The sequence below is a fragment of the Homarus americanus genome, unplaced genomic scaffold, assembly GCF_018991925.1.
Source record: "Homarus americanus isolate GMGI-L3 unplaced genomic scaffold, GMGI_Hamer_2.0 scaffold34921, whole genome shotgun sequence".
Lineage (NCBI taxonomy): Eukaryota > Metazoa > Arthropoda > Malacostraca > Decapoda > Nephropidae > Homarus > Homarus americanus.
The window spans coordinates 20,620,083-20,747,582 of record NW_024741901.1 but is presented as its reverse complement, the minus strand read 5'-3'; the positions used below and the strand labels follow the sequence as shown (position 1 = coordinate 20,747,582).

At 42.7% G+C, this 127,500-nt stretch overlaps 1 protein-coding gene and 1 long non-coding RNA gene across 8 annotated transcripts; both read left to right on the top strand.

Annotated features, from left to right (window-relative positions):
- The first annotated feature begins 23,651 nt into the window (after positions 1–23,651).
- LOC121876214 (dual oxidase maturation factor 1-like) lies at positions 23,652–106,341 on the top strand. 7 transcript variants are annotated; one of them, XM_042381200.1, is made up of 8 exons: positions 23,998–24,162; positions 41,169–41,231; positions 83,274–83,472; positions 84,769–84,826; positions 102,844–103,195; positions 103,573–103,784; positions 104,001–104,787; positions 105,250–106,341. In XM_042381200.1, exons 3-8 carry the CDS (start codon positions 83,308–83,310, stop codon positions 105,302–105,304), a joined length of 1,629 nt encoding a protein of 542 aa, XP_042237134.1. In that variant the 5' UTR covers positions 23,998–24,162; positions 41,169–41,231; positions 83,274–83,307; the 3' UTR covers positions 105,305–106,341. The 7 variants fall into 7 exon arrangements, with proteins under 7 accessions (XP_042237133.1, XP_042237137.1, XP_042237134.1 ...); XM_042381199.1 differs by lacking the exons at positions 23,998–24,162; positions 41,169–41,231 and adding an exon at positions 23,652–23,846; XM_042381197.1 differs by lacking the exon at positions 41,169–41,231 and having other exon boundaries at positions 23,999–24,162.
- A 6,447-nt stretch (positions 106,342–112,788) lies between these two features.
- Positions 112,789–124,698, top strand: LOC121876216. Its single transcript, XR_006090730.1, has 4 exons — positions 112,789–112,947; positions 117,218–117,612; positions 119,400–119,582; positions 124,427–124,698. It is a non-coding gene; the product is annotated as an uncharacterized LOC121876216 (long non-coding RNA).
- Positions 124,699–127,500: the final 2,802 nt, after the last annotated feature.

Here is a 127,500-nt window from a genome sequence, read left to right as displayed (position 1 = left end):
CAACGTCTAACCCAACCCAACCCAATCCAACCTACCTCTAACCTAACCTAACCTAACCCAGTCTTAATGGGCTCCAGTTCAGGGAGGGGGGCGGGCTACTCAAAATAAACCTAAATCCTATAGGTCGGGGCCCATTAGGACCGGGATCCAACTGACCAATTGAGTCGTAAACGGGTGCGAGGCAAACAGGTGTAAATATCATGATACAGGTGTGAACATGATACAGCTGTTAGCATGATATAAGGTTAACAGGTGACGTGACTCATATTAACCTTCAGCCTTGACTTAAATAGTTTAATAAAGAGAGAGAGAGAGAGAGAGAGAGAGAGAGAGAGAGAGAGAGAGGATCAGGATGTATGAGGCGAAGCCATGAAGGACCTAATTTATCTCACTAAAAAAAAAAAAAGGTTAGGTTAGGTTAAGTTTGTTCCCGTCACTTCTTGATTAACCGTAATGTTCTTGATCACCTTTTATTACTAGGACACACTTAAGAGGCCCGTGTCTGTTGGCCCGTGTGAACGAAGGCAGCTCATCCATTTAGAGGTTAAGGATATGATCTCTTGGTCATGCCTGGTCCTGTGCCTTAATATATATCTGTAGTCAGTGAGTGAGTCAGTGAGTGAGTGAGTCAGTGAGTGAGTCAGTGAGTGAGTGAGTCAGGCCAATTGCTCATAGATCTGTCAGACGAAGATAAAAATAGCACGCGCTGACAGAAGTAAAGGTGTTTCCTGATGGTGTAGACGCGAGGTATATCCAAGTGTCTCAAGGATTGCGGCCGACCACTGGCACGCGCGTCGCCTGAGGGAGCAACACGACCTTGGCACGTCCTCACCCCGGCCATGACACCACATTCACACCCCGGCCTTGACACCACATCCACACCCCGGCCTTGACACCACGTCCTCACCCCGGCCATGACACCACGCCCTCACCCCGGCCATGACACCACGCCCTCACCCCGGCCATGACACCACGTCCTCACCCCACACCACGCCCTCACCCCGGCCGGACACCACGTCCTCACCCCGGCCATGACACCACGCCCTCACCCCGGCCATGACACACGCCCTCACCCCGGCCATGACACCACGCCCTCACCCCGGCCATGACACCACGCCCTCACCCCGGCCATGACACCACGCCCTCACCCCGGCCACGACACCACGTCCTCACCCCGGATATAGCTGACGAAGAAGAGGAGGAACTACAGAAGAATGTGGCGAGGAAGTTACACAACAGGACACTTAAAACATTTTACACGGCGTCAACACACTTACTAATGTGTGTGAGGAGAAGTGTGACGGAGGTGAGGTGTGTGGGAGGTGAAGTGTGAGGGAGGTGAGGTGTGAGGGAGGTGAGGTGTGTGGGAGGTGAGGTGTGAGGGAGGTGAGGTGTGAGGGAGGTGAGGTGTGAGGGAGGTGAGGTGTGAGGGAGGTGAGGTGAGGAAAGGAGAAGTGTGAGCACAATGCAACAGGAGTGGCCAAACCAATATTGACGTCCTCATATCCTCATGACTCATATATACTCACCAGATCTCACATCACTCACGGCCACTACCACCACCACCTTCACTACCACCACTCTCACAGCTACTACCACTATCACTCTTCTCATCCTCACCACTACTACCACCCTAATCCTCACCACCACCACCACAACCCTAACCATCACCACCACAACCCTAACCATCACCACCACTACCATCAGCACAACACCTCACCACCACAACACGATCATTCTCACCACCACCAATACCAGCATCACTTTCATCACTACCACAACAACACCTCACCACCACTACAACCCTTACCATCATCACCACAGCCCTAATCATCACCACCTCCCCAACCAGGCTTCAAACACCGCATTTCCAACCATTATTTCCAAAACACAGATAAAGATTCGGATCAAAATTGGGTTCATCTCTGTTCACATTATGGATCCAATTCAACAAAACACAGAACTCAAGATGAAACCGAATCCCTCAATATACAACGCCGCTGGTAAACAAAGAGGGACCCAGGCCGGTGTTTAGGTACCCCAAGTAACATGACGAGGAAAGAAAAATCTATCATAATATACAAATTTCTTTTACAAATAGCTGTTGTTTTAATTATTTTAAGTCAATAGCATTTAAGGGATGCTTGTCTGGGAGGCCGTCGGCTGCTGGTCATAGAGCTAATATTAACAATGACGTGAGTTTACATAGAATACTGTTTAACCTATCGTGGGTTTTTTCTCTAAGGCAAGACAAGATGATCAGACAGACAGACAGACAGACAGATAAGTAGATAGATAGACAGATAGATAGATAAAGGTATATATTAAGTAAAATCTACATATAATTTTATATCGATTCAAAACGTATATAGAGAATGCAGGTATACAAACAATATACCTGAACAGAACAGGTATACAATCAATGATAAACAGCAACCCAATTAGACCAAGGATAACCAATACAGGCAAGAGATGGTTATTTCCTGTGTAGGGTCTTGTTAAAGGTTATCAAACACTCACTCACAACAGTAAACCTTGTTCTCTTTACACACTTCTCGCAACAGTTGCCCAAACCAGAAGGAAAAGCCATGAACTAACAGTCGACAACACACCAGCTCAGCTCTACAATCACGGACCTGCGTCACGTAGCCATTTCCCACAAAAATATTTCAAACAACTCAGTAACCTTGTAGCACAGATCAGAACATACTGTAAGGTAATAGAGAGTCATAAATTCAGTATTTCCCATCAAACTGGCGATGTGGGGAAGTATTTAACCAGTTCACTTTAGTCCACAGTTCTTAAATGTTTAAACCACTGTCTTGAAAAGGTTAAACAATAATAATATATTAATACTACTACTACGAATAATAATAATGCTAACCATTCTAAAAATAATGCTAATACTAATAATAATAGTGCTAATAATAATAATAATAATAATAACATCCGTCAGTATCACACGTCACACCAAAAAGCAAAAGAACATCAAGAATGACACAAATATAGACGCCGTGATGCCCGCTGTCCCTAAACCACTCACGGGTCACCCTACTCTGGGATATATTTTACTCTATATGTGATTTCGAGATAAAATTCAACATATAGATTTACACGTGTCTAAGACGAAAACATTAAAGTCTTGAAAGAGATAAAGATAATATGGTAAAAGATAAAGAACAGTGAGTTATATAAGAGAGTCGTGAAGTGTTGTGGAACAGTGAGTTATAAAGAAAGGTTATAAAAATATGGTCACTGTCTCTTATTAACCAGCTCTTAAAAGATCAAAATAAATAAATAAAACAAGCACGAAAAACATCTATTAGTCAGGTCAGTAGAGACGGACATTAAACTGTTTACATGCATGAAAAAAAAAAACCCACGACACACAATATTGACCCCATTTGGAAGATCTTGTTGATGCTGACTGACATTGAGATTAACCCTCACGTTCTTACCTCGTCTGTAAATATAACTCTCTCTCTCCATCACACACGCACACACACACGGCCACAAGTAACTACAAATAAGTTAAAGCTTAGCAAAGAGTAATAAATATTCACTTGTTTTGCGAAGTGAGGAAAGAGAGAGAGGGGGGGGGGGTTGGAGTGTGGGTGAAAAAAATAAACGGGTGGGAATGGTGAAGGGAGTGTTTTAATTTCTTAGTTTAACAAATTTATTGACAAATCTTGGAGTACAGTTTGCCGAGTCTGAGTAATTCAGTCAGGTCTTGAGGGGGAGCGCGCGTATGTGTGAGGGTGAGTGAGTGAAGGAGTGAGAGAGGGAGAGGGAGAAAGTACGTATATGGGTGGGAGGGAGGGAGGGAGTATGAGGAAAGAAAGAGAGAGTGAGGGAGGGAGAGAGTGAATGTAAATGAGAGTGGAGCACACGATTATGGGTGAAGGGTGAAGGAGGGAGGAGGAGGAGAGAGTATGGGTGAGTGAAGGGGAGAGAGTGGGAGGGAAGGAGGAGGAGGAGGAGGAGGAGGAGGAGGAGGAGGAGGAGGCGGGAGGAAGTGTTCTCAAGGTACTTCCTATTCGCCGCAACCTCACCTCGTCCGCCTCTGCTTGTCTTTAACAAGTTTTTCTCTCTTTCTCTCTCTCTCTCTCTCTCTCTCTCTCTCTCTCTCTCTCTCTAATGGTAATCACAGGTAGACCGTCATCACGAAACAAGGTCGTAACTCGTTCGTGATGTGGGTGATCAAGCGTTATTTAAAATAATTAAGTCTGCCGTACAAGGTCGCCTGATGAGAAAATGGGAAGTGAATATTCAACGATACTCAATAGTTTTAGATCAAGTTTATGTTTGGTGGTGCACTATTATTATTATTATTATTATTATTATTATTATTATTATTATTATTATTATTATTATTATTATTATTATTATTATTATTATTATTATTATTATTATTATTATTACTATTATTATTATTATTATTATTATTATTATTATTATTATTATTATTATTATTATTATTATTATTCGTCCGGGTGGTAAAGCTAACTCAGGTTTCCTCAGTCGTGCAGCCATATTTCCTTCCTCTTCCGGTACTGCCACAGAAAATATACCATAAAAAGAAAAATCAAACGAAAGACGATGTTTTAAGACGGGGTTGAATTACACAACAGAGACAAGGCCAGGTTGTGGACTGTTACGGATGCGTCTACCTCACCTCACGCGGAAATAAACTAGGAATTTCCCCCCTGGAGGCAAACCCACAACACAAGATACCGCGCGCCGCCGTCCCAACCCAACTTCCGCCTCGGTCAACTACAACATCATCCAGAATTTATTTTTTATTTTTTTTTATTAAATTCCATCGTGGTGATAATTAAAAGTGGTCATATAATTTATATACAGTACGTATTTTCTTTGGATTTGATGGTTGTTTTTGTTTTAGCTGGGGGATGGGTGAAAGGTGAAGGAAACGATTTGGGTTGGCGGTCTCATGATCAAGGGGGCGGCTGGGGTTGAGGTGCCAGTTACTTAGTTCCCCGTGGAGGTGGTGCCGCCCTTGTGACCTCGCTAGATCAGGGTCAAGAACACGGGCATCATACATTTTGTCTCGTCTGTGGGAAGAGTCGTGGGTAATGAACTTTAAATATTACGACCACGGATATAAGAGGTGTAAATTATTTATATTCATGTACGAATGAAGAATGATACCACATTGTGTGTGTGTGTGTGTGTGTGTGTGTGTGTGTGAAAAGCAACAAGGGCACAGTGTTGCCAGTAGGCATAGTTGCGCCACACAACCTTGTCCTTCAGTGAATCACTCGGAAGAGAGGCGCTGCGCTGCTGGGTATGTTGAGTAACACTGATGTGGTCATGGTGTTGTTGAACACCATGACCACATCACTCTAGTACCGATAGATAGATAGACATGTAGAGAGTGTCTTATAAACACGTCTTTATATCTAAACGGCCCCTCCCTTGTAACGCTCTTCAAGAGTGAGGTATATCTCAGTTTGGAGTACCGTCTGGTCCCCGAAATATGCTGGAGACTATTAACTGAAAACGTCCAAAGGAGGGCCACCAGACACTACGGCACCTCAGTAACCCTGAAAGATTAAAACCTTTGCAACTGCCTAAACTTATACTATAGGAGAGCAAGGAGTGACTTAATAGAAGTCTGTAAACACCTCAGAGGACATTACCTAGTCGAGTGTCCATATTTGGAGCTGGCGGATGTCCGCCCCACATAAGGTTACAATTTAAGGTTGAAGAATCCACAAGTTAAAAAAAAATTATCAGGGCAAACTTTTTCTGAGTGAGGGTTGTGAACTTCTGGAACAATCTGCCAGAGTGTAGTGACAGCACCGAGTGTGAGCTCATTCAAGACCAGACTCTTGACCAACACTGGAGCAGGTACACACACATTCAGGAGCCAATACTGTATACATGCCCAGCAGCCCAGTACTTGCCAGCAGTCTGTAACAGAGACGAACCAACTGCCCAAGCGGCTCGCGAGCAGATCAGTGGCGAAGAGTATAAAGTAAAGACATTTGTCCCCTTATAGTTTAACCCTAGCTAAGGCCCTTACTGGTTAGATAGACTTCTTGTTTACTATCTTTGGTGTACCTGCAGTGTACAGTGCAATATATACCGGTATATATCGCCAATGTGATACGATGACGTCACAACACAGGCGGGAAAATGGTGCCCGTATTCCATATTTTTCGTAAATCACAACAGTTAATAATTTTTATTTTAACAAATATAAAAATGCACAATACACTGCATCGAATGTCTGGTGATATTTTCAGACTAAATATTTTTACTAAAATCCATGGAAGTTCCCGCCATTAATCAAGCGAGCTTCTGAGGGATCTTGGTAGCTACTGATCTTACAGACGTTCGCTTGATTCTCTATGTACAGTATATGTATATGACAAAAACTAAATCAGTTTAGCTATCTTGGTAACTAGTAAGTGATGTTCCTGTCGCTCGGTCACTACATACATACATAATAAGTAAGATCGTCCTCACCATAACACTATCATGATCACTTCACCACCACCACCACCACCTCACCAGCAACACTACCACGACACCATCACCACTACACCATCATCACCACCTCTACACTATGATCTCTTTCACAGACGCACAACTGAAGCTTTTGAGACACCACGCAGCGCCTGGGAAGATATTGGAAGCATTCGTTGTCAAATTGTGACCAAGTCCCAGGTTGCTGATCTGACTTTCTGCCTCATTTACACACAATTGCAGGGTCTCAATTGTTTCTCTTACTTTGACAACACAACTTTTATATATCGTTTCTCAGTTTTGATCTGTTATTCTTATTTTGAGTTTCTGCATTTTTTTTCGCCCCCCAGGACCCGATGTGGGTTCGTGCCTGGGTGGACTGATCCCTGTACCAAAAAATAAAATAAATAAATAAAAATAAATAAAAGACATCCAACCTAGAGTATTATCAACAGCCGCCATTTTGTAAACCTCGCTCTGGAACCGAATTGGCGTGACTCCCTATAATACAGGGCACTGGAGCCTATACAGCAGCTAGTGCGCCATAACTTATAATATAATTGTGGATCCCTTGATTACCTCCTCCTCCTCCTGTACACCCCCCTCGCCCCTTCTACACCCACCCTTCTTCCCTCCCTCGCCCCTTCTACACCCACCCTTCTTCCCTCCCTCGCCCCTTCTACACCCCAACTTCCCTCCCTCTCCCCTCTATCCACACAATATGATGTCGATAATAAAATAATACGTCTGATATCACACTATTTCTACTACCTCTAAAACCAAGTAACAAAAACACTTACCTTTACAAAGAAAGACCCAGGTGTACAGGTGGTGTAGTGTTGCAAGGAACTCTCCGGAGGTGGATATTAAACCGAGTCTTTTCTCGAGTGTTGGTGAGTCCGTCATCTTGGTTGCTTCGCCAGGATCTCCTCACCTGAAGAAGAGGAGAACGTTAATTTTCCTATAATATACAGGTTTACAAACAATTAATATACATATAGTACAGGTAAGCAAATAATATATACATAGAGCGCATGTATACAAACAACGGTAAACAATAAATTAATGAAGACATACCATCATATAAACAGTAATATTGAGATAAACTGAAAACATACTTTAGTAAATCACTTAAGGCCAACCCACTTGGTGTAGGTTAAACATACACACACACACACACACACATACTTCACCTGAACACACACACTGAGCTGTTATGAGATCATGTGAGAGTGATTTTACCAAGTCCGCGAGGTTAATGATCCGTGACCTGATTTATGACCCGGGTATATCACTCGTGTGGAAATGTGAGGTCAGGGGAGGTCAGGTGGGACTGATTGGCCTTGCATAATTCAGGAAACTAAGTTATATTGAGGCAGTAGTCCGCCGCCATCTTGTGTTTAACTTTGGGTGTGAGTCAAATGAGAGTCTTACGTTTAAAGGTCATACGCTGATTAATTATTATTATTATTATTATTATTATTATTATTATTATTATTATTATTATTATGGTAATTGCTTGATTTGTAATTCTGTCGGCTTTTATTATTATTATTATTATTATTATTATTATTATTATTATTATTACACTGACTTTCTAAAACGTTAATTATTTCCTCCTGAAGCAACAACCACAGAGTACACCGCCATACTCTCCCTCCCTCCATTACTCTCTCCCTTAAAACGACCTTCCCTCAGGGCAGACAGCGGCTGCGGCTCAAGAAAACTACAATAATTCTGGATGGACCAATTTTCAGGGTTATCGTTCCTGTTCCATTAGTTCCGGGGGGCGCTAGTCACGTTGCATCAGTCTCCAGTGTTACATTAGTTATGGGGGTATCTAGTTACCTCACGGCAGCCTCTAGTGTGAGACTGAAAATATGAGGTGATGGTTGTCCTTGTGTTTCAGTTTCTCGGCCTTAGACACCGAGATATTAAGAACAGGAGAAGATGATGGTTGTTTTACGAGGTTGGTTGAGATAGTCGATTGTTAAGTGTGTGTGTGTGGGTTTGTGGGCGTGGTAGTAGTATAGTAGTAGTAGTAGTAGTAGTAGATTCCCGGGCTGTGTGGAAATGTAAGGAGGCTATTTGTCTGTTTCGCGATTAACCCCCTCACATAAGTACACTAACACACACACACACACATCCTCTCCCCCCACAACTACCCCCCCCCCTCCCTGCTACATACACACACACACCTACACACACACACTAAGGAAGTAAAACCACGACGGAAGGTGAGAGAGTGATTGAGGAAACAGACTTTGCCTGTATCACTGTAACTACCTGCTTCCGTGTTTGTGTCTGTGTGCGTATGTGTGTATGTGTGCGTATGTTTGTGTTTGTACGTGTGTGTGTGTGTACGTATGTCTAGATGTGACGAGCATACAATAGATACATTTAAGCTACGATAGAGACAAAACAACATAAAATGCGTAAAAATTGCACTGAGACTATTCTTATATTCTCGGTGTTTAACTGAAAAAATAAACCTGACAGACGAATCCTTGTCAATCCGGATACAGAAACGTTACCAAGAACGAGATTGGTGATAAGGTGTTATTTTCACTCGATGATTGTATCTATGTCTGTCTGTGTCTGTCTGTGTGCTGTCTGTCTGTCTGTGTGCCGTCCCTCTGTCTGACTGATTGCCTGTCTGTAAAATATTGTAAAAAAAATCTACTAAGTGGTTTAAGTGACCTGTGACTATGACATTTTCACCTGCGTGTCTGCCTTGTGTAGAGTAAACTGCACGTCACTGTATGGACTCTTGGCGTGATAAGTGACCAGAGAAACACCCACGTCGGAGTAGTGCAGTCAGGCAGGGTAACTCTTTGAGGACGATGGTACAAGGTGTAACTCTCTGAAAACTATAATATAATCTTTTATTCATAATCAGTTTAACCATTGTCCTTAGAGAAGAATAATCTGCAATTTCTCTCTCTTTATAAATAATATGTAGACGCTGCTTCAGAATTTGCAGCCAAAATATAAACTTAAAATTCAAATATTATTGTTAAACCGACTTGATCAAAATCTAGGATAAATCAGTTTTTTTTTTGTCTAATTAAAAATTCATATTGATTTCTTAATATCAGTCAATCTATCGTTATATTAAGTCAAGTTTGGCCAATGTTGTTATGCTTTGTTGTGATGTGCAGTACGTGGTAGCGGGCCTTTACACACACCGGGGGCGGAACATCATAACACACGTCATTATTTTATCAGCCAATAAAGTTACTCGTCAGAGGTGGTCACGTGACGTAACAAAGTCTGTGTTGTAAGGGTGGGAACATTCCACTCTCTCCTTCACATCTGGTTCATATTTTCTCCAACAATATCAAGTGATTTTTTTTTCCTATGTCGGTCACTACTACGGTGAGTGGTCAAATGGGTCCCAGTCCAAACAGGCCCCACCGTAAACTAACATAAGCAAGAGTTCTAACAGGCCCCACCGTAGCCTAGCATCAGTAACAGTCCTAACAGACCCTAACGTAACCTAGCATCAGTAACAGACCCTAACGTAACCTAGCATCAGTAACAGACCCTAACGTAACCTAGCATCAGTAACAGACCCTAACGTAACCTAGCATCAGTAGCATCAGTAACAGACCCTAACGTAACCTAGCATCAGTAACAGACCCTAACGTAACCTAGCATCAGTAACAGACCCTAACGTAACCTAGCATCAGTAACAGACCTAACGTAACCTAGCATCAGTAACAGACCCTAACGTAACCTAGCATCAGTAACAGACCCTAACGTAACCTAGCATCAGTAACAGACCCTAACGTAATCAGTAACAGACCTAGCATCAGTAACAGACCCTAACGTAACCTAGCATCAGTAACAGTCCTAACAGACCCCAGTGTAACCTACTATCATAAACACCAGTGGTAATGGGCCCCAAGCTTACCTAATATGTTTGTTATGGTAAGTTCTGCACCACTGAGCGTAAACAACAACCTGAGAACAAAGTGACTATGTCTGAACGACTAAAAAAAAATGAAATTCTGTTTTAATCTTAGAAATATTGTTGATAACCGGTTGACGAGATCTATGTGTGTGTGTGTGTGTGTGTGTGCCACGAGGAATAGGTGGGACTGTGTTGAGGATAAAGAGCAACGCTAACACTCCATTGCTTTCGTGGTCTAGAAAAGGTCGAGAGAATTTGTACGTCCACGAGAAGAGTTGTGAAAAAATAAACAAATAAATACGAATGTTAAAAAAATAGAAAAAAAAATATAAGAAAATGAAGTATAAACGATGATAATAAAACCTAAAATAAATGGGAACATCGCCAGGCCATAACGTGTGGCGCTGTGAGGGAGGCATAATATTTATATTTCACACTTGGTTACATCATAAGCCTGTAGTTACATTAATCGCTTCATATACACATACCACAGATACATGTTTCTGAAGTATATCCCATTATCATAAATCACACTAAACTGAGCTATATAAAGAAATAAATTTCACAACGAATTCACCTCCAACGACACGGAGCAGATATTCAAATTTTCTCAAGCACAGGAAACCAGAAATATCCGCTTATATTTACTAACAGGTTCTGAGAAAGCTTTTAAAAAATATCTCGACACAATATAAACTAAAACCATATAACACATCAATAAAGTTCATTACACTTGAATGAATATCAATAATCCCGTTCCAAAACTGGGTAGAATTATTTGAAGTAATAGAGCACAAGTATTGAGTCACTTTCGTTTAGTTCTGATAGCCTCAATAACATCTCTATTTTCAGCAACGTGTAATTTAATGTTAGACTTTAATACTCCGTTTATTTTTTACTCACGGAAGTAATAATAATTATGAGGGCAATAATTGACGTCTTTGCGTTTGTTTACATTACAGAGGCGGTTGTAAATGATCGCGTTCGTGTTTCACGAATTTGTCTTAATTAATGATAATTATGTCGTTAGTGAGCCATGAATCCGGTATTTAAAACTTATCTGTAATATTTTAAGTTCACTATTTTATTTTGAATGTGTTTTTTAACGTTTTTTCCTCGTCATTGAGTAAGTAATTCAAACTAAATATTATATATATCCCGAGCTTATACTGTATTGCTTTTGTTCTTGAACAATGAATCCGTTTATTGTAAATATACAAGTATTTTTTGCTATTCTGTAACGTATATTTTTCCGGGTAGTTTTGTCCATTAATAGTCAGGTAAAATAATAAATATATCATAGTTACGTCATATATTAGTGATCCGAAGTGCCGGCTCATCAATACATACCTGTCCACTTGTGGGATTTCCTGCTATCGGTAGTCACCGATACAGTCATAGGTTGTTATATTACCGATGCACTCATATACTGGAAGCGACAGTGAGGGAGAGGGGGGATGAAGAGTGAGGGGGCAAGAGTAGAACGAATGTAAAGGTGAATGAAGGAAAGGGAGTGATGGAGAATGAGAATGGGGAGGAGAGAGTATAGGAAAAGAAATAAGATGTTATATTTAAGGTGAGATCCTGTCTGTTTGATGAATGAAAGTGATATAATAATAATAATAATAATAATAATAATAATAATAATAATAATAATAATAATAATAATAATAATACCAGTAATAATAAAACTTAAGTAATTCACATGAGTACAGTAACGCATAGTGACAAGTTACGTTGTATACACCTGTAAACCTGTACTGTATATGTATATTGTTCGTATACCTGTACTGTATATGAATACATGGTGACCCAATGTGAACTTATATTGATGATATAAATGGATGTCTATCTATCTATCTATCTATCTAATTTACTGTGTGTGTGTGTGTGTGTGTGTGTGTGTGTGTGTGTGTGTATGTGTGTGTGTGTGTGTGTGTGTGTTTTAGGTGGGAGTCAAGCCAATATACGTCGTACACACAACCTTGAACATCCACTCTCATCCATCCCAGTGAGTGTTCTTTACCAGAGACCACAACCACCACCACCTGCCATGACCATCACCTACCATTACCATTTGCCACTACCACCACCAGCAACGGATGGAGGAGAGGGGGGTAGTAGTATGAAGTAATAAGAATTGTTTGTGGATGACCGACTTGGCTCTGAACACCTCATCAAGGCCACGTTCCACACCCTCCCCCTCTCCTCCTTACCCACCCCCCTTCACCCCCTCCCCTTCCTTACTAAGACCAAGTTCCAACATCCTTTTTCCTCCAACCCCCCTTGTCCCTATCCTCCCCTACACTCTCCACCTTGCTCCCTTACTTCTCCTCCTTAAACCCCCAACCATAGCAGAACCCCCCTTCCTCTCCCGCCCCCCAGTTTCTCTTTCCTCCCTCCTCCTTTCACCTACCTTCTCCACCCCTTCTATCCCCATCAGCTAACACTAACCTAACCTAACACACTCAACACTAAGCTAACACTGTTAACCTTAACACAGCACTAATACTAAGCTAACACTAAGCTAACCTAACAGCACTAACACTAAGCTAACACTAAGCTAACCAAACCTCGAGCGAGAGACGTGACTATAGATGTGTCGGTGCAATTAGACTGGACACAAGATAAACTGCTGACTGAATTACTAGTCATGTCAGCTGTTAAATTATATCGCTGTTTGACTTACGGTGGGGAGTTACGGTGGTGAGTTACGGTGGTGAGTTATGGTGGTGAGTTACGGTGGTGAGTTACGGTGGTGAATTACGGTGGTGAGTTACGATGGTGAATTACGATGGTGAGTAACAATGATGACATCGTCCCCGAACGATAAAAGAAAACGAGAGAGGAAAACTCACTTTAATTTTTTTCTTCATCTTTCCGGGAACACTAAAACAAACGCGGAAACCTTTAGCTTCTGAGGACAATGGATTACGCACTACCACTGACGACGATAATTTTACCTGTTGCCTCCTCAAGGACATTATGACATGCATTAAACCAGCTGCAAAGGTATATGAAACAATGCAGTATTAAACGTGTATTGAATGTGTATGAAACCTGTATAGAACGCGTATTAAGCCTGTATATAACGCGTATTAAGCTTGTATGGAACGTGTATTAAACTTGTATATAACGTGTATTAAGCCTGTATATAACGCGTATTCGGCCTGTATATATCGCGTATTAAGGCTGTATGGAACGCGCATTAAGCCGGTATAAAATGCGTATTAAACCCGAACAGAACGCGTATTAAACCTGTATACACTATGCATTAAGCCAGAATAAAAGGCATATTAAACCCGGACAGAACACGTAATAAGCCTGTATAGTACGCGAATTAAAACTGAATAAAACATGTGTGTGTTCATGACTCTTGATGGTAAATATTTGAACGTATATCACCGCCGAGGCTGTATGTACTGAGAGTCAATAACAAGGACTTCCAGAGAGAGAGAGAGAGAGAGAGAGAGAGAGAGAGAGAGAGAGAGAGAGAGAGAGTCTTCGCTATCACTTCCAGAAATTCTTAAAACAAATATGTCAAACTATCTCCATCAATCATCATTTCTCATTTCCCACTGTATTTTGTTAAGTAAATCACAGGACAGAAATAACTTGAATGCCGAGATGATAAAAAAAAGAGTAAAATAAATTCGTGTACTCTTCTTCATATTCTGAGTTTATATGATTAGTGATCATTAACCCTTTTGAGGATGATGGTTTCACCCTTTTGAGGATGATGGTATAACCCCTTTTGAGGATGATGGTTTAACCCGTTGAGGATGATGGTTTAACCCGTTGAGGATGATGGTTTAACCCTTTGAAGGATGATGGTTTAACCCTTTGAAGGATGATGGTATAACCCTTTGAAGGATGATGGTATAACCCCTTTTGAGGATGATGGTTTAACCCTTTTGAGGATGATGGTTTAACCCTTTGAGGATGATGATTTAACCCTTTGAGGATGATGGTTTAACCCTTTTGAGGATGATGGTTTAACCCTTTTGAGGATGATGGTTTAACCCTTTTGAGGATGATGGTATAACCTTTTTGATGATGTTTAGTCCCTTTGTTTAACTTGATGATGGTTTAACTTTAGAGATAATTTTGATGATGGTTTAACCCTTTTGAGGATGATGGTTTAACCCCATTTGAGGATGATGGTTTAACCCTTTGAGGATGATGGTTTAACCCTTTGAGGATAATGGTTTAACCCGTTGAGGATGATGGTTTAACCCTTTAGAGGATAATGGTATAACCCCTTTTGAGGATGATGGTTTAACTCTTTTGAGGGTGATGGTTTAACTCTTTTGAGGATGATGGTTTAACCCCTTTTGAGAATGGTATAACCCCTTTTGAGGATGATGGTTTAACCCTTTGAAGATGCTGATATAATCCTTTAAATGTGATACTTTATTCTTTTGAGGGAGACAGCATAAACCATCATCCTCAAAGGGTTAAACCATCATCCTCAAAGGGTTAAACCATCATCCTCAAAGGGTTAAACCATCATCCTCAACGGGTTAAACCATCATCATCAAAGGGTTAAACCATCATCCTCAAAGGATTAAACCATCATCCTCAACGGATTAAACCATCATCCTCAACGGATTAAACCATCATCCTCAGAAGGTTAAACCATCATCCTTAAAGGGTTAAACCATCATCCTCAAAGGGTTAAACCATCATCCTCAAAGGGTTAAACCATCATCCTCAACGGATTAAACCATCATCCTCAACGGATTAAACCATCATCCTCAAAGGGTTATACCATCATCCTCAAAAGGGTGAAACCATCATCCTCAACGGATTAAACCATCATCCTCAACGGATTAAACCATCATCCTCAACGGATTAAACCATCATCCTCAACGGATTAAACCATCATCCTCAAAGGGTTAAACCATCATCCTCAACAGATTAAACCATCATCCTCAACGGATTAAACCATCATCCTCAACGGATTAAACCATCATCCTCAAAGGGTTAAACCATCATCCTCAACGGATTAAACCATCATCCTCAACGGATTAAACCATCATCCTCAACGGATTAAACCATCATCGTCAACGGATTAAACCATCATCCTCAACGGATTAAACCATCATCCTCAAAGGGTTAAACCATCATCCTCAACGGATTAAACCATATCATCCTCAAATTCTGATTAAACCATCATCCTCAAAGGGTTAAACCATCATCCTCAACAGATTAAACCATCATCCTCAACGGATTAAACCATCATCCTCAACGGATTAAACCATCATCCTCAAAGGGTTAAACCATCATCCTCAACGGATTAAACCATCATCCTCAACGGATTAAACCATCATCCTCAACGGATTAAACCATCATCGTCAACGGATTAAACCATCATCCTCAACGGATTAAACCATCATCCTCAGAGGGTTAAACCATCATCAACAAAGGGTTAAACCATCATCCTCAAAGGGTTAAACCATCATCCTCAACGGATTAAACCATCATCCTCAAAGGGTTAAACCATCACCATCAAAGGGTTAAACCATCATCCTCAAAGGGTTAAACCATCATCCTAAATGGGTTAAACCATCATCCTCAAAGGGTTAAACCATCATCCTCAAAGGGTTAAACCATCATCCTAAATGGGTTAAACCATCAAGCAGATGGGGTAAACAGTCAGCTTTAAAATGTCAGCAGCACCATCCACATCGTTTCACCTTGTTTTTCATTAACTTTCGCCAGGTTAGAAAGTTAAGGTGTGCAGCCTCTTACCTGTTGCTTTCCTGGGCATCTGTACTGTAATATTTAACCTACATCTCTTAACACACTCTCTCCCTCTTTCTTTCTTTATCGCTCTTTCTCTCTCTGCCTTTCTTTCTTTTTATCTTTCTTTTTCTGTTTTTCTTTCTGTCATTTCATTTCTTTAAATTTTGTTCCTCTCTCTTCCTCTGTTTTTCACTCTCTGTCTCTTTCTATTTTATTAACTTTCTCATTCTCTGATTTATTCCTTTTTTTTCTCTCGTTCTCTGCTCTCCACACAGCTCTCTCTCTCTCTCTCTCTCTCTCTCTCTCTCTCTCATTTTCTTTTCTTACTTTCTCTTGCCTCTGTTCGTCTCTCTTTTTTCTATTTTCGAGTCAAACTTTTTTTTGTTATTAAACTCTCTCTCTGTCTGTCTGTCTGTCTGCCTGTCTGTCTGTCACTACCCAAGGTTTTTTACTTTAGAACGCAAAGGAAATTCATGATGTGTGTGTGTGTGCGTGTGTGTGTGTGTGTGTTGCGTGTGTGTTGCGTGTGTAATTTGTTTTATTGCACACATATTCCCCCAATATACAACAGGGTGTGTATAATGTCCAGAGATCTCAGGAGTGTGTATGTTTAACTCTGTATATGCGTGACGGCGTAAGATAACGTGACGGATGGGAGGGGGTGATAGAGGTGACGTAATCTCTGCTTCCCCCTCCCTTTCCGTCACACGTCACACGCAACATGACTGTGTGACGACATTGTGTAGTTAGCGTGTGTGGATATTGTACGGCTACCACTCTCACTCTTTAATCTGTCTGTCTGTCTGTCTGTGTATATCACTCTATCCTGTCTCTTTCTTTATCTATCTATCTATCGCAATCTATATCTATCTATCTAACGCAGTCTCTACCTAACTGTCTATCGCAGTCTTTATCTATTTGTCTATCGCAGTCTCTATCTATCTATATATCGCAGTCTCCATCTATCCATCCATCTATCTATCTATCCATCTTTCTTTGTGTCTGTCTATTTGTCTGTTTCTGTCTCTCTGTCTCTCCAGCCGGCCACGTCTCTCACTGGGTCTCACCCATACTACTTTCCCGTCAGTGGTGTTCTCCCTAAGGCTGACTTCTGGGTGCCTACTCTGTTCTTGCCGTTACTGCCTTCCACCTCGCATGCACGTACTTATTGACCGTCACACACTTATACATTGACCGTCACACACTTATACAATGACCGTCACACACTTATACACTGACCGTCACACACTTATACATTGACCGTCACACACTTATACATTGACCGTCACACACTTATACATTGACCGTCACACACTTATATAGTATTGACCGTCACGCACTACCAAGAATAAACTCCACTGCCTTCCACCGTAACACATTTATTTTGGTGACATAAACCTAAACACCTGAACTATGTTACTTATCACCTGGAGATTAACCTAACCTAACCTAACCTAACCTAACCTGACCTAACCTAACCTAACCTGACCTAACCTGACCTAACCTAACCTAACCTAACCTAACCTAACCTGACCTGACCTGACCTGACCTAACCTGACCTAACCTAACCTAACCAGCTTCCCTCTAGTACGGCCTTAACACTTCCCGATATTAAAAGTGACGAGTCAAGCGATACGAGGCAGTGATGAGAGCGAGACAGTGTAAACCTAAACAAAAACAAACAAAAGGAAACAAAAAGCAAACGAAAGTAAACAAAACAAACAGAAGTAAACAAAAGTAAAAAAATAAACAAACAAAAGTAAACAAAAAACAAAGGTAAAAAATAACCATAAACAAACAAAAGTAAAAAAAAAACACAATGCCCCATTTTTATAAGACTTTATATACGAGTTATAGTACTTAAGGTATAATTATCCCACACACACGTAATGTAATCGACACATGGTGGTCATTCTACACACACAAACACATACGATCAGTAGGAACGACTCAATATTAATGGCGGGTAAGTAAATATTACAAGTGAAGGCTGGAGACACCAATCACCCTGAGGGAGTGACACTCTACCTGTTATCATGACCAGGTGTCCACTTTCTACCTGTGAGAGAGAGAGAGAGAGAGAGAGAGAGAGAGAGAGAAACGATAAGAAAGGCAAGGAGAAGGAGATAGACATATACGATAAGAAATGAGAAGAGAGACAGATAAACAAACATAAATGATAAGAAATGGAGAGAGAGAGAGAGAGAGAGAGAGAGAACGATAAGAAGACAAAAGAGAAAAACGAAACCTGTGTGTGAGAGAGAGAGAGAGAGAGAGAGAGAGAGAGAGAGAGAGAGAGAGAGAGAGAGAGAGAGAGAGAGAGATAAACAATAAAAGAGACAAAATAATTGGAAAGAGAGAGGGAGATAATATTCTACTCAATTACGATACAGCTCACCGGGTATGCGGATGTGGTGACGGCTGTACTGCCCCACCTCCTTCACCAGGTCACTTCACCACAGGTCATATACAGGTGTCACGGCTCCCTCACCAGGTCACCTCACCACAGGTCATATACAGGTGTCACGGCTCCCTCACCAGGTCACCTCACCACAGGTCATATACAGGTGATTATGAGGATGTGAGGGAGAGGTCAGGTCAGGTCAGGTTAGGTCAATTATCAAGACTGGTACCCTGTTGTCATTGTACACCAACTGACTACAGGTATCCATATCCAAAATGCCGTCGCCTGATTGGCTAATAGACTAACCAGTTGTGAGACGAGTCGCTACCACAAAAAGAAACATGGCGCACGAGATGGAATTTTATTTGAATTAACAATACAAACAAACCCGTTTATTATCCACTCGTGTGCCTTAAATGACGTGACTGTGAATCTTCTCTCAATTGGTTAACTAATCAGCCAATCAGATGCTATCGGTCCGGAAATGAGGACATGCATATCTATTATCTATTGTATTATTTTTTTATTTAAATGACAAGGTACCAGTAAAAGTCTTGCCGGCCTTGATGACTGTAAGGAAAAACACGTTTTATTTTTTTATTTTTTAACTAATTACTATTTACTATACTTGTTTAATGAAGGAAAATAGCGAATATATTATGACTGAAGAGATTAATGTGAAGACTATTCCCTACTTTATTTCATCTTTATATTAACCCGACTTTTACTAACACAACCTAACCTAACCTGACCTGACCTGACCCCACTTTTACTAACATGTGAACTAATCGAACCTACTCTAACCTCACTTTAGTAACATAATGTGAACTAATCTACATTAACACTAATCTAACCTACTTCAAACCTAGCCTAATCTAATACTCTAACCTAATATAATTTAACAACACGAACCTAACATAACATAATTCTCACCTCACCTAACCTAATCTAATCTAATCTAATCTAACCTAACCTAACCTAATCCAATCTAACAACTTTGCCTAATTCTAACCAAACCTAATCTAACTTAACCTAACCTAACCTAACCTAACCTAACCTAACCTAACCTAACCTAACCTAACCTAACCTAACTTAACCTAACCTAACCCCTCCTAGTAGCGTTAGGGTGTTTAACCTTCTAGGGTATACTCAAGGAAAATAAACTGGGGGGCGAATCTTCATGTGTCCCAAATTTGAGGATGGTGGTTGAATAATCTCTCAACATTATGTAATTAAACCAAATCAAGAGTTAAACCATTATCCTCAAGGGGTTAAACCATAGTGTACCTGCTAATAGACGTGTGAATTTCTAGATCACGAAATTGATTTTTTTTTCCTACTGTGTAAGAAGCCTGACACACACACACACACACACACACACACACACACACACACACACACACACACACACACACACTCGTGGTCTAAATGTATATATAATAACGAATAAAAAAAATTGAACGGGAGAATATGAAAAAAAAAATGATACTGTATAATGAAAAATAAAGAATAATATAAAAATAAGTAAGAGCGGAAAGGCGTGAGTGAGTAAGAGTGTGAAGGTTAATAATGAGTGGGAGGAGGTTGCCTACGGGAGTTAGAGAGACCTGGAGATATGAGGAGGCGCCCGCAGAGAGACAAGGAGACATTCATCGAGAACCAGACACACTTGGAGATACCCACAGAGACATAGAGACCCGGAGATACCCACAGAGAGACATAGAGACCAGGAGACACCAGCAAAGAGACCTAGAGTCACCCACAGAGACCTGGAGACACCCGCAAAGAAACAGAAACCTAGAGACACCTATTGAAAGACCTGGAGACGACCACAGAGAGACACAAAGACCTGGAGACGACCACAGAGACCTGGAGACGGCCGTAGAAAGACACAAGACACTTGGAGACACCCGCACAGAAGCAGAAAGACCTGGAGACATCAAATGAGAGACCTGGAGAAACCTACTGAGAGACCTGGAGACGGCCACACAGAGACCTAGGGTTGCCCAATAAGAGACCCCGCCCCACACCTCAGGGTCACTCGTTAGGCTTCTCCCAGTCTGAGTGAACAATGGGTGAAACTAACATAATGAGCAGGTGAGTCAAGGTGGTGGTGGTGAAGGAGGAGAAGAAGGGAGGAGGAGACGGGAGGAGGAGAAGGGGAGGAGGAGAAGGAGAAAGTAGGAGAAGAAGGGAGGAGGAGAAGAAGGAGGAGGAGAAGGGGAGGAGGAGAAAGGAGGAGAAGAAGGAGGAGAAGGAGAAGAAGAAGGAGGAGAAAAAGGAGGAGGAGAAGAAGAAGGAAGAAGGAGGAGAAGGAGAAGAAGAAGGAGGAGAAAAAGGAGGAGGAGAAGAAGAAGGAAGAAGGAGGAGAAGGAGAAGAAGAAGGAGGAGGAGGAGAAGAAGGAGAAGAAGAAGGAAGAAGAGAAGGATAAGAAGAAGGAAGAAGAGAAGGAAGAAGGAGGAGAAGGAACGAGGAGAATTAGGAGGAAAGGAAGGAGGAGGAAGAGAAGAAGAATAAAGGAGGAGAAAGAAGAAAGAAGAATAAAGAAGAAGAAAGAAGAATAAAGAAAGAAGAATAAAGGAGAAAAAAGAGGAGGAGAAGAAGAAAGAAGAAAGGAAAAGAGGAGATGAAAGGAGAAGAAGAAAGAAGAAAGAAGGAGAAGAAGAAGATTAAAAGAAGAAAAGAAGAAGAAGAAGCCAAAGATTCGCCAAAAGGTCTAACAAAATCATACACACAATTTAAGCTCTTAACTAGTATTCATAATTACCTATATTATTATTATTATTATTATTATTGAAAACTCGTGCATGTATGTATGTCCTCTTTACACACACACACGTTCCTTCAGTATGTAAACATTGCTTTATTTCCGCTATGTCTTAAGGCAAAGGAAGGAAGGCTAACCGCTCTCTCTCTCTCTCTATATATACATATATATTTTTTCCTTCTTTTCCCTCCCCCCTCAACCCTCCCCCCCTTCCTCCACCACAAGGTCTGGCTGGGTCTCTCTCCATTACACTTTCCACCATCTTCATCACAATTTACTCCTCGTTTCTTATACTTCCTGGTAATTCCTTCTTTAACCTTCTTTTTGTGAGTCACCCATTACCCAACATCGGCCTCTACTGACCTGACTGAGTGTGTATCTACCGCGCGTGAGGGAGTCTTGACTGACTGACTTCCAACTATTGTCATGGCTTGATTTTGTTGAGTCTATCTATCTATCTATCTATCTATATATATATATATATATATATATATATATATATATATATATATATATATATATATATATATATATATCTATCTATCTATCTATATCTGTCTCTCAGTCTATCTATCTATCTATATCTGTCTCTCAGTCTATCTATCTATCTATATCTGTCTCTCAGTCTATCTATCTATCTATATCTGTCTCTCAGTCTATCTATCTATCTATATCTGTCTCTCAGTCTATCTATCTATCTATATCTGTCTCTCAGTCTATCTATCTATCTATATCTGTCTCACAGTCTATCTATCTATCTATATCTGTCTCTCAGTCTATCTATCTATCTATATATCTGTCTCAGTATATTTATCTATCTACCTGTTTACTTATCTCTATATCTATCAATCAGCTAAACACTTAGTGAACACCTTTGCAACATAATGATTTAACCAGATGGAGGCTGAGTGATGCAAGAGCAACAATGTGAGCCAAGGGGTGATGCACAGTGTTGGCAGTAGTAGTTGTTACTACAGTGTTATTATTGTTATTGTTATTGTTGTTATTGTTATTGTTGTTATTATTATTGTTATTGTTGTTATTGCTATTGCTGTTATTATTATTATTATTATTATTATTATTATTATTATTATTATTATTAGTTATTGTTATTGTTGTTGTTGTTAGTATTTTTGTTAGTTAATATTGTTATTATTTATTATTAGTTATTGTTATTGTTATTGTTGTTATTGCTATTGCTGTTATTATTATTATTATTATTATTATTATTAGTTATTGTTATTGTTGTTGTTGTTAGTATTTTTGTTAGTTAATATTGTTATTGTTATTATTATTATTATTATTATTATTATTATTGTTTTGTTGGTTTTTATTCTTATTGTTAGTTATTAATATATTGTTATTATTATTATTGTTGTTGTTGTTGTTATTAGGTCATGAAGCCTGTGTGTATAAGTAGGTCATGAAGCCTGTGTGTATAAGTAGGTCATGAAGCCTGTGTGTATAAGTAGGTCATGAAGCCTGTGTGTATAAGTAGGTCATGAAGCCTGTGTGTATAAGTAGGTCATGAAGCCTGTGTGTGTAAGTAGGTCATGAAGCCTGTGTGTGTGTGTAGGTCATGAAGCCTGTGTGTATAAGTACGGCATGAAGCCTCTGTATAAGTAGGGCATGAAGCCTCTGTATAAGTAGGTCATAAAGCCTCTGTATAAGTAGGTCATAAAGCCTCTGTGTATAAGTAGTTCACAGTCTATTTGTATAAGTAGGTCATGAAGCCTCTAAATGCCAGTGGGAGGTGAAGCCTCTAAATGCCAGTGGGAGGTGAAGCCTGGGAGTGCCAGTGGGCGTTGAAGCCTGGGAGTGCCAGTGGGCGGTGAGCCCAGGAGTGCCAGTGGGCGGTGAAGCCTGGAGTGCCAGTGGGCGGTGAAGCCAGGAGTGCCAGTGGGAGGTGAAACCGGAGTGCCAGTGGGAGGTGAAACCTGGGAGTGCCAGTGGTCGTTGAAGCCTGGGAGTGCCAATGGGCGGTGAAGCCAGGAGTGCCAGTGGGCGGTGAAGCCTGGGAGTGCCAGTGGGCGGTGAAGCCTTGGAGTGCCAGTGGGATGAAACTTGGGAGTGCCAGTGGGTGGTGAAGCTTGGGAGTGCCAGTGGGAGATGAAGCTTGGGAGTGCCAGTGGGTGGTGAAGCTTGGGAGTGCCAGTGGGTGGTGAAGCTTGGGAGTGCCAGTGGGCGGTGAAGCTTGGGAGTGCCAGTGGGCGGTGAAGCCTGGGAGTGCCAACGGGCGGTGAAGCCTGACAGTGCCAGCGGGCCAGATCGTCACTTTCTTTCTTAGGTGGGTGAGAGGGGCGGTGGTGCGGGCGGAGGAGAGAGTTAGTGAAGCTCTGGACTTGGTGACGGGAGGTGTTGTGTCAGCGGCGCTGTGCTCCCCGTTACAACCTCCTCTTATCATGGTTCTTGGTGCTCGCCCACACCTGCGGACTGGCGGCTGGACACAGTAAGCTGCGGACACTACACTGTGGACACAGACGGAACAAACTCCGCAACTGTTGTCGCCGCAAACATGGTAAGTGAAACGAAGCTGGCCGAGCCTCACCTACTTGCGGGAGGTGCGGCAGAAGGAGGTGCGTGTTAGGCGGCCACAGGACAGTGTGTGGTGCCTCTGCTTCCTGCTTCCTGAGTTCCTTAGGCTCGGGCCGGCGAGGTCAGGAGTGCCTGAGCGGGGGCGCGATTGGCTGGGCGGTGCGACCTTCCGAACGACCAGCCATGATGTCCTTGCGCTGCTCGACCGAAGTGTTAAATCCTGGCGAGGACCAACAATTCCCGCAGTCTGACTTCAACTGGGCGCGTGTGGCGAACAACGTCGCCAGGATAACATAAAAGTGAGTTGACCCAAATATCCGATACTCCGCGACTCTATGTATCTGTGTAGTGAACTCTTGGTGTACCCGCTGTGTTGTGCTCCTCCTGGATGTATACCCACAAGTGTAGTTACTGTACAGTGGACTATCGTCGTGTTAAATGTATCCATACATGAAGTAATATTGTCGTGTAGTGTCGTATAGTGTTGTGTGGTGTTGTGTTGGACGAGTTTCCCCCCTAACGAGTGGTGAGTCCAGGTGGGTGGTGTACACTTTCTCACGCGGATGTAGAGTTGTCACACATCTGCCTCTAGTCCTCCCCAACCCCACACACACTCCAGCTCTCCTCCTCACCCAAAACAGAAGTAACACACCCTCTACCTTCCGACATGGTGTGAATCAATAACGTGTGGTGATAGCATACTAAAGCCCTGGGCCACGTGAGAATAGAAATCGACGTGTAGGATTGAATTCTTTTAGGGATGAAAACCTTGAAGTTTATAGCTGAAATCAGTTTTTTTTACTTCTAGTTGAAGCCATCGTCCTCGAAGGGTTAAATATGTTGAAAATATATGAAAAATACCAGAGAAAATTTTTACATTACGACATGCAGTGTGAGGGGAAGGAGTGAAGGAGAGTGTAGTGAGAGGAACAACAGACAGTGGGCATGTAAACGTTGTCTTAAAGCATTCATTGTCTTATTCCTACCGTCTCTTTGCTGTCTCTCCACATCTGTCTCTTTCTCTTTCCTCGTCCACACACACACACACACACACACACACACACACACACACACACACCACTTCGCCACTAGTAAACAACAACAAGTCTTCATTAGTGTTAAAAACAAAACCAGAAAGAAAAGAAAAGAATCAGTTTACTGAATCAGTTGAAGTACAGTGAATTAAACCCACATAAAACCTACCTTTTTATAGCATATTTCAAGGATAGGTTAGGTTACGCTAGGTTAGATTAGGATCGGGTAGGTTAGGGCTCTGTAGGTCCAGTTTAGTCCAGACGACTTCCGCGTTCATTCTTACCTGCCCAGGTGACCCTTGCCGTGCCCTCCCCACACTCTCTCCCTCCTCACTTTCCCATACTCACCCACCACCCTCCCTCCCTCCCTCGTTCGTTCGTTCGTTCATCCACCCTCCTCCTCCGTCCCCACCCTCCCTCCCCCTTCCCTCACCCACCCACCCACCCACCCTCCCTCCTCGCTCACCCACCTTCCTCGCTCACCCACCCATCCTCGCTCACCCCCCTCCCTCACCCCCTCCCTTGCTCACCCACCCTTCCTCGCTCACCCCACCCATCCTCGCTCACCCCCCTCCTCGCTCGCTCTGCTCGCCCACCATCCTCGCTCACCCACCCTTCCTCGCTCACCCCTTCCCTCACCCACCCTCCTCGCTCGCTCCCATATTCACCTACCCACCCTCCTCGCTCGCTCCCCACCCACACCCATCCTCGCTCACCCCCTTCCCTCATCCCACCCTCCCTCCTCCCGCTCCCATATTCACCTACCCCACCTCCCTCCCTCCCTCGCTCGCTCACCCACCCATCCTCGCTCCCCTCCCTCACCCCACCCTCCCCTCGCTCACTCCTCCCATATTCACCTACCCACCCTCCCTCCTCGCTCACCCACCATCCTCACTCACCCCTCCCTCCACCCACCCTCCCTCCCTTGCTCACCCCCCCTCCCCACCCACCCTCCCTCCCTTGCTCACCCACCTTCCTCGCTCACCCACCCTTCCTCGCTCCCCTCCTCACCCACCCTCCCCCCTTGCTCACCCACCCATCCTCGCTCACCCACCCATCCTCGCTCACCCTCCCTCACCCCTCTCCCTCGCTCTTATTCACCTACCCCTCCACCCTCGCTCGTTCACGTTCACCCACCTTTGCATAGATCCCACCCTTACTCGTTTGCGAGGCGAGGATGCTGACCATTACACCACAGGTCACAACACACACACACACACACACACACACACACACACACACACACACCTGAGATCCCTAGCCTGAGAATTGCTGTTCGACACCACAACCGCATCCAGCCCATACGTGCACGAAGATCGCTATAAGAACAGCCCAGTCCCAACCATTGTAAAATTATCAATAACTTGTAAACCAGTGTATTCACTCCCAGTAAACACTACTCCTTTTGTCACTATGTTGAAATGCACTGTAGTTTGAGCTTTCCCCATCTAGTTATTATATATCTTATTTGTGTCACTTATGTTACTTGTATATTATTTGTAATTCGAAACCCATTCCCAAATATGTAACTGTATATTTACAGCCTTCTGGCTGCCAAGCTCTTCAATAAACCGTTAATTATTATTATTATTATTACACACACACACACACACACACACACACACACACACACACACACACACACACACTCCCACACCCACACACTCCCCACCCACCCCCCCCCACACACACTCCCACGCTCTAATTACTTGTTGTGAGAGTCAATTATCAGTCTCACTTTCATTTGCATACCTCAATTAATTTTATAGTCAATTGAGAGCTGAAGGTTGCCGTCCCTCATGTTGTTGTTGTTGTGCTTCTTCTTTCTTTTTCTTCGTGTTATTCTTCTTCTACCTCTTCCTTCTTCTTTTTCTTCTTCTTCTATTATATTTCAATGACGTCACGCTTAAATGACGTCACACTCTAATACCATCACACATGAATGACGTCACGCTCGCATGACGTCACACAAATGGCGTCACACTTAAGAACATTAGATGACTCTTTTAAAAGTTCAAAAGATGAAAAAATAGTGTTTTTTAAATCATTATCTGCCTCCTCCTTTTCACCCCCATCCCGTCGCGGCTGTCACACGCTGCGTAACCAAAGACGTAACAGTAACACCGTCACCATTCATGTGGAAGATTAAGGTGACTGTGCCGTGATAAGAGATTCGAACCCAGAAGAAACAAAAAATCATTCTCTATAAGTGTGATGCAAGTTTTAAATTCCATTCAATGACAACTATTATTAAATTTTTTTTGTATATAGTGATGGTAACATTCATATGAGAGACAAAACAGAGAGAGAGAGAGAGAGAGAGAGAGAGAGAGAGAGAGAGGTCAATTCTCTCGCTTGATCTGCTCCAAAGCTCCGAAACATGAGTCGACACGGTCTAGCTTCACGGTTCATTAGAGGTTCACACAGTTTCGAGCCTATCAAGTTCCGGAGTATGTTAGTGTAGGACCTGTATATCTGTCTGTCTGTCTGTCTGTCTCTTATACACAACACAGTATCAATAAAACATAACATGACTTTGTGATATATAAAGAGAATAAACTAATTATTAAATGTTATGGTAATTAAAACAGACAGATATATTAGGGTGTTGTGTTAAGTTAGATTAAGACGCCTCCCTGACTGTCCTGACTAATAGATGTATTAAGTTTTTTACTGCGAGGGACTTATTTATTCATTCTAACTCCTGGGTTGATTTGAATTAGTTATTTATTTAATCCAATTAGTGTTTTTGTGTGTGTATGGATCTCGATGGTTGAAGGTCATCCGGTTACTGTGCTACTGGTCTCTTCACACTGTTGTTTGTTATACGTAGTGGTGTGAGTATACATACATACATACATACATACATACATACATACATACATACACACAAATACACGCACATGCTTACACACACACACACACACAATCGTACTATCAGGGAGGAATCAGCTGGAAAAAATGATAGAGATAGTTACACAATAGTAAGGACGTTTCATTCTACTGTTACTTACACACACACACACACACACACACACACACACACACACACACACCTACTTTAGTTTATGATGTACGAGTGTAAATACATATAATAATAAACTTAACCTCATGAGAATCAAAATACTGTACCAGTGTGGAGGACCATACATACATACATACATACATATCACATACATACATACATATCCACACACATACATACATCATACATACATTCACCCTGATATATCCTTGAATGACTTTAAATATCCACTCACATTCACCCTACCCCGACCTCCCACGACCAACCGACCTCAATTAAGCATTAACATAAAACTCCATCAGCAGAACTAGTCCACACTCGAAAGGTATCTTGCTATGGGGAGTGTTAATGTGTCTTGTGAATATCAAATCAGTCTGTCTGTATTTGCTCAAGTTATCGTGCGGACATGAAAGGGGGGGGGGGTGTTTGTGATGGATGGAGACGCAGGGAACATGAATTCATACTACCCTGCGACCTTGTGGTTGTAGTGTGTATGGCTGATGTTTTGGTGTCTCTTATGGTGATTGATGATGACTGATGTGTGGTGACTAATGTTGACTGGTGATGGGTGGTGACTGTGATGGTGGCTGGTGGTGACTGATGTACGCTCAATTCCTGGTGTGTGTGTGTGTGTGGTGATGAGTGACCCGGAACTAGCGTGAACCTCAACACTCCAGCACAGCCTTATTAGACCAAACCAGGATATGGAGCAGCGAACTTTACCTGACCACGAGGAGGAGGAGGAGGGCGAAAGAAGAAGAGAATGAAAAAAAAAGAGAAGAATATGAAAGAAGGATACGAGGATGAAGGAAGAAAAGGGGGAGAAGAGAATGAAGAAAGAGGAACAAAAGAATGAAGAGAGAATAAGAATAAGAAAGAAGGATAAGAGAACAAATGAAAAAAAGAATGAAGAAAGACGGGGGAGCGAGGGTGAAGAAAGACGGGGAAGAAGAGACATTAATGAAAAGAGAACGAAGAAGATAGAAAGATAACAATGAAGAGTCACTGTCCAGCTGAGATACAAATATAGGTGCGGTGACTCCCTTCCCTGGGGCGAACTGGCTGTGTGTATGTCTGGCAGTTCTGGCTGTTTAAGTGTCTGGTTGGCAATGTGGCTGAATATCTGAGTGTGTGGTTGTTTGTGTGGTTGAGTGTTTGACTGTCTATCTGGCTGGCTGGCTCTCCGTCTGTCTGTCTGGCATCACGGGCACCCAGAAACAATGGCCGAGGGAGTTACGAGTCAGAACTGTAACAAGAAGCCTGTGTCCACTTGCCTTCAGGCGCCTCGTGACATCCGCCTGCGTGGGTGAGAGGGGCAGGGCAGCACACCCTGCCTCCTCTCCCGGTCTTTTACCTCACCTGTGTGCCGTACATGAGGAAGTCAACGCCCAAATGTTGTTCTGGTACGACACTCCTGTTGATTAAAAGAGTACGTTAGTTGTGGGGTACGATGTTTTGGTGCGATATTTAAATTTGTAAAAATATACAATGACAAAATTAATAAAGTACAACATCCATGCGCTCCTTTCCTCGTTGACGGATAAATTATGTCATTGATAAAAAAATGTGTAACGTAAAAGATAAAGGTATACGGGGAGGAATTTCTATAACGGTATAAAGATCAGAGCTTAGATACGACTTACCCAAGAATGAGATGACTGGCAACAAGCGATGTACGATAACAGTGTGAGACGACGAGAAAACAAAAGCCTGTCATAACATTCTAATATATGCAAAGGTGTAAAGTTGCGATAAGACAATGAAACGTCAAAAGCATCCAAACACGAGGGAGAGAGATGACCCTGATAAACCGAGGAAGGTGGAAGAACTAAAACGGAGAGTAAAGAAAATAAATCGAGGAAAAAAAGTAACGATAAGACACATTACTGGGAGAATACAAACAATGGCAAATAGTAAGTCGCTTTAACCAAGACTAAACCAAAATACCTCTTAAAAAATATATATTTCCATTACTGTCCTTAAATAATTAATCACGTGGAATTAAATATGAAAATTATCTCGCGGTTTTGTTCATATTTTAAGATATAAAAAACACCAGCGGAAGTTAATACGTTTTCTTGAAGGTCTCACACCCTCCCCCACCCACCCTCTCTCACCCCTTGCCTCCCCTACTCTCTCTCTCTCTCTCTCTCTCTCTCTCTCTCTCTCTCTCTCTCACACAATGAATCAACACGGATATAGGCGTGGAAGGCGTGGCGGAGCTTGGGTGTTTCGAAGTGTCGGGGGCGTGGCGGAGCTTGGAATGTGGTGTGGCGTGGGAGACCGGGTGCGTGGGTGGCGTGGCTAGACGTAATCTTGCCTAACTCGGAGACTGTGGGCGTAGGTGTCGTGGCATGGCGTAGGTGGCGTGGCATGGCATAGGTGACGTGGCATTCATGGCATAGGTGGCGTGGCGTGGCATTAGTGGCATATGTGACGTGGCATTAGTGGTATTAGTGGCATAGATGACTTGACATGGGTAGAGTGGCATTAGCTGCATAGGTTGCGTGGCATTAGCGGCATAGGTGGCGACATAGGTGGCGTGGCATTGGCGGCATAGGTGGCGTGGCATTAGTGGCATAGATGGCGTGGCATTAACGGTATAGATGGCGTGGCATTCGTGGCATAGGTGGCGTGGCATTAGCGGCATAGGTGGCGTAGCATTAGTGGCATGGGTGGCGTGGTATTAGTAGCATAGATGGCGTGGTCAGTCAAACCACAAGTGTCCCACGATTCGTAATGAGGGAGTCTCTCTCTCTCTCTCTCTCTCTCTCTCTCTCTCTCTCTCTCTACGTCGCCGACTCTCTCAAGCAATAAAGAAAACATAGAGCAAAAGAGATAGATATAGAGAGATATAGACAGACAATAAAGGAAACAAAACCTAAAGTAACCTAACAAAACCTAACCTAAACTAACCCCAGAAAATTTGAAAAAAGAGGTTTACAAGCACAAAGAATATATATATATTTATATGATATATATATATATATATAAGAATATATATATATATATATATATATATATATATATATATATATATATATATATATATATATATATATATATATATATATATATATATATATACTGTATATATATATATATACTGTATATATATATACAGTATATATGAATCTCGTTATTATTGCCCGCAGTGTACCTTGATGCCGGTCGTTTGTCTGACTGTCTTTATCGGTCATAAAAATATATAATATAGGTTTGAGGTTCGCGTAGTGAATGACCCGGGGTGATGTGTGTGTGTATGATGCTGTATGATGCTGCAGGAAGCTGTATGATGCTGTATGATGGCGTGTTTCCAAGCTCTATCTCATGGGTGTTTTACAACCTTTAATTCACCACGTAAGAATGTCTCAAGTGCTGCAGGAGATCTTGAAGGCTCACTCGCGCTTCATGTTCGTCCTTGAGGCCACATAAACTTGAATATAAATACACTGTCTATGTATTTCTTTGTCTTTTTTAAAATCTCTCGTAAAAGGTTGACGATTGATGATGATGAAAAATGGTTGAAATATTCCGGAATAAACGATTCTTTTTTTATAAGATTCCAGGAAGTGGGGATGAATAAACTTGAGTTGTTTTATGTCTTCGTAAAGGTTAATAGATGACGGAGGTAAAACGAAAAAATAAAAAATAAATAAAAAATAAAAATAAATTAAAATCTTTCCCCCCAAAATAATCGACTCTTCAACTTCTCAGGCTTTATAAAAGTTGTTCCAATTATTAAAAAAATAAAATAATATTATTGAAACACCTTATAAATGTGTTCTGTTAGTCGTAAATATCCTTTTGGGCGAAGAAGAAAAATGACGACTGAAGAAAGGCTATTGCGTGAGAAGTAAATGTTTATTATAATTTGGTATAGTTAATCCTTTAATAATATTTCATATTTGTTAACATATTTTGGCCTTGCTGGTAAAGACGGTCATGACGCTGAATCAATCACGTATAAAAAAAAAAATCTTTATATTCTCAACCTGTGGAGTTTACAAGCAAGGAACCTGTCATAACACATTCTGGATTATAGTGATTACTGGTGCCGAGTTTGATGTTTCTTTCATTATATAAAGTAGTACAAGTAGATGGACGCAGTATGATACATTTTACAACACACACACAAACAGAGAGAGAGCATAAGACGGTCAATGTTAAGAAATGACCACGAACACGCCTACGAAACCACAGAACGAGACGGCCAATGCTAGAAAATTACCTCGAACACGCCACCGAGATCACTGCCATTATCAGAAGACCCGACCAAGCAAGTCTAGCGTCGTCGAATTGCTTTAAGCGAAAATGATAATATCCAACAAATTTTCCCACTTTGTAAAAAAAAAAAAAAGTAGGTGAAGTTTTGTCTTTGTTGTGTGGAGTGTAATTATTAGTTAATGTTATGTTACACTTTGTTGGTGTCGGGATATTAAGATTTAGCGTCACTTCCGGTCTGATATTAAGAGCACTACGCCATCCGACCACATAACCCATCCTGCCATAGTTCCGGGGCTTCTAAAATACGCCTATAAATATAGCATAATGGATATCATTTATCTTCAAGTACCACCTGTGTGTGTGTGTGTGTGTGTGTGTTCGTGTGTTTTTCCGCCATTGCGTACTGATCTGCAAGGTGTGTCGTGTGCTGGGCGGTGGGTTAATTTACATAGTTCTTGTATGAGGCAGAGTCTAAGTTAGGTTGGCTGGATGACTTGAGGTTCATAGAATCATCATCTTCACCACAATCACCACCATTCACCACACTGTCACCACCCCTCACCACACTGTCACCACCCCTCACCACACAAGACACCTCATACATCACAACATAGTTAATTTAAATATACAGGGTGTCCATAAATGAATACCCTGTTTTAATCAAGGTAATCATTTGTAAACACCCTGTACATTTATCAGAGAGCCTTTAGGTTTATCCAGACGAATATTAAGACTCAAACTTGTTCCTATAATGTCAGGGACAGACTCAAGGCTCCATGACAGGGTTCCAGGGACAGACTCAAGGCTCCATGACAGGGTTCCAGGGACAGACTCAAGGCTCCATGACAGGGTTCCAGGGACAGACTCAAGGCTCCATGACAGGGTTCCATTGCCACAGCACAGAGGACAATAGTCTTTCCCTGCCTCATTGTCCCCCAAGGTGTCCGGGTTGGGTGTTGGTGCGGTGAGTCAAGAGTCCATCACACATGACTAACTCACTCGAATGCAATATTTTTTTTTTTTTCTTTTTTTTTTTACGGTGGCCTCTCTCTCTCCCTCTGTCTCTCTGCCTCTGTTTGGTTGTCTCTGTCTCTTTCTGTCTGTCTGTCTAGCTGTCTCCCTCCTTGTTTATGTGACAGCTAGAATCGTCTGGTACAGTACCCCCGCTCCCCTCCTTCCTAGTTCTCCTCGTTATAATACCATCATTAAAAATAACTTTCTTCTCACGTCTCCTCAGCATTGACCTTCTCCCGAGATGTCAAGATCACAACTTTGACCTTTTGCCTCTGACCCATTGTTGTTGTCCTTCAAGTGACCTGTGGTGTTGTTGCCTCCCCCACGACAAGGTCAAGTGCAATCATGGGGTATTGTGTGTGTGTGTGTGTGTGTGTGTGTTTAGCAATTATCATCTCTCTCTCTCTCTCTCTCTCTTAATATTTCCCCATAAAGAACAAGCATAAATGTAAACTTAAGTTATTTTTACATTACAAAACAAAAAGGTGTGACAATATCCGGTGTTTATATATATTACGACACACTACAACACTTGACAACCTAACCAAACCCAACCACAACCTAACCTAACCAAACCAAACCCAACCTAACCTAACCCAATCTAACCTAACCAAGCCCAACCTAACCAAACCCAACCCAACCTAACCTATCCTAACCTAACCTAACCTAACCTAACCTAACCAAGCCCAACCTAACCTAACCATATCTCTCCAACAGTCACCTCTCTTATTCCTTTGTCATCTTTCTCGTCCCTCTCACCCCTCTCACCCCTCTCATCCACACTTGTCACCTCTTTCCACCATACCATAACCCCCATTCCTCTCCCTCACCCCCCCACACCTCCCACGACACTCTCCAGCCCAGGGCCAAAATATATGACGTGTTAAATATATATATATAATCACGTCTTGCCTCGTCACTAAGGAACCGCAAACTGCTTCATGCAAAAAGGTGTGTGTGTGTGTGTGTGTGTGTGCGCTCTCTCTCTCTCTCTCTCTCTCTCTCTCTCTCTCTCTGGACACTGTGTTGACTTTATATATCTCTGTATCTCTCTGCCTGTCTGTTTCTGTCTCTCTTGCAGGGGTTGAGGAGAGGTTTGTTGACTCTTATCTCTCTCTTTTTGTCTCTGTCTCTCTTTCTCTCTCAACTCTTTATGAACAACTTTCAAGCAGTCAAAAGAGGCCATGAATGCTGACACGGCAGTATCACCCTTAATGTTTCGTGTCTGTAAGGTTTAGGTTGTCTCAAGGCCAAGGATGAGAGAGAGAGAGAGAGAGAGAGAGAGAGAGAGAGAGAGAGAGGGGGGGGGGAAGGATCAAGAGGTGTTTTTGTTGTTGTTATTGTTTTTTTTTAGTTATTGTTGTTGTTGTTGTTGAGGAAGTAATTGTCTACCGTTTCTTTTGTCTCTCTCTTTAGTGTCTATACTCTCCCGTACCTCACTATACACTGTTTTTGTTATTGTGTTGGTTTTCTTTTGTTTTTCGTGTGTTTTTGTTTTGTATTTTTTAGCTGTTTTTGTAGTTTTCGCCTTTTTTTATTGTATTATATTGTGAGTTTTCGTATTTTGCTGTGTGTGTGTGTGTGTGTTTGTATGTATTTTGCTGTGTATGTATGTATGTATGTGTGTATGTGTGTATGTATGTACGTATTTTGCTGTGTGTATGTATGTATGTATCGCGTTAAATCCTGTTAAATATCATGTTAAAGCCTGTTAAATATCCTGTTAAAAATCCCGCTAAAAATCTTGTTAAAAGTCACGTTTAAACCCCTTGTTAAAAATCTTGTTAAAAATCCTGTTAAAAATCTTGTTAAAAATCCTGTTAAATATCATGTTAAATCCCGTTAAATATATCTGTCGAGTTAGTTGCCCCAGATGAGTGAGTTCTCCCCTACAAGGCGGAGTTACGAGAAAAAATTCATCCTACGATATTTTAAGTGAATCAGGACAAAAGGAAAGGCTTCAGATTACGTGCTATCGTCCCCGTCTCACAATGCATCGTAACGTTTTGGGGCGATAAGTTTTCTTCCTATAATTTCTTCTTCTTCTGATTATTTTCCTTCTTGTTAGTCTTGTTGTCGCTGTTTCTTCTTATTCTTCTTCTTGCTTTTGAGGAATAATTAGCAACAGGTATCATTCATTACATAACAAATCACTTCCCTAGGGTAAAAATGATCAGATATCTCGCGGATCCGAAATCGCCATCACCACACAGCTTCAGACATTCACGTAATTAATAAAAAAAAAATAAAGTTAAATAAGAAAATGAATAAAAAAAAAATCATCCATCCATTTTTCTGATGCATAACTCATTCAATATTAAAATAAATACCATCTCTTTAGCTATATCTCGCCTGGATGCAAGCTTGAAGCCGTCACCACCACCACACAGCAGTTGGCGCCTCTCACACAGCTTGCGACACATCCACGATAGTTACACGACACAGTTTTCACGGAGAAGTTTGTAATAGTTGGTTACGTTGTTCACTCTCTTAGTACATTAGTTAATAGTTGTCTCTAATATACTCGTAATATTCGATAATTTGACTTATATTTACGAATAAATTAATGTAGGTCTTAAGTTCATATGAAGGTACAACTCCACTCACATTTAAATGGCAGGAGGAGGAGGAGGAGTAGGAGGGAGACAAGAAGAAGAGGAAGGGGGGAAAATGGAAGAAGAAAGGGGAGGGAGGAGGGAGACAGAAGAAAGGAAAGAGGAAGAAGGGGGAAGAAGAAAAGGGCAGGGGGAAGGAAGAAGAAAGGGGAAGGAGGGAAGAAAAAGAGGGAGGGGAAGGTGGTAGGGAGTGCTAGGTACGGGCCGCCACAAAACAATGGTGGATGTGACCTTGTTTATGCTTCAATACTTAGCTGAATCACCCCTCCATCTCTCTCTCTATCGTCTATCTGTAAACCAATCTATCTATCAATCTATTTATATATCAATCCGTTCATCTATTCGTCTATCTATCTATTTATTACTCGCTTTACAGGTGTCAACAAATCACACCTGGTTTGTTTTGTTTAGGTTGGCTTTGGTTAGCGTTAGGTTAGTATTGGTTAGATTAGTGAAGTTAGTTTACCATTAGGTTAGTTCACCATTTGGTTAGTTTACCGTTAGATTAGGTTAGCGTTAGGGTGATTAATTCTCCGGTAAAATAAGCAAGGTGGAACGAATCTTCAGATGATCAGAAACTTGCCCATAGTTTCACTCTGACTGGGGATCGAACCTAAGACTAGAGGGTTGTGAGACGCCTATATTGACGGACTATACACCACCAATTCTCTCTCTCACTCTGAGGAAATACCACCGTTAACACCCGGCCATGATTAGTATTCGTTTTTCATTCATTACCTTTCATGTAAGTTCATATTTATTCAATTTATTTCTATACATCTACAGTACTTTGTTTTTTACTATAGTAACTTGCACAGATTATATATAGTAAGTTGAGTGGAAAATATCTGGGAGGCTTTATAGAGAGATATGATTTTGTCGTATTTCTGCCAAGTAATGAAAAATAGCAATTTTAATCTGAAATCTGTTTCCATCCAGATTGAACAAAAATAATAATAATACGTTCAATTTCAATAGCAATTATCTCGTAATTAAATGTAGTGAGTTAATATATTTCTCAGACAATGACAATAAAGAAATTTAGTGGTTATAATGTAGTAATATTCCTACATTTTTTTCACGGAAAACTATCGACGTGTAAGATTGTAATGTCATATATATATATATATATATATATATATATATATATATATATATATATATATATATATATATATATATATATATATATATATATATATATATATATATATATGCATCGGTCTCGGATCTAGGAGGCGTGTTTATCTGTCTGTTCTTCACAATACAGGCTTTTATCACATCTTTCCGTGGCTAATATCCATGCGTCAGCTTCCTCACAATTTCAAACATTATTTCTTATTCAGGAGAAGCGAGGCTGAACACGACGCTGATGATATATATCATCGCACACATGGAGAGTCAGGAGATAAGAGATGGTACGAAGTATTACGGTGACACTTAGAGGTCATTTTTTCTTGCTTTTTTTCCGTTTTTGGGATTATTATTGTCGTCGACGAAAGAAGTTGTCACCCGTCTTACAGAAAACATGGATGATGAGTGCTGCTGGTTACCGGGGATAGTCCCGGAGGTTCCCGGAGGTTCCCGAAGGCCAGGAAACAAAGTTAAACCCGCCGAGGCTAATCACTGTTAAGGGAACCTTTGGACGCCTCAAGAAACCTGCGCATGAAGGTTCGATCTTCAAACATTGTTGAGAAGAATTACGCGGCAAAACTTCCTCGTTTGGTAAATTACTTTTAAACTGTTGTATAATGGTGTAAGGTCGCGCGTGTTTCACACTGACACATCACTTGTGAAAACAAAAGGCATGAAATAGGGTTTCCAGACGAGATAGTTCCCGGAAGATCCTCCCCCAGTCACGGCCAGAGGGCACCGTCACGACCATACAGGTGTGTCGTCACTTGTACCCACTCAAGGATACACGGGTACAACAGCTGCCTCCAGATGACCACTACACACAAAGACTCGGAACAGAATACAGAAACGACGACTTTTAAATCCCTAAATAAAGTCCACAACCGTCAGAAGCATTGGGAATATTTTAATTAGGCGAAGTCGAGTGTTGACTTCCGCGTCTATTGAAGAACAAAGACCCGTGTGTGACCTGCTGACATCCTGGACTAGACTGACCTGTCAAGACCCCCAAGACCTCCCTGAAAGGTCTTGGTCAAGTACCTCTAGCGAAAATCACAATGACCATCATCACACTACCTGGAGGCGCCATCACTGTAGCGTGATGAATGTCATTACAAAATCCTGAACGATGGAAAAAAAAAACCCTGACTAAAACCCGTGTAAGAGCAGGTTAGCCATGTCTATACCCGGGGAAAACCAAACCCGGCCACTGCCTCGCCCCTATCCTCACCCAGGTATTGGCTGGGTCACATACTAGCAGTTACCGTTTGGTCTCTTAACTAATATAAGTAACAAAGAGGTAGATACATATATACGCTTATATAGAATAACAAAAGAATATAATTATGAAGGCATTGATCTCATCTGTCACATCGCCTCTCTCCTGACTGGTCGAGACGTTCACCAAACCGACCAATCACAGTATTTTGTGTCATGTTGGTGTAATTAACTCACTGGAAATTACGTCAAATGTTCGAAAACCAGGAACTGATCAATTTGGGCAGATACACCCAGAGAGTGTTCAGAAAGTGTGGAGTTCTGTTCACAAGCATTAGCCCACAGCGTTCGAAAAGTGTTGGACATACAAAGAAGACTACGTAGAGAGTTCGAATTAATTTGAAGGTGATCTTAAATTTTCCAAAGCGTTCGTAATGTTTACAACTGACCTGACTTAAAAAAAATTCCCAAAACGTTCAGAAAGTTTGAAATCGATCATCACTATTCTATAATGGGCTAATGAAGGTAAGTCTGGGTAAGTTACCTTCCTTTCACTTTTGACGTGTCCTGGTACAGGTAACTAGTGCCAGGTACAGATAACTAGTGTCAGATACAGGTGCTTAAGAACATAATACAGGTAATTAGTGCCAGATACAGGTGTTTAAGCGTCAATTAGTTACGGGAAATACCTGACCCTAAGTTCCCACACTGGTGAAGTTCTTCTCACAATCCTCACTTTCACAGGTGGTCGGGGTGGCTGTAAATGTCTTTATTTTAACCAATAAACTAAATAAAAAAATAAATCCCATCAAAAATCCATACAAATTATCGAGGATAAATGGACCTTTTTTTAAGGGTGTTTTATATTCGACAAAACTTAACTAAACTGGTACGGCAGAAATAAAAGTTTTAGTGGTCGGTGTCTCGGGATTTGCGATTCGTGTTGTGTTTCTTGTTATCTGCAATTCTTATACACAAACAGCAAAGACGTTTTCCTGACTAACTTTGGAAGACAACAGTAATATATGCTATGGGAGATATTTTTTCTTCCAAATGACTAATAAAATATATTGATATCGTAAAGAAGTGGTTCCCTGCCTTTCGTAGGCTCTGGACCACATTTATCATTGTAAATATGGTGGAGGGAGCCAAACCTTTCTATCTACATTCAAGACAAAAAATCTCATATATACTGTACAGTTATTTGCAGTTTTACACGTTTAGCTGTTACCAGTTACATACTTTTTACATTTACTCTTGGATAGGAAGTGTGTATTTACCCCGGTGAGAAGGCTGACTCCCTCTCTGGACCCGGTCTGGGGTAAATACACATGTCCTGTACACGAGACTCGGGACAAACGCGCAGTTCCTCTCTCTCTCTCTCTCTCTCTCTCTCTCTCTCTCTCTGTTCTTCTCTCTCTCTCAAACTATAAAGTTGTATCAAGTTATTACATATTTCATTAATTTCACTCTTACAAATAATCCCAAACAATTCACAGTTTTCTAATAAACCCTTACAGGCTCCATCCATAATATGGTTCCGCAGGAGCCATGGCGCCCTCGAACTACAGGTTGGGGACCACTGCTGTAAAGAACAACTTTTTTTTGGGCGGGGATTTCCCCACCCGGGCACAGGTCAGAGACCCACATCGGGTCCTGGAAAAAATAAACAAATCAAGAGTGAAAAACGATATATATGTTGTGCCGTCAAAGCAAGAGAAACAATGGAAACCCTGCAATTGTGTGTAAATCAGGCAGTAAGTCAGTCAAATCAGCAACCTGGGACTTGGTCACAATTTTCGTGATGCCATGTGGCAGCAGGGTCTACCATTAAACAATACATTATGCTTCCAATATCTTCCCCGGCGGTAGTACCTCCCTGTTTGATAAGTATGAATCTTAAACCAAGAAAACAATGCGTATTTGCTCGAAACAAGGCTAACAAAGTACTTGGGTTCAAACAAAGGAGTGTTAGTTACAAGACTAGCGAGGTCATCCTAAAACTATATCTTGCGCTTGTGAGACCTCACTTGGATTGCACAGTTCAGTTCTGGTCACCGTACTACAGAATGGATATAGAATCCCTAGAAAGCATTCAGAGGATGATGACAAGACTAATCCCGGGCATTAAGAACCCTGAGTACAGAGACAGGTTAAAGCATCTTAAATTGCACTCCCTCGAGAGACGTAGAGTGAGGGGCGATATGATCGAGGTGTATAAATGGAAGTCAGGGCTAAACAAAGGTGACATAACAAAGTTACTCAAACTACCCAACAAGAGGCGAACTCGTAGCAATGGTTTTAAATTAGAAAAATTAAAATTTTAGCGTGAGAACGGTAAACATTTGGTTTGGAAATAGAGTAGAGAATGAGTGGAACAAATTGCCAAACATCATCATTAACTCAAATACGCTGGATAGCTTCGAATATAGGCTGGACTGTATGGGCGATAGGAGTTGGGTGTAAAATGGGCTGCCTAGTATGGGCCAATAGGCCCGCTGCAGTCGCCTCCATTCTTACGTTCTTACCTACCCCTCCAAATGGTGAATGGTGGTGATTGGTTGTGAGTGTTGGGGCATGGTGGTGATTGGTTGTGAGTGTTGGTGAATGGTGGTGATTGGTTGTGAGTGTTGGTGCATGGTGGTGATTGGTTGTGAGTGTTGGTGAATGGTGGTGATTGGTTGCGAGTGTTGGTGCATGGTGGTGATTGGTTGTGAGTGTTGGTGAATGGTGGTGATTGGTTGCGTACTGGTTTTGACAACTGCAGATGAAGAATCCTGGGAAATATCCACTTGTGACAGACTTCTGTTTTGTTTTTGTTGACTTATCATTTGTTACGTGTCACCCACAGTTTCCGCCATTTTCTATCATAATTTACTCTTGCACTGTGATTTCCTCCATATACCGTGAATATTAAGAACGCACTGTGATTTAATTAACCCACAAAACATGTATTACACAGTATAATTTGGTTGATATATTGTAAAGTTTAGGAATGTTGTGTATAATTTTTTTAAATAATTTATTTTCTCCTGCAGGTAAGCATCCGAGAGGTTGTCGCTGTGCTGCAGGGTGTACACAAACAGTGGTGGGCAGGAGAGGTTAGTGCTAAACATCGCCAGATTATGAACTTTTTTCTGTGAATTCTTTCTTTTGTTTATGATTTTTCCATATTTACAACTTAATGAGTGAAATCTTCATATTTTCAACTTGGTCTAATAGTGAAATTATCATAGTTTTGAAAGTTATATTTTGTTTTTTTAATTTCGCATCAAAAATTAACCGAAAAAGTTGATTCGCCAAACTCATCAAGGGAGGTGAACGTTCCTGAAATCAGTTTGGTTGTGAAGTATCAATTCTGTTGGCCACACGTGTTAAATACTGGTTGGTCGTGAGAACTGTACCCAACTGTGCGTGAAATATCATCTCGTTGGTTACGTGAGATTATCTGTAATGTTGAGGTTTTGTCCGATTTTCTTTTTTTTTGGGGAGGGGGGGGGGGATGACCTGATGATTAGCACCCCACCCCAACCTAACCATGACGTAACCCAACCTAACTTAACCAAATGCGGACATAAGCTATTCTAACCCTGACCTAACCTAACCTAACCCTGACATAACCAAACCTAACCCGGACATAACCTAACCAAACCAAACCAAACCCCGAACCAAACCAAACCTAACCATGACGTAACCCAACCTAACTTCACCTAACCTAACTTAACCAAATGCGGACATAAGCTATCCTAACCCTGACATAACCTAACCTAACCCTGACATAACCTAACCTAACCCTGACATAACCTAACCTAACCCTGACATAACCTAACCTAACCCTGACATAACCTAACCTAACCCTGACATAACCTAACCTAACCAAACCCCGGACATAACCAAACCAAACCTAACCAAACCTAGTCATACCCCGAAGAAAAAATTATAATATCCACTTGTCTTCACTTCATGTTTGAGATAATGAGGTGAATATGAGATAATTAATCAGTAGAATCACGTCTAGGAGGAGGACATATGTCTCCTTCCACGAACTCACACACTCAACTAGTCTATGTGAACTTCTACCGCTGTTTCTGCTTCTGCTTCTGCTTTTATTTAAATTCTCTTTCTTGTTTTTTCTTCTCTTCCTGTTCCTGATTTTTTCTCTTTTGCTTTATCTCCCCTTTTCCTGCTTCTATTTCGTATTCTGTTGGTATTTCTTCTTTTGCTTCTCCTCCTCCTTCTACTGCTTTTCTTCCTGCTATACCCCCGCTTCTACTGCCCCCCCTCCTCTGCTACTTCCATCTCTGCTACCCACACTTCTGCTACTCCCTCCTGCTAACCCCGTCTCTGCTAACCCCGTCTCTGCTAACCCCGTCTCTGCTAATCCCACATCTACTGGCCCCCTCCTGCTACCCCTTCTACTACCCTCGTCTCTGATTGGGTCATGACAGCGTGAGAGACTTCGTAATAGAGACGGCGTGAGAAACCTCCTCCCGTATAGCCAGGCGTCTCTCTTACCTGAGCTAAACACCTGACATTAAAACTCTATTAATTACGGCGATGATGATGACGATGACCCCGACAACGTGGTTTATGTTGCCAACTACACACACACACACACACACCTCATAATCAACCACCCGACACCTCGTCATCAAGTTCGGCAATGATGATTATATCTAGTTGAACCACGGCAGTGAGAAGGTGAGAGATAGCAAGGAAATGGGAAGAGACAGAGAGATAGAGACGTGTGTGTGCGTGTGGGGTCAGGTGTTCTCGTAGCGTCACGAGTTTACGAGTGTTCAGTATTCACGGGCTATTGGCTACCCGCTCACGAGGTACAGAACAGGTCACTAAGTCACATACAAGGGTCGGCTGGTGAACGAGTCGTAGGTTACCAGGTCACGTGATAGACCATGTACGAGTTAACTGGGTCACCATGCCAATAATTCACGAGTCACAGGTCACCAGGTCAGATCAGGTTGTACAGTACAGCTGCTGCAATGACCAGCCAATCAGGTCACGAAATCTAAACAGGTTTTTTGGGGGTAATTAGAATTTGCTCAAGAACAAGTGAGTGTCTTAACCTTGGCGGAGGCTGTACACAACACACACACACACACACACACACACACACACACACACACACACACACACACACACACACACACACACACACACACACACACACACACACACAACACACACACACACACACACACACACACACACACCTGTTTTAGTCATGTGGTCTAAAATAGCAACATCAATAAACCAACACAGCGAAGGTCCGGGTAGTGATGCCCTCCAGATCCACTACTGAGAACACTCCACATCAAGGTCTATCACTCCACATCAAGGTCTATCACTCCACATCAGCTCAGTACCCGGAGGCGTCGTGACCACCTCAGCTCAGCCTCACCACCAAACAACATTTGCCACGTACAGCTACACCTGGCAGTAAGAAACAGTACACGATAAGGACAAAGTTTTCCTGCGTAATGACTTTGATATATAATTTTAAAAGTTAAAAAAAATATAGATTACAACCATCGAGGAATTGAATTAGTGTACATACCTGTATATAAAAAAAACATCCTTAATTATTGAGAGTTACTTTTCTGTTACTTCACAAATACCCAACGAAAAACTGAAGTTAATTTAGCGTTGTCTTCAGAAAGGAGCATAACCAATTTTAATATGTTGAAAAAAAAAATAATTTCCTTTAGACACAATGAACTTAAGATACGGAATTACCAGTATATACAATTATGTTCAGTCTTATTCACGACAGTACTTAGTTCGGGTCATCAAGGGTTCCTACGATGAACGAACACACGTGTAAGATGGATCACATGAGGCATCTCCACCTCAGTATAACTCACCTAAAGATTAACCTCTAAACACGACAATACAGACAATCTCCCTGACGACGACATCCAAACATAGCGTCGTCAAGCCTCCTTCTGGCGGGAGCCTGAGGAAGTGACCAGAGAGAGAGAGAGAGAGAGAGCCTCCGCGCAATCCTCACGCAGAGAGAATTACTATCCGAGTGTTTGTGGTTAATTGTAACTCAGTCATACGGGAGTTACACAGTGAGTGAGTCATCATGCTGTAGTGGGGGTGAGGAGCCGCCGCCTGTAACACTCAGCAGTTGCCTCTGTTCCTGTACCCAAGGTCTGCTGCCTCTATATTTATGTTCGTCTCCACCTTGACCAAGTATTGAAGCTTCGAACACTGAACTTGATTTAACACTTTTGAGTACTATAACTTCATTATCTTAGAGTACTTTGAGTTTACCCCTGAGTACTATAATTTTACCCCAGTCATATTAGTGTTCCCTCGGTCGACCCTTCTTCAGCAGTGACCTCGCCTAATTCCATCCACAGGTCCCATCATCATTCCTTCTCCAGGTCTCCGCCACGAGACTGACGACTATCATTATACGTAAATCTAATCGTCCCCTTCGGCGTTATTTAATTCTTCGGGGAGGAAAATCTACGAACATATCAGTCGCTCATTTCGTCATGATCCAGATTCTCAAACTCTCGTACGACTGGAGAGAGAGAGAGAGAGAGAGAGAGAGAGAGAGAAGGTGTCGATGGCTCATGCTCACAAGAACAAGAAAATAACATCATAAATGGCGTCGACACTTCACAGAGACGCTCTTGTGCCCACTTTCTCGATACCGCAATTAAAGAGGGAGACATTACCGTATGACTGTGTGAGAATCTCGACCCAGGAGGTGTAATGATACTATACTTGATCACGTCGTAAGAGACACTGTCCAAATTTAGACATATGTTACCAAACCTTCAACACGATGGCAGCCCCCTGAGTACAGTCACTTGCCTCACTACGACATTTTAACACGCCGAGCAACAAGACCCGACCCTTGGAATATGTTGACCAATGTTTCCCTCAAGTACGATGGTCTTATTCATACTCAAGAGGTGAAGGGACAACCTCAAGGAGCAGTCATAATTATAAGTTAAGAATCTGACCCAAAATTATAGCCAACAGCATCAACAATCACTCATGAAAAACACAAACGTTTGCTGACATATTAGTGTAGAGGCGGAGTGGAGACAATGCTCACCTACTGTCCTTGGGGTCACTGGTTTACTCCTGAGGGGGGGGGGCTCCAGTTCAACCATCTGTGAATAAGTACCTAACTTTACAACTGAGAAAACAAAAGCAATAGGATCCAGTCTACATGGACCCACTTTCACGAGTATAAGGCTAAAGTGGTGGTGGCTCCTCTACCTGCAGACTCCTGGCGAAGGTCACTCATATGATGAAGAGATACATGACCTTTGTTGGCCTCCAGTAACAGGGTCACCCTTGAGCGACCTTTATGGTGAGTGACGTGTACTGAGACCCTCGTACACTGGGGTTGAGAAGTAAAGGTAATAATTTATGACCGTCCAAGTCATCAACACACCTGTTTACCCTGAGGAAATATGTTAATGACTCAGCAGCACCTGTGTCTGTCCCTGTATAAATGTTAATGTATTTTTGGGGCCGTAAATTCACTAATAAATATTTTCCTCTCTAAGTCGAAGATCTTCCAGTAAAATATCGAAGAAAAATAATTACGCGACCAAATACACCTACTTGCCCTTGTGATATTTATTATACATAAATTATACGAATATATTCTTAAACTCCCACCAATAAATGTTTAAGGTTAATTTATCATTATTTTAAGATATGTAAAGATGTAAACAATGGCATCAGTGATCAGTAAATACTTACAAAATCAAGTCTCTTGTTCTTATCTCGTTGTGTTGGTTTGGGTCTTTCCCAAAATTCTCGAGCTCTGACGTCATTGGTCAGCTGTCTCGGCCAATCACGATGCTGAACATTTCGTAAATAAAATGAATCCGGACTTTCTCGCTCGCCCTTGAGAAAAAAACAATACCTTCTCCAACTCGTCGGGTTTTCCCAGAGCCGAAGCTAAAAACAACTGATAAGAATTTAACTATCAATTCTTGTGCTTACCAGAGGCGGAAGAATACAAGACGAAGCACCGAATGTCGAAAAAAACGAAAATTATGGAAAAATGCTTTGAACTCACCACATTTATTTATTTTTGGGGATTCTCTACAAACAAAAACAAATACAAATAATAATAATAAAAAAAATATTAAAACAAGAAAAAAACATATGTAAATACACTACAAGACGCGACATTGAAGATGATATTTTTTCCCGCCAATATATAAACGTTGTGTGTTTGAGGTCACCTTTATGGGCTTTAAACACAGTCATTGCTGGGGGTTGTCAGAGGGGGGTTGGGGAAGAGGGGTGATGATGGGGAGAGAGGGGTGATGGTGGGGAGAGGGGTGATGATGGGGAAGAGGATGATGATGGGGAGAGAGATGGGTGATGATGGGGAGAGGGGTGATGATGGGGAGAGAGGGGTGATGATGATGATGGGGAGAGAGGGGGTGATGGGGAGAGGGGGTGATGGGGAGAGGGTGATGATGGGGGAGGTGATGAGAGGGGGGGTGATGATGGGAGAGAGGGGTGATGATGGGAGAGATGGGTGATGGTGGGGGAGGGAGAGGGGATGATGGGTGATGGGAGAGGGGTGATGATGGGGGAGAGGGGGGAGAGGGGTGATGGGGATGATGGGGAGAGGGGGTGATGGGGAGAGGGGATGGGGGGAGAGGGGTGATGATGGGAGAGAGGGTGATGATGGGGAGAGGGTGATGGTGGGGGAGAGGGGTGATGATGGGGAGAGGGATGAGAGGGGGTGATGATGGGAGAGAGGGGGATGATGGGGAGAGGGGGTGATGATGGGAGAGGGATGATGGGGAGAGGGGTGATGGTGGGGAGAGAGGGTGATGATGGGGAGAGAGGGGTGATGATGGGGGAGGAGGGTGATGGTGTGAGGGGGTGATGGTGGGGAGAAGGGGTGATGGTGGGGAGAGGGGTGATGGTGGGGAGAGGGGATGGTGGGGGAGGGGGGTGGGGTGGGGTGGGAGGGTGAGAGAGAACACAAAGCCACAACTGGATTAGAAAGTTTAGAGATGCGGGAGGCCATAACAGTGCCTCTCTGTCTGTCTGTTTATCTATCTATCTATCTGTATTTATCTATCTGGCCATTTATTTAAGTACCTGCGTGTGTGTGTGTGTGTACGTGTGTGTACGTGGGTGTGTGTACGTGAGTGCGTGTGTATGGAGACGACAACAAGAAAAACAAAAAAAGTTGTCCTAATAACGTCAATCAATGCAAGAAGTGTGTGTGGGTGTGTGGGTGGGGGGCTGGGAGGGGGGACCAGGGGGGCGTTTTACTCACCTAGTCTCCATGAAGCAACAGAAGCTGTCACAGACTAACAACAGCTGCGTGAGGCGCCCGAGAGGCAGACACACACACACACACACACACACACACACACACACACACGGGCTATTAGAGGAGATAGTCAGACGGGTCGTTTGCAATAGCTTGACGCATTATTAGAGACAGCCAAAAGTGTTATAAAAATAGCCAAAAGCTTTATAAGAGATAGCCAGACACGAAACAATACCTATAATGTTCTGGGAGTTCTTATGTACCTACGACACCTCACTGCAGTTCCAAGGTTTCATAATCACAAAAGTTCAAAGTTTAATTTTCCTCATAAATGAAGATGATGTACCCATATTCAAAAAGGGAGACAGAGCATCAGCGTCAAATTACCGGCCGATCAGTTTGACGTCAGTAGTGGGGAAATTTCTTGAATCAATTATAGCAGATAGCATCCGATCCCATCTAGAGAAAAGCAAATTAATCTATGAATCTCGACATGGGTTTACAAAGGGAAAATCTTGTCTCACAAATCTGCTGACGTTTTTTAGGAAAGTCTTCGAGGTAGTAGATAATGACGAAAATTACGATGTTATTTACTTAGACTTTAGCAAAGCATTTGAGAGAGTACCGCATCAGAGGCTTCTGAGAAAAATTAAGGCTCATGGTATCGAGGGGAAAGTTTTAAATTGGATAAAATCATGGCTCACCGATAGAACGCAGAGGGTCAGCGTAGATGGTGTTAAATCTGAGTGGGGCCCTGTAACCAGTGGGGTTCCCCAGGGGTCAGTACTAGGCCCACTCATGTTCATAATCTATATAAACGATCTAGATACTGGGATCAGCAGTGACATAAACAAGTTTGCGGATGACACCAAAATAGGGCGGCAGATTAATTCAGGGCAGGATGCAAATGCATTACAGGAGGATCTAAATAAACTGCAGGGGTGGTCTGAAAAATGGCAAATGAAATTCATCACCAGCAAGTGCAGCGTACTTAATATTGGAAGAACAACATCAACCTAGAGAAGTCGACTTGTGAAAGAGACCTAGGGGTACTTGTAAGCCCGGACCTACGGCCTAGAAAACAGTGCGTTAATGTTCGAAATAAGGCAAACAGAGTACAGTATTGGGTTTTATATCTAGAAGTGTAAGTAACAAGAGTGCAGAGGTCTTATTGCAACTATATCTTGCGCTAGTCAGGCCGCACCTCGCTTTTGCGGTTTAGTTCTGGTGCCCCTATTATAGAATGGATATAAATTCACTAGAGTCGGTGAAGCGAAGAATGACAAAAATGATTCCGGGACTTAGAAACCTTCCATATCAGGATAGGTTAAAGAAACTTAACTTGCATTCCCTAGAAAGACGAAGGGTGCGGGGAGATATGATAGAAGTATTTAAGTGGGTGAAAGGAATCAATAAAGGGGATATAGATAAAGTTCTTATAATATCCGAGCAGGATAGGACTCGGAGCAACGGATTCAAGTTGGATAAGTTTAGGTTTAGGAGGGAGATAGGAAGAAACTGGTTCACAAATAGGGTGGTGGACGAGTGGAACAAGCTTAGCAACTTTGTAGTAAGTGCGGGAACTCTGGAAAGTTTCAAAAGGAGGCTAGATAGATTCATGGATGATAGAGAGTGGTAGTAACTCTCGACAGGAGCTGCCATGCACAGGCCAACCGGCCTATTGCAGACTCCTTATTTTCTTATGTTCTTAAAATACAGGACAGTATTTAAACTTACAGAAAGAACATCATAGGCATTATTCTCTGCCTTAGCTCAATACATCCACTAAGCAGCAGTTATAAGAGACCAAATTAAAGTAGGTGTCATAAAATAGTGAACGGAGATAAATAAGGTAGAGTCTTTGTGGGGGATGAGGGGGTGGTGAGGTGGGGAGGTAGTGAGGTGGGGGGTTGGGGTGATGTGGGGGGAGGTGGGGGGAGGTGGTGAGGTGAGGGGGTAATTTTCTGATGTTATTTTTAGGAGTAATATTTGGTCTCTGGCAGAAAAGTTATATTGTAATATAATACTTTCTAACACCACGGCCAGCTGTGAGGAATATTAAACTTACGGACCTCTGAGAATCCACCATTGCGTCATAGCTAAAGTTAATCGGTTAAAATACGTACTAAGGTGACGAGGTAAAAGGAAAAAATTGACTTACGGACCTCTGAGAATCCATCATTGCGTCATAGCTTAAGTTAATCGGTTAAAATACGTACTAAGGTGACGAGGTAAAAGGAAAAAATTGACTTACGGACCTCTGAGAATCCACCATTGCGTCATAGCTTAAGTTAATCGGTTAAAATACGTACTAAGGTGACGAGGTAAAAGGAAAAAATTGACTTACGGACCTCTGAGAATCCATCATTGCGTCATAGCTTAAGTTAATCGGTTAAATGCGTATGGCTTAGTGACAACACGACCCCAGGCCCTCAAGAACTGTGTTGCTATAGTTATGTTAAGCAATAGAGCGAAAAAGTTGACATATTATATATTTAGTTCTTTTTACCTGTTATTTATATATGATAAAGTCAGTGTTGCCAATGTGATGAGGAAAAAAAATCGTCAAATGTAGCGAATTTCATTGTCCCTTCAGCAACGTTTTACATTGGTGTCTTGAGAATGTTAGCGCTTTTTATGGTGATTCTGGTGAGGTCTAGCGAGTTTGGGATTGATTTAAGCGAAGTTTATTGGATTTGGTTAATTTTTAGCAAAGTTTACCGAGTTTTGAATGGATGAGGAGTAGAGGTAGGTGTGGAGTGGTGGAGGGAAGTAGGTGTGGAGTGGTGGGAGTGGAAGTAGGTGTGGAGTGGTGGAGGGAAGTAGGTGTGGAGTGGTGGAGAAGTAGGTGTGGAGTGGTGGAGGGAAATAGGTGTGGAGTGGTGGAGGGAAGTAGGTGTGGAGTGGTGGAGGGAAGTAGGTGTGGAGTGGTGGAGGGAAGTAGGTGTGGAGTGGTGGAGGTAGGTGTTGCAGCGGCCCGTCAATCATATGTTGTTGAAGTTGTTATTGTTATTGTCATTGTTGTTGTAGTTGTTGTTATTGTTGTAGTTTTTATTATTGTTTTTGTAGTTGTTGTTATTGCTGTAGTTGTTATTATTGCCGTAGTTGTTATTATTGTTGATATTTTTACTTTTTTGTTGTTACTGTTCGTTTTACTCTGTTGTTGTTGTATTATAGTTGTTATTATTGTTGTTATTATCATTGTTGTTATTATCATTGTTGTTATTAGTGTTGTTGTTGTGTGAGGCTGTCATGTACTTTTTCCTAGGGGTGGTCTCAGCCACTTCATCCACTGGACAAAACCTCACTTCCACTGGACAACCATAGCCTCTACCTACACCATCCACTGGACAAAACATCACTACCCACACATACACACACACACACCACACATCAATCATCACTCAACCAGGTTTTACGACTAGTCAAATTTGTCCGTTTTAGCACGAAGAGGTGTGTGTGTGTGTGTGTGTGTGTGTGTGTGTGTGTGTGTGTGTGTGTCATAAACTAACAAACATCTGTATACAGTAAATCCCTAAATATAGAAATACAGTATCTTTATAAAATCAGTCAAAATACTTTAGAATATTAACTAACGAGAAAAATTATAATTAACAAAGTAATATATAAAAAATAAGAGATAATACTGAAGAAAAAACTGTCTTTGGAAATATGTACACCCAATGAAACACTAAAAAATACGCCAAAAGTCCAGAAAATGGCCCCAAAAGGTCATCAAGCACAGGATACAGCCCAAAAAGGCGATATTTGGTAAGGAAATAGCCAAAAGGCACGTCTTTAGTCCAGGAAATAGCCAAAGTGAACGCCTTATCCCAGAAAATGGCTAAAAACAAGCCCGTAACCCAGTAAGTAGCTAGAGACAAGTCATCATCCCCAAAATTGCCCCAAAACAAGTTATTTACCCAGGATATAACTCTAAACACCCATTTAACCCAGGATATAACCTAAAATATCAAATTAATCCAGGATATAAACTAAAAAATCACGGCCAAAACACAGAAAAATAACCCCAAAATCACGCCACGGGAACTGGTCTTCAGAAAGTACCGCAACACTCACTCAAGAATGTTGAGAAAAACTTTTAATGTTAACCAAGACAGATCAAGTGGGGCGCTGGTGAGACTGCCAGCCGCTCCCTCACAAACTTTCACTGAGAGAGATATAGAGATAGAGGGGGGGGGGGTAAGGAGGGATGGGGGGAAGAGAGAGAGGGAAGAAGAGAGGGAGAAGAGGAAGGGGGAGGAAAGGAGCAAGGACAAAGAGACAGAAATTTCCACTTCCAGGTGTGTTTGTGTGTATGTGTGTGTGTGTGTGTGTGTGTGTGTGTGCGCCCTAGCCAACACTTAACTTGGCTACATTTACTATGGCTATAAAAAGAAGATATACCACAACCCCTGGGCACAGACACAGAATCTTCCTAGTATCAGCGGGGATTTTCTGACTGCAACAGACAACTTTTTCAATAAAACTGTCCTGGTGGAGTTATCAAGCACTTACATTAAGAGTCACATCTCAACACCTGATAATATTCACAGTTTTCCTAGTTTGGGCGGGAAACTTCCGGTGTATACAGACATTGATATATAAGACATTTAAAAAATCTAGCCATTGTTTTTTTCGTGGACTACAGATAATATATACAATCTGGCTATATTCTGGCACGTCTTGGCAAACATGTTACACTAACTGGTTGTTACGTTGGTTTTTCTCAGGACTGGTCATCGATTTATATTCAACAAATTCTTAATACAATATTAGGTTAGTGTTGGGTTAGGTTAGGTTAGGATACGTTGGATAGTTTAGGTTAGGTTAGATTAGTGTTTGGTTAGGGTGGTGTTTAGGTTAGGTTAGGGTGATTAATCTCTAGGTGAAATAAACTAGGGTGGAGATTCTTCAGGTGATCTTAATTAATATTAGGATGTAAATATCAACACCCACTTATGACGTCACTCCTCACCTGTCTATAGCATCCCCCTCAGGCTTCTGAGAAAAGTTAAGGTTTATGGTATCGAGGGGGAAGTTTTAAATTGGATAAAATCATGGCTCACCGATAGAACGCAGAGGGTCAGCGTAGATGGTGATAAATCTGAGTGGGGCCGTGTAACCAGTGGGGTTCCCCAGGGGTCAATACTGGGCCCACTCTTGTTCATAATCTACATAAACGATCTAGAGACTGGGATCAGCAGTGACATAACCAAGTTTGCGGATGACACCAAAATATGGCGGCAGATTAATTCAGGGCAGGATGCAAATGCACTACAGGAGGATTTAAATAAACTGCAGGAGTGGTCAGAAAAATGGCAAATTAAATTCAACACCAGCAAGTGCAGCGTACTTAATATTGGAAGAACAAATACTGTCAATGAATACAGCCTTAACAACATAAACCTAGAGAAATCGACTTGTGAAAGAGACTTAGGGGTACTTGTAAGCCCGGACCTACGGCCTAGAAAACAGTGCGTTAACGTTCGAAATAAGGCAAACAGAGTATTGGGTTTTATATCTAGAAGTGTAAGTAATAAGAGTACAGAGGTCTTATTGCAACTATATCTTGCGCTAGTCAGGTCGCACCTCGATTATGCTGTTCAGTTCTGGTGCCCTTATTATAGAATGAATATCAATTCACTGGAGTCGGTGCAGCGAAGAATGACGAAAATCATTCTGGGACTTAGAAACCTTCCATATCAAGACAGGTTAAAGAAACTAAACTTTCATTCCCTAGAAAGACGAAGAGTGCAGGGAGATATGATAGAAGTATTTAAGTGGGTGAAAGGAATCAATAAAGGGGATATAGATAAAGTTCTTATAATATCCGAGCAGGATAGGACTCGGAGCAACGGATTTAAGTTGGATAAGTTTAGGTTTAGGAGGGAGATAGGAAGGAACTGGTTCACAAATAGGGTGGTGGACGAGTGGAACAAGCTTAGCAACTTTGTAGTAAGTGCTGGAACGCTGGAAAGTTTTAAAAGGAGGCTGGATAGATTCATGGATGATAGAGAGTGGTAGTAACTCTCGACAGGAACTGCCATGCACAGGCCAACCGACCTATTGCAGACTCCTTATGTTATTATGTGACGCCAGGTAAGCCACCCCTTCATTGACCTTCGCCCTCCTTTGACCTGTGATGACCTCCCCTTCCTGAAGGTCATATTAACACACTTGGTTTTCCCGACGCCGATACATGTCCCACCGTGAAGAAAGTTAACTGTGTTTAATTGGTTAGGTTAGGTTAGGTTACAGTAAGTTAGGTTAGGTTACTGAAGGTTAGTTAAAGGTTATAATACGTTAGTTTAGGTAATAATAGGTTAGGTTAGGTTAGGTTGTAAGACTATAAATTTTGAAAAAAATAGAATAATGAATACAGTATAAATAGATACACACAAATAAATAAATAAATAAATAAAGACGAATTAAGACAACAACGAAGAAAACAGAAAAAAATACGTCAATAAATAAACACATGGACGAAGATAAAAGAAATCAATAACATAGAAAAAAATAAATAAACTGATGAATAAACCAAATCGTAAATAAAAAGAAATACGAAAAAAAAGTTAAAAAGTCCTCACCAGCAATTCAGCGTGACGTCAGTAATAAGACGTGACCTCACCTTCCATGACGTCATTGGTTGACCTGACACGAAGGAAGAAGTACAAGACAGGAGGGGAGGAGGGGAGGGGTTGTGACGTGTCCAGGAGAAAGTGAGATTGTAATGTATATTGGCTTTGGTATTCTCCTCCTCTTCCTCCTCCTCCTCTTCTACTTCTTCTTCTTCTTCTTCTTCTTCTTCCTCCTCCTCCCCCTTTTCTTCTTCTTCTTCTTCTTCTTCTTCTTCCTCCTCCTCCTCCTCCTCCTCTTCTACTTCTTCTTCTTCTTCCTCCTCCTCCCCCCTTTTCTTCTTCTTCTTCTTCTTCTTCTTCTTCTTCTTCTTCTTCTTCCTCCTCCTCCTCCTCCTACATGCTGGAAAAGAGGAGTGATCGTCATCTGCATGTTAACGACTCCACCATAATAATAACGAACACTTCTTAACGACATACGAGCAAGTGTGTCACTCCGCTAACCTAACCTAACGGTGTTCTAAGTGTTGTCAGCAGCTCATTGGTGGTTGAGAGCTGCTGACCACAACTGGCTGACAAACAAGCGATACCCATTTATGTCACGTTAAGGTCCTCCTGACACCTTACACCACGAGAGCTGACAGTAACGGCTGACAATGATGCATTACCCCCCCCCTCTCTCTCTCTCTCTCTCTCCTCACCCCACACACAATCACCTCTCTCAACACACACACACACACACACACACCACCATAACAATGAGCTGACAGTCTGACTCTGGGTGAAAGCATGAGAGAAAGGGGTGTGGTGTGATTACCTTGACCCAACGACTGACGAGAGAGAGAGAGAGAGAGAGAGAGAGAATATTCACCACCTAACCTAACCTAACCTAACGTAACCTAACCCACACGTAAAAGAGAAATATAATACGTGACGTCATTATGCATCTCATCAGTGACCGGACGGGCTTAACTATTACCTGTACACTCAAGGAAAACTCCACACCTTAATTAATGCCTGATTATTTCTAGACACACACACACACACACACACAGTAAGAAAGTAGATGTAATGTTTTTTAATGTGTCGACGCCTATAAAGGTCTTGCATCACCTCACACACAAACAACACAGTGTTTATAATATTAATGTCCTTAGAACACACACACACACACACACACACACACACACAAGGTACCCATAACCTTGTATCAATCACCAACTAGTATATTACAAGGCATACCACCATTGCCAACATCCAGTTAGACAATAAGAAATAGTTCCCCCATCCGTCCTCTTATGATCCCGACAGTGTTCCCAATACCCTCATACTACTGGACTACCCCCTGGACCCCCCACAACCACCCTCCCGTACCCGGACTACACCCACTGGACCCCCACCACCACCCTCCCGTACCCGGACTACACCCTCTACTGGACCCCCCACCACCACCCTCCCGTACCCGGACTACACCCTCTGAATACTAGTGAGTCGAGTCATTGTCCTGGTAGTGAGAGGGTTAAGGTCTCGTGCTCAAAGGGTTAAGTCCTCGTAGTCAAGTATATTAACACCTCGTACTCAATTAACACCACATACTCAAGTATATTAACACCTCGTACTCAAGTAACACCTCGTACTCAATTAACACCTCGTACTCAAGTAACACACATACTCAAGTAACACACATACTCAAGTAACACCTCGTACTCAATTAACACCTCGTACTCAAGTAACACCTCGTACTCAAGTAACACCTCGTACTCAAGTAACACCCATACTCAAGTAACACCCATACTCAAGTAACACCCATACTCAAGTAACACCCATACTCAAGTAACACCTCGTACTCAAGTAACACCCATACTCAAGTAACACCTCGTACTCAAGTAACACCCATACTCAAGTAACACCTCGTACTCAAGTAACACCTCGTACTCAAGTAACACCTCGTACTCAAGTAACACCCATACTCAAGTAACACCTCGTACTCAAGTAACACCCATGCTCAAATAACACCTCGTACTCAAGTAACACCTCGTACTCAAGTAACACCCATACTCAAATAACACCTCGCACTCAAGAGATTAAACTTAAAAGTGAGAACAATAATAACCTATGTAGCTGTGATGACTCGCCTCCTTTCCGTCCACTCACTCACTCATCCGGCGCGTCCCTCGTGAGTGGCCGCAGGAGGAGGAGTAACAGGTCGACGCGCGTTAAGGAGTCATTTATGGAGGTAATGCATTGCTGTGGCGGTGAGTGACGCAATACTGTGACGCTCCCGTTCCTGAAGCTGGAGAGAGAGAGAGAGAGAGAGAGAGAGAGATGATCAAATTCACCACTTAAGAGCAAAGAGGGATTTTTTTTAGGGGGGGGTAAATACAATTACTCATACCTATCAAAATACACAATCAATCATAAACCTCTATCGACATATTTTATTTTCTATTTCACAAGCACAAATGTCTCACTCGGTCACATTAAAGAGATATTTTTTTTTTACTCTCAACTCACCACCGTGTTTCTTATATTCTTACAAGAGACTTCAACGCAATAAGAAGTAATCCAAGTTTATTTCAAGGGTTTCAACACTACAGTAGATATAAACTTTACAAAAACTCGTCGGTTCACTACAATAAATCAGTTGCCTTGTGTACAGAGGTTCCTCCCTCGTCTAGATCGGCTTTTGTTTACGTCACATTGCTGGGTACGTCAACTGGCTGTACCGGTGAGATATGCGCCTGTCACTTAAAAAAAAAAACCACTTTATTGTTCAGCGCATGAATTGTGTCAGTGGAGAGAGTAATTACGTGCTTAATGAGCTTATTTGATGATGTACAGAAAGACGTAAACATAATATTAACAGCGGCTGGCAGGCGAGTGGGATTACCACATAATATACTGTACACCGAGCTTAGTCATCGTACACGATAGCCTGATCTGCCCAGTGCTTGTCCAGTCTATTATATTACTAAAATACTTATCTCGACCTAAAATTAATACCAGAGACAAATTCAAAGAGTTCACATGGAAGAGGAACATAAAATCAACCTAAAATTAATACCAGTATGAAATTTAAAGACTTGGAATAAATACGGAGTTAGAATTCACTACAAAATCTGATAACATTTTGGCGATAAACCCGAAAACTCAGTATAATACTAAAGCATTCTGGGGGAAGGGGTGGTATTTCCGTGTACAAGTGAACAACAGTGTTAAGAATATGGGACAAACTACCCAGACCATACAGGATGAGCATATAAAAAATTATTCCATATTTAGAAAAAGCAACACGTTATGGGGGTTTGTGTTTCATGTATAGAGAAAACGCCCATTAAACTAGGTTATGGGGGCGGTTTTAAGGGGAGATAAAACTCGATTAACAATACATGGATTTCTACAGGGGTTTTAAGGGGCTAGGGATTATTGGGGGGATTTGGAGGAAGGAATCACCCATTACAACAGTGGGGAGGGAGTTGTCAGGGAAATCCAGGGAAGGAACATAACCACGGCAAGAGTCACTGATCTGGGGAACCCAGGGAGATCCCCCAAGGATAGCGTCCCACAAAAACCTGTGAAAACTCTCTCTCTCTCTCTCTCTCTCTCTCTCTCTCTCCTTGTTCTTACCACTTCCTACCACACACCCTTTCTCTCCCCCCTTCTCCCTACCCCCTCTCCCACATATCCTCCCCAATCTTCCTTTCCTCCCGCTCCCTTACCTCCCTCCCTCTCCCCTACACACCATTTCCCTACCGCCCTTCCATTCCCTGCCTGCCTCCCTCCCTCCCTCACCCACACACCTCTCCCTACCTCCCTCCCTCCCTCCCCTCACCCTACACCCCTCTCCCCGTTTTCTCTATTACCTTTGCCATCCCTCTCCTCCGTCCCACCTCCCTCTCCTCCCACCCTCCTTCCCTCCTCCAGTCCCTCTTCATTTTTATTTAACCTCTCTCGCTTCCCTCTTCCTTTCCACCTATCACCCTCTCCTTCCTTCTCCCTCCTTCCTCTCTTCTTTCCTCCCTCTATCATATTAATCTTCCTTTCTAATCTCCTCCACTCTCTTCTTACTAATCCCTTCCTTCCTTTCCCTTCCTTCCCCTCAACTAAACCCTCCCTGTCCCCCCCCATCCACTCCTTAACAAATTCTGCCTCTTCACCCTGCTCCAATCATTTCCTATTCACCTCATCCATCCCCTACCACCCCCTCCCGCCCCACCGTCCTTCCCTACCAACCCCACCCTACCGTCCCACCCCACCCGTCCCCACCCACCCCGTCCCCACCCAACCCCACCCCACCCTTCCCTCCCTGCAGGTCTTAATGTTACTCCTCCCTCTGACTTTAGGAAAAGGAGGCGGCTTGGCTACACATTTTCTCCCTTCTGACGCGCCACAGAATATTAAAGAGGCAAAACGTTCAGCTAGTAATGGAATAGAGGTCGAATAAACGAATCACCAAACTTTTTTATTTTTCTGACCTAGTTTAGCAATCCTGAGCTTAGGTTAGGTTAGGATGGTTCAGTTAGTCCTCCTAATGAATGCTGGTTTAGTCCCTCTGTATGCTGCAATGTGAACTGCGACTAAGGCAATGTTTGTTTATATTTGCACCCCAACGATCGTACAAGAACACATTATTATCGTTTTTTGATAATTTACGTTTGATGATGTTGAATAGAGTGGTATAAAGGTAACACTATTAACCATCATTTTTACTACGGGTTATAGTACAGATGATTTATGGGCAGTTTGATAATGTTAGTAAAAAAATAATGCAAATTATATCGTTCCATGGACATTTGGGCCACGGGACATTTGGGCCACGGGCATTTGGTTTGGGACAAGGTGGTTAGGACTTAATCTAACGTAACCTAACATAACCCAACGTAACCCAACGTAACCTAACCTAACCGTGGTCCAAATATTCGCTCACAACACTACCCACACCCACCAGAGTCTGGCTGCCTGTGGCTCTGAATTAACGTGTCTGTGTCGGCTGGTCAGTGAACGTCGGCCTTGTCTTGGTGGTCTGCCCTTGTCTCTGTCTGTAAGTCGTCTGTATTGATTGTGTTTCTACAGTAAATGAGTTTGTGTAATATTTTTTTACTAAATCTCTCTCTCTCTCTCTCTCTCTCTCTCTCTCTCTCTCTCTCTCTAATGCCACGAGACCTTTAAGCTGGTGTTGAAGTTCAGTTTGTTTTAATTGGTACAGATTGAAAAAGTACCAGGTGTGTGTGTGTGTGTCCTTATATTATCGCACAAAGCCACCGTCATCACTACGTCACTGTGGAGGCACGTCATGATCACGTCACTTGGCCGCGTTACGGGTGGAGGACCGCGTGAGGCGCCAGACAGTACCGGGAATTCCCATCTGAAGGCTCTGGCGTGGTTGACCTCGGTAAGTTGTGCCTCAGCTGGGACAGTGTTGAACCTCGCCTCTTGCCACCAACACCTCCCAGCCTTGCCTCCTCCCACACTACCAGGAAGCAAGGTCCAGGCGGAGGGCTGAGTTGTCGAGACGCTCCGATAATTCTCTCACGCAGACTTGACTTAGGCGGGAGGATTACTGTACCCAAGTGTGGCGTTCTATTCTTGTGGTCTATTGAAACATTATATTCAAGTCTTATATATTCACGGACTACGAGGATCAACTTAGCAACATTCGTGAACTTCGAGGAACAACTTGGCAACATTCGCAGCGTTCACGGATCAACTTAGCAACATTCGCAGCGTTCACGGATCAACTTAGCAACATTCGTAGACTTCGAGGAACAACTTAGTAAATTTAACGTACTTCGAGGATCAACTCACCAACATTGTACCACCATCTAGTCAAGAACAAGTACAGGAAAAACACCCTACTAGTCAAAGACCGTAAGAGACCCAGGTACCCACCCGGGCAGGAAGTGATGCATAGCTGATGAACTGAATTAGCGAGGGAGATTGTCCAGACTCAACGCCGCCACCACAGCCGTAACCACCACAGCCGCAGCCACCACAGCCGCAACCACCACAGACACCAGAGTCGCCACAGTGTAAGGCGGCGCCCCGTAAAGGTAAAGTGTATTGTCACTGAACATGAGTTGTGATTCTCCTGCAGATGTTGATGAAGAAAACTGATAGACAAAACGAACCAATTAGATCCAACCTAACCTAATCTAACCAATTCCAAACCATCCTTAATGGCCGGTAAAATGAACCAATAAGATCAAACCAAAATTAACCAACCCAACCTAGCCAAATTTACTCAGTTATCTAACTAATCGACTTAAGTTAATCAGAGTTAAGGTTTCAGTATCTCACAATGTCGAATTCTATTAAAATAAAGTTGCATCACAATCTTTCCATATGAATTTCTAAGCACTGGGTTTATCGCCTTGTTACTCACACTGGAGACCTCACATGTTGCAAGGCACTCAGAAAAGATTTAACAAGAATACACTCAGAAAATTCAAAACACTCAGAAAGTTTTCAACAAGACACTCATTAAACACTCAGAACAGTTTTAACAGAAAGACACTCAGAAAGTTTTAACAGCAAGACACTCAGAAAACACAAAACACTCAGACAATCGTAAATATCTAGTGGTGATAATATTAACCTGTAGTGAGTATAATGTAAACAATAATAAGTAGTTTGTGGTGAGTTTTTTATTCATCATTTATTCATAAGGTTAATAATAAGACACAATGGATGAGTGTGTCAATAAACCAGATAATGTAAACACAGCCATGAGAGGAGACAAGGCCGTGTGTGTGTGTGTGTGTGTGTGTGTGTGTGTGTCTGTGTGTGTGTGTGTGTGTGTGTGTGTGTGTGTGTGTGTGTGTGTGTGTGTGTCTGTGTGTGTGTGTGTGTGTGTGTGTGTGTCTGTGTGTCTGTGTGTGTGTGTGTGTCAAGGGTTTTATTCACACGAAGCTGGTGGTTCATCTACCACTATTCAACCAACATTAGCTATACCATGAGTCAAGTATTACTATTCTAAGGTCATTATAACAACAAGTCGAGGATCATCTACCACAATTATAACCACTAGTCGAGGATCATCTACCACAATTATAACCACTAGTCGAGAATCATCTACCACAATTATAACCACTAGTCGAGAATCATCTACCACAATTATAACCACTAGTCGAGAATCATCTACCACAATTATAACCACTAGTCGAGAATTATCTACCACAATTATAACCACTACTACCACCACCATTTTCTCCTTCCCCTCCTCTAAGTCTTCCTCTTAGCGTCTGGTTTCCCTGCAAGTCACTCTGGGGGTCTGAACTTATTAAGACCTGCTGGGAGGAGTGGGGGGGAGTGTGTGTTGGGTGTGGGGGAGGGGGGGCGAGTGTGTGGTGGGTGGGGGCGTGTGTGGTGGGTGTGTTGGGTGTGTGGGGGGGGGTGTGTGTGGGTGTGTCGGAGGGGGTGTGTGGTGGTGTCGGGAGGAGGGGGGAGGTGTGTGGTGGTGTCGGGGGAGAGAGTGTGGGGGAGGGGGCCGAGAGGGGGAGGGGAGTGTCGAGGGGGGAGGGCGAGTCGAGAGGGGGAGGGGGCAGTGTCGAGGGGACGGGGGCGAGTGTCGAGGAGGGGGAGGGGAGGGGGGGGCGAGTGTCGAGAGGGGGAGGTGAAGGGGAGGAAGAAGGAAGTATTTGTGATTATTTAACTCTTGTGATACAGCGTATTTGAGAGCTTTTGTACGTTAGATTAGGTTTCTCATTAGTTGATAATTCCTCTCCGGCTTCTGATTGGTTAATGATTCTTCTCCAGTTACTGATTGGCTGATTATCCTCTCCGGCTCCTTCAGTTTAGTGTCGTATAAGTTACCTCCTTTATCACACCTCGTATAACATGAGTCACGAGTGTGTTGTGGTAGGCAGCTGCAGGAGTCGAAGCATTGAACCACTAAACCACTGAAGCATTATATACCAACATCCTCCTGTAATAACATGTAATTCATTCTTTTGGTTCTCGTTCACTATATTTTTCCTGGTTCTGTGACACCTGTGGCCTCTCCATCGACTAGGCGTTGGCTCAGTGGTTTCGTGATGTCTTGGGTGGGGATTCCTATTGACGTCGGTTCGGATCCTAGATGAAGCACTGTGAAAATATTTAGTATTTTGTTTTCTTTGTTTTAATAATGGGGGGAGGGAGGGAGGGAGACGGGGAGGAGAGAGGCGGCGTGAGGGAGGAGAAGCTGGACGTCCCCAGTTCAAAGTGTCCTATGATCAACACGAGACTGAGGGTGTCGCTCAAGGTTGATTGCTGTTGAAGGTCAAAGTATCACAACAGACATCCCACTGCGTCATCCTCCTCCTGGGTGGGACGAGGAAGGGAAAGGAGAGGGAAACGTTGAGTCAGATAAAACATGCACGGAAATATTATAATGTTCGTCATGATCTTCGCTCATAATGAGTTGACTGGCCGTGTCATTGTTATCCTTGGTGTCGACGGCTTGAGTGCAGTTCCTTGTTCAGCCGCCTCAGTTAATAGCGTATATTAACCATTGTTCCAGCGGGTTCGTGGCTATTGTTACTCTCCTTTGTTGTTTTTTGATGACGTTTGACTGCTAGTTTTTTTTTTTTTTGAGGATCCAAACTGTATTTGTTACATTCTTCTGGACCGCCTAGATGGGAGTGGGGGCGACCTCTAAGGCGTGTTGTCTGTGTCCTTGGCATTGCAACAAGTTATTTTTGTGTGTGTGTGTGTGTGCAGCCAAATGTTAAAAATAACCCATCCACTCTAATTCCCTCATTTGTCTCCACACGACGATGATATATGAGCTATCGTCAGCCTCTATCTTGAGTCGTCTTCACCGTTTGTGTACAGTTCAGTGACTTAACTTTCCACAAGATTTTGCGCGTCATAAAGTCTGCTTCCTCATATGGTGGTTCTGCTGTCTGTATGTGTGTCCTCTGCCTGGTGTTGACAAGATGAAAATACCGCCGTACAGGTTGCCTCAAAACATTATGTCTGGAGAGGCCTTCACTACCGTCCCTCAACAGAACAAGTGACCACGCCCGTATAAGATCTATGAGTCAACAGCACATTACTTCAAGTCCTTTATTATTTTGTTCCACCTGTCACCAACACCGGAAGATGATCCTTTACTCTGTGTGTGTGTGTTGTGTGTTGTGTGTGTGTTGTGTGTGTGTTGAGTGCACGAGTGAGTGAGTAAGTGAGCGTGTGTGGCAATAAAACATTCAGGAGTGGAGGGGTTGTGGTCTGGTTCAGGTATTGGTTGCCATGAACAGGAGGTGAAAGATGTTACACCACTAACTGTCCTCCCGGATCTGAGGTGCACTGTTGCCGTAGTTCCCAGCCAGCTCGGGATTCCCATACTTGGAGGATTTTCACGATATTGACATCCAGTTTTATTAGTAAGGAAAATATGTATATAGATGTTAGATAAAGTGTATTGATTATAAAGATGTGGTGATGACGAAGTGGGGTAGGTGAGGGTGGAGGGCAGGTGTGGGTGGGGGGCAGGTGTGGGTGGGGGGCAGGTGTGGGTAAAGGAGCAGGTGTAGGAGGAAGGGCAGGCGGGGTGGGTGGCAGGCAGGCGTGGGTGGAGGGCAGGTGTGGGAGGAGCGGCAGGTGGGTGGAGAGGCAAGCGTGGGTGGAGAGGAGCGTGGGAGGAGCAGCAGGTGGGTGGAGAGGCAAGCGTGGGTGGAGAGGCAAGCGTGGGTGGAGAGGCAAGCGTGGGTGGAGAGGCAGGCGTGGGTGGAGGGGCAGGCGTGGGTGGAAGTGGAGTTGGAGATGTAAGTGATAAACATTACAGTAAACGTGGAGGTGAAGGAGTGTGAGAGGCCACCACGGTCGACCATCCTGGAGTTTCAATAATAAGGTTAAAAGGTGATCAAATTACCACTTTTTCTTCTACTTCCAAATCGTTCAGTTTACCCCATCAAGCAGTGACTGTGAACGCTGCCTTTCATTTTGATCTCGTGAACGCTTATTCGTGATTTTATCGAGATTTTGTGAAACTTTGCGAGAAAAAACAGAATTACAGAGAAGGTTGGGCGGTGTAGACGAGTAGTGGGGGATCATGTGAGCTGCGGCCGCCACAGGTCATTAGTTCACATCCCGCAAACTGTGACCAACATAAACCAGTGTCATGAAGTGGAGAACATGTAGAAAAACCTCCCTTCTTTCTCGATTTTTTTTTAACTTCGAAATATCTCCGAAATAACGCTTCATTGGTCAAATATTTCGATACATAATAAACAATAAAACTTAATTACATATACGAAATAACCGCAGTTCAAGGTTGCATATTGTTCAGTAACAAAGGAATATTATAATAATTCATGAAAATCACGAAGGGTTTTAAACGACTCTGTGAAGCGGATTATAACCTAGACACGGGTAACGGGCATCATATTACCCATGTCTGCCACAACCCACAGCCAGTTGATAAATACGGGAGGAGGAGGAGGAGATACGGCCACTGAGGACGTGATGAAGTAAGTGGCCTCCTGTTGTGTGGGAGACGAGGAACATGACCAAAGATAAATTGTACTTCACAGGTACATTATTATACTCGTAGTCACCGATAAAACTCTCCCTGGATCGTGACCATAATATAGTTTGGGGGGTCTGGTAACGTATATACAGTAGTTAAGGTAGAGTCTCAGTATACTTTGGATGTGCTTTTTTTTATCGTAAGTTGTGGGAAATATTAAGTCTACGATTTTTTTATATATATTTTTTTTTTATGACAGGAATTTGGACCCATAGTGACACACCCTCCTTCTCCTCCTCCTCTTCCTCCTCCTCCTCCTCTTCTTCTTCTTCTTCTTCTTCTTCTTCTTCTTCTTCTTCTTCTTCCCCCTCCGCTCCACCACCTCCCCTCCTTTCCTTCCTCTATTCTTCCCCATCCCCCCTTTCTTCCTCCCCTTCTCCTCTTCCTTCCCTCCTCCTCCGCCCTTCCTTCACGGTCAGGAGGTAGGCACGAGCCACACCACCGCCACAGCAGCAACAAAGAAGAGTCCTTGAGTCCTCCACGCCCCTAGCACAAGAGGGTCATCAGTCCTCCTCTCCTCCCATACTCCACCTCTACACCTCCTCCTCTCCTCTCCTCCCATACTCCCACCTCCCCCCTCCTCCCCATACCTCACCTCCCACCTCCTCCCATCTCCCACCTCTACACCTCTCCACTCCTCTCCTCCCCTCCCACCTCCTACTCCACCTCCCACACCTCCTCCCCTCTCCCACCTCCCTACACCTCCCACCTCTACACCTCCTCCCATACTCCCACCTCCTCCCCTACTCCTCCACCCTACACCTCCATACTCCACACCTCCACCTCTACACCTCCTCCTCTCCTCTCCTCCCATACTCCACCTCCACCTCTACACCTCCTCCTCTCCTCTTCTCCCATACTCCACCTCTTCCCATACTCCACCTCTACACCTCCTCCTCTCCTCTCCTCTCCACCTCCTCCCATACTCCACCTCCACACCTCCTCCCATACTCCACCTCTACACCTCCTCCTCTCCTCTCCTCCCATACTCCACCTCCTCCCTACTCTCCCAGGGCCATTCACCTACCCATTTTCTATTCCTTTCCTCAGCCTCCTCCTCCTCCTCCTTCCCACTCTCCTAAGTCGTCGCCCTCCCTCCTCCTTATTCCTTTCCTCATTTTTCTTTTTTTCGGCCAAATTAACTTAATGACTGATTGTGTCTTATCATAATCAAGGGGGGTAGTGACGGAGGGAAGTGACGAGGGGAGTGACAGGGGGAAGTGACAGGGACGGTGTGTGTATCGTGTCAGGTGTAGTGTGTGTGTGTGTGTGTTTGTATAAGACCGTGATAAGTCAGATCGCTTTAAGGCCAACGTAGGTAGAAGCGAGACCGAGTACCATTGTGTGCATAATACCTTGATAAAACAAATATACAAAGTGTTTACAGAGTCCCTTGATATTTGTGTTTGCAGAGTCCCTTGATGTTTGTGTTTACAGAGTCCCTTGATGTTTGTGTTTGCAGAGGCCCTTGGTGTTTGTGTTTACAGAGTTCTCCTTGTATATACTGTACACAAACAACAAGGGGCTCTTCAAACACAAACATTAAGGGTTTCTGTAAACACAAACATCAAGAGACTCTGTAAACACAAACACCAAAGGTTTTCGTCAACTCGCAGTTTAATTAATAGCTTTAAGTCTCGCTGGTCACTGATCGGGGAACTGATTAAAACGAACCACTGGAAACAAAGAAACGAATCCGTGATAATGAGTAGGAGTTGAGACACAATCTCTCCCTTGTGTTAACGAATGATTGGAGAGTATCGAATCCGGAGTCAGATCCACTCTCTCCCCTGGGTTAATGACTGGAAAGAATCGAATCCGGAGTCAGACCCCAATCTCGCCCGTGTTAACAAATGATTGGAGAGTATCGAATCCGGAGTCAGATCCACTCTCTCCCCTGGGTTAATGACTGGAAAGAATCGAATCCGGTACAAACGTTTATAAAAAAAAATCTCATTCAAACGTTAAATAAAATGACACACTCATGTATTTCACTCAATCATTCGTTCACCAAAAACATGTATTGTACCAACAGGTCAGTGAAAACCATTACAAAAGAAAAATGGAACGTGTGTGTAGCGGAGACTGAAGTGGGTCGGTGTTAATCGATGACCAGAAATAACGGATGTGTAAGAGAGATTACTTCCAGCAGGTTAAACCCCTTGAGTACGAAGATTTATTAACACCTTGAGTACTATCGTTATCGTAGTCAAGGGATTAAAAGTCACTGTACTCGAGGGGTTTAAAGTCATCGTACGCAAGAGGGTTAAAACACCAACTTCAAGGGGTTAAGTTTATCATACTCATGGGGGTTAAGTTTATCATACTCATGGGGGTTAAGTTATCATATTAAATGGGATTATCATACTCGAGAGGGTTAAGTTGTCATACTCAAGGGGGTTAAGGCATTATACTCGAGGGGGTCATAACACAATCAACACAAAATCTCCCTCACACACAATTGTCAGAAACTCGCTGGGTCGTTGGTTCACTAAAAGCCTTGTGAAATCCTGTTCCCTTTTTTCCCTCGTTCGTCCAGTTTTGCAATTGTTTTGTGCCATTGTTTCTGAGGGCGAGAAACAACCCGAGAACCTGACGCAAGGTTGGTCAGCGCCGAGGTCTTCCGTGTTCCTGCCTCGATGTAAACATACACTTTTATCTGGCATTGTGACGGAGCTTCGACCCTTTTGTTCGAAACTTCGCTTTCCTACAAAACCAGGACGTAACACTGCGGCTGTCATTGTTCGAGACACTTCACTGTGCTTCGAAACTCTGAATAATTTTAATTTAGAAACAGTTTAGAATGAGGCTCAAATCTTTTTAATTGTTTTAAACGTCATGTTCCTTCGAAATCAGGACGTGAGGTTTCGGCTGTCATTGTTCGAGACTTTTTAGTCTACTTCCAAATACCGAATGAACCTATTAAAAAAATAGTTTAAAATAATTCTAATTTCTTTTATCAGGACGTGAGGTTTCGATTCTCAGTATTCGATACGCTGCAAATTGCTTCAAAATCCTCAATGACAATGGTTTAATCTGTAATCCTCGAGCAGTTAAACCATCGTCTTTAAAGAGGTTTTAGATAAACGATCCAGGAGGCTTATTTTCCACCCGATCAAGTTTATTTCTGAGATTTGGTTCAACCAAAAAAAGTCCGAAATTATTTTGTCCGTTTACAACATCAAGCAGCTGCCTCCCGAACCGGTCCAGCTATTTATCACTCACCGTATGTAATCACTATGTATGACCAGCATAACCCCTCGGGACTACAGCACATACATACAACACAATACAAAACTTTACTATTCTGTATTCTGTTAGTGTGTTTTTCTTCTTGGGGATTATACTGACGTGCATAGTGATTACATAAGGTGAATAATAAATGGCTGGACAGGTTCAGGAGGATATCTGGGCGAGCATACATGGTGGCGATAGATGCATATATATATGTGTGTGTGTGTGTGTGGTGGATACAAACATACTGTATACATACACTGTATCACAGGACTATTTTCTCCAACATGATAAGGGTCTCAGTCGTAAACACAGAGTTACAGTACTGCACAACCTTACTTCTTGTTTTATTGACCAAGCGTTAAATAATACCTTGCTATTACACCCCCGGGCCATTTTTTGTGCCTTCATCAAAGAGAGAAATATCGTTTAATCCCGAGTCAGAGAAAGTCAAGGAAGGTTAGTGTAAGTCCTTGTTGCTTTCTAAACTCACACGACGATTGTTATAAAGGAGTTGATATCTTGACTGGATCAATAAGGATGACCTAGTGACGACAGAGGCGCTATTGTCAGGTCAAATGTCATGTAATCCCGGGTCAGAGAAGGCTATTGTGATCCTACGATACTTTCTAAACTTGAAAGACGATTAGCATACAGAGTTTAATAGTGTGAAGATGATAAGATGACCTGTTGACGAAGGAGATGGAGCTATTATACACTAACTAAGGTCAAAGGTCACCTAATACCTCGTCAGAAAGAGTGGTGATGGTGGTTTAAAGTCCCGACGATAGTTCCTGCAGGCACCAGAATAGTTTAGCAGCATGACAAGATTACAAGGGTGACTTGGTGGTGTGGAAGGAGTGTGAGGAGACCTTCATCCGCGGCTGCCTATAGAGGCCAGCAATGATCGGGACTGACGGACACCTCTGGTCTTAAACAACTGCGTAGGAGGCACTCTTGATGTGATGTTGTGGCCACCTGCAGTAGACCTGTGATGTTGTGACCTGCCGCAGTAGACGTGATGTTATGACTTGCTGCAGTAGACGTGATGTTATGACCTGCTGCAGTAGACGTGATGCAATGACCTGCTGCAATAGACACGTGATGTTATGACCTGCCGCAGTAGACGTGATGTTATGACCTGCTGCAATAGACACGTGATGTTATGACCTGCTGCAATAGAGACGTGATGTTATGACCTGTCGCAGTAGACGTGATGCAATGACCTGCTGCAATAGACACGTGATGTTATGACCTGCCGCAGTAGACGTGATGTTATGACCTGCTGCAATAGACACGTGATGTTATGACCTGCTGCAATAGAGACGTGATGTTATGACCTGCCGCAGTAGACGTGATGCAATGACCTGCTGCAATAGAGACGTGATGTTATGACCTGCTGCAGTAGACGTGATGTTTTAGGTATAAACTTAAGTCACACGCGGTCTGGTGGAGGCAGTTCTCCCAGTCATCGTCTTGGCCGGGGTGGTAATATACGTACAGTAAATTATACATTTATGTCTGTTTATTGGGAATTCTGGATGAATGGCGAGTTTCTTTGTCTCGAGTCACAACTGTTATATGCTGTTGTTGTTGTTTCGGATGCTTCGGTTGCCAGAGTTATTAAGTATTACATTTTCGATTTAGTTTACATTCTTCATTTAGTTTACATTCCTGATTTAGTTTACATTCCCGATTTACTTCCCGTCGCTGGTCTGATCGACAAATGCGCTGATTCAAACATATATTTGTTCAACTAGAAGTCAAGTCAGTTCTTTTGTGTGTGTGTGTGTGTGTGTGTGTGTGTGTGGGCTTGAAAGTCACTGTCATGCGACCTTAAACATGTACTAGATTTCAGGTGTGTTGGGGTGATAATATAATATTACTTGTCCAACACACCTGAATTTCTGTACATATTTAAGTACAAGTGTTGGGCATAACACTGATTTTTAGGTTCACACACACACACACTATGACATTAGAAATTTTGTAAAGTGGAATAGTCAACCAAGTACATTTAAGGTCAGTAGGAAAACGACCTCTTTTTGGCCAAGGTCACGCTCCTTGTGGTGACCTAGTAAGGGACCTGAGGTCACGAGGGAAAGAGAGTTGACTTTATTTGACCTATACATCGCGGTAGCCAGCAAATTGTGTTGTCCTTCTGTGGATAGTTGCGACCCAGCACGGATAGTTTGGCTTGTGGATAGTAATGATCCCTTTTGGTTCCTAGTCACCTTGAGTGGTCGACTTGGGAGACGGGCTGAACGATACAGTAAGTCGCCTCCACAGGTTTTCCCGCTGCCCTCAGAGATCAAGAATGTTTTAGTCAAGTGAATGAGTAACCTGACGGGGCAGGTCTTGTGGCTGTACTGGAGTATATAAATAATTGTCTATTACACGTCTATACTAGAGGTCGCCCACAGGAGCAGTAGCTGTCTGGCACATAAACAATGGCGACTCACCCTGGGCTACACCACACCTCGCTCTTCTACACAAGACTCTTGAAATGGTTCTTTCCCTCTCTCCTTCCTCCACACGGGGATTAAACAGGGGAGGGGCTGGTGGAGAGACTGGGGGGGGGGTAGAGGGAGGGTAGTGAGGTGGGTTACCTGGCTAGTCTCGCCTCTCAGTGAGACATTAACGGTTGCGCTCAACACTTGTGTCCTCATGAGGTATTTCTTACTGAGGCTGAGACATGTTATTTGTGCACAGCTGAGAGAGATAATGGTGCCGAGTGTAGAGTTGAGGGCCTCCAAGGATGACGTGTAAAGATATATGCATGTGTGTTAAGTGCATCAGCAGGGTTGTAGAGAGCTGGTGAAGACACTGTGGAGTACAGGTGTGGGTGAAGACAGTGTGGTGTACAGGTGTGGGTGAAGACAGTGTGGTGTACAGGTGTGTGTGAAGATATTGTGTGGTGTGCAGGTATGTGAACGGAACTGACACGTCGACCCAGTGTACGTGTTGTGTCTGGTCGAGGCTGAGCTGCCCAGCTACACATTTTACGGGGCCAAGATGAGAAGGGTGGCCACACTTTCTCCGTTATTGACCAAGTAAACGTTTCATTGCGAGGATTTGTTTAACTTGTGTTGGGTCACCTGGAGGTGATGTGTCATCAGGGTTGTAGGTCAAATAGGCCCCCAACCTAACCTAATCTAACCATTAAAACTGGGGCCCATAAGGACATCGTCAGTCTACTAGAAATGTGGCCCATTTGATCTCTCAACTTGTCCCTCCAGCACCCAAACTCACACCTGGCGGTGACCTGAGTCATGTGGAGTTGACCTTAGGTGGTGCTGCTTTTTCCTCGTCGCTACAGCCGTCGTACAAGACAGGTGAGTCTGTCAGTGTGTTGTGACGGTCATTGTTCTTCTGCTACGGTGTTATGATTATGAGGTTCAAGTGACGTAAGACTCATGATCTTGTTATACTGTTGTTGGCAGAGTCGCTGTTTGTGTACACACACACACACACACACACACACAAGATAATTTGTCCATATAGTGAGGGATGTTGGTATATATATTAATGGGTATAAATGGGGTAAGAGGATTAGGGGGGAACGAAGAGACCTTTTGATTCTTGAATAAAATTGAAAGTTGTGGTCCCAGGAGTCACGATATCTGGGAGGGTTGGCAAAGATAGCCCGAAAACTTTTGTTTACAGTGGTGGGCCGTGGTCGCCAACCCTCAGACCAGAGTGGTTCTATTTACGTATGCAGGCGTGAATACAACCTCTCTCTCTCTCTCTGTGTTAATATTCATAACCGGATCAGTTAAGTGGTTTCATGGATGTTTAATGATGTACACAAGGGAGTTTTGTTTACACTGACCGTCACTCAACACGCGATGGATGTTAACTGAGCGTCTTCCTGTACAGTGTCGGGAGGTTCGTCGTTGTTTGGAGAATTTCTCTAAGCAAACCTCGTCACGTAGCTCTATCACTGCATAAACTGGCAACTGATCAACATATCGGCGTAAAACCTGTTATGGATATATACCGTTAAGAAAATACGGATCTCATGAAGTTTAGTCACCCCACAATTTATTTCACCTGGTGACTGAACACACTAACCTACCACCCCCCCCACACACACACAGGTAAGAATTTGGGTATTTAATTATCAGGTGAAATATGCTGGATTATATAAGACTACCCCAGTGACTCCTGCAGGTGTCCCTAGTAATGTAACTCTGAGGTGTTCCAGGGAGGAGGAGGAGGGGGGGGGGTACATCTGATGGGAAGAGTGAGTGAAGACGAGACATTCCAGCAGCAGGTAGGAAGAGGCCAAAAGGTTAGTGGCTGACGGTGCTCTGGCTGTAGCCAAGGACGACTGGGCTACCACTCCCGCAGCAGCTGAAAGTGAGAGGCATCGGCACACCACACTGTTTGTCTCTGGTCCTCCCCGCCTCTCCTAGCCTCGCCTCTACACCGGATAAGTCAGCGTTCCTTCTCCTAACACAAAGCAATATTAGAGGTCTTGGTTTCATCATACAGGTGTGTTGTTGTCATTTTACCTGTTGACGAGGTATACTGGTGATGATTTTCTTGTGTTACGGAGTGAAAAGAACACGAAAATATTATATCCTGTCCCCACGAATTAAAATTGCTCTCGCTTGTGCATAAGTTGACAACACGGAAAACTCTACAACTATTGGGCAACTCTGGACGATTGATCACTAAATATGTAATGCACAACCATGAAACCGCTAAGTAAAACTGATTTGTGTGATTTAAAAGTATAATCCTGAACATGAACTTCCGGGAAGGAACAAATGGAATCGTCCTACTGAGTTTCACTTTTAGTTCAAGAGCAGCAAGACAGGATTGGATTTATTCCCTCGTCAGCAGCTGGTCAAGTTCACCTCCGGGTTACTCATTATTTACCTCTCGTCACAGCCTCCACTACACCAACCTAACAACCGGTCCACTTGTATGATTTAAGATCCTTTTTTTCCGGGGTCCGCCTTAAAAGATATTTCCTCGATGGTGTAACTGTACAGCTATGTGCCCGCGGGGTACAAGAAGTTGACCTGGCTATCACAGCACAACCTTGTACAAGATTCTCCTTTACCATCATCACCATCACCACTCACAGCGCCTCCATCATCACCACTCACAGCGCCACCATCACCACTCACAGGGCCTCCACCATCACCACTCACAGCGCCTCCATCATCACCACTCACAGCGCCTCCATCACCACTCACAGAGCCTCCATCACCACTCACAGCGCCTCCATCACCACTCACAGAGCCTCCATCACCACTCACAGCGCCTCCATCATTACCATCACCACTCACAGCGCCTCCATCATTACCATCACCACTCACAGCGCCTCCATCATCACCATCACCACTCACAGCTGATTTAAGGATAAGTTAAAACAGTGTTGTCTGAACCACGTCCAGCTGTCGTGGCCACTGTGGTATGGTATAACAGTTCCTCGTTATGTTTATGAGCTGCATCGCGAGTCACAGCGCCAGCACGAGCCCTGATTATCCCTATTGTAAGGTGAGGGACCTCCGCCCTTCACACATTACGTCGCTCTCGGTCAACTGTGAATAAACGTCAGTGTCCGGGCTACGACGACGCTGGCTGGCGGTGGTGGACAAGTAGTTCTGGCCACTAAATTCGGGAGATGACAGCGCGAGTACGAGAGATTGCTGGGGACACTGTCGTCCTCTGGGATATTCGTAGCATCCGTCATACCAGCGGTGAACGTTGCGGTAAAGAAGTAAATATCTCAGTAAGGGTGAAGGGTGTGGATACAGTTCGTGCAACAGCCTAGATCTGCCTCGTACTGCTGGAGGTGATTTATCTGTGAGAGAAGTGTCAGTGAGCCGCAGGTGCCACCTGATTGTGTGACGGCGACTCACCAGCGGTCTATATATGTAAATCTTGCCTCACACCTTAGGATGCTACCCTCGCCTGCTGGTTAACGGCTAGCCAGACTCTCTCTCCCCCTCCTCAGAGTTCACACAGTTGGTAACATCCATGTACAGTATGTTGACGTGTAAGGTGCTGGCTATAGAAGATCATTTTGTCAGTGAAGGAGTTTGGTGGTGAGTACCTCGTGTAGCGGCAGTATAGACAGCAAATAGTAGTGAGGGAATAAGTGGTCGTGTTCATGTGCCACTGTGAAGGTCACTGCTGCCTGTAACACAACACGCTGGCCTTCGCCCTTGGAATTCCAGTCTTCCAGTCGTTTACTGTCCCACCTTGAGTTCCCCGCAGAAAAGCGGCCTTATTTCCTCCCTCACAAAGGCCCTGAAGGACAGGACCTGAAGTGAACTTTAGGCTTTCCAGTTCCTACAGGAGTTTGTCCCTCCTCACACACACACCTCAGCGCTCGTCAGGAAACGATCAGCGTGATCATTCTGTTGTGTGTTGAGTGAGGTCTTAGCCGCGGGGTGTTTGGCAAGCTGAAGCACCTCATTCTCACATGTGTGAGCAAGACTTGACTACAAACCCATTATCGCAATCATCGGACAGACAGAAACAGAGAGTGGGCAACCTCCAGTGGTGATTATGTGATTATGTATCCTCCGTCTCCCCCTACCCCATAGACTTCACCTACCTGTCAGAGAACCAGCCAGAGGGTGGAGGGTAGAGGGGGCGGAGTGTGTGTAGACACTTCCAGGTACCAAGAAAGTTTAACGAGCGGTGGAGGGTCTCTGGCGGGATGACCTGCGAGCGACGCTTCCTAAAATAAGATTAAGAGGAGGAACGAGAAACGCGGCTGGGAAGGGGGGTACTGAGGTTGTTCATAGGGAGGAAGAAAGAGAGAGAAATGGAACGAAGAAGGGTGAGGAAAACAGAGAATAAAAAGCTGTACGAGAAGAACTAAAAGAAGAAGGAAGGTGGGAGGAGTGAGAGAGAAAGAACCAGAGTGGCGGTGGGAGGGTGACGGCGTGTTAGGGTACTGCATCACCCTCCCTCACCCCACTCCTACCCTCCCTCATCCTCCCACACCCCACCCCTACCTTCCCTCACCCTTCACCATCCTCCCTCACCCACCTCCTACCCTCACTCACCCTTCACCATCCTCCCTCACCCACCTCCTACCCTTCATCACCCTCCCTTACCCCCTCCAATCCGCCCTTACTCTCCATCACCCTCCCTCACCCCCTCCTATCCTCCCTTACTCTCCATCATCCTCCCTAACTCACCCTCCATCATCCTCCCTTACCCCCCTCCTACCCTCACCCATCTTCCCTCATCCTCCCTCACCCACCTCCTCCCCCCCCCCCCTCACCCCTTCCTAACCCTCCCTCATCCTGGACGTCACCCTCATCCTGGGCTTCACTCATCCCTCACACTGTTCCTTCAGGTTGGAAATCAGTGAACAGAAATTCCCTTCAGTACTAACAAGTTTCCGAGTTACGCAGGAGATTTTGTCTTGTGTTTTAATCTTTGTTGGCGGGAAGATGAGGAGGACGTGCTATGGCTTGGTCATCTGAGCCTCAGTCTTAATAGGCCACAACATGAAACAAATGCTTGCCGTCTGGACTGTTAGCAGTGAGACCTGTTTGAACTGGGGTTAGTGGTACTAGGGCCTACTAGGACTGGGGCCCTGTGGTACTAGGGTCCATCTAGCCCGACCCCACTCTTTACCATGCACAAAACTATTCACGCACTGTTTTGAGAATTTTGGCATACTGATGGTGCCAGTGTGTAGTGTAATCATGGTGCCAGTGTGTAGTGTGGTGTGGTGCCAGTGTGTAGTGTAGAGTGGTGCCAGTGTGTAGTGTAGAGTTGCCTCCAGTGTGTGGTGGCAGGTGTGGTGGCAGTGTGTGGTGTGGTGTGGTGCCAGTGTGTAGTGTAGAGTTGCGCCAGTGTAGTGTGGTGTGGTGCCAGTGTGTAGTGTGGTGTGGCGCCAGTGTGTAGTGTGGTGTGGTGCCAGTGTGTAGTGTGGTGTGGTGCCAGTGTGTAGTGTGGTGTGGTGCCAGTGTGTAGTGTGGTGTGGTGCCAGTAGAGCGAGTACTGGTGACCGTCACGCACACGTCAAGTTGTTGCTACAGTGAGGTGTCATAAAAATTCTTCACACTAAATCGCAGACCCAGGAAAAAAGTTCGATTTGACAGTACTATTATTGTGGTGTTGGATAGTTAACCTTTACGGTGCCAGTACGCTCCATCCCCCAGCTTCCTTCCACTCCCCTTCTCTCCCCCCCACTACCCCTCTCCCCTACCCTTCCCCTGTCTACACGCTCTCTTATTAACAAAATTAATATATATGCATCGATGGACAGGTCTTGACCCCGGATTCAGAGAACGTGAATAATGTAGAAGCTGTATTGTGAGTAATGTAATCTCATACGATTTAAACATACGACGTGGCGTCACTTTTATTCATCTTTGTCACATTTTAATTCAGAGAACGTAAGTAATATAGAACTAACTGTAGGAGCGCGTTGTAATGTTTCTGGTTTGAATATACGTAATTCTCACTTACTCATCTCCGCCTCATTCTGTTTCCCGCCAAGACTGTCAGCTGGAACTTTTCAACATAAACAAAGTTGATGGATCATGACGGCATCACTCCCGCATTGTACCGAGACAACCTTTCACTTGCTACTACTCACTCGTTTAAAAAAAAATCAATCAGATATATTTCTCGATAAACTGGCGTCATATTCCCGTATTTATCAATATATTTCCGTCGGTTGTATACACATTTATGCGTCCATATATGAAGGTAACATGAGATCATTCATTACGAAACTTTACGGTGAGTTAGTTGTGGTGGGCCAGCTGCCTCTACTTCGTGATGCTGTGGTGGACTGCCTCTACTGTACACACTCACCTAATTCACAACTAAATTATATGTTTATTGTTCATGGTGGCGAGTGTGTGGTTATACCTTATGTTATTTTTGGTCACTGATTCAAGAGTAGATTAATTGTTTATGGTGACGAGCGTGCAGTTGGCTAGCGTAACATTGATTTATGGTGTGTTATGGTGTTCTCACAAAGCTTAACACTGTACTTTAAGCTGGTATTCGACCATTATAACACCTGGTGATATATATTTACATTTTAACATCCAGTAATATTAAATAATATCTAACAGATGTGGTGAATTTGATGTTATGAGCAGCTCTCGTGGGTAACGGTACTTTATGTGGCTGTAAAGTGTCGTAAAGTTGTCTTCTTCACATTTTAAAGTATATTCAGTCACTCTTACCACCAAAATAACATTGATATTTTGGACAGAATTACTTGAAAATATCTTATGGTTCAATGACACTGATAAAATGACAAAAGAGTTTCAAATGTACTACTGTAGATACATATTATTAGGTAGATTGATATAAACGTGGATACTTGTTCATACATTTAACAATATTCATTACTCACACTATTTTTTTTATTATTATTTCTACCAATTACTTTCGTTTCCAATCACTTCATAATTTTTTTCATATTATAAATAACAGAGTTTTATACACGTCTTACGGGTTTAAATAGACGTCAAGTTTAACATTGTTTTTATTCACTGTGTGCATTCACTATTTTGTGCTGAATATCATGAAGTTATTTTTGTTTTAAATCTGCCAATCGTTTGTCGAGAAGCTAAATGGATGCTGGAAACATTCTTGTGGTGGAGGCTGCCGAGTGACCACACGTGCATACAGAAATAACGTGTCACAGTGCTCATTGTTATATTGGCAACAGGTCAGCAACACTGGTTATCTCCTGTTGTGTCATGTAAGTAACAGCGGCGGCACCTGATTGGCTTACTTGTATAACCAATAAGAAACGAGTGACTGAAAACAAGGACACTTTATGATAGAAATAACAATAATTTTCCACGTCTATGATACGTTTGCTTTGACTGTGAACCAACCAACCAATCAGACGCTAACATTCACCTGCTAAACTATTACTAAACATAAGTGGATCTGTTTGTTTATTACGGTTGTTGCTCTCCTGTTATTGTTATCACTTATGTCTCTACACCCCCATTACTTACTGTTGTCTCCTATTATCCCTCTCTCTCTCTCTTTTATTATATTCCAGTGTTTACTCCTTGCGTTAACTCTCCTTCATTATTCTTATGTTCCTTTCTTCTTCTTGTTATCTTCTGTTATCTTGTGTGTTTCTGTTATCGTATTCTCCTTTGTCTGTATTTATTATGTCTTCAATATTTCATAATGTATTTTTTGGAAATTTTTTGTATTACTTTGTAGTAGGCTATATGGTATTAACTGGCGTACCCGGCGCGCGCGTTGCACCACAGACTGCAGGTGTTAGACGAGGTGAAATGAACTAGACAGTGTAGCCACAACGTTAAGTGAACATGTAAACAAAAGAACGAGATCAAATTACAGTTCTCGGTGTTCAAAACTGTATTCCTTCGCGGGGAGGGGGGGGGGGCACTAAGACCACCCCCTTCCCACCCATTAAAAAAAATTCCACCTTCAGGATAGTTGCCAAAAGTGTAGTAATGCATAGCAACCAACACCACAAAACAAACAAACAAACACTGTGCTTTAAATATAAACACTGTATGAGATGTACCATATTTCGTAGCTGTATTGTATTAGATATTCCCATTGTTTTGTTTGTTGTTGTTTTTAGTTCAAGTATAGATTTTAATTACGGTCTCTTTAACAGAACCCCCAGTTGAGGGTCATATGTCAGGGTTGTCATAATGATGCTTCGTGTGATGTAACGACACACCATGACAGTTACTGCTTGCTTGGTTGTGACACTAGAAGGGGTGTGTGTGTGTGTGTGTGTGTGCGTGTGTGTGTGTGTGTGATGAGCAACACCACTACGCACACAAGCTAACGTCGGGATGTTGTAAAGGTTGAGATGGTGAAGATGGTGATGCAGGGGAGGTGGTGATGATGATGATGATGAAAGTGATGATAATGAAAGCGATGATGAAAATGATGAAAGTGAGGATGATGATAATGAGAGAGATGATGAAAGTGATGATGATGATGATGATAAAAACAATAAGACAATAACTGAACGTGTTGCCATTCAATCGTCGTTAAGCCTGGGTTACGGAACGGACCAAAACAACCTAACCCATCCCTTAGTTACCCGAGACGAATCAACTTTACGACCCCCTCCCATAGGGTTCATAATGAGGGTCGTCTTAATGTCGTCAGTGAGTTTGCATGACTGAAAATTTAACTAAATTTTCGTGAAGGTCTTCGTCTTACTTGAGTGTTTAATTGCGGCATTGGCGTGTGTGGGTGGGTGGTTGGGTGTGTGTGGGTGGGTGGGTGGGTGTGTGTGTGTGTGTGTGTGTGCGTGTGTGTGAGTCAATAGAAGTATCAATATCAACCAAGGTTAACATCCATCCACCCTCTCATCAGCATTGCCAACTTTCCTCAATCACATTCCATCATAACGACACATCGCCACGATAGGCTACAGGTGACCCGAGACTATAGTTTACTTACCCTGTTTTAAATCATCACTTTGAAAAATATCCCTCATACTTCAACAAATAACAACATTATCAGTCAAATCACGAGAGGCAGGTGGTGAGGTTAACTGAACACGGTCTTTTTATTTAGAAACATTTTGTCTAATTTATTCAGAAACGATGGAATACACACACACACACACACACACACACACACACACACACTTTTATAATGACAAAGGTGAGGAAAAGGGGAAATAAGACTGAAGGAAGGAGGAACGGGAAGACGATAGGAAGGAAGGGGGGAGGGGAACCACCATGACCTCTGACCTGCACCAGCCAAGAGAAACTCAGCTCCTCTTCCTCCTATCTACACAATGGCATAGTCGGGTCATATGGAACCTAGTTATAATGAAATTGGGGGGTGGGGGGAGGGGAGGCTCTATTAGAACCCCCATTAGTACAAGCTTAATAGGTCCGGTTAAAGTAGGGGTCTATTTCACTCTACCTACTGTCTGTCTGTCTGTCTCAATTTTCAGTCTCACTTTTTCTCTCTCACTTTCTCTCTCCCACTTTCTCTCTCTCACTTTCTCTCTCCCACTTTCTATTTGTCCTAATTTTTTTTTCATAATTTCAATCACCAACACAGGTATGAACACTTCAATTATACATATTATAATCTCTTAACTTACGCTATACCGCTATAACTAATATTTGTCTTTTAATTATATAACCTCCAGACTGTATATATAATTATGTATTGTGTGTATATATATCTCATTCGTTTAGGTATGGTGTTGTGTGTTATTGTTGTGACATAAACAAGTATGATGCTATATGGTGACGTAACGTGTGGTATGTGGTGATAGCGCTTGTGTTTACGATGGGTGGTGGTGGTGGCGGTGATGGTTGTTGTGGTGGTGGTGATGGTTGTTGTGGTGGTGGTGATGGTTGTTGTTGTGGTGGTGGTGGTGATGGTTGTTGTGGTGGTGGTGGTGATGGTTGTGGTGGTGATGGTTGTTGTGGTGGTGGTGGTGATGGTTGTTGTGTAGTGGTGATGGTTGTTGTGGTGGTGGTGGTGATGGTTGTTGTGGTGGTGGTGGAGATGGTTGTTGTGGTGGTGGTGATGGTTGTTGTGGTGGTGGTGGTGATGGTTGTGGTGGTGGTGAGTTGTTGTGGTGGTGGTGAGGTTGTTGTGGTGGTGAGGGTTGTTGTGGTGGTGGGATGGCTGTTGTGGTGGTGGTGTGAGGGTTGTTGTGGTGGTGATGGTTGTGGTGGTGGTGGTGGTGTTGGCGATATTGTTGTGGTAGTGGTGATGGTTGTTGTGGTGGTAGAGTGATGGTTGTTGTGGTGGTAGTGGTGATGGTTGTTGTGGTGGTGGTGATGGTTGTTGTGGTGGTGGTGATGACCGAGTTGAGATGACTAACACACGCACAAACTTCCTAGAGTGAACACCAGTCATCGACCTCACCTAGTCCTGCACTCCCTCCTGAATACTAAGTAATAGAGATCTTATTCTATCTCGCCTTTAACGATCGATATCCAATGATAATATTTACCTTAATAAAAAATAAATAAAAAAAAAGATCCATCAATAAAAATTAAAATCTCAAAAAATAGTGAGTTAATTTTATCTTCCGGGGTGGTTAATATGAAGTGGAAATTCATAACAGGTACACAAGTACAGCACAGTAGTTAAGATGATCGCCGTGGTAGGAATGTTAAGTGTCTTCAACCCGTTTTCTGTGGAGTTGGCGTATTGTAGTGAGAGCTTAGGATATTTTATTTTTGTTTACCTGTACATTACTCTGAGTTAATTGAGTTCGTTAACTAAGATTCTTACTGTACTGTTACTTTGTCTTAAAAATATATAGCCTATATATAGATCAAGGGTTATGGTATATATATTTATATTTTTTTATAGTCTATCTGTAGTTATGCAAGTGTATCATGATGTAGGTTAGGAGAACACCCGCCTGTACACACACACACACACACACACTTTCAGTTTCAACCGACGCACCTCACCCGCCCAGACCCCCGACGCACCTCACCCGCCCAGACCCCTGACGCACTCCCACCGCCCAGACCTCGACGCACCTCACCCGCCCAGACCCCCGACGCACCTCACCCGCCCAGACCCCCGACGCACCTCACCCGCCCAGACCCTCACCCTTCACACAACGGGGGAACCAATCATAACCTCCCTTAATTACAACACCTATATACCGGGTAGTTCTTAAACGGGCCATTATACCGCCGACTATTAACCCTGTGTGTATATTGCTGTGTCTATAATCACACAAGCAGGTGGTATGTGAACCCTGAAGCGCCGCGAGCAGGTGGTGTATATAGAAAGTAACAGTTGTGGGTTTGTACCGCAGGTGGCGCGGGCGGGGTTGACTTACACACCTGTCTGACACTTCGGTAACCTCTGCGCCACACCTGTACTGTCCTTATTGCAAGATGTTCGTTAATTTATTTAGTTTAGCTGAGTACGATGCCAACCTCTTGAGTACAATGATTTTTTGTACCCTTAAGTTAGATAGTTTAATCACTTGAGTACGGTTTCAGTCCTTTGAATATATGATATGATTCCTTGAGTTAGATGAAATGGTACTTATCGTACTCAAGAGGATAAGGTACTTATTATTTGTATTCAAGGGGTTATGTCATCTTACTCAGATGGTTGTCATTGTACTCAGGTAGCTGTCATCGTACTCAGGTCGCTGTCATCGTACTCAGGTAGCTGCCATCGTACTCAGGTAGCTGCCATCGTACTCAGGTAGCTGCCATCGTACTAAGGTAGCTGCCATCGTACTCAGGTAGCTATCATCGTACTCAAGTAGCTATCATCGTACTCAGGTAGCTATCATCGTACTCAGGTAGCTATCATCGTACTCAGGTGACCAAAGACATATTCAACCACACATTTAAATTCTGATGTGAATTTCAAACCGATGCTAACAAAAGACCTCCCACCTTCTCGACCTTTCATTAGTTCTCTCATTTACCACCACGACAGCCTAACTGTTTTTATCGCCGCGCGTCACTCAACTGAAGACCCGTGGTGTAGAGCGGAGATTAGGGTCACCAGATTCTGCGAGTCGTAGCCATGACGGAAACAATAGCAATTCAAAGAGGCCTTGTTTTTCTTCTCTTTCTTGGATATTTGCTGCAGCGGCTTCTTGTGGCAACCGATTTACATTTGATGCTGAAAAAGATACGAGGATATATTTTTTTTTTTTTCGTTTACAGTGTATCTTTTGGAAAGGTTTAGTACGGTGGGGGATGATGTGCTTTATATGTGTGGTGTGTGTGTGTGTACGCGAGAAAGAGGCCTCACCACCTTACACAACCAGGAACAATGCTTCACCTCACCTCAACACATGGACTACAGTCACGCTACCAACACTGACGTTTAGCGAGGACAACCATTCGCACTCATTACACACTTTAGAAGAATTTAAGTGCATAAAATAAATGCACCATTGTTCGAAACGTTTACTGAGTGACGGACCCTACAAGTGTGCACGTACGTTTTGTGTTCATCGTCTTAGCTGATACGTGTAATATACTGTATTAGATGTGCTATATAATGTTTACCGAATTGACCTCCGAAGCCAACATTGAGAGAGAGACACACACACACACCTAGCCTATCCATACACCGTCCGTCACTTGCTGGTGGTCCACTGCAACAAACACAAACACGGTACTCCTCTACACCCTCCTCCTCCTCCCGCCGCCCTGAAGGACACGGGAAGTGGGAAGGAACTGTCCATGGGGCCCGTTAAGTGGTGCTGAATGATATAATAGAGGTGTTAGTGTGATGATGATCAGGATAATAATTTTAGGTGTCCTTCATGAGGTAATGAAGAAGCATATTCGAAGGTTGTTTATGTTAAGGTGTGTGTGTGGGTGTGTGTGCGTAAAAAGATGTGTTTATAGTGCGCCCAAATATGAACACCTGGTCATTAAACATGCAAGAGGTGTTATAGAGATAAATTGTACAGCCTCCATCATAACTCTCTCTCTCTCTCTCTCTCTCTCTCTCTCTCTCTCTCTCTCTCTCCCCGTAGAACCACCCATTAACCCCCCTTCCCTCTCTCTCTCTCTCTCCTCCACAGAACCGTACTCGAGTGCCTGAGAAAGGGTGAGAAAATGAGGGGTTGGTTCGATGCCTTCAGATCAGATGGAGGACCCACGCTCTACGCCTACAGCAACCGGACCAGCGTCACGGGCGATGTTCCCACCATCACTATCTGCCTCCTCTTCCTCACCGTCTTCATCGCCTTCCTCCTCATCTTCCCGGGAGTCAGAAAAGAGGTGAGGGAAGAGATAGAATGAAATGAAAGAAGATTAGGGAAAATGAGAGAAGAGATAGAATGAAATTAAAGAAAAATTAGGGAAAAAATAGATGAATTTGGGGAGATAGAATGAAAAAGATGATAACTGGGGTTTAAAATAGGATGAAAGAGGTGGAGGAAAAGATAGATTGAAATAAGATAGAATAAATAGGACAAAGGAGGAGTTAGAGAAGAGATGAATGTTGGTAGATATGATTAGAAGAAAGATAAGAGGTACGAATGTGATAAAAATAGATAAGATGATAATTAACTGACGACGTAAACAAACTGTAGACAACTAAGTGACGACGTAAACAAACTGTATACAGCTAAGTGACGACGTAAACAATGCCGTAAACAGCTAAGTGACGACGTAAACAAACTGTAGACAACTAAGTGACGACGTAAACAAACTGTAGACAACTAAGTGACGACGTAAACAAACTGTAGACAACTAAGTGACGACCTAAACAAAAATGTAAACAGCTAAGTGGTGACGTAAACAACTAAGTGACTACGTAAAGAACGATATAAATAGTTAAGTGACGACGTAAATAAGGATATAAACAGCTAAGTGGCGACGTAAACAACCATGAAAATAGTTAAGTGACAACGTAAACAACATACCTACACAATTAAGTAGACAAGTAAGCAACAACGTACATAATTAAGTGTACACGAAAACAACGACGTATCATACATAGCAAAGTAGACATACACACATACACATACATACATACACACAAACTTAAGTGGACACCCTCACACCTAAGTGGACACATACATACATACACAAACACGTAAATGGACACACGCAGAGACACAAACAACAAAGTGGACACACATACATACATACATACATACATACATACACTTAAATAGACATACGTAGATACAGACAAAAAACAAAGTGGACAAACACACATACAGTACAGACACACCTAAGTGGACAAGAAGTCAACTCTCTCACGGTAGTAAGTGTGGTAACAAGACCTCGTTTCGTAATGTGGTAATTGGAGGTTGTTTACCATCGCCCACGGTTTAATCTACAAGATGCTAATCAAACTTAATTATGGCGCTGGGTTAAATGGCGCGGCGATGTGTGTAATGGTGTTCTCATCCGCTAGTGGTGCTGTGCTTTATTGTGATGGAGTGAGGTAGATAGATAGATAGATAGATAATCAGAGAGAGAGAGAGAGAGAGAGATAAACAATGTACTTCCCACCCCAAATCAGTGCCCAAAGAGTACTAACCGTCACTTTCTCCCCACCTGCAGAGATTCGCCACCATCTGTACAGTGACGCTGAGTTTACTGGTCGGCACCGTCATCTGTGGTGAGTATTGTCTCTATACTGTATTTACTTAATGTTAACTTTATCCAGAGCCAGTGTAAAGTTGATTATATTACGTGTATGTATGTGAGAGAGAGAGAGAGAGAGAGAGAGAGAGAGAGAGAGAGAGAGAGAGATTGTCACCTTTGCACAGATAATAACACAATAAGGAAAGATCCGTGAAAGAAAAGTCATGGTCCAGTATTCCTCCGTAAATCGGGAAACCTTCAAGAGGCTTCACCAAGTGGAAACGTAAACACGGAGACTAAGTGTAAACACCTTGTTGATGTTCCCGGCCTAAATCGCGCCTGCTGTTGCCTCCATCGCGCCTCTCTACGTGAGGACCACCACGTTCACGCCCACCAGCCTCCTCACTTTCTCCCGGGGATCCCTTGTCAAAATGATATACGACCCTCTGAGAACCCCTACAGGAGCAGGATGCCCCACAGACGGTTCATGACTCTCTGACGACCCATACAGGAATATGGCCCCTCGTCAGTGGTCCTCGACCCTCTCAAGAATGGGACCTCTCGTGACTGGTCCTCTCTGACGACCTTGTGAAGTAGTATCTGGTATTGACTGAAATCGGTAACTTGTGTATCTCATCCCCGTGGTCGTGTATAATCTCGCTTGACGGCTGCACTCCACTTGTTATGTGTTTCCTCACTGTGTTTCTCATACACTCGTCTAGACTTTCTCTGGGTCCATTCCCAAGTGTTGGAGGTCTGGGAGTACAGTGCCTCACCTGGTAATTATACTCAAGACGGCAACAGTTTGAACTTTCCTCCTCCGCTCCGCACATGCCAACACTCAGCAGTAACTAGTATGTTTAGCCACAAACGTTAACTAATGTGAGTGACATCAACTACAACTGCGGTAAAAGTTTCACAGCACGTGTACAGCGACTCAGACTTTCTTTTTAAGAGGTGATTCTGTCTGTCTGCCACGTAAAGGTGATATTAATAGATACTGGGACAAAACAAGTCCTTCACCACTGCCCTTTTGGGAACTTCGGCAATAATTACCATTGTTCTAACCTCAATAGTGTAAATATAGGTACAGGTACATGATTGAACAGGACACCTTACTGTTATTGATCTAAGGTTTATATGAAGGTGCTGTGGGAGGTATATTTTTAGTACAGCTGTAGCTCAATGGGTCACGTTTACTCTATCAGAGGTTCAGTGTTTGATCGTACAAAACAGATGAATCATTGACCGCCTCCCCGTCACCCACCAACACCCTCAACACCTCCCTTGCCAGATGGAACACACAGCGATTAGTCTCTCCTCCCCCCCACCTTCCCCCATCTCCTCCTCCCGGGGTTGGTTTAGGTCAGCGTCGGGTGATTCGCTTTCATTTTCTACCGGAAATACTAGTGAAGGCTGAGTGGTCCCTGCAGGCGGGGGTATGACAGGGGATGACCACGAGGCACTGGGGGCATGAAGCGACACACGCACACCCACAACACTTCCACACACACACAGTACCTCACCTGAACGTTTTCGCCTCAATATGTGGAATGGTATCTTGATTCTATTAACCCGAGTGACATAGTTCATAGACTATTAGATCACCTGAAGATTAGACCTCCAGCTTATTCCATCTTACGATTAACCATCCTAACGCTAACCTAACATAACCTAACCCCTCCAGATAAAACGTTAGGGTGTTTAACATCAGGTGAAATAAGCTAAGAGGGAGCTAATCTTCAGGTAATCTAGAATATTTTCCCATGGATCACAATATCAATCAAATATTCCCTTATGTCTTAATGTATATAAGTGTGAGAAAACCTTAACGTATATACCTGAGTTTGAGTGTTTATTTAAGCGAGTATTTGCCCATAGAGTGAGGCAATTACTCCGTGGTCGTACCTTCAGTGTTGTGTTGTGTCAGAGCATCGTGGTCGTACCTTCAGTGTTGTGTCAGAGCATCGTGGTCGTACCTTCAGTGTTGTGTCAGAGCATCGTGGTCGTACCTTCAGCCAGGGAACACCGGATACCTTAACATAATTTATCATCACCACATTAGTGTTTTACATTCACTCTGACCTTCACCACATCCCCCACCACCACACCCTCCACCACATCCACCACCCCCTCATCCTCCACCACATCTACCACCCCCTCACCCTCCACCACCCCCTCACCCTCCACCACCCCCTCACCCTCCACCAATAAAAACAAGACCCCTTAAGAGATGCTGTAACTACGTCCTTAAGTTAATGATAAGAATAAGTAATAAATTGAGACCTTCGCCCCAGCAGCTGCACCACGACCTTACCTGGGAGATTGCAATTACAGTACCTGAAAAGTAAAGTTACCTGTGTTGTTGATTTGGGAGGTGAGCGTCAATGTTAAAGGTGTGGGGGAGAAGGAGGAAAATTGGGGGTGAAGGAGAAGAGGGGGTGAAGGAGGAAGATAAGTGAAGGAGAAGAGGGATTGAAGGAGAAGAGGGGGAAGAGAAAAGAATTGAAGGAAAGTGAATTGGGAAGAAAGAGGGAGGACGAGGAATGTGAAAATGAGAACGAGGAGGAGTGAGGGGGAGAAAGAAAGGGGATGACGAAGAGGGAGGGGGGAAGGAGGGAGAGGGGTTGAGAGGGTGGAAGATGGAAGCAGGGGGGGGAGGCAGGCAGGCAAGGGGGGGTGAGGCAGGCAGGGGGGAGGGGGTAAAGCAGGCATGGGGGGGAGGTGAGGCAGACAGGGTTGAGGGAGGAGGTAAGACAGGTAGAGGAGAGGCGGCTGAAAGGACTCGTGGCGACCAACTTCCGCAAGTATGTAGGTCAGAGGAGGAGCCTGGCGTGTATGTCAAGGCCTCACACACACACACACACACACACACGGAAAATAAGACAGGGAGTAGGTAAAGGCGAGGGTGAGGAAGGAGAGGTGTGGGTGGTGGTGGTTGCCTCGCCATATAGGTCACTTCGTCACCTTGTGAGGGTCAACTGTTACATAAATTGGCCGCCAACTTTGTGGAAACTGATGGAGTCTCTCTCTCTTTGCCTCTGTATGCAGGGGAGTCACTGAAAAATCTATTACTCAGCTTTATAATTGTAAAAAAAAATACTACATCAGAAAGGAGAAATAATAATGAACTCGACTAAAAACTAAAAAATAAAAGAAAATCTCTAACAACCCGTAAAAGAAACTATAAACCCTGCACCAAGCTGACGAATACATGAGCAACGCAAACCTCAAGAACCCAACAGCTGACAGCACGTAAACAATAGACGGGTGACGGTTTATTTCCTGGATCCCGGTGAGGTTCAGGAAGCCAGAAGAAGCCGCCAGTAACCCCCCGGAAGTCGGTAGGTGAGGTGCAAGCAGTTCCTCGCTCGCTCTTCCGCCTTTATCTCCAACTTCCGCATGTGAATAATTACCCCCAGGATATTAGGAGAGTAGTCTTGTTAGCTGAGGAGATGTTAACAATGCTTGGCCAACACGGGTAATTTTATATCAAGGTCCTCCCGAATGAACGTCTGTGGAGCGGAAGAGTAAAAAAAGTGTAGCTCAAATTATCAATGGAGAATTATCGTGATGATTCGACCATTATTTACCTCTCCTCTTCCTCCTTCCTGCTCCCTACCCACAACACCTCACTATGCTCCTCCTCCCCACCCACAACACCTCACTATGCTGCTCCTCCTCCCTACCCACAACACCTCACTATGCTCCTCCCCACCCACAACACCTCACTATGCTCCTCCTCCTACCCACAACACCTCATGCTCCTCCTCCTACCCACAACACCCCACTATGCTCCTCCCTACCCACAACACCTCCACTATGCTCCTCACCCACAACACCCACTATGCCTCCCCACCCACAACCCCACTATGCTCCTCCTCCCCACCACACCCCACTATGCTCCTCCTCCCCACCCACAACACCTCACTATGCTCCTCCTCCCCACCCCACACCCCACCTCTCCTCCCCTACCCACAACACCCCACTATGCTCCTCCTCCCTACCCACAACACCCCACTATGCCCTCCTCCCCACCACAACACCCCACTATGCTCCTCCCCTACCCCACAACACCCCTCTACCTCCTCCCCACCCACAACACCCCACACTATGCTCCTCCTCACCACCACAACACCCTACTATGCTCCTCCTCCCTACCCAACACCCCACACCCCACACTACCCCTGCCCTCCTCCCTACCCACAACACTATCTTCCCCACAACACCCCACTATGCCCTCCCTCCCTACCCACATGTCCCTCCCCTACAACACCCACTATGCTCCTCCTCCTACCCACAACACCCACTATGCTCCTCCCCTACCCACACAATGCTCCTCCCACCCACAACACCCCATGCTCCCCACCCACAACACCCCCTATGCACCCCCTACCCACACACCTCACTATGCTCCTCTCCTACTCCCCACAGCACCCTATGCCCTCCTCCACCCCACAACACCTCCTATGCTCCTCCTCCCTACCCCACAACACCCCACTATGCTCCTCCTCCCTACCCACAACACCCCACTATGCTCCTCCTCCCTACCCACAACACCCCACTATGCTCCTCCTCCCTACCCACAACACCTCACTATGCTCCTCCCTACCCACAACACCTCACTATGCTCCTCCTCCCTACCCACAACACCTCACCATACCCACACCTCACTATACCCATCACTTTTATTTTACATTAATCCCTTTACTTATTAATATAGTTATATAGTGTAACCTGGAGTAGCCATCTTTTGCGGGTAGCTGATGTAATATAATGGCGTTTTAAAGAATCAGTTGAGAGACATTAATGGAGTCGGACGTTTCATTTATTTATTAATTGATTTATTTTTATTTTTTAACTTATTTATCTTTGCTCATAATTGGGGGTATTTTACTGATAAGAATAATCACAGTCGACGCCCCACGTTATCGGTATACCGTATACGTATTGCTGATATCTGAACCGCTTGAAGACCGTAACATTTCATTAATTTCTATTGTATCTCTAACTTTATTATCTCTTCCTCACACGAATCTGTCTCTCATAAATTAACGTCAACAGATTTCAAGGTCCTCAATAGTCAGATTTTGGCTCATATGTTTGTAAAGGTTTAGTAATTTGTATTCATTTTTTGTTTGTTGGGTTTGTCGTTGGTTATTATTTGTTTATTGCAACGATGACGTGTGTGTGTGTGTGTGTGTATGTGTGTGTGTGTGTGTGTGTGTGTATGTGTGTGTGAGTGAGGGAGAGAGGCAGTGTGAGGTAAGGGACTGTATGAGGAGGAAAGGGATGGAGTGTGATGTGAAGGAAGAAGGAAGGGAGGGAGGGGGTGTGAGGGAAGGGATGGAGGAAGGAAGTGTGATGTGAGGGAAGGAAGGGAGGGAGGGAAGGAGGTGGTCGTGTTGGCCGTGTCCTTCACGTTGACATATTAGGAACGGCGTTGAGTGTGTGTGTGGTGTCTGTGAGGCTTTTATTATTATTATTGTCGGTGTTGTTGGTGGTAGTGGTGGTGGTAATGTTGTCGTTGTCATTATTATTATTGTTGTTGTCGTTTATTCCTCTAGCTGAATCGTCTCGCTGTTAGAAAGTTGGTGGTGAAAGTGAGGATATGTGATGAGGGTAAAGAATTATTACATACTTAATCACCGGAATGTGTCGATGGAATGCAAAAGCAATCACAGTGATGAGAAAGGACATGGAGGGGTGAGGAAGGGAAGGGGGGGTTGTGGGAGAGGCAGGGGGGAGTGTGGGAGGGACGAGAGGGAAGGGAGAGGGATGTGGCAGGGAAGGGAGTGGTGAGGAAGGCAAGGGAGTGGTGTAGGAGGTAAGGGAGTGGTGTAGGAGGCAAGGGAGTGGTGTAGGAGGCAAGGGAGTGGTGTAGGAGGCAAGGGAGTGGTGTAGGAGGCAAGGGAGTGGTGTAGGAGGCAAGGGAGTGGTGTAGGAGGCAAGGGAGTGGTGTAGGAGGCAAGGGAGTGGTGTAGGAGGCAAGGGATGGAAGAATTATGGGACGGGTAGGGAGGGGTGTGGGAGGGAAGGGAGTGGTGTAGGAGGGATGGGAGAGTTAAGAACATAAGAACATAAGAATGGAGGAAACTGCAGCGGGCCTATTGGCCCATACTGGGCAGTCCCGTTTACACCCAACCCCTATTGCTCATATAAGCATCCAACCTATGTTTGAAGCTATTCAGCGTATTCGAGTTAATGATGATATTTGGTAACTTGTTCCATTCATCCACTACTCTGTTTCCAAACCAGTGTTTACCGATTTCACGCCTAAATCTTTAATTTATCTAATTTAAAACCATTGTTACGAGTTCGCTCCTGGTTGGATAGTTTGAGTACCTTTGTAATGTCCCCTTTGTTTAGCCCTGCCTTCCACTTATACACCTCTATCAGGTCGCCCCTCGCTCTACGTCTCTCGTGGGAGTGCAAATTAAGATACTTTAGCCTGTCTCTATATTCAAGGTTCCTAATGCCCGGGATTAGTCTTGTCATTCTCCTCTGAATTCTTTCCAAGGATTCTATATCCATTCTGTAATACGGTGACCAGAACTGAACTGCGTAGTCCAGGTGTGGTCTCAGAAGAGCAAGATACAGTTTTACGATGACCTCGCTAGTCTTGTAACTAACACTCCTTTGTATGAACCCAAGTACTTTATTAGCCTTGTTACGAGCAAAAACACATTGTTTACTTGGTTTAAGGTTCCTACTTATCATTACTCCTAAATCTCTCTCGCAGTCGGATTTCTCTATGGCATCGTTGTTCATCTGCTATCTGGTTTCCCTGTTTACATCTCCTATACTGAGTACTTTACATTTGTCGACGTTGAATTTCATCTGCCATTTTTCAGACCATTCGAAAAACTTGTTTAGATCTTCCTGTAGTTTTGCCGAGTCCTCGTCAGATTTAATAACACGTCCTATTTTAGTGTCATCAGCAAATTTACTTATGTTGCTGTCTATGCCGATATCTATGTCGTTTATGTATATAATAAATAATAATGGTCCAAGTACTGAGCCTTGGGGAACACCACTTGTGACGTTGCTCCAATGGGACTTAGTGCCGTTAATGCTCACTCGCTGTTTCCTGTCCTGTAACCACGCCCTAATCCATTTAAGGATGTCACCTTTGATGCCATGTGCTTCTACCTTTCTAATTAGTCTTTCGTGGGGGACTCTGTCGAAGGCTTTGCTAAAGTCGAGATATACCACATCATAATTGTGCCCCTCGTCCACCGATTCGAAAACTGATGAAAAGAATGTTAATAGATTAGTTAGGCAAGAGCGTCCGCTTGTGAAGCCATGCTGGGAATCATTGATCAATCTGTGCTTCTCCAGGTGATTTCGAATAGAGTTTGAGATGATTGCTTCCAGTAATTTGCCTACTATTGATGTTAAACTGATTGGGCGGTAGTTAGAGGATAGTGATCTATCCCCCTTCTTGAAAATCGGTATTACATTCGCTATCCTCCAGGATTCTGGTACTACACCTGTTTTTAAGGACATGTTAAACAACTTTGCTAAGGGCATACTAAGCTCTTCCTTACATTCCTTTAATACTCTGGCAAATATCTCATCGGGACCAGGTGACTTATTAGGCTTTAGTTTGTCTATTTGCTTACTAACATCGTTACTAGTCACTACTATCTCACTTAATTTGTTTTCTTCACTATCTCTGAATAGAGTCGGTGCCTCGGGTATCATGTTTAAATTTTCGGTGGTGAAAACTGTTGAAAAATATTTATTCAAATTATTGCTCATTTCTCTGTCGTTATCAGTGAGCTCGCCGGTGTCTGACCGTATTGGTCCAATCGTTTCTCGTGTTTTTGTTTGATACATTTGGTAGAATCTTTTGGGGTTTGTCTTCGCCTCCCTTGCTATCCTTACCTCATTATTCCTCTTTGCTTTCCTTATCTCGGTTTTAACCCTACTCGCCAATACCCTATAATAGTCCCGGAGGTGAATTTCGCCACGATTTATCCTTCTACCTATAGCCTTCCTTTGGCCAATGATGTTCCTTAAATAATTATTAATCCATTTAGGGTCATTGTTGTCTGATCTGAGTAGTAGTGTAAGAGGAAAGGGAGTGGTGTGGGAGGGAAGGGATGGGTATGGGAGGAAGGGAGGGAGGGGTCAACGATTAATGTGAAAGTAAAGACGGACACTGCCTAGGTAGAAGCTCTGACCTTGAGGCAGTAGCCCCTCCCTCCCTCCATCATACCCCTCCCCCCCTGCTTCCTCCATCATCCCCTTCCCTCCCTCCCTCCACCATACCCCCCTTCCTCCTCACTAACCAACTTGCTTAAGGTACCGCACAAAGACAGCGACCACAATGACGTCAAAATTTTACTGAGACTCTACCGTAACTCTGAACAGGTACCGTTAAGAGACCGAGCAAGGTCAGTACTCTCCCACGGTTGAGTAACAGAGAACTGACCGACACGAAGATAAAATACAGAAATAAAAAAGCGAGAAGTGTTGTTTTATCTCCTGGAATGTCATACACGGTGGCTGAGTTGGGGTAGTGTGCCAGTCAGTCAGTCAGTCAGGGGGAGTAACGGAAGAAACCATAGCTGCTGGGGTGTGGGTGAATGCTGTATGTGGTTTGTCACTGCACGTCCACGATTCAGTAACAAGAGTAGTGCACCAGTCCCTGTAACGTCTATCTATATATCTCTTTGAAGACCCGAACACAACAGTACTATCACAACTATCTCGTGTTCAAGTCGTCAGTCACAGCAGCTGGACGGGGTAGGAAAAGTAGAGCCCTGGACCTTCTCTCTTGTATGTGTCTGAGTGTTGTGTGTGTTGTACCTGTTGTGAGCTGCACCTCTATCACACTATAAAAAGCTCGCGTGATGCCCAAGACTGTATCCTCCCGCCCGCCTTCTCCTGTCCTTCCCGTCTGGATCAGGAACAGGAGGTGGGTGTGGGGTGGGGTTGTTGGGGTGGGGGTGTTGGGGTAGGGGTGTTGGGGGTGGCTCCACTTCAGGTGACACACGGTTGTTCAAGGTTGAGATGCAAAAGGTGTGTCTTTCGTAGCTACCATCATCATCACCAACACAAGACGTAGCCTCCCTTACTAACGCCTTCTTTCCATCCTATCCTCCTTCCTTACCTCTCATTCCTTCCTTCCTTCCCCATCTCTTTCCCTCTCTTCCTCCCCCTAAGCAAGACAAAATCTCAAGTACCGAAAGAAAATACGTCATGCAGATAGGAATGAGTTTCGTGGTTGTGTCGACACGTTCTTGAAGCCTGAACAAGAACTGTGAACTATGAAGAGATTATCAGATTCAGAAGCGTCAACAAGTCCTGTACATACATAAAGAAATAAAAGAAATAACGGTACTGAACATTATATGACACGAGGTTAAGTAACGTTTGTGTTTTATTACGACAGAGAAATGACTGTCACTCACTAAAGGAAGTCCACAGTAAACTCTTTCCGCTTTATATATATGAAGCTTCTGCCCTCACCTCCCCCAGGATGATCATGACAGAACACCATTAACAGCAACAACACAGCACCGTAAAGTTACTCTACTGCTGTGCCTATTAACACGTTCTGCAGCATCATTCGCCGCCAAGTTTCGAGAGAAGGAAAAACAGCATCGTGACAGGAATCATTTTAATCCTTTCTCCCTCAGTGCATTCTATTTTTTGACGTGAAGCGGAGAGCGATTTGTGTGTGTGTGTGTGTGTGTGTGTGTGTGTGTGTGTTTTCCAGCGGCCTCCTCACTGCCACCATGCCACCCGTTCCCCCGACCAGTACCGTACAGCTTTCCCACCTCCCGACACCTTCCTCCTTCCACTCTAACCCCTCCCCCAATACCCTTCTCCCTCCCGCCCCCACCATGGACACCCTCCCCGAACAACAACAAAAAACATCCAACATTACCCGATTTCTGCGCCAGGTGCCGCCCATTACAAGACCACCGCCACAACTACAGCTGCTTTCTCGGGTTATGTTTGGTTAAATCTTGCACTCACTGTTGACTAGGATTTGTATACCTGTAATGTCTATTTGTATACAGTATATGACGAGCTTGTGTGAACCTGTCTGTCGCATTTATAGTAACGTCATTCATAGGATATACCGTGAGCTGGTGAGGTCACGACCCCACCAGAGGTACCAGGCTAAGGGGTGGAGGTAAGGAGAGGGGGAAGGGGGATTAAGAGAAAGGTGAGGTGGTAAGAGGGAAGAGAAAGGTGAGGTGGGAAGAGGGAAGAGAAGTGGGAGAAAGAGGATGGGAAGAAGAAAGAGAAGTGGGAGAAAGAGGATATCAGAATATTGTATCCATCAGTCAATCAGTTAGTTACGACACCATCACCACGTCTGAGGGATGGAGACCACGATCCTCCACTAACACAACAGAGATAAACACATGAGAAACATAAATAAAGTAATAAAACTATTAATGAACGAAATTAAAATTGACATAATAAATTAAAGCCTATTAGTGAGTGTAAACAGAAAATGTGGAATGATGAATAGATAAAAATAATTGACAATAAAAGTAGTAATATTAGCGGAGGTAAATATTAAGTGTTGGAAGGGCGGGTAAGACCAGTTCACCTTCAGTAGTTCTGGTACGTCTCGAGGCCTCGCCAGGTTGTATGTAGTTGATACCTCGTACAACAGCCAGGAAAAAAAATCATTTGGAAGACAACCTGCGGCTGAAGGTTACCACACTGGCAGCATTCTAAATTCTCTTAGACTTACACCTATGGCATTTTCATCCTGATTGGAAGTGTCGGCAGGTATCTAGCATCGTAATTTGACTCTAGGACCATTTTTTCCTTCTTCCTATCTTGAAATGTGAGAATATATTTAACTTACTCAATTTTCTTCAGTATTACGTATCTTCCTCATAGTTTTCTTCGGCTAGTAGAGACACGACAGTAAATTTACACTGAGACTAATATAAACCGTTGTGTTGTCTTGTACCCAGGTGAAGGAGAGTTAACTATTTCATACCTGTGTTCTGGGGGACTGTAGTGAGGCCTCATGAATACACAGACTTGTTGATCTGAAGAACCTCAACAACTAACACCGTTCACTGCTTCCTCTAACACAGGGCCACACCAGGATGACGAAGGGAGTCCCTAGCTTTTTCTTCTGCTCGCTCTCTCTCTCTCTCTCTCTCTCTCTCTCTCCAGATAAATAGATGCTGAATGTTCATATTGTAGAGGGTGGTGTAAGGCCTTGTGACCATGTTTGCTTCTTGGTCTTCCAGCTGTGGGTGTGGGTTTAGAGGCGCTAGGGTTAATGTTATAGTCTTTTTACAGAATTCTAGCCAACAGGAATAGAATTTTATCATTGAAGAGTTAGATCACCTGAAGATTAACCACCTCCTCAGTTTATTTCAGCTGATGATTAAACACCCTAACGTTACCTGGGGGTGGGAGGGTTAAGTTAGGTAAAGTTGGAGTTAGGTTAAGTTAGTCAGGTTAAGTTAGTTAGGTTAAGTTACAGTTAAGTTAGGTCAGGTTAAGTTAGTAAGGTTAAGTTAGAGTTAGGTTAAGTTAAGTCAGGTTAAGTTAGAGTTAGGTTAAGTTAGTTAGGTTAAGTTAGAGTTAGGTTAAGTTAAGTCAGGTTAAGTTAGTTAGGTTAAGTTACAGCTAAGTTAAGTCAGGTTAAGTTAGTTACGTTAAGTTAGAGTTAGGTTAAGTTAAGTCAGGTTAAGTTAGAGTTAGGTTACGTTAGGTCAAGTCAGAGTTAGGTTGAGTTAGGTTAAATTCACGATATGACTGTTAATCTCACGGTGAAATAAGCTTGGAAGGGGCTAATTTTTAGGTGATCCGAACTTTTTAATCAAACCATCTAATTCTACCTCTTCCTATACCAACTTCCTCATAAGACAACAGTAAACTCTCCAAACATGTGAGGTGAATCATGAGGGTGTAGGAAGGTATACACTTGGCCCTACTACTACTAGACTACTACTACTATTACTCGTCTACTACTACTAGACTCAACTACCACTACTAGCTGATGATGACGCAGTGAGGGTAATTTAGTATGCATATGTGTGTGTGTGCGTGCGTGTGTGTGTGTGTGTGTACGTTTATAAGAGCGCACATACACTTACACACGCGTGAGCATTGTGTGGGTGCAGCGTGAGGATGTATGAAACTATTTATAGATCAGTAATAACACAGGGTGGAGGACCTTGAGATGGTTTGTACAATTCCCGGAAACTAGCCTCTCCCCCCTCCACCCATTCCCTCCTCCTCAACCCTCCTTCCCTCTCCTCCTCTTCTTTCATTCCCTTCTTCTCCTCCTCCTCCTCCTCCTCCCCCTCTTCCCCCACCCCTCCCTCTCCTCCTCTTCCCCTTATCCCTCCTTCCCTCTTCCTGCTCCTTTCAACTAGTGATCCCTTTCCCCTCCCCCTATCCTTCCCTCTGTCCCTCCTTCTCCTCCCCTCCCCTCCCTTCTCCTGTCCTCCTTCCCTTCTCCTCCCCTCCCTTCTCCTCCCTTCCCTCTCCCCTCCCCCTTTCCTCCTTCCCTTCCACTACTGATCCACATCTTGTTCCGCCTCGCATCATTGTGTGACTTATTCATCCACTCGTTGTGATTCTTAACATAAAGGTCTTCCCTGATCCACTCCTTGACGCCCACAGATCCGCGGCTTCAGGTGGTGAATCATGTGAAGGTTGAGACACAGACAGACAGAGAGACAGAACCGAGTAAGAAAGAGAGAGAGACAGAGAGAGTAGTTGGAGTGAACTCGATCGCGCCCGTGAGACTACTCCGTCATAAACCACTGGGGGACGAAATATTTTGGTGGAATCATTTCTCGGCCCATTGAAGACACAGGAAATGCCATTGGACGAAGAGTTCTTGGTGTTGGCTACTACACGACTGCACAAATCAACGATCCATCGACAATCATGTTTACTTTACAGACACACTATAAAAACCAAAAGACAAAAACAACTACAATAAATAATAATAATAATAATAATAATAATAATAATGGTCTCAGAATTACGCTGAGACTCGACTTTTAAACACCATTCGGGGAAGGGGGAGGGGAGAGGAGAAGGGAGGGGGGTGAGAGGGGAGGGGGAGGGAGAGAGAGGGGGGGACAGAGGAGGGGGGAGGGAGATATTAAAGGGACCCGTCCGGCATGTTGATCACCTCCACAACATGACCTCGTCCAGGACAGTAGGAGACAGGTAAAATGAACAACAACAACATCAAAGAGAGGAAACTTATGTGGGAGATGGAAGAGGAATAAAAAGAAAAAACATAAAACAAGAACAATAAGAAGCAGATTAAGACGAAAAAGTAGAAGACGACCAAGAAGAAAAACAAAGAATCTCAGACGAAAAAAAAAAATTGAGAAACACAAGAATAAAGGGAACAAGAAGACATACAGTAAGTACACCATCTTCACATCACCTCTTCAAGAAACTGGATTACATTAACAAAAGTTCTGAGGTAAGAGTCGGTGTTTCGTCTCGCTGGGCGTCTCGAGGCTTCATGATCCGTGTGTGTTGTTCCCAAATGCAGAATAAACCCACGTTTGAAACATACTATCAAACCCCTGCCGAAGAGCCGAATCCTCGAACCACCGAACCCCTGAATCCTCGAACCACCGAACCCCTGAATCCTCGAACCACCGAACTCCTAATTCTTCGAACCATGGCAACACCGAACCTCTGAGTCATCGAACCACCGAAACCCCTAAATCCTACAGCCACCGAATCCCCAGAACCAGCGAACCCATGAATTCCCAAACCACCGAAACCTTTGATAAAAAAAAGAGACATATATATAAGTAAGTAATGATATCTGACTTATAACTGGTGTACTTTTGTTAATATTTATCCATATGGTTAATGATACTAATAAGCACTTGAACTTTAACCGCCCTAACGCTAACCTAACGTCAACTTAATCTATCCCAAATCAACCTAACGTTAAGGTAATCCAAATCAAACCCCCCACCAGGTGAAATAAGCTGAAGATTGGGGGGGGGCTAATCTGCAGGTGATCCGGAGACTCGGTAAAGTGTTGTTAGTTGTGATGGTTGAAGACACAGTTATGAATCTCCAGAAAATCTTCTGTGAAATGTTTGTGGTCGTATTGTGGCTGACGAGTGACCATAAGCCTAGAATATAGCGAGTGTTGGTGGTGGTGTGTTGGTGGTGTAGTGTTGATGGTGTGGTGTTGTGTTGGTGGTGTGTTGTGTTGGTGTGTCGGTGGTGGTGTGTTGGGAGAGTTTTGGTGTGGTTGTGAGAGGCGTGGTAATGGGTGGCTACCAAGGGCGACACCGTCCACCAACTCTACATGGTATAGTGGTGACGCGCCCAGCTGCACCACAACCCACGCTGCTAAACACCCTACACCGTGAAGGCCACCCCCCCCCCCCCACACACACACATACCTGCAGGAATTACCACATTTCAACATTCATATTCGGTTCGCTATAATGAGAACAATAGGACAGTAGGTTAACATAGTAACAATAGCATAATATGGCGTATAAACATAAATATGACAGACAAACAATAAGAGCAGCAGCCAAAGGTCTTATACCAGAACACATACACCATGCTGGGCAATGGTGTAGAGAAATGGTTGCTGGAACTAGGGAAGATAAGAAACTTTGGTGATGTTTCCTTGGTACTGCTGGAGGTGTGTGAGGAGTCAGCAGCAGCCCCTACAGGAGCCACGACCAATGCTCCTGTTGGAGGCGCCCCGGAAGCGGCCTCCGAGGGCGGTAACAGCGGCGTGACAAGCAAGACTGGCGGTGCTATTGAGGTGGCTGCCACAAGGACACAAGACGCTTGCGGTGTGTCCTGTAGCTGCCACTGACACACTGTTGCTACCCTCACCACCTCCCCACTTCTCTGTCGCTTCTTTATCGCCACAGCCACCCTCTGTGTCACCCACCACCCGCTGTGTCACCCACCACCCTGTGTCACCCACCACCCGCTGTGTCACCCACCACCCTGTGTCACCCACCACCCTCTCGACTCCCATATCCAGGTCTCGTCAACATCACTACGACTTTAACAGCCCTCAGTCTCGTCCCCACACCACCAGTAACACCCAGAACGACTCTCACCATACCCTGGCCCCACCAATAACCTAATCCCCCTAATAAAAACAAAAACAAAAACAAAAAACTAGAGTCAAGGAAATAAAAGCTTAGTAGAGTATATCTGGTAATTTGGGCGATGAGGACTGTTAGACCACATTCTCGATTCATAAACCAGTTTTAGGTGAATGAGTTAGTGAGGAGGCTCGTCATGTGGTGGACCTGCTTGACCCTCTTACAGCCTGCCTTAACACCTGTCCGTGGTGAGTGTGATGACCCCCGCACACACACACACACACACACCTAGTACTATCCCTCCTGTTACCCAGCACTGAGAAGCATACTGCCCATTCCTTTCCTGTCCCCCCTCCCTCTTTTCCTCTCTCTACTTCCTCCTCCTCCTCCTCCTCCTCTAGTCCTCTCTCTCCTTCCTCCCCCTTTTCTTTCCTCTCCTCTCCTCTCCCCACCTAAAGAAAAATTCAAACTCACCCTTAAGCGCTGCATCGCCCCTCAGACAAAATTGTCAGACTCGCTTAGGTGAAGTGTCCTTGATTGTGTGTGTGTGCCGTTGGTGAAGTAATTCGGCAGGTAGATGAGTTGTGACGTCATCATTGGTGTGTGCCGTTGGTGAAGTAATTCGGCAGGTAGATGAGTTGTGACGTCATCATTGAGACACTGAACCCAGGGTGTCGTCAGGACGCTAAATAACAGAACCAACACACATTCAGAACCACTCGTGTTGAATGACGAGGAAAGGTTAGGTTAAAGACTGGTAGGAAGGTCTCCAGTAGGTGTTATGTTAACCAAGGACGAATGAGAGCTCGTCATACCCACAAACGCGCGTGTGCTGCCAATTCTCACCCAGAACAGTGAGAAGTGCCACGTTTTACACTTTACTCAGACCATTTTCGGTTTATTTCAACAGTTCAAGACTCGAAACAATGGCATAAAAAGGAGGATCAATGTAACAATGTTTGAGACATGCTTCATAATGGTGAAACAATGAATCTTTCTACTGACAATTCATTAAAATATGAGTCAATAACGTTGACAATACTGTGATAAAATTATCGAAGATGAAATGTCTTGCTGCTAAAACACTATCTGAGAGCTTTAGTTTCGAATACCGTCATACACACAGAATCATACATGGTGTTGCCACGTAGGGTAAAAAAATGCTGACTACCGTAGATGATGACGTTGTGTGCCTCAGTTCAAAATTGTTCAAAATTATCACGGACATTTTATCATAAATATCATACTATCTTCTGGTAAATTTAAGCAGCATATTTCTGTTAACGTATTTTTTCTTAATTGTGACAAATCCTGCAACCTAATTTAGCTACGTTACCTTCCTTATTTAATACATATTTTGTGTTTTATTGCCCTGCCCTGTCAATGTATTTTGTTCACGTGTGTCGTAGTAGTCTGATGGGACGTCGATGGATACAAGACATGTCTACCTATTATGAGATTATGTGAGAGTATAACTCAAAAAAAAGAGGAAGTACATTAAAACATCTGTTGTCAATATTATTATACAGTAGTGTGCTGAACCTTGACGAAGACTGTCGGGAGACCCAGCACTCAAGACAGGAAGAGACAGGCTACAAGTTACACACCGTACACTCATTGTTGCAGAATACCGTTATTAAGCGCTTCAGTAACCACCTGTGTTGTCATGAGGAAAATTCTAGGCTCACGTCACGCTAAAAAGTCAATTGCATTACTTAACAGTCATGAATAAAAGAAGAGGAAATTAACATGATTTTTGGGTCATATTTTGAAGACTTTTTATAATGATTCAGTTAATAAGTTGTTGTTTTTGTTGTATATTTACGTGGCATCAGGGATACATTACACCGAGACTACCACAACGAGATACTTTCACTCGATACAAGTTTAAAGGAATATCAACGTCTAGTCTCGGTGACTCCTGACCCACGATCATCAGACAAAGTTCACTCATGATGTTATTAAGTACCGTAAAGTTCACTTGGTTTACTTCTTACTACTTACAAAAAAAAACACGCCTTAAGTTTTTCTTTTATAATCTCTTAAGTATATTTCTTATTTCTACTTTTACATTATTCTGTCTAATCACCAATCGCCAGTCCACTAAACCCACCAATCATCTCTCATTCCTCAAGATCCCCAACCAGCCAATCAACATTCAATATCCCAGTCCCTCGATACCAAACCCACCAATCATCTCTCATTCCTAAAGATCCCCAACCAGCCAATCAACATTCAATATCCCAGTCCCTCGATACCAAACCCACCAATCATCTCTCATTCCTCAAGATCCCCAACCAGCCAATCAACATAAACAAGAGGGCTTTCAAACTACTGTACTGTACTATACAAATCAAGTCTTATAACCCCAAACTAAAAAAAAAACTCTTTATATTTAATTGACGTTATTGGGTGTTTAAACTTCACTTGTGTTACGTATACAGACATCAGTTATTAAAGGAGGGTATTTTTTCCGACCCCCTCGACACGGTGTATATAACCTTCACGTTTAAATCTGCCAAAACAATAATAAACTTCTATTACAAACGAAATATTAGAGTCAGTATTACCCTTGAGTGTCTTTGGTGTGAATAATAACGTTTAGTAATATACATATGCGTGAGGCGATGTGTGAGTAACAGCATGTATGTATCGCACGTAATACTACTGTACACGGTTCTTCATTCTTCACCGAGTATCTGAAAGACTGCCAGTTGTAGTGTGGCGAGGTGTGACGTCATTGTTACGTTGTATTGGCAGGTGATGACGTACCAGGAAACTTTTAATTCTCGTCACGTCACTGTTGGAAAAACTTGTCTCTGAGTCTCGTTCTTATGGCAACAACAACCCGAGAATATTGTATATTATCCCCGTGTATTGTGTGTGTGTGTGTGTGCGCGCGCCACCAATAATACTGTTTTTGTGTACCTCCCACTTGTTACCTTGGACCATCACTAAGGTGTTCTCTATTCTTCCACAGTGTGTAATGTGGGGTCGTCGTGGCATGTGGCTACAGGGGTAATCAGGTCGTCTTACCGCGCCTTCTCCAGGGAGAAGATTGACGCCACCCTGGGCATTGCCGTCGGGCTGGACCACGCAAACGTCACCATGCGGGTCATTCCTCAACACAATCGCAGCCTCGATATCAACTTCAACGAACGCTTCCACTGGATCGAACCCACGGACATGCGAAAACACTACCGCGAGGCGTTGGTCAAGGGTCTCCCTTACCCCATCCTCACCGTAGCGGAGTACCTCACCCTGGACAGCGAGGGCTTCGCCTGGGGCAGATACTACCGCAGCGCCGGCTACTACACCAGTATAATCCTCTGGTGAGTTAATCTTCCTGCCTGCTTCTCCATCCCTATCTTACAGCTATATAGATATTTATCAATTCATCTTCCTATTTGTCTCATATCTATTCACTTCTCCTCCAGTCATATAACTCACTACAAAAGCTCTCAGCTTCACAGTCGATAAATAAAAATCCATTTTTGAGCCACTCCCTAAACTCACAGTAACTCCAACCTAATTATTTCACGACAAATTACACTTTGATGATGTGTTTAATTCAACTCTTTTCCTGTATTAAATGAGACTCAATAGTATAGATATACTGTAGGTACAAGTATAATTACAGGCATAGGTACTGCATAAATCCAGTCAATCATCAGCACCCAACTCAATTCACTTACTCACTCACCTTCAGGGCGGCTTTCGCGTCGTGGATACTGATGAACGTCCTGCTGGTGAACGTGCCCCGCTATGGTGCTTATACCATGACTATCACGGGGTCACTGATGGGGCTCTCCAACATTATCTTCTACCTCCTCATGCCCCCAAAGCCCCTTGAAATACGCTTCGAGGAAGTCACTCTCACCTTCAGCTTGGGCTGGTGCTTCTGGCTGACTCTGGTTGTAGGTGAGTTTCCGGGTCTCGCGTCTCCCAGAAGTGCGCAACATTTTAAACCTGTGAAATATAAAAGATTTATCACATGTTTACCTTAAAATTTAGGATAAAGATTTCATTTTACATTAAGATTGACATAACCATTACCATTTGCCATCCATTTTTTAATTACTCATCGGTTCCTAAACTTTTTGAAAATGAAAAACTCATCGTTTCTACCCCCAACAGGATGCCTTGTAACCATATCTGGACTGGTCGTATCTATGGTGGACTGTATCTACCCTCACAAGTTCTCCACCATCCTAGAGGTGGACTTCGACACCCCTTACGACCGGCACATCATCATCGAGGATTCACACGACACCAGGAAACGCCGCTTCAAGATCCCACGCCTGGAAGAACCTCTGAACGCTGGTCTCAACGCTGGCTCTAGACTCCTCCGAAGACTCTCCAAGCGAGGAAAGGAAAATACGGAGGAGAATGAGCCCAGGATCTCTCCCGGCATCGACAACCACGCCTTCGAAATGGAACCTCCAAAGGCGCCATGGAAATACCCGAACTTCATGATGCGAACAGACTCTAAGAAATCGACCAAATCCGTCAACTTCAGATCGGCATCACAGAGATCACAACAGTTCCTGGACATCCCACAGCTGCCGGATTACGAGGAAAAAGTCAACAAAGCCTTCAATCGATCCGACTCCAAGCAGAGCAGTATGTCGTCTATATCAGTCGCGTCGTCGCCCAAGAGCGTCAACTTTGAGGACCCGGTTCTGCCAGGACCCAGCGTCCATCCTGGCGGGGCCGAAGCTGCCCCCGGAGCGTCCATACTCCGGCAGGACTCCAGCCAATCAGTAGCATCATCTTCATCCTCGTTCGGCCTAGGGATGCTTACGAGGAACCAAAGCGTCCGTAGGATCTCCAACGAGGAAAACAATCATCCGCCAGTAGCGAGAAACAACTCTGGCAATATTATTGTGTTCCACCGCACGGACTCCCGCGGCCAGCTGCAGAGGTATGACTCCCTCACACGCCAGAGTGTAAAGAATCTTAACATTAATAGTGATGACGACGGCTCAAACTGAGTCGTTTGAATATATATTAATAATAATAAAAAATAAAAAATATAAATATTTTCAGTTCTGTATGTTAAGAAAAAATTGCGTAACGTCAATAATGACATCCACCACCACACTGTATACTAATACAGATTTCACCAGAATTGTGCAAACTTCCAAGATAAACTTGAATTTGTTCAATACCGAAAAAATATTATAAATAGTAATAAACAGAAAATAAATTATTACTTTGGTCACAACAGTCAAAACCTTTTTACCGGAACAATATTTAAACCTTTCTTTGTCAAATTCCAGTCAAACTTTAAAGTAACGTCAACATGAGTCTTCACCCTGGACAGTTAAGTCTTTATTTGACAACTTTACAAAGTGACTAATTTCACTTTTCATTCTCATTCCAGGTTGAACGGTGAAGTGGTAGAAATCCAGACTGAGGATTCGTCGGACATTTGGTAAAGTGCTGAGAGAGTCGTTTGTGAGCCCCTCCGCTTAAATTATACAGTATACTAAAGGAAGGCCTCACAGCTACTCTCTCTTTAACACTTAGTCCAAGCCTCCTACTTAACATTATAGTGATGGGTAATTCATATCATTTTTATTCTACTCATTATTACCGGGAGATTATCTCTTAAATGACTTAAAACACAAGATATGGTCGTCCCAGTAACTCGCATGCTGTACGACTCTCACGGCATACGATGTGATACTCAGTGATTATATTAGAAAATAAACAAAAAGTGATATAGTAATTTTAGTATAACTTCACGCTCTCATGAATTTGAAGCTGAACTCTGTATGATAAAGCTTTCTGTAATTTATTGTGATCAACATTTAATTAAGCGCCTCACGATAGCTGTGAAACTCAATATGTTCAGTGTGTGTGTAAGCTCAAGTTCCAGTATTTGTTGATATACGACATCTCAAGGGTTTTAGGCGACAATGAAAGACTAACATGGCCTTTGTTACCTTGTAGGCGCGCTTTGTTCTCAAGTGTAAACGATTTTGGAAGAGTTTGTAGGTAGTTTCATATGAGAACACGTGCAATATATATATATTTCATCTACTGAATGTCTAAACATTAAATATCATACAACAATAATTATCATTTTGTCTACGATATAAACTACAGACATCCCATCACGTTGTTTACAGTGTAGACAACTAGTGGAAAGTTTGTTAACGTTATTTATACTTCAAACACAAGACCATCCGTCACAAGCTCACCACCATGCACCTACAACTTGACAAACGTGAGTCTTCCATAGTCGCCTAAACACAGCAGCGTGTACCCTCGAGATAGTGGATCAAATAACCCAGTGATGAACCTTGGGACTGAACTCTTTCCTCACAGGTTTTGTGTGTGTGGTGGTTCAGATCCTCCTATGTATTTTAGAGCTTTCAAACCCTTCCCACTTGCACGTTGCTGATCGCTGTCAGAGCTGCATTGTTAATCATACTCTGACATATGTATAATAAACAATTTTGTATATATATATATTTGTTTTACTGACACCAACAACATCAGAAAATACATGATAAATGCTGAACAAATGAAATATGAACAATCAATACCCGCTACGTGTCCTCAGTCCTCCCACCCTCCCCTCCTTCCTTCATCTAGATCTATCTCAATTTTTAAGTATTGATGGACCAGTGTAATTACTAATTTTATCACGCGCTTATAAACCTTAGTTGCTGAAGCGTAGTAATAACATGATAACGTAACCCCCCCCCCCCTATACCTCCTCGCTGTACACCTCCCCAAGCCTCCCACTTCCCACCCCCTCTCTCACCACACCCTGTTCCGTTCAGTCGCCTTCGGGTTTCCCCACCAGGTAAAAAACTTACCTGCCTCATTATTTTACTGAATCATTGAGAATTTGGCCTGAACTCCTCCTACACTGCCGCGTAAACTGAATAACTTAATATATTTCCTGTAAGTTTTTTATTTATCTATCTATTTACAAAATGTACTTGTCGTGTTGCTACTTATTTTGTACCAATTGAGGGATTTAGGTTAGGTTTAGATTAAGTTAAGTTAGGTTGGGTTGGGTTAGTTTTAGGGTGTTTAGTCGCTAGGTGACAAGCTGGGGAACTAATCGCCAGGTAATATCGCTGAAGGTCAGGACACCATGTCTGTACTTTTCATAAATATAAACTGCTGCTGTTATAAATCAAACTATTTTCATCTTACATGTACTTTTTTATGATTTGTTTATGAAATCTGAACTCACTTCTATAATTTTATTAATGTAAATTGTTCCCCAAATATACCGAGGTTAGTGTTTGTCGTCATCTAAAACGTTGATGAAGAAAGACCTATTGGTTTAGTTTACCCTGTACTGTAGTACTGTATTATCAAAACATCAATAGTCCTACACTAAAATCACTTAACCAACTTTGTGATACATTTCCATACAATATTTACTTTAAAAAAACAATAACGTCTACCCCACTGAAACCTACACAAAAAAGCACAAAATATTTTGAGAACTCCAAAATTTCCCTCGGCCTCGGATGTAGTTTGAACTTTTTCCTTGTATTTTTGTCGGGGACAAATGCTGTAGCTATGACAGTATGAAGATACACTTTAAAATGACTTAGACCAATGAATATTAAGTCTAATGAATGTTAAGTTAATGTAGTGTACGACTAACGACCATCTAAAAATGGTGTAAACAGTTAAGTCAACAATAGAGTCACACCACCTTCCCGAGTCCCCAGCTGGTCAAGGTGCTGATGACTAGCTGTTCTGTGTGGCCTTGGTAGGATTGTTGGGTCCACAGGCTACCGCTTTTTACTACCTCGGATCATTCAGTTCCTGCAAAGAAACTCTCGCGTCATTGGTCAAATCCTTTTTATCCTTTAAGTAATATGACTGTACTCATAACCCTCCGTAAATTACCTTATACCCCAGGACACTGTATACGCTCATAGCTGGTCAAAGTGTTCTACCCATCTACCAAGTAAGGTCTATAGATCTTGCTACAAAGTTACTCACGGATTCTCAAAACTTCGCATATTGGATTTACCAACGTACCTAAATAAAACAGCACTTTTTTTATACTGAAGTCTTTGTACAATTATGACGACATTCTGGTCACTGTGTTATTGTGTCTGGCTCGGTAACGCAAATCCTAATTTTGTATGTAATGAGCTAATGACCTTCTTCCGGTGTCCAGCTCACAATATTGCCAACTCACGAGTCACAACAAGCAAATAATAAGAAGTCCAGTTCACTTCAGAAGTGGCACCACTGTCATCACAGAAATTGGATTACGATGTAGAACAAAACGAGAAGGAAGAGATAACGAACAGGTCATGGCTGAAGAACAAAGCGAACTGACAATGTATTCGAAACATTGATTACTTCGATTAAAAGTGATAACACGTTGTACAACTGTCAACCAGATGCCATGGTAGATTCCTTCAATAAGTCACTGGTAGTACTGCTTGGTCACGTCATGCGATAAAATAAGAAAATTTGATACTTCGGCCATATAATTCGGGATGAGGAGATAATGGTAAAGTTGTCAAAGGGTAAAACTAAGAGGGGTTTTTTTTGTAGAGAAAGGAGGGGTGAAAGAAGATTAGAGGTGGGGGAAGGAAGTTATAGTTCGGAAATTGAAGAAATTTAGGAGGAGGTAAGAGAGGGCGGGCTGACCGCCTAGCTAAGCTAATAGTGTTAGGGTTGTGTCATGGGTTAGTTATTGTCTGTCGGTACAGGCACTAGACATCCTACCCTGTCCCATATATGAGTGTTTTGAGGGCCTTATTTCATAATCCGCCGACCCTACTGGTGGATGCTGGTCTAGGGAGGTTGTCTATTGCCTGGCCGTGTAGATCGGGGGTGGTAATGGACCTTTTGAGATTTGGTAACTTTTGGGGAACCATGTATGGTTGTTGTCGTTATCTGGTGGGAGTCTTTGAAGGAGTTCTTGCTCTGATCATTCTATCTTTTGCCAGATTCTGCTGGCCAGGGTGCGCAGCTGCTGGTTGATGGGTTTCATTCTCAGGTCTCTATGTATCTCGGCTGTGGTTCTGGTGAAGGGGTATCTTTTACCTGTGACGAATCTTAGGGCTTCATTTTGGACCACCTGTAATTCTAATATTTGAGTGGTGCTCATTGTATGAAGAGGTACTGCTGGGAAAGTTAATATCGGTGTGATAAATGATGTCACCAGGCGGGGTTTTATTTTCTCAGGAAGCGCTTTAAAGAGGTATAGTTTTCTCAGCTCTCTTCTTGCCTTTTCCTTCCTGGTGTGGACATGATGGGAGTAACCTGTCGTGGATATATGCAGGCCCAGGAGGGTGCCTTGGCTTTTGTATTCTATCTGGGCATTATTGGTTACTAATGGATGGGTTTTCCTTCTGCATAAGGGTATCACTGTGAATTTCGGGAGACTGGTTTGGATTTTCCATTGTTTTTCGTAATTATTTACCCTTCTAATTCCCGCCTGGTGTTGTCGACCTGTAACGCTCTCGATTTTCCTTGATGTGTTGTTATTTGAGTGATGTTATCTGCATACATAATATCTTCGTTACCTATTTTAGTGGGAGGCGGGGTGTCACTTGTGTAGATAATATATAGGGTGGGGGAGAGGACGCTCCCCTGAGGGACTCCGCTCATGAATGGGAAGGTCTCTCCTGTGTGTTGTCCTACCCTCAGTCTGGCATTTCTGCCGACAAGGAAGTTGCAAAGCAACTTTTCAATGTTGGTGGGAAGTCCGCGTTGGAGGATCTTCTATTTTAGACCGTCATGCCAGACTTTGTCAAATTCCTTCGCGTCATCCCGGAGTTAGATTACAGTCTACCACTCGCCGCGGCTCTGGCTATGTTTTCACATGCCAGGGCTATCGCTGTTGTGGTGGACTTCCCATTCCTGAATCCGAATTGTCTGCAGTTAACTCTGTTGTTTCCGTGATTTCTCAGACGGTTATTGATGATTTTTTCTAGGATTTTTCCAGGTACTTCGAGGAGGGAGATCGGCCTGTAGTTTAGTGGGATGGCGGGGTTCTTTCCTTGTTTTGGTGTTAGGGTAATAATGGCCACTTTGAATTTAGTTGGGAAGTAACCCGAGGCCAGGCAAGTGTTCATCGTGGTTCTCAGTCTCTCCATGGCCGGGTTATGTGGCTGAAGATCTCCTTGGTGATGCCTGAATAACCATGGGCTTTATTTTTGGTATTGGAGATGGCTGTGTTGAGTTCTTCCGAGGTGATTGGTTTGGACAGTGGGCTGTCCACTTTCAGATCCTCCCATATGATTTCAGGGGAAGGCTGAGTGCGGTGTGTCTGGCCCCGGAGTTCATCAAGGACGAGTTCCTCGCGGGTACCATCAAATCCCCTTCATTTGTGATTCCTCCATATGTCCCTGAATATGGGTTCTTTGTCTTGGTCGTCATATATTTTACTTCCTGCGTGGTCAGTTATATATGATGACTCGTTACGGCTGCAATCTTTCAGTCTCTTAACTCGACGCCACAACTCTCCTGGATCGTTGTATGTACGTGAGAGTTGTTCAACTATTTCGGCTAAGGGTAAGAGGGCCAGGGGAAGGCGGGGGTAGGAGGGCTAGGGGAAGGCGGGGATAGGAGGGCTAGAGTAAAGCAGAGGTAGGAGGGCCAGGGGAAGGCAGAGGTGTAAGGTCCAGGGGAAGGCAAGGGAAGGAGGGCCAGGGGAAGGTAAGGGTAGGAGAGTTAGGGTAAAGCAGAGGTATGAGGACAAGGGGAAGATAGGGGTGTAAGGTCCAGGGGAAGGCAACGGTAGGAGGGCCAGAGGAAGGCAAGGGTAGGAGGGCCAGGGAAAGGCAGGGCGTAACGTCCAGGGGAAGGCAGACACCAGGTTGTGAGACCAGTGGTGTTAGTACACCCCTCACAAGGCAATAATATTAACAAGCAGAGAATTGCATAAATATTTCAGTAAACCAAAAGATAAAAATATCAAAGAAGAATTATTGGTATAAATAAGGTGTAACTATAAGCACAAGTGATGTGAATGATAAAACAAATAATATATTTGTCATGCAAAGCCTCTTCCGCTGGAAGTACGACTTGCTTTATTATGAGTTCCGAGTGACTGGGACTACATACAGTATATTAAAATAGTGTACTACAGCACACGAACGAAGAGTCGATGAGAATCAAGCTTAGAGTCACATTTCTCTGACAAATCGGTTATTCTGCAGGTGTTATAAATAAGGCACACCTATCCATCTCAAAACTAAATCAGTACTTTGCATACTATGTTGGTCAGGCTCACCGGTCTATAGTTGTTCTTGGAGTATCGCCATTCTTGAAGATAGGACTCACATAAGCCATTTTCCAATCACTGGGGACCTCTTGCTCATCCAGGCATTTACATAACAGGATCTTCAGGGGCTCGGCAAGCTCGTTGCACAACTCTCTTAGCACTCTGGGATGCACCATGTCAGGGCCGGGACTCTTATGGACCTTTAGCTTTGACAGTTTATTTCTTATAACCTCTTCTGTGAACACAGTGTGGGACAGAGCTGTGTCAAACCGTCTGTCCTCAAACGCAGGTGGGTTAATCGCATCAGCTCTTGTGAACACCGAGGAAAAGAAGCTGTTCACTGCCTCAGCTTTGTCCTGGTCAGAATCTGCGTAACTACCATCTTCAAGCCTCAGGTATGATGCTCCTACTCGAATTCCAATCATCTGGCCTTTTGGGTAGCAACAGGTATAACAGAAATCGTAAGCAATGTACTGTATACAAATAAGTATGTATATAGTCACTTGTGTTTCTCTATTTCTAGAATGATACCTTCACATCTACAGGATCGTGGAACCAACCACCAACGAGGAAGAAGCCCAAGATTGATGAGCAAGAAAAACTACAGTTACGCCCTTTCGTGTTGGTAGTGCGTGACATCACAAAGGAATGTCCCGGTTTCATATTTTCCATCCCATTCAGGATTTTGAATGTTTCAACGAGATCTGTACTATTGTGTCTTGTTTGAAGGGTTGTAAGTCCTAATACCCCCAATCTACTTGGATAATCGAGATGACATAGTTCCATATCATCTTAGTAGCTCTGCGTTGTACCTTTTCTAGGGATGTTAGATAATCTCTGGAGGTATGGTTTCCATGCCTGTATACAGTAATACACAGTGAGACGTACTTGAGATTTGTACAGTTTAAGGAGTATTTTCCTATCTTTGTATTCAAAGGTACGCTTTATAATTCTTCAATATGTACTTTATTGCATTGTGTTTTTAATGTAGGCTAATATACAACATACATGGTATAGAAATCTTAAAAATAATAAAAAAATTACCTTTGCTTAAGGCTGAACATCTTCATTCCCTTAGCTGCAATCTTCTTCCCCCACTGTGTGTGTGACTTGATGTGCCCATGCATACTTTTCTGTAGATCGGATCTTTTTCAGTATTGGCTGATTGCTCTTTAGAAAGGTATAGAAGTCACTGCAAGATGTTTCTCGGAAGTTGTACTGTATAGTCAGAATGCCTTTCATTGTTTCAACACTCAATTTGCTCCTTTCCTTTGTCCATTGACTTTGCATCAGTGAAAAAACTTTTTACATTTGCATTGTGAGATGATATAGCAAAGAAGAATTGTGCAATTCTAAGCAATTGTGAGTGGCATTCAATGTTCTTTGATTTTTCAAAATATCTGGTCCACTTTTTATGTGTTGGCAGATTACTAAATTCGTCATCACTCTTGAAATTTTCCACAAACTGCTTCAGGTTACTAACTTGGTCAAAACTTCACATCATCAACTTCTACCCCCTTATCAATAAAATATTTGACAGCTAAGTTGACAACACCGTACAGGCGTACACGTGACTTATCAGCTGACGAAAACTGAACGAGATCTCTACTGTTTCCACCTCCCCTCTCTCTCAGTCTCTCTTTCTCTCTCGTCATTACAGTTTCATGTTTTTTTTTCCGTAGAGAAAATGATGGAAGCTGAAATTCCGGACTTTTGAAAAATTTTAAAAATTACTTCCGGATGAAGATTTCGAGACCTAACTGGAGGACGTGTCCGGGAAAATACGGACGTATGGCTACCCTAAATTCCTAGACGGTCCGACCATCCGTCCTTCACAACGCTCTTCAAAGGGTAATAATAATATTAATTTAGTATAATTGTCGTATAGGTACCCATTTGGAAAAGCATGTATACAAGTTATCCAATTATACAGTTTATAATGAATGTAGACGGTGCAGTAGTACATTACAGTATACTGTTGTTTCCTGTGTGGCGAGACAGTGCAGGTAAACAACAATGGCAATTTGGTAACAGATGCTCGCCACACTATCTCTCACAGTTTAAGGTTGAAGAAGCCACAAGTCCAGAAAATGTCAGGCCAAACCTTTTCTTTATTTTAGGTGGGGGGGGGAGTGCACCTTAACTACCTACTTTAAGACATTTCACCATAGAACGTAAGTGTTTTCTTACCTCATGAGATCGATAAAAAGTGCACAAGAAATTGGTTATGTGTAATATTGGTAAATTTGCATTGTCACACCGTTCACTTTTAGCAAGTAAAAAATATATTTTTCTATTGTATTTGTGTGTGTTTAGACCGAATATGACCTTCATTTTTGGCGGAAATTAGCCTTTTTTTGCGATTTTTTTTTCGTTTGACGTTTTCCGAAAAAAAGTGGCTAAGCGACTAAAAAATACACAAAAAACACTAGAAAAACCTAACCTAACCTAACCTAACTTAACTGACTCTCACCATATGATGGAATCGCCTATTTCTTACCTTATTGGCCTGGTTCTTGTTCGTCGTTGCATTCTGGGATTCTTACCCAACGCCACATATGTTGGTCTTTGCGATATTTACATTCAGTCTTGCTCTTAGTACACTTTACCGAGGTTGGAAGAACACCATGCGATCGAAAAAATGCTATAGTTTCTACGTTTTTTCCCCAACACTCACAATCAGCTCCATATACTTTAAGTGACATCCATCGTAGACTTCCATGGTCGGAACTGAAATTGAATTTCAAAATATGAGACCCAAAATAAAACTCGATTTTGATTGGGCCAAATATACTCTGAATTAAACCCAAAATCATTTTAATTGGTTCCAAAAGCAAAAACGTTTTTGATTGGCCGCGTGACGTGTACGGGTATGCGTGCGCGTAATGATTTATGAAGGAGACGCGAGAGACAGCAGTGTTGGGTGAGAGGCAGACGATGATGGCTAGAGGTTAATGGAAGAAAATAGAATTTTTTTTTGGAAAAGCTATCTCCGTTATTATACATTTCCGCCGGTAATGTAATAGATGAAAATTATCTTATAATTAGACGTCTTATTCGAATATGATAATAGATTATTGGTAGGAATGAACGGTGTGTAAACGCAATAATACCGTAATATTTTTTTTTTCCAGGGGTAGTGTTCTCGGAGGTCCCCCATACTCAGAGGGCCCCTTGTATATAATGCGCAAGAGTCTAGATTATTTTGTCAACACTGTTGGCACCAGGAAAATATAATGGAATTGAACCTAAATTTGTGGAGAGACTAACATCATGATCCTGAACACGAAAATGGAAGTGAGGTAGTTTAGGTCAGGTTCTGTGCATTCTCGCTTCCATTTCGTGATCAGGATCATGATATTAGTTTGTCCACAAATTTTGGTTTAATTCTATTATTTTTTTCGAGTGCAAACCGTGTTGACAAAATAATCAAGACTTTTGCGCATTTTATATAAGGGGCCTTCTAAATATGGGGGACCTCTGAGAATGCTACACTGGAACACAATTCTTTGGGTGCTTCCTAACCTTCAACACAGTTGTGACTCTTCACTTTCCTGAAGAAGATGATCCATTCAAAGAATTTTTTATTTTCCAAGAGGTTAGTAGAAGACAACTCCTGTACTGTACAGTATATATTAATTTGGTTAATATTCGACTTTCACCCATCACCCGTTCCTCTTCCAGTGTTTCTGACCACTCTAAATGTGTGGGGTTTTTTAATTGCCACTCGATGTTTAAAGAGTAACCGTTTCTTATGCAAATGTTTTGTTTTTAATATATATATATATATATATATATATATATATATATATATATATATATATATATATATATATATATATATATATATATATATATATATATATATATATATATATATATATATATATATATATATATATATATATATATATATATATATATATATATATATATATATATATACCCTCAAACATTGACCTACTTTCAGCTGCGCCAAGGTGATTTAATGGTCTGCCAGAGTGGTTAGGTTTAGCTAGATAGTATTATGTATATATTTACCTTTGGTCCAGGTTAGTGACAATACGGTCATGGGTAGCAGCAATTCAGTCAGTAAAGGTAAGTTAGGTTAGGTTATCTTCTGATATGATAAAAAAAAGTTCTGGTGTATTTTGGTGTAAATTAGTCAGATACTGTATAACCATCACATGAAAATGGCCATTTTGGGGGTATTGTCAATTTTCTAGAGAAAAAGCCCACTTGCACAAGAAATGAAGGTCATATTTTACTAAAATACACCAGAAAAAAATTCATATCAAAAGAGGGGAATGGGCGAAATTTTAATTATTACTGTAGGATGGTTAGGCTAGGTTTTGTAGGTTTGGTTAGGTCTAATTTGATTTGATATGAATATATTGTGTAAATCATGAGATGTGTCTGACTTTTCTATCAATCTGTTCCAATACACAGTCCAGTACAGTATATTTGACATTGTGTCTAACAAGAAGCAAGTTCAACATTTCTCATTTGACTAAGGTCTTCTACCTGCTGTAACTGTAAGATGAAAATAATATGGTGTCTGATGGTGGCTAGGAACCTACTCGCCATATCCTTAATAAATTTAAGATCATCACTAATTGTCTGGGATCAGTGCCGGATTTAGGAATGTTAAAGAGTGTATGGCCAAACAGAGCACCCCGCACATTTTCTGGACACCCAACTTTAAATATAGAAAATAAAATATGAAGTTCCAGTTTATTATTATTATGTCAATGGCTAGTCAGCTTTACATTGTTGTACTGCATGTAGCTGACAACTTTTAAGAGTGGGTGGGTGGATGTAGTATATAAATAATATAAGCTACTGGACAGTATGCCATTTCTTACTCAAAGGTTTAAGGTAAAAATATTTTTCCCATGTTCTAGGCCTAGGGTAATCAATGTGTGTATTTTTTTACGAGTGTTTTACAATACAGCAGCTTGTATGTGTTATTAAAATTAAGTACTGTACAGTACTGTATTGTGGGGTTCAGGGCTCCCATGTATTTGAATTGAATAGGTCCCCACAGGCCTAAATCCAGTATTGTTTGAAACATTTAGTCATATCATATAACCCAACCTAACTAAACATACTATAACTTAACCTAACCAGTACCTGTTCCCCCAAAAAATTGGGAACTATGTCCCAACACAGAGACCTGCCATATTGTTACATGGGAGTAATGTCTCCTTGAATTTGTCCAGATATTTAGTCATGGCATAATTTTTTTTTTCCTTGTTTATACAGTATTGTACTCTATATCCTACCCGAGATTCTGGTAAAGATGACTACTGTACTTGTACTGGTAGTAATGTGGCTAAAATAGAAATGGTTTTGTAGTGTGAAGCAAATAGAAAGTATCAACTACATTAAAATATTACAGGTGCCAAGTAATTAACATTGTAAAAGTAATTGAATTACAGTATTCCATGAATTATTAGGGAAAATAATTTCCCAAATTTCAAGTCTCTGATCATAGATCCTTAGTCAGTGTATCAAGGACTACCGGTACCTGTGCCCACCCGGGCACAGGTCACTGACCCAAATTGGGGCCTGGGGGGCAAAAATGTAGTAATAATAATAATAATAATAATAATAATAATAATAATAATAATTCATAGCAAATAAACATTTTAATAAAAATACAAAATTAAAAATAAAATAATAATAACAATAATAACAACACTGTAATAATAACAATAAAGAACCATAAAGAAATACAAAAATTAAAAAATAAATACTAGTGATAAACGATATACAGTATGTATGTTGTGTTGTCAAAGTAAGAGAAACAATTGAGACCCTGCAAGTGTGTGTAAATGAGGCAGAAAGCTCAGATCAGCAACCTGGGACTTGGTCAAAATATTTGTGATGCCATATGGCAGCAGGGTCTACCATCATACAACACATTATAATTCCAATATCTTCCCAGGTGGTAGTACCTCCCTGTTCGATAGCTGCCTACTATATTTGAAAGTCATTAGTACCTATAATTCCCGAAATTTCAATGACAGGTGCTGAATACATTAGGTTACTTTGATTATGTATAAAATCGAGTCAACAATATGCAACTCAGCTTATGTAGATGGTTTTATCTCCACAGATCACAGAAGGGAACTGCTCAACCCACCTGGCTGCTCTAGGGAAGACACCTCTTCTCCCAAAGGTACCCCAGAAGCCCTTATCTCAAGATGTGAGAAGCACCCCATCACCTGAGCGTCTCATTATCACCATGACCCGTAACAAAACAGGATGATGAATGGTTAGAGGCAACATATGTAAGGCCCAAGAAGCAAGACTCCAAGCTCATAAAGTTTAACCTAGTGCCCAAAAGAAATTGTTTGACTCATGAAAGGAATGAGGCAGAAAGGTCATATGAAATGGATTTGAGTGACAATGTAATCTAAAGTCTGAGATGAGACAAGCCAACACTGCTGCCAGTTTTATAAATCTTGGCAACACAACATAACTATACTTTGCTGTGGTGTGTTAGACCAGGTGAGGTTCCTATTGTTAACTGGGCAGAGTATTTTATAGATGATTTAACAAGATATAGCAGTAAGTTCTCATACTAACCTTTCTTTTTTCATTTACTTTTGTGCAACAGTGGAGTAAATGCAAATTGATTGTTTTTTTTTCTACAGAGTTTTAAGCATTTACTTATAAAAATTATACATCTTAGCACAAACAACTAAAATTATATTATGGGTACAGGTATCTCTCACTTTATGAACATTTGAAATACAAATGTTCTATTTTTACACTTCTGTCTCACTATACAAAAGCTATTCTCACTCATACGGATTTGGTCCCTTAAGGTAATGTACCTGTACCAAATTTATATTTATTATTTTTTTAACGTGTTAAGCTCAAAATTACAGTACAGTACTGCACAGGTGTCCCTTGCTTTACGAATATTTGAGATCCTAATATCCTCTTAGACAAATTAACTAATTTAACACCTCTTTCTTATTTATCGAAAGCTACCCTCACTTATAAGTACTAATTTTGGTCTGAGCAAAAATTCAAATCTTGTGCTCCCGGGACATATTCTCGCTCACTGTATTGATTATATTATGGTTATTTTTAAACTCGTAATTTTACGTCGATATACGTAACTAACTAACTTACTTTATTTCAGTTACATGGACAATTCTTCGTACATAATGTAAAAATATACAGGGAATAAACATTTCTTTGTGCACGAGAGTTAGCAGGCTAAGCAAGGGAGCCAAGTGTAGGAGCCCCGTTGCTAAGGGTTGGCAGAGGCAGCATCCCAGCTGGACTACGTTGCCAATGCAAGTTTTGAGGCCACGCAGCCAGCATCTTCAGCAAATGGGGGTTGTGTTAAACTTTCATTTTGCTTTTCCTTAATGATTTTAGCTGAAAATTTTCATCTAGATAGTATGTATGTTAATGTTTTTTGTGTTAGGTAGTAAATTACAGTAATTGGGTACTATTTTCCATTAGTTAGGTAGGAGGTTTTTTTTTTTTATGTTCATAAACCAATTTCATGATTTGGGGTATAATAGATGAGATTTTCTTGTTATTGGGGAACCAATCCCTTTATTTCCCATTTGTTCTGTTATTCGAGATATGAAAATTCACCTAACGAATGGTTTTCCAGGAATCTGACCCATTCGCTAAGTGAAGGATACCTGTAGTTGGGTAAGATTTTTGTTTGTCAACTAATCTCATTTTCTTTTTAAGAAAAATATTGGGGTTTTCTTGTAGCTTACTTAATTACAGTAGTTAGGTACTAATTTACAATACATACAGTACAGTACTGTAGTTAGATAGGAGGTTTTTTGTGAACTTTCACCTTTTTTTTTTAGATAGTTTAGGGTTTTCTTGTCAGTAGAAAGCTGAACCCTATTTTTCCCATATGTTATGTTATTCAAGATACAAAAATTCACCTTATGAATGGTTCTCAATGAACCTAACCCATTCGTAAAGTGAGGGATACCTGTACATGCTCTTTGCGTTTACCAGTAACATACTTGTGTAACATCTGTTTGGATATCTACCCAGTAATTATTTTTAAGATAATTAGCTAGAGCCTTATCCCAGCAGGATAGACAGCACTAGAACCTTGAGTTAATACAAGGAGATAAATTCTCTTAAGAATATACTGTAGTAAGGCAGTTCAACATCATAGATTGTTTGGTCATGAATTTCATGTTTTATTGATAAAACTGGTGACTGTCAGGAAGTTTTACCATTAACACAGTCACAGTTAACAAGTTTAGTACATGTACTTGTATATAGCCAGCACCTTTTTGCAGGTCTATCAAACTTTTGCAGCTGTATTCAAGAGTACTACAGGCTGTGAGGGCCATTATTCTGTGTGATCCAAATGAAAGCTAAGACTTGATCATCATTATACAGTACTGTATATATTGCATCCAGCTCTAAGAGTTAAACCACAGCTGTTTCACCAAGTGGATGTTAGTGCAGACTTCTGCCAGGTGAGTTATACACCTTGTGTTGTAAACTGTGTACAGTTCTGTACCGTAACAGGGTACACCGAGTAACACAATGATCTCAAGGGTTTATGTTCTGTTGGAATTACAGTACACCTCATTTTAACCTTGTCTAGTCTTTCAAATATACTACAGTATACAGTCTCTCTTCAACTTACGACATATTTGACTTACGACAACCCGGACATACGATGGCCATGGTCGTATAAAATATTTTTCACATTAAGTATTTTCAATTCCCAACGTTAGTGATCCGCTGTGTACTGACAAAATTTTCGTTTGTAATTCCCTTTAAAATGGCTGGCAAGCGTAAAAATGAGAGTTCTCGTGGTGCTGAAAATAAAAAGAGATACCCGTTTTAGAATTTCTGTGTATTATTTTCACCTTTTCAACTTACAACCAATTCGACTTACGACCTGGTCGTCGGGACGAAACCCAGTCTTAAGTCGAGGAGAGACTGTACTAGCATTGTCTTGGATGGCAGCTGTGGTCATGTTTGATTAATCCATTAAGGACAAGAACACTTATACAACGATAATGAAACTATATAAGAGGCAATGGTTGAACTTTTTAAGGTTTAACAGGATTGTGGTTTAACCTTTGGAAAAAAATATTACTTTTTACTTTTATCCTCTTCGCCACTGATCGGCTCATTAGCCGCTTGGGCTGTCGGTCACACCTCTGTTACACACGGTTGGCAAGTACTGGCTCCAGAATGCATCTGTATCTGTGCCAGTGTTGGTCAAGTCTGGTCTTGATTGAGCTCACACTCAGTGCCATCACAACACTGGCAGATTCTTCCAAGAATTTACAATTCTCACTCCGTAAAAGTTTGCCCTGACAATTTTCCAAACTTGTGGCTTCTTCAACCTGGGCTGTGACCCCAGTGGGGCAGACATCCACTAACTCCAGGTATGAACACTCGACCAAGTAATGCCCTCCAATATGTTTATAAACTTCAGTGTAGTCTCCCTTTGCTTGCCTATAGTATACGCTAGGCGATTGCAGGTGTTCTTAGCTCTCTGGGTAACTGAGGTGCCATAATGCAGGCACTGGTCTGGTGGCCCTCCTTTGGACATTTTCAATCAACTGACAGTCTCTAAATATCCCAGGGACCTGATGGGATGTCGGTACAGTAGTGTACAATACTTCAAATGGGGAAGCACCTTACTCTTGAAGAGCGTAACGAGAGACGGACCTTCTTATAAGACCTACAGGGTATTAGCTTAGTTGCTTGATTCACCTTCTTTTCACAATGGCCCAAGAACTTCAGTTCGTTGTCTACATACACACCCAGATCCTTTTTACATTCGCTCAGTTTCCTAGAAACTGCGGGAGAGGTACAGTAAGTACAGGAAATTTGTCCTAGACTGTTATGTCAGATGGCATTAATATTTGGATGTTCTCCCTGTATTGAAGGTGTTCCACATACCTGCAGCAGCAGGTATCACATGGTCCATAGTGTTTAAAGTAACTGTACAGTACTTAGTGAAATGGGTGGTGGGTCATTCACTAAGGCGTCATCCTCACTTCAGATGATTCACCAATTTTTTCTAATTGTCACTTTGCAACATACGAGGCTTATCTCTTTGTATAGTTGTGTATCTTGTATTATGGTATGTTGGCTGGATGGTTTATTTTGATACAGGGTGGCTGGATACTTTATTTGACATGGAGACTTAAGATAGCTATATAACCCAACCCAGTAAGTGTTTCTTGTCCATTAAAATATGGCTTGGTGTTAGTTACATCTGGCCTGAAAACTTTTAATTTTTTACAGCTAGATTCAGCTTTGCTTGTCCATTAGAGATGACCTGGTAACTCTGATTGCCCATTAACGCCTTCGCTTAGAGGGGGTGTGTGAGGGAGGAGTGTGTGTGTGTAAGGGAAAGGGTGTGTGTGTGAGGGAAAGGGGTGTGTGTGTGTGTGTGTGTGTGAGGGAAAGGTGTGTGTGTGTGTGTGTGTGAGGGAAAGGGTGTGTGTATGTGAGGGAAAGAGTGTGTGTGTGTGTGTGTGTGTGAGGGAGTGAGTGCGTGTGAATGAATGCTCCCATCATGCAGCTGACGGCCAACTGCCCACCAGACCAGTTGGTCACTCAAAAAGAGGTAAGAAAACAGATGAATACAGTAAGCTCAATACTCACCCCAACACAAGAGATGAGAAAAAAATCTGATGAAGTCAAGTGTGATATCAGTGTCTTAGAATAAGACTAGTACCATACCAGAGCAATTTCACCCTCCCAGCTTTTCCTTTTGTCTTGGAGATTAAAGGACATACCAGGGAGATCATTCTGATGTGATGCTTGGTTTAAGAGGATGTACCTCTGACTGAATAGGTTAAAGCTAGCTTGTTTGCAGCTTTTCTCGTGTATTAAAACTTTTCAGCATTTTTCACACCAGTAAACTAGTTTCCTTAGACTAATTTAAAACAACTTGGTTGTATTTTTTGCATTATATGTACTCATAACATATTTAAAAAAAAATTCTGACCAAAATCCAGATAGATGAGCAATTATGTTGGCATGTAGAGAGATTTCAAATTTGGCTGGAAATGAATCTTTCCCATTCTATTTTTTGTACAGTTATAATCCAGAATATATTTAACATTTTACTTTTATCCTCTTCACCACTGATCGGCCTGTTTGCTGCTTGGGCAATCAGTCACGCCTCTGTTACACACTGTTGGCAAGTACTGGGCATGCACTGGCTCCTGAATGTAGTTGAACCTGCTTCAGTGCTTGTCAAGTCTGGTCTTGAAAGAGGTCACACTTGGTGCTGTCACAACTCTCTCTGACAGGCTGTTTCACGAATTCACAACTCTCACTCTGAAAAAGTTCGCACTCACAGTTTTCTGGACTTGCGGCTTCTTCAAAATTGAGCTGTGACCCCTTGTGGGGCAAGCTTCCTCCAGCTCCAGGTAACGACACATGACTGAGTAGTGCCCTTTGAGATGTTTATACACCTCAGTTAGATCCCCCTTGCCCGTCTGTAGTATAAGCTAAGCAATTGCAGCCGTTCTAATCTCTCAGAGTAGCTGAGGTGCGGAAGTGCTGGCACCAGTCTGGTGGCCCTCCTTTGGACATTTTCAATCAACCAACAGTCCCTAGCATATCTTGGGGATCAGACTGGGCGAGAGTACTCCAGGCGGCGAAGCACCTCACTCTTGAAGATCGTTACGAGGGACAGCCCATCTAGATATCTGAACGACCTTCTTATAAGACCTAGTAATTTAGTTGCCTGATTCACCTTCTTCTCACAATGGCCCGAGAACTTCAGTACAGTGTCAACATACACACCTAGGTCCTTTTCACATTGTCTCAATTAATGCAGTTTCTTCGTCCTGTTGGGACATATGATACGCCTCCTTATCGTTTGTACATCCCAGGTGCATCCTCTTACACTTCGTGACATTGAATCTTAGCAGCCATTTCTTCGACCATTCTTGAAGATCAGTGATCCTTCTGCAGTTCTTCACAGGCTGTTTGGTTCTTAAGTTTCCCTTAATAACTTGGCATCATCCACAAAGATTTGAATAGAGGAATGTACAGCTTCTGGCATGTCATTTATGAAGCAAGCAAACAAACAACAGCGGGCCCTATACACTGCCCTGTGGTACCCCGCTTGTCAAGGGTACACATGATGATTTCGTGCCATTAATCGCCACACACTGCTTGCAATCCCGTACCCTTTCAGTTTAATTTTCATCCTTTCATGTGGTACGCTGTCAAAAGCCCTGGCAAAATCTAGGTAATTATTGTCGATATTGCCACCCTGTTCCAGAATTTGGGTTCAAACATCCAGTACCTTGAGTAATTGTGTCAAGCATAAAACCATGTTGGCAATCCTTTACAAGGTTGTTCCATAGTAGATGTTCTATCATGGCAACTCTTGTAATGCTCTCAGGTACTTCACATTCTATGCTGGTCAGGCTCACTGGTCTATAATTATTCGTGGAGTGACGATCGCCCTTCTTGAAAATAGGACTCACATAAGCTATTTTCCAATCACTGGGGACCTCTCGCTCATCCAGGCATTTACATAATAGGATCTTCAGGGGCTTGGCAAGGTCATTGCACAACTCTCTTAGCACTCTGGGATGCACCATGTCAGGACTGGGACTCTTATGAACATTTAGCTTTGACAATTTATTTCTTATAACCTCTTCTGTGAACACAGTGTGGGTCAGTGCTGTGTCAAACCGTCTGTCCTCAAACGCAGGTGGGTTAATCGCATCCTCTCTTGTGAACACAGGAAAAGGAACTGTTCAATGCCTCCTCTTTGTTCTGGTCAGAATCTGCGTAACTACCATCTTCAAGTCTCAGGTCCGATACTCCTACTCGCGTTTTTAATTTTGACTTTGTATAGCGGTAAAACACCTTCGGGTTTGACTCGACCTCGCTTGCAACCAGCCTCTGGAACTCCTTTTCAGCCCTTCTACACTATGACTTAACTTTGTTCCTGGATCTTGCATACATCCTCCTGTCCTGCTCATCATTTGACCAAAACACACCCCTTGAATTTCTGGGCATGAGTTAGCTCCAAGAACCAAGTTAAGTCAGTGTAGAAGGGCTTAAAGGGAATTCCAGAACCTGGTTGCAAGCGAGGTCAAGTTCATCACATCACAGTTATAAGTCGTTAAAAAGTCTTTATCTTCTAAATGTACATCTTTGAGTTAATTTCTAAGGGTTTCTAATACTAACTTATATTTTTGAGCTTTTCAGTAAATGCAGTACATGTATCAAAAGATTTTGGCCAGTCTGGTTATTCATAAAAATCTACCCATTGAAATATTAGTGACATTACTCTAACTCATCTTTATTTTTCCTATAGGTTAATTGATGAGAAGCATCTTCATATTTGCTGGTGCTGACTTCATCCAGGAGGATTTCCATACAAGTTTTTAACTCGTCAGTGAGAGGGAGGACCAATCTAACTCATCTAAGAAGATGCCTTGTTTGAGAGCAGCAACAGCCTCCAACTCGTCTCCAAAGACATCTCAATTGTTCAACAGAGTTTATTACAGCCGAATCTTTTATATATATGTACATATAAATACATGTAAATATTAGTTCTCTGATTTGTTAATAAAGGAATCAAATTATCGTCCAATATTCAAAACCTTATACTGTGTCCTCTTGCTGGATATTGTCTTAGTTTGGGCAAAAAACAAATAAACTAGTAAGCAACTCCTCGTCACCTTAACAAAGCAATCAACTCCAAATACTGTATACAAAAGGTACCAAGTTTACTATAAACTGTAAAAAGCTTACATTTAACATGGAAATTAAAAACAATCCAAACAATCATGCAGAACGAACATAAATAAATACCCCGTACTTCGGTCAATTTGTAGTCTCAACTAACCCTGGCTCTCAAGTTAAATATTGAGTTTTTCCATTGGTTTAGACAATTTTAAGACATTTTCTTCTTTTCTGACGTTTCCCTCGCAAATGACTTAAATATACCAGGATATCCAGGTGGGCAGTGCCCTCCGGTTAGGAGGTTAGGTTAGGTAATTTTAGGTCATTCCCTGTATGACCGAAACTTAAAATACATGTATACCCATCCCTGTTGCCATATGGCATCATAAAAATTGTGACCAAGTCCCAGGTTGCTGATCTGACTACCTTTCTGCCCCATTTACACACAATTGCAAGGTCACAATTGTTTCTCTTACTTTGACAGCACAAGATATATAATACTGCATATTGTTTCTCAATATTGATCTCTTTTATTTTTTATGACACAATTTGTTTCTTCTTTTGGATTTTTTCATCTCCCAGGCCCTGATGTGGGTCAATGGCCTGTACCCTGGTGGGCTAATCCCCATTAAAAAAAATATATAAAACTGGTGTAAAGCTGAAGCTACTACAGTACCACCATCACTCTTACTGAAGAACCGAAGCAGGTAACATATTCTCTAAAGTAAGCAAATACTTATCTTTTACTGCAAAGTAATCAATGTGTTGGTTTGAGAAATTATCCCTAAATACAGTAGTTAAAGTTGGATGTCAATAACCTACCGAGTATACATAAATTGTTTTTATTGAATAGTATGTAGCTGTAACCTGGTGTTAACGCACTACAGTACAGTATTTGCTTTGTTGATTTTAAAAAGCAATTGAGGTAAACCACAATAAACTTACCATACAGAAATTTAGGAGTAAATAGGCATTATTGAAGGCGATATTAGAAATTTCAAGAATCTTTACTGACAACAGGAGGTTGCAGTGTTAGTAAATTATGAACTTGCTGAATAAGATGGGTCAATTTATAGTAGAGGGCATAATGTGATATTGGATTTTTTCTTATTGCCAGTGATAAGTTCAGACAAAAACAAGACGATTTTCATCTATATAACACTTTTGGCATTTTTTGCTCATAACCAAGATATTTGGAGTTGAAAATCAGAAAACTACAATAGTAGAAAAATTGAGAGGTGGAATGAAATGGCAGGTCTTTGTTTTATTTAATAAGAAGTTCAAACAAAAACAAGACAACCTTCTTCTATGACAACTTAATAATATGTAGTTGATAGCACCAACAAAACCTACCTAACCATTCCTACCCCCCCCCTTCCCCCACACATAAATATCTCGGTTCTACATTATTTTTGTGAGGTAACTGTCAGAAGAAATGTGTCTTGGAATAACAAGATTCTGTTGTTGGCAACAATGCAATAATAGCTTATCTAGTAGTTCTGGGATTTTCAACCCTCCAATATTTCAGTTACGAGTAAAGACCACCAAGTGTCATAGAAGAAAATTGTCTTTTTTTGTCTGAACTTATCATTAATAATAAAAAATCCAATATTGCATTATGTCTTCTGCTATCAATTGACCATAAGATGGTTTAGTACAGTTATACAGTGTGCTGCATCCACACTCCCTAATGGCCCACTTCCAAGACAAGGTTGTGTTCTATCTCAAACTTTGCATAATATATATTCAGAATTCTTAATGAGAGAAGTTCTAAGTGATAATGACTTTGCACTTACCAGGTATAGTGAAGAGGCATTACAAAAACTCGTTAACAGATCGGTGGAAAGAGCAAAAAGGGTGAAAATGTGGTTTAAGAGTTAATGCTATATAGACGAAAGTAATAGTTGTTTCCATATTGGAAATACTGTAAATCCTAAAATAAACATTATGTTAGTTAACGGCCCACAACGGGGCCGTGGGGAGTAGCTGTAACCATGTGTATTATTATATAAGGGCAAGTTACATATGCACACTGTTGTATTAGATGCATGTTTGTTCTACATGTATGTTGTGGATATACAGTAACCTATACCAAATGTCTGCCATTATATACTTCTTAATTTTATGTTTTGACCAATACCAAATTGTATGGTTATGTCATTAGCAGTAGCAGGTTCAGATACATTCAGGAGCCGGTGTATGCCCAGTACTCGCCAACAGTGCGTAACACAGACATAACCGATCGCCCAAGCGGCTAACGAGCCGGTAAGTGGTGAAGAGGATAAAAGTAATATTGTTGGTAATTTTATCTATTAAAATACTCGAAAAATACATGATGTCCATAAATAATTACCCTAAAAACGGTATGCTCTCATATTTTAATCAGGGTAATCATTTATGGACACTCTGCCTAATTTTCCGACGAAAATTCCATATAAGATTATCATAGAATAGTCTGAACTATGCGAAAAAGTGTTTTAATTAAGAAATTGAGTTGGGCCCACTTATAAATTTACCAACTCTTAATATAGTACTTACCATGTTTCATTTGTTGCATCTTCCTCCACATCCTCATATATTGCGCTTGTTTATTGTAAAGGTGTTTCCTATCCTTCAAAAACAGCAGCTCCTCATAATGTAGATTGATATACCTCATCGGAACCTGCAACGTATTTCTTTGAACAGGTAGTTTTCCTCAGTTCC

Excerpts from the sequence above, each read along its gene's own strand:
- LOC121876214 (XM_042381199.1), top strand. The coding sequence starts at position 83,308 with ATGAGGGGTTGGTTCGATGCCTTCAGATCAGATGGAGGACCCACGCTC. Across the intron at positions 84,827-102,843 it reads GGTCGGCACCGTCATCTGTG|TGTGTAATGTGGGGTCGTCG; the intron begins GTGAGTATTGTC and ends ATTCTTCCACAG. Across the intron at positions 103,785-104,000 it reads CTGGCTGACTCTGGTTGTAG|GATGCCTTGTAACCATATCT; the intron begins GTGAGTTTCCGG and ends TACCCCCAACAG.